This window comes from Perca flavescens, chromosome 17 (genome assembly GCF_004354835.1).
Source record: "Perca flavescens isolate YP-PL-M2 chromosome 17, PFLA_1.0, whole genome shotgun sequence".
Classification (NCBI taxonomy): domain Eukaryota; kingdom Metazoa; phylum Chordata; class Actinopteri; order Perciformes; family Percidae; genus Perca; species Perca flavescens.
In genome coordinates, this window is record NC_041347.1 from 11,799,541 (window position 1) to 11,912,883 (window position 113,343).

Genomic DNA, 113,343 nt, shown 5'->3' on the forward strand with positions numbered 1-113,343 from the left:
TGTTCTGCAGACTTCTTAAATGGCAAAGGGGCATTACAGAGGGTGTTATACACTGAATATCAAAAGAGGGAAAAGAGAGAACATTTGTATGAAACACGGCCTGCCTATCTTAAACACTGCACACAGTGTAATAGGATGGATGAGAATGTCATGCTGGTATTAAGGTAGTCCATGTCATCTGGTATAACACCGTTAAGCTAAAAGCCCCAGTTCGCTCCCTCTGGCTGAAGCTACAACGCTAGAGGTGATTCCCGGCCGTCCTCCTGTGGTCGATTAGGAAAGCCATCAGGGTTTGTCTTCATCTCAGGTTGACTCAATATTTCCTCTTACCTTGCAATTCCTGAGATAGGAATTTTATCATCTGGCTGTTTTGCATATTTATAGAGCTTCTCAAAATACAGGTAGCATAAAATTAATAGAGAGCAAGGGGCTGGAAATATGCTGTGTGCTGCAAAGGTGATGACTAGGACACCTCTCTCTGTCTCTTTCATCTAAATCCCCTCACCGCTCTCTCAGTCTCAGCTACCTTTATTTAACACATTCATACGTACATATAGACTCTCTGACAATGTCCGTCTTAAAAGAATCGCACAAACTAATGGAATCTGCATTGAAGACACACACCATACAGTATGTCTCCAGAGACTCGCTCCGCCTCTAAACGGCACGAATCTGAAGTGCACAGATCCCCCCCCAAAAAAACCTGCAGAGGAAGGTAGGAACTTCACACAAAATAATAATGATAAGCCTTGTGTTTGAGGGCTTATCATCATAGAGAGTCAGTCTCGACAGCCAGACTGACCCTCCTACTAATTAAAAGTTAGGCTCAAAAGAGCAAGCCTTGTTAAATTTGATTTAGACATGATCTCCCAGGGAAAAAGGAGGGTAATAATCCCTAAGAGATTTTCTGTGTAGTATTGGGACCCGCTCAACAAGAACAAAAAAAAATGTTTCATTGTACATTTAACTGGCAACAAATCTTTTACTGAGATCACAATAAATCAGCCAAAAGAAAGGCCTTTCAACCAGTCAGTAGGTAGAGTATGTGTCATTACAGCACGTCCAAAACTCTGAAATTGATTCTGTGCTATTACCTGTCACTATATCATGTCTTAGAACTGGATAGTAACTCCTGGCTTTAATATGGACTTCACTAGCCACAACAATATGTAATTTAAAGATTTAATGAATGTTTGATTATGTTGAATGTTAACAGCATAGAGATTGATTTGGATGGTGGGTGAGATTGAAAAGAGATGTCGTCTGGTTGGTTGGTCAGGGAGGATGTATTGGAGACTGGGTGGAGTGAGACTCAGTGGCCCTCATTTATCAACCTAACGTAGAAACCAGCGCAGATATGAGCGCAGAAATCATCTTACGACAGGCTTCACGTGTGATTTATGAAACGTTCGTATCACACCAATCAGAGCGTAAGAATGGTCGTACATTGATAAATGCGGCGGCTGGAAACGATCGTAATTTAAATATCACGCCCCAATATATTCTGGGTTTTGAGGCCTCGCCCCTACAATTTACGACATGGCGAGACGTAATCCGGCTGAGAAGCGGAACTTTTCAGAGGTGGCGATTGAAACCCTGATATCTCAGGTTCATTTGCACTAACGTGTGTACTATTTGGCAGCCTGAAAACTGGTATTAAAGGCTGTAGAAAGAATGCGGGATGGAAAGAGATCACTGATGCGGTCAACAGTGTTGCCGTAGTAAATCGGACACCAGCTGAAGTTTAGCCTATTTAATTTATACATCCTTGACGCATTTTCTATAGTCCTAATAGTAATATACAGGCTTCTATTGCAATCTGTTAGGCCTACATGGTGTACCTATATTTAAATAAACACACGGTAGCGGAGTTTATGCAGTGTCTTTTATTTTACTCGTGTTTTTTTTCATGAGTCAGAACGAGACAACAGCTGAGGGAGAGCGTGTGTCCTCCGTGCCCCCCCCCCCTCCCCTCCCCCCCCCACTGTGCTGGACCACCACCACGACCCTGTCTCCTGACAGCAGAGGGGCTGGGAAAACAAGCTGAAATAACTCGGTCAATGGCAGAAATAAATCGTTCACGACATAGAAATGAAAACCTGAAAAATAAATAAAAATGTTGTGCATCGTCATGTTTCCTGTAGCCTATGAATATCATTGCCAAACATAACACTATAGGCTACCTTTTAAAAGCGAGGAATAATAATATCCTGTCTCCTTCAGTGGGGGTTGTTCTGGACACTGCTCTCTGGGCATCGGGTCATCTGGCTCCATCGCTACATTTATGGCACCCAGTTTCCCTGCGAGATGTTGTGCAAAACCCCACAGCCTAAAACAATGTTGCAGACTTTTTCTGCTGTTTATAGGGTCCCCCCACTGATGCGAGCCATCTGCCCTTAAACAATCTGATGGAGCGCTCCACCGTGGCACGTGTGCGTACGTGTGCACTATTGTACCGGCTCATAGAGGTCTTCTAAAAGAGCCAGATCTGCCATTGCTGATAAGTGATCAACTGATGACTTCTCCTTCTCCTGTTAAACTGATTATATGCTGCACTACAAGGCCACGCTGACTCAGAAACTTGCGTACACAAGTTCAGACCAGACGTGAGATTTGATCGCAGCCTACGCTCACGTCCAAATTGATAAATGCCGAGCTTTGCGTAGGAATCGGCGTACACCCGTCGTACGCCTGTTTTAGGTCGTACGCACATTTCATAAATGAGGGCCAGTGTGTGTGTGTGTGTGTGTGTGTGTGTGTGTGTGTGTGTGTGTGTGTGTGTGTGTGTTACCTAGAATGACAAATGAGAGAGGAATGCACTGGACTGAGTAGGATGGAAAGAGGGTAGGAGGGATGAGGGTGAATGGATGAATGAATGAGGGTAGGAGGATAGTAGGGAAGAAGAGAATGAAGGGATAAGGTAGGTGAGAAGTTGAAGTCCCAAATGGGAAGGAAGGGTGGGAACCGCACTGGGTGGGTTGGCTTGGAATATAAAGGCAGGTCGGTGATTGGAGGTGTGGTTGAGGCGTGGCCCTGCTCCCGAAGTTAATTCACTACACGAATTTAACATGCTCACCTGTCAAAATGCCAACCACTAGCAACCATGAAACTGGAACCCAGTTGCACTGTTAACTTCTTATAAATCAGCATCCACTGCTTGCTTAAAAATATGTCATTGTTTACCAGATGGAGATATACACTGCCGGTAATTTGCATATAATTGGTTTTGCCCCAATTCTCCGCTGAGGGAGCAAGCTAGGCTATAGAAGTACAGTATACTGTGGCTTACCCCAATGATTTCTCTGTGTAACTGTTCATTGTCTGGATCATATTGTGGCCTATTGTCTGGATCAGGGCGTTTTACTTTTCCTTTGACACAGAAATGATGTTAGCAGGTGCATAACACTGTACTGTATAATGCAGGTCTGGTTGCCATAGATCTATTTTTAGCCATGTTATCATCACCGCGGCTTTCAAGATGGCAGTGTTGGTACACCACTGTGGTCCAGTCTGAAATATCTATCTGAAATAACTATTGGATTGATTGCCATTGCATTTGGTACACACATTCATGTCCCCCTCAGGGTGAATTGTAATAACTTTGGTGATCCCCTGACCACAGGCTGTTCCAGGGGATGGAAAGTAAATGGAAAGTAATGCTTTGAAGAAAATAAACACAACACGGACCGGCTACGCTTCCTCAGAACTACGTTTTTAAAAGTGTTCACTCAAGTTTGCTAACTTCATCATACTGGCCCTCATTTATCATTCTTGCGTAGAAACGGGCGTATATGTTGGCGTAAGATTATGCTTACACTCCTCTCACCGCCTGATTTATGAAGCTGTGCGTACCTTTGAAATCCAAGTGTACGCAATACCTGCCCTTGATAAATGCCACGGCTGAAAACGATTGTCATTAGAATAACACGCCACAATATATTCTGGGTTTTGAGGCCTCGGTCAACAGTGTTGCTGTGGTAAATCGGACTCCAGCTGAAGTTTAGCCTATTTAATTTATACGACACATTTTTCTATAGTCCTAATAGTAATATACAGGCTTCTATTGCAATCTCTTAGGCCTACATATGTAGGTGTACTTATATTTAAATAACGGAGTGTCAATTTGCACCCCCAGTACAAATAGCCTCGGCCACACAGCTGAGCTATTTACACCCTGTGACGTAACAACAAAAAAACGTTGCTCGCGTGCAACGAAATCATGGCGGACGTTCATCTTCCATGACCGCAGAAACTGGCATATGTAGAGAAATAACATGTTTCAGAATCTCTGAAGAAGGAGAGGCTGGGGTCCAAATGAAAGGTTAACACAAAGATTTATTAATACAAATTATAAGTCAAAATACAGAGAATTACGCTGCAGCGGGCCTTGGAAATAGTTGCTTAACCTTTAAGTTTCCACATCTATTTCGCCCCGAATCACGGTTGCCCCCCTGCTTTATTCCTCCAATCCCAGGGGCGGTTACTTTTCTCCTTCGTGAGTAAGAGCCTTCCTCATAGGCTCTTTGTTGGCATGGTTGGACGCGTCTTGTTGGTTTTCTTCGCTGTCCAATTAGGAAGAACATGCTCTAAATTCTGCCCCCTAGGGGTCATTTGTACCCACAGATCAATAGGATCTATCATGCAGATGTCGAGTCCTTACAAGTTTACAGGAATTAACATTCTATTGTCCTAACCCAGACTAAAGTACCAGGGGGTTGGAGACTGAGAGTTTATTTCCTGCTGTGTGGCAGAAGGTTTCTCTTTATATGATAATAGTTGGTTTTAACCTAATCAATTTAACCAAAGAGAGGGGGAAAGAAAGGGTCTGTCTTTACCTATTGTTTACAGAGACAAAAGGTGGTGATTGTGATTACCAGATCAGTCTGGACCTATTCTTTACAGTCAAATAGTTTCATTCCTATTTTCATTACCTGGTTACAGCATACAATTTATTACTTAAAACATAAAACATACATATTAAAATCAGCATTGTTACAACTTTATTTTACTCAACACATATTAGGGAAGTTTTGTCTCTAAAGTTTATAACAATTGAATTTCTAGCGGAAAATGGATACTACAGTTGCGCTTTCTGTCTTCAGTGAAAGCATACAACCATTAGTTTGTTATGGCGCTTTTCCATCACATGGTACCTACTTGCCTCGCCTCGACTCTACTCGCCTTTTTTGGTTTTCCATTACGAAAAAAAGTACCTGGTACCTGCAGCGAGTAGCAACTCTAGAGTCATACAGTATATATGTGAGAGAAACAAAGCGAGTAGCGACTCTAGAGTCATATATATGTGAGAGAAACAAAGCGAGTAGCGACTCTAGAGTCATATATATGTGATCACGGTGGGAAATCTGGAGCAGTAAACGTTAACTATCTCTTTGATATCATGTTGTTTACGGAGACGGAAAACCAGGAAATGCGTCGGGGATATGCCAATGGGAAAGCAAGCTACTAAACCACGCCCACGGCAGTCGCTATGACGACCAGCCACTCTGAGGTGATACTAAAATCTGCAATGAAAGACGGACGCACAGCGAGTCGAGGCGAGTAGAGTCGAGTAGAGTCGAGGCGAGTCGAGTAGGTACCATGTAATGGAAAAACGCCTCTACTCGCCTTTTTTGGTTTTCCATCACGAAAAAAAGTACCTGGTACCTGCTAACAGGTACTTTTTTTAGTACCTGCTCAGTTAAGGTGACGTGAAACCCTGCAGGCTGCTGATTGGTCGGAAAGAAGCGTCACTGATCACTGCATTGCTAGCGAGAGACGGCATTTTTAAATAGTTTAGCCAGCTGTGTTTTTTTGCTGCCGGAGGCTCCACGCAGAGCTTTCTCCGTAGCATACAAGTGGCCTGATGGTTATACTGGTGCGCTGGTGTGTGCATGTGTGATGTGTGTGTGTGTGTGTGTGTGTGTGTGTGTGTGTGTGTGTGTGTGTGTGTGTGTGTGTGTGTGTGTCGAGTCGCCGTATGTGTGTGTGTGGGGAGCTAGTGAGCGAGGGAGAAGTGAGAGAGTGACGGCAATTATCTGCGCAGCGAGTAGCGACTCTAGAGTCATATATATGTGAGAGAAACAAAGCGAGTGGCGACTCTAGAGTCATATATATGTGAGAGAAACAAAGCGAGTGGCGACTCTAGAGTCATATATATGTGAGAGAAACAAAGCGAGTGGCGACTCTAGAGTCATATATATGTGAGAGAAACAAAGCGAGTGGCGACTCTAGAGTCATATATATGTGACCACGGTGGGAAATCTGGAGCAGTAAACGTTAACTATCTCTTTGATATCATGTTGTTTACTGAGATGGAGAACCAGGAAATGCGTCGGGAATATGTCAATGGGAAAGCAAGCTACTAAGCTACGCCCACGGCAGTCGCTATGACGACCAGCCACCCTGAGGCGATACTAAAATCTGCAATGAAAAACGGACGCACAGCGAGTCAAGGCAAGTAGAGTCGAGTAGAGTCGAGGCGAGTCGAGCAGGTACCATGTAATGGAAAAACGCCATAAGTTAGTACCTATTTTTTTGTATACAGTATGGTCACCTAGCAACCGAGGCTTGAAGAAACCAATTGGTAAACAGTTGTTCAACTTCCTGAAAGAACTGCTAGGTGAGTGGTTAGTATGCTTACCTTTGGTATGGGAGTTAGGAGTTTGACTTCCCTATAAATAAGATCACCATGATCTTATTTTTTTAAATTTGGATTGGATAATTTGCATGCAATTGCGCAAGTCAGGACCCGCGAACGCGAATTTTTCTTTTGCAGGGTGGTAGGGGAAGACTCATGAATATGCCTGCTCTGGTTGGGTTGGTTAGGTTTAGGCAAGAGGAGTGGGATTGGTTATGGTTAGGGTAAGAATGTCAGGGCGATAATATTCCACAAAGGTGTAATACATGAGTAGTATGGATAACTGTGTGTAAATATATGCCAGGTACTGTAAATGCACAGGGGTGCAAATAGCATACATTGATATTTGTACCAGACGGGGTATTAATAGAACACATTGCTGTGTGCACTGGCAGGGTACGAATAGCATTCATTTCTAATTGCACCAGGGTACGAATAGCATATACTGCTAATTGTACCAGGGGTGCAAATAGCATACACTTCTAATTGTACCAGGGGTGCAAATAGCATACTGCTAATTGTACCAGGGGTGCAAATAGCATACACTGCTAATTGTACAAGGGGTGCAAATAGCCTCACCCTTTAAATAAACACACGGTAGCGGAGTTTATGCAGGGTCTTTTATTTTACTCGTTTTTTTTTCATGAGTCGGAACGAGGCAACAGCTGAGGGAGAGCACATTTACAAACATGAGGCGGGAAGAATATTAGAAGCACATTTCAATATAATTCAGTCCAGAATAACGCCACCACTAACTACAATTTCGTGAAGATTAAGAGACGATTGTCACCATTTGCATGGGAGTGTGGATGCTGAGTAGGTGGTACATATTATGTAAATAAATGACCGGTGGTGAGACTAAGTCAAGTCTGCGACCACAGACATGTAAATCAGACCGAGCCCATAGTGGAGGAGTACATCATCAGCTATCACTACCACTGTATCCTGCAGCCGACTCGGGGTACAGGAGGTCGATTCACACATGGGAAATCTAGTGTGAATCTTAAATAGTTATTGACAGCCCTCCAGTTGGTTAACCTCTCTCGGAGCTCAGAATTGATTGTAGGTCTTGTGCTGATACAAATAGCCTCGCAAAGCTATGAATGTTTGATAAATGTTGGAACCGAGCTGAATGCAGGGTGAAGAGTTCAGAGGTTTAATTTGCAGCGATCTTTGGGGATCTTGTTGATACGGCAGCCGTGGCAAAAAGGGTTCGTCTGTCAGCGCTCATCGATTGGCAACAACATACTAATGTGTTTATTGATGTTCCAAAGTAGGTATGAAGATTAGACACAACCAGATGATAAAATAGCTGTCAATGATGAATTCTCATTTCCTTTTAATTGCAATGAAGGGGCCACTTTTTCTGCTGCTTTTACAATCCTGAAAATGTAAAAAAAATTTGCAGCAACCATATTGGAAGCTTAACCATATCTTTTATTTTTGTAATATGTCCATCTACTTCTTTCAACCATGGTGATGTAGACTTTATCACAATATCCATTCTGCGTGCTTCTATATTGGCAAGGCTTCATAGCCAGTGCTATTTGATCAAGGAGATAGCCTTTTTAATATTCAAGAAGAGATTTTGGCACTATGACGGATTGAGAGTAGCCCTCCTAAATCCTTTGCAGTTGGGTTCACTACATGAAGATAAATGCTGTGTGCATGACACTGTTGAGAGGTAAAGCGGAAAAGACAACTCAGATCCACCCAGGAGTTTGGTTTTTAGTCCCCTGGCTGAAGTAAAGAGTTGGGTGGTTAAGAGGCCTGTCAAATAAGGCTACAGGTAGCATCTTTCATTTATTATTACCCTTTTTTTTAAAATATGTCCTTAAACAAACTTGCCTATAAATCCAGTTATGACTTACTTGATGTCATCTGTTATTGGTGAAGATGATAGCGGGATGATTCAGCCGCTGAGTGCAATCAGTCAGCCTCGACGCATTTTAAAACCTAAAGACATGTAAATTACAAGGCTACATTCTTTCTCATTATTCATTTCAGCATCCATCAAAGCACAATTTTCACTCTTGTACAAAAGTGTATATGAGGACACTTTATAAATGCTAAAAATAATCAACATTTTCACTGGCTTCGTTGGTATGATTAATTAGATGTGAAGGAGAATAGAGGTCAACTTACTTAGTACAGTCCCTGATCACTGTAACCTTTATTAGTGGGAACCTGCAACACACAGCGTACTATTTTTGATCTTCTCTTGCTGCTCATCTGAGGGTGCCATGGAAATCAATTAGGGACACATCAGTGCCGTCTGAGCCACTGGAGGAAGCCAGCTAAAGCAATTCAGAATAGTGTCCCTTCGGTTTCACACGTTTTTCTCGTGCTAAGAGGGGAAATTACAAGCCAATCTACAAATTGATCAATGGGTGAAATGTGCTTTTAACACCAGGACAGACCGTCATTAACGCTTTATCTACTTTTGGCAAATTCAGAGCGCCACATTAAAGATGGAGCTACACAGTTGTCTTTGACATAAGTTACTTGTGCAGCTACTCAAGTAAAAGAAATTCTGGCCGTCTAGAGGTGCTAAATAGGGAATCATGTTTGCTGTGGGATGAAACCACTGAAGAGATTGGTGCTAAATGAAAAACTGTGGAGTAAGATAATTGATATGGACACACAAATTTAGTGTCCCTGTGCCTACAGAACGCTGGTTCTCATTCTTCACGTTTTAAATGAACACAAGGTGGGATTTAGCCTTGTGAGACCGTCCTGATCTCGCGAGCTACAGTTTTCCACTCGCAGATCAGTCTGGCATCTTGAGATAGAGAAAATTTGCAGCCGTTAGCCAAACGACCGGGCCAATCAGCGTTGGTTTTGAGGTGGGTTAGGTGGTGATAAACCGATGGTTTATCCAATCAGCTAAGCAGTATTATCAGCCAGCGGTAGCCCTAATTCTGTTAGCCGCTCGCTAATGCTTTTTTTCTCTTGGATCCTTCTTTTGGAATATGGTCCGGGAATATGAAATGGTGTCTTTTATTCCTAAATTCTCGTTACACAAATGGCAAATATCCTTTACCGACATGTTGCTTGCATGCTGAGCTTACGAGCTATGCTTTGCCTGCAGCAGCAGGGGCGGGCTTGTGGTTGTATTTTCATACGCTTCGTGGATCTGATTGGTTGTTTTGCCCGTCTATCACCAACATAGGTGATAGACAGATGGTTCATCCAATCAAATAACCAGTATTCCGCCCCTTCCCAAAAGTTCTCCAACGGAAAGTTCCCAGATGGATATGCCGAGCAAATGCGAAGCAATCCATCTGGCGGAGTCAGGTTAGGTGGGATTACCTTGAAGATTACAAAGATGATAAAAATAAGTTAATGTGCTCTTTTGATTCCAAGGCTTGAAGTCGACCATAACCAGCTAACAGTATCATTGGCATCTAACATCTTCATCTTAAAGTTACTATATGTAACTTTTAAATGTTTCTGAAAGTGTGTAATTTTTCATCTGATGATCATAAATACCTGTACCAGCAAATGAGACTAAGGGCCCTATTTTAACGATCTGAAACGCAAGTATCAAACATGAAACGCAAGTAGCTTTGTGGGCGGATCTCGGGCGCTGTTGCTATTATACCGGCGGGATAAATGACTCTTGCGCCCGACGCAAATCTAAAATGGGTTGGTCTGAAGTAGCTAGGTGTGGTTTGGGCGTAATGTGAAAATAACCAATCAGAGCGTCATCTCACATTCCCTTTAAGACTTTTTGAGGACTGTACTGTAAAGTGCCTCCTGACCTATCCAAACACCTAAAGCGCATTTTCAGTAATATTTTTCATGCTACATTATGGCCAAGCATGCGCCCATAAAATAGAATCTGAATAACACGCTACTGACTTTAGACTAGCGCCACTGACTTTAAACCAGGTATTTCCTGGTCAGTGGGGGAATTGTTTTCTGAAACTGCAAAATAGCACCAGGGAACTTTTGCGCCGGAACGCGCCTCCTCTTTTTGCTGAACCGTCCCCCGGGAGCGCAAATACATAACCTAATTTACCGAGGTGCGTCTGTGGAGGGAAAAGTCTGGTGGGTCGGGTGTAAAATAGGAATGATACATGCGTCGGTGTACAAAGGCAATTACGCTGAGTGCAAGATAGGGCCCTAACAGTGTAAAGAACGCACAAAACAATTTGAGGCAGGTAGACATTCTGAAGGGTCACAGATTACGGTGTAACACCGGAAAAGCCTATGTTAGCGTATCCAGCCAGGTAAAAGGTGGCTTCTTTATTTGGTTTCTTTATATAGGCCTAATTGTATTTCAACTTTAATTTAAATTTTAGAAGTTATCTGCTGTAGTTATGGCTGATACTGGGGCAGGGCCATCACAGAAAAAAGGGAAATTAAACAAAGAACAACTAGAAGCTAAAAGGTAAAAGTGAAAGACCAAGTGTTAAAACCAGAGTCACAGCTCGGTCGGGCTTTCAACAGATGGAGACAATTACGGGATTGTATATGATTCAAAACCCACCCCGAATTGGCCTTCAGGCGTTGGATATGCGGTAGCATGTTAGATGTATTTCCACTCACATACCCAACAACTGCTGAACAACACCGACACAAAGTCCTCGTGTTATCCACCACTCTCTCGCCTGTAGCCTAGTACTGGAACTGACCCGAAGACCAAAGTTTTCGAGGCGGGGACGGCATTAGACAAGAGGACATGACACAGGAGGCTCCAGGCTGCAGCCATACAGTCTCCAAGTGTTGCCGAACTTGCGATCTTAATCAGACTGGCGGGGAACTCTTGTGGGTCGCCACCACTCGCCATACTCGTCCTTTCGTGCTGCTATCTCTGACTCACTCACTGGACCGTCGACCTGACAAAAAACTGCATGTAGGCGGAGGAGCTCGGCTAGCTTCAGAGCTAAGGCGGAGCTACAGATAAGGTGCCCCTAGAATCCACGTATCTAACAGTAGTTCCGCATTACAGTAGTTCCGCTTTACATTAATTAATTTGCACGCCAGTTTTATTTATTTATTTTATTTAGTGATGCGTCGACTCAAATTATTTGTGTTGACACATTTACGTTCTCGATGACGTCGATGAAGTCAATGACGTCGACTATGTTGACGAATCGTCCCAGCCCTAGCGTGCCTCTGTGCCATAGTAGACAGTATAAAGATGGCTTGAGAGCTCCCCAAAAGTGAAGCCAAAACATCATGATGGCTGACCCTTGTGGCTGGCTATAGGTAATAAACCCCGCCCCTCCATGTTAGCAAATTGGACATAGACCAAAATAAATAAATATTCCAAAAGCTGTTTTTGTCATTTTAGGTCATTCTGATCACGCCGATGTATGTTTAAGTGTTTTTAAACAGAGTGAATCAATCCAATTTTATTTGTCACATGAAATCGTACGAGATTCAATTCTAGTGAAATGTTATCCCATTAGTTCGTTCAAGTGTCCTTCAAATCTCGGCAAAAGTACAAAACAAACGCCTTGATTTACAGCTGTGATTGACTCGCAATTGGTCGAGAGGGTTTATTTACTTCGATTCCACAGCTCCACCATCCAATCTCTACTGCACAGACTCTGACACCAGAAATTATGATTATGATATTTTTGCTTTATTTAATACAGTGTATGCTCCGCATGCCTACATTGACAACAATGGATTTGAGGGTGCAAAGTACATATACTTGAGAGTATACTGCCATGTTAGCAGCTCTGTGAAGCTGTATTAAAGGCACAACAGAGCTAAAGCTGATGTCAGCATACTAACAAGCTGATGTTTACCAGGTATAATGTTCACCATCTTTGTTCAGCGTGTGGGCATGCTAATACTTGCTAATTAGCACTAACGCAAAATACAGCTTGACTGATAAGAATGATGAGTAACGACATTTTGTAGGTATTAATAATTTCCTCCCATTTTTTTGGCCACCTGTTATCACGTAAGGTCCTGTTCTTAGGTCACATGAAGTCCGTGGGAAGTCCTTGCATTTTGAATATTTACCACAAATCTGTGTCCCCAAGGTCGAGGATGAATCTCCATTCTTTAACCATGTTATTTTTGAAATATTATTGCAGTCCTAACATTTTCAAACATTTCAAATTTTCAAACTTTGAAGATGGGGAAATTCCATGTCATTATGAAGTCTCAAGAGGTCTGCCACTCTGCACACTTTGTCCCAGCATGCCTCTGAAGTAGTGGCTTGATTACTTACCAATCATTATTCTTCACCAATTTGAATGGGTACCATTACTGCTCATATATTGTGAGAAAGTCCCAGCGGCAGTGAGGAGAGACAGTGAACAGACGTTGATGTCATGCAAGTTGAGGGTTCAGCTGAGGGTGAGGACACAGAGATCCTTAACTGACCCGGGGGGGGGATTATGGCTGAAAATGTGCTGCGGGCTCTTGACATTAGAATCTGAAAAGATTAGTCTGTTCTGTGTCTTCGCTTTTCTTTTTTTAAGCCTTGATTGTCACAGCAAACACCTAGTTTCCAACTAAAGCAGGAACAAAAGGTGAAGAACATACAATATAGCTAATGTATTGTGTTGGAGCATGCTGGTTATTGTTTGAAAGGTCAGTGATTCTAATGACATTTCTGAGAGGTGTGGTAATGGGGCAACCGAAGCATGGCGAGCACTCTGCCACACGCTACAAAAAAACATGGCGACACGCAGAATGGAACATGTCTGCTAATTGATGCCACCCCCCTTTCCATCTTTATTGTGTGTCTGCGTATGTGTGTTTGTGTGTGTGTGTATGTGTTTGTTCTGTACCTCACTCACTTTGTTCTTGTCACACACCTCATTTCACAAACATTTGACACAGAATGTAAAAATGAAAATTGACATGTACGCCATCAGGTCTGAAAAATGTGTTACTCCAGTTAATTACTGTCTCTGCTATGCAGACAAATTTGGTAAGATTGCAGTCACAGCTTTAATTGTCTAATTGATTTGGCTTAGTGTCATGGAACTTCTGATTGTTTTCAATATAACAAGGTCGTAGTTTTTGGATAGTGTACTGTAATCCAGTGCTTCCACGTTTGTAATCAGCTGTTACATGGCTGTATTTGCACATATGCTGTTAATATAATCACATCTGTTTTCTGTCAGACTTGCCAGACATGGAGTGGATAGCAAGCCTGACTAAATACACCAGTGGTGGAAGAGGTACTCATTTACTTAAGTAATAGCAAAACCAGTGTAGAAATACTGTGTAACCAGTAAAAGTCATGGATTCAAAACAGAACACATAATTGCCAACAAGTCCTCTAACCCATACGACCACATAGGTTGTATGTTTCTACCCTCAAATCCACGTACGATCCACAGAAGCGTTTCCTAAATTAGGTACCCTACCGGTGGCAGCAGATCAAAATGGACTCATACCTAAACCTAACAGTTTTAAACCAAACACGTGGTTAAAGTTGTTGAAACAGTCGCAGTTTGATGAGGTTAAGAAAAAGATTATTAAACTGTCGTAGCTAATAATGACATCGAACTAGGGCTGTGCAATTAATCGAAATTACAGCTCCTAATGATCACAAAAAAAGATTATTTTGCACATTACATTTTGCAAGTAGAATGCTTATTGTCTTGTGTTCTGAATGGGAAGAATATTTTTTTTTTTGCCCTTTTTTTTCTTTTAGTAGAACAGCTGAAGACCTGAAAGGGGTGATAGAGGGGAAATGACATGCAGCAAAGGGTTGCTGCGTCGAGGATCAAAACTTTACACATGGGCGCGCGCTCCACCAGATGAGCTAACCAGGCGCCCATGGGAAAAGTGACGGAAAACGATTTTCTTTGGAGAGTTTATCGACAGTTTTGACAACTGACCATTTTTTTTGTAAGAGGTGATGTCAAGAAAGTAATCCAGTGACAAAAGCAAAAAGAGCACTCCCTGGCAGTGTGAGGTGGGCCAGGTGGGCCTGTGTTTGCAGCTGGAGAGAAACGGCTTCAGGGAATACCAGAAGGGCCAAAAAATGCCATGACAATGTTACACAAATTGGGCAAGAAAATAATTGATTCATTTTCTATAGGATTACACAAATGCCATCATCAAAAATGCTTGTGTTTGAAGTGCACACTTCATATAAGGTAGGGTTCAATAAAGTATTGTCTGTGGTAGCTAAAGTTTTTCATGAAAATTGGTGAACTAGGAGTAGGCGATTTCTCTTGGATCTCTCTTAGCGCATTAGCTAACGTCGTTAACTAGTTGTATGGCCAGAGACAAAACAGTGTTCACTCCTTTTCTACAAAGTTAATGTTAACATTTTAAAATTAACATTTGTGGCCCCAGAGAGTAAGTTACTTTTCTTCAGCCAAAAAAAAAAAAGCCAACAAATACTTGGGTCAGAGTTTCCACTCTACAGCCATTCTAGTGGCTCTGTAAATGTTTAAACCATCTATTTATTGAAATGTTTGTATATTTTACAGACAAAAACAGTACAAGGCACATAACATAAAACAGAAAAAAGACCAAGGATCAAATGTAGTAGCTGTAGTATCCACAGTCATAAGTCCATACATCCATAGGTGTATGCTTACATGAAAAACATACCGCCATTGTTTATCTCAACACCGTACAGTACAGATGGCACACTACAGGCATTAAGAGAATGTTATATTATTCATAAAAGATAAATACAAAATAAAAAAAAATAAAAAACGCTTGATCCAGCTAGTTATCACTCCAACCATTCACATCCATACTGTTATTCTCAAGAAAATTGAAGAAAACGCTCCAGATTTTCCAAAACTTGTCGAGCTTATGTTTTGTTGTGTAACTTCTTTTCTAGAGCCAAGTAAAAAGTAATTCCCTTCAACCATTGTGATGTGCCACAAGGTGTGTCTGATTTCCAAGAGCAAGCAATGAATCATTTGGCTTCTAAAAAAACAAATATTCAGTAGAGACTTAACTTTGTTAGAGGTTATAAAGCTGTCTGGGTAGAGATTTAGTAAGCATAATTTAGGGCTAAGGGGCACCTCCTCGCCAGTGATCTGGCTTGCCAGGTGGCTCTGTAAATGTTAACTTTAGCATTTAGCACAATGACAATGCTGATGTTGCGCTGGTAGAATGTTTACTATATTCACCATCTTAGCGTGTATCATTAGTTTTAAAGTTAATATGGGTCATTAATTAAATAAAAATTTTGACCTGATGATGGTGCGAGATGTTAAGCTGTGCGCATGGCTAAAAAGCATACATTTCCAATAACAATGACATGAAGTACCACAAAAAAGGAGATTTAAAAGCAATGTAAGACCTAGCTCTGCAGTGTAGCATGTAGAGAAATAAACCTCATGGTAGGATTTTATTTTGTATAAAATATTGTAAGAACAGTGAAGACAACAGGGTTTCTCCAAATATCCAACAAAGCCATAAGGGTTAGATTGCCATCTTTTGTGTCGATGAAAGTGATTTATGCACCCGACGCTGCATGTTTTACAATAACAAAATCATCCCTATTAAATCAATAAAGACATGAATAAAGATGACCCAACCCTGATGAGCCAGCAATGATCATTAAATGGCCATCCTCATCAAGAGAACCTCACATTACCGTCACAAACTGGAATCCCTTGGTGGTTTCTCCGATAAATAAGATTTTATGACCCGTGGCATTTAATTTCATGACTAGACACTTAAAGAAAACTCTGGATGGACTTTTGACATGTACGTTTTAGACCGGCGCTTAAGGACGCAGAGGCGTCCATGTGCATGAATGAACACATCGTTATTATCCCATGAGCGCCTGAGCGACGTTTTCACTGTCCCCTAACTGCTCTCTCACCTCGTTTGCATTCCAAGAGCAGGATTTTCCTATTAGGGGAAGTTAATAACTTGCTAATACTCCGAAATTTCAACCTCAGCAAAAGGCCGCTCAGCACTTTAAACGCACCAACATGCCTTATAATGAAGCCAGCGAGCAGTTGGTGTGCACTCGTCCAATGTTTGACCCTTTCCACATTCCTCTATAATCTGCAAAGTTTGATTAATTGTAATTAATACTTGATTCGTGCTGCCAAGTGAAGGGGACAGTAATTTCATCAACTTTAGTACAAGGTAGGGATAAAATGAACTCTGTATTTCTTTCCTCAATGGAGCCATTTGCTTTTTTATAAGTCAGAGGTGAGGTGATTCAAAGTCCATCTGCTCAGTCCCTAAGGTGCCCTATATAGTGTTGTAGTTGAACACCCAGAGCATTACACACCAATGTTATGTATGTAAGCCGCTACTAGTATCCACATTGTCACCGGAGACAAAGAGCCTGTGACCTTTCATATGGACAGACATGGTCTAACTGCTGATCGATAGGAGAGGAAAAGCCAGAGCTGTGAAGAGGTTTTGCTCTGGGACACACACGTCAGTCAAAGCCTGCTCTCCTCCAGTAATGGCATTGTGACTGAAAGGCCACTCGCTGCAGGAGAGCAGAGCCCAGTTTAGAAACACTATGTAATGTCTGAATTAGGACCACACAGCCCAGCTAAAATTGCATGTAGAGTACAAAGAACTGCATTCACAAAATGCTGGGATGATTTTGCCAAAAATACTAATAAGGTATTTTATATTGGAGTTGTGGGTTTGCATTAGCATGCATTTTTTGTTAAACTTAATTACTTCTAAACAATGATTTAGTGCTCCATTACTTGATACATACGCAATTGGTCAATACTTTTCTTCCGCAGATACGTTTAATATTTTGCCTTTTCATTCAAAGAGAAACCCACAGAACAATTATTTCCCCTCTGAAGAATGACCTGAGGATCACAACTAAAGAGGATATGAGGAGGAAATTATTCAAATGACGCCGTGCATTGTTATTAGACTCATAAATTTCATTTTACACACTTATGACTTTTCAAAAGGGAGCTGGTTTATTATTCGGACAGGCTATAGGAAGAAAGAACAAAGCCTCAAGCTGCTTCTCTGTCCCACAGCCATGGAGGGAGAGTAGGCTATTCCTGGTCAGAGTGGTCCTGAGATCTTTTACTTCAGTTTCTCTTTTCCTCTGTTCTCCCGTCACCTGCTTCCTCCTGTCAGGTTCAGCAGGGAATGGTGGACCCAAAGGCAGAGAGCAGGCAGGCAGGAATAAGTAGGTGACGAGGTTTTATTCGACCAGTAAAACAAAGTACAAAACAACAAAGGAAGTCCAGAACGCAGCAGGCAAAAAGGCAAATCCAAAAAGAAGTCCAAGACACAAATGGGAACACCGGAACACTAAGGCAAACACACAGGAACATAAACTGGCGACAAGACTCAAACAATCCAAACCGAAACAGTGCAATGATCTGACACAGAACAGGGGGAAGACAAAGACTAAATACACAGGGTAACGAGGAAACAAGAGGTGACGAGGCTGGGAAACAGGTGAAACACATTAGGGCAATCACAAAGGAGGGAAAACCAAAGACAGGAAGTAAACAAGACAGAAAACCAGACCGTCAAAATAAAACAGGAAACCGAACATACAGACACACGGGAAAACAAGACCGGAACTACAGCTAGACAAGACAAGGGAGGAAACACGGGCTACAACAGAAAACAGAACAAATACACAACAAAAACAGGAAACAAGAACAGAACCTCAAAACCAACAGAACTCAAACCCAAAACCATGACACCTCCAGCTTGTCCATCGCTCCTCTTTTGGACCCATCTTCTCTCCCAGCATCTCCAACGCCAGTTGGACGAGGAGGGTTGACGAGTAGCGACGTTGCGGACACTAGGCCGACGGACGCTCAACATCGGTCCATAAAAAGCCAGTTAGCTTAACAGCTTGAACCAACATACAACCGATATACTGTTAGTTGTGTAGAATGTGCTATTTTGCAAATCTATTTTTAGGAAAAATATTTTCACGCTTCCACCCAATAGTCCAGCCATTTGCGCTGTGTCGTTCATTTCAGTAACTGAAAACTTTAGGTTATTTAGAGCCTTCGGCACTTTTTCCAGTTTAATAAGTTAAGTTTAATACTCCTCTTTGCTGGGGAGTTGCCATCTGAGGTCATGGATGGATCAGCTTCCATCTTCTTTTGTGCAGAGGTGACTTTTGCAGGCTCATTTGCACACCCGTCTTCCCTGCATCCAGCTATTCATTCCTCAGTTTCTTAGCCGGGGTGGTGTCTGGGCTTCCACGTCAATCAGAAAATAGTTTGAATCGTCAGGGCATTAGGGCGGGCTGGCAGCGATGTTGAAGATTTCCATAGCCACATCCTAGCCACCATGAGAGCTCAGCCGCTGACAGATACTCATCAGCTCCACGCACATTTTCACACTGGAAGAGAACCAAATCACTGAGTCAAACTTATGGTGCGTTCTTTTTGTCTTGTAATCGCGAGTAGTAGCTTGAGTGTGACGTTACATCCATGTCAAAAAATGAATAACCGCGGGTTGTTGCGTTCTTTTTGTCACACAATACTACGAGTCTGAAAAAAAAGATGGATTTTTGTAACATTTAGGATTCTATTCACCCAGTTGACATATTACACAAATATATTTCACAGTTTGATACATGAAAATTACGTTTTGATTAACGTTAGGCTACTGCTCTGCTTTCTGCTCAAGACTCGTCTTAAAGCCATTGTTGTCATATAGCAACCGAGTGTCTCTAGCCAATTTCAGCTGAAGTTACAAAATAACTAATTAGGCGGTATTTAACTCATAAGACTGAAAATACATAATTAGAAAGACTACACACTTGAGTGATGAGTGTTAGGGTTAGGTGCCTTGAAGTCAGCGGTCACAGCGTTGCCTGGAAGGAGACGTTAGGGGCTTTAAACACCATTGAGCAAGAGCTTGGCTCAGACAAGTTTAACATCGTCAGTTGGAACGACTCCTTTACCTATGATAGACGTTATTATTGTGCGTTTGAGAAGCTGGACATAAGTCTGTATGACTTTCTGCAGAAGAGTCATTTTAAGTCTTGAGTTGATGTCTCGCATGAGTGACGTCTCCCTGAAGCTACAATGCTTCTGTGTTTCGTACCAGGATGTAACATTACTCACACGAGCAGAGGGCCTTGCTTGTTCTTTCGCTTGTCGGCTGATAAAAAACTTTGCTGGATAAAAACCTAAACACACACACCCAACCAACCTGCCTTTACCGATGTATTGACAAAAAAAGAAATAGACTTGAAGCGTAAATAAATGCTTCAGGTTGCGTTTACGCCCATGGGACGGGCTGAGACTTCTCCACGGAGCCAGTGCAGACAGCTGCATAGATACAAAAATGAGAGTGGATCTGTTGGGTGAGACATGCAAATTAAAAAAAATAAAACCTGTCTTCAACGCTTTTTAAAAAAGCATTTCAACAGCAATGCAGCCCTGTTGAACTGAGTTCCCAGCAGGACCTCTGGAATCTTAGACAAGCAACATAAACACATTACTGGGGTTATAAAGACTTGCTTATTAAGTAAACACCTGCTTACTTCCAGTTTCTTAAATATACAGTTTAAAAACTTAAGATGCAAGACTGCCGGGTTCTATTTGTTTGATAGCCTTAATGACACAGCTGTCCCATACAGGCTGTAAGTTACTTACCTGTACCATCGGGTCTGAAGAGTGGCACCCGTCCATAGCTCAGAATTGTTGCACGCTAAGCCGAAGTCGATGACTCACTCTCAATGGCTGCCGTTAATGGTCCACCATCATGAGGTTATCAGGCTTAAGAGCTGCATTAAGGAATCATATGCTCTTCAGAAACTCCAGAGCAGTTGCTAACTGAAATCATGAACAGTAAAAACCAACTGTAATTTAGGAACAATATAACTAACTTACTTCAAATGTCTATTCTGTTATTTTAGGGTTTTACAACTAGTATTTAAAAATCCTGAGCCAAGCTCTTGCTCTATGGTGTTTAAAGCCCCCAACATCTCCTTCCAGGCAGCGCTGTGACCACAGACTTCAAGGCACCTAACCCTAACCCTAACCCTAACCCTGCCTAATCCTAGTGCCTTCCAGGTAGCGCTGCCTGGAAGGAGATGTTGGGGGCTTAAAACACAGATAAACCAAGCTCTTTCACAATTTGAAGAACTGCGCCTGGGCAATTTACGAGATATTAGAGAGAATGTTGTTAATGCAATTTGTTTTTGAATTATTACTCTGCCTTTGCCTCTGTTACAATTCAGAGACAAAGGACCATAGAGCGCAACTCACATGGCAAAGGTCAAAGCAAAGAGTCTTTACTTACTAAGGATGTAAAACTCCAGGCAGGCAACAGTCCAAAGGGGGTCAGGCTGAGGCAAAATACACAAACTGGGTCAAAACTAGGTAGGTGTAGAACAACAAACTAAATTCTAGCAGCTAAGGTATAAAGTACAAAGACAATCTGTCAAAAGGCTAGTGGAAGTGACCAGGGAGCTAATGAGGGAATGGAAAACAGGTGAGTGGGGAGGATGAGCAGGTGAAGTGAATCTACTGATGAGAGGGCAGGCAGATGGGGTGGCAGGGTCTGGAATGACAGCAGAGTTAAACACAAAGCATACATTAGCAAAAACTAAAACAGTATTTAAAAAAAATACAATTAAAAAACAATATGATAATGTAAACTACATCAGTTGTGAACCAAGTGGAATCACACAGAGTTAACAATTGGCTTTTTTGGGAAATTTGAATGAACTAACGAGACACCTAAAGATCACTTGATGTCAGTGAAGTTTTAAATTGAATTACTGTTACTAGCTGAAAAATGTTCAAGCTTTTCAAATCAAAAAACAAAGTTGAAATTTCTGAAATGGTGAAGTTAAGTCTGACTATTATATATATTTAATGCATTACACCATTACAGCACAGATAAGGGCTAGCGAACCAGCTTGCTAACGTTAGCTAGCCCTGTTCTGTAAATTAAGTGTCAAATAATAAAATGTGGCAAACTAGATAGGGTAAATAAAAAGTAATAATCAAAGCTACAAACTGCGATAAATGGGCCCTCGTACTCTGCGCACGTCGGTCTGTAAATTAAGTGCCAAATAATAAAAAGTGTCAAACTAGATAGAGTAAAAAAAAATAATAATAATAGTTTCATAAGGAAATTACATTGGGGGTGTCATATAAGTACTTGACTTGTCATACATTTTCACATGGAAAGTTACTGTGCCTTTGATGAAAACAAAAAGGTGTGATGGATGTAGTGACATGTAGTGTACATGTGGTGAAATGGGACATCAAAATATGACATATGGAGGCATTCAGGGTAACTATGATTTCATGTAAAAGTAATTTCACAGGAATACCTCACACAATCTGAGTCAAAACTACTGTGGGGCATTGTACTGAACCGTTTTGACATGTATGTGCAGACAGGGCTTGTGTTTGCAGTGAAGGATAAAACACTGTGAGCTGAACACTTTCCTGTCCTAAGGGTGCCTCATTAGCGGTGTGAGTCATCGTCGGCACAGAAATCGAATGTGAATGCAAATGAGATGTGATGGAAGGCATCTCCCTCAGTGGCACAGCCTGAGCACACCCCCAGTGACTACTGTACTATAAATCATCCTTGTGTCAATGCCTCAGCATTCATCATTAGAACTCCCACTAGACACCGGAACCTGTGCAGCCAGAGTCATAAACCTAGGATTATAAAAAAAGAACACAGGGTGGCGTCATGTGGCAACGGTGCACACCGTGGCTCACAGAGAAGTCAAGAAACAAGAGCAATAGAAAGAAAACAGGCGCTGTTGTTCTGGTTCTATGAGTATTTTAAGGTGCTCATGAGGAGCTGAGATCTATTCAATAACACTAGCTGAGAGGGCAAAGTGACTGCTTAAACGCTGAATAGGGTTTATTCAATTCAAATCAACTGCCTTCCTGTCCAAAATCCAAAGAGATTGTGTTTGATTAGCTGTGTGAAATCATTATTGATTTCTGTTTGTTGGAGCACAAAGCCATTTGTCTGTGTGTGTGTGTGTGTGTGTGTGTGTGTGTGTGTGTGTGTGTGTGTGTGTGTGTGTGTGTGTGTGTGTGTGTGTGCGTGCGTGCTCTTGGAATGCACAACAACGATAAAATATCTGTACAGTAGCAAATCCATGTTCATTTGACTTTCTAATTAGATCTTTATTTTCCATTTGGCAGTCAGCCCAAGCTACATTATCAGTCATTCTATTTTATTCCCACATAGCCTAGATTCTTGTGCAGTTGCTCCAGCTGTACGGTCTGTAGGAGGAGGTGTGCATGACCATGAGCCCATAAGGTCCCTGCAGACCAGAGGTGACCAGGATCACAGTCAGCACATTAATCTGTAGTGTAAAACGGATTAGATTAATGAGCGCGTAATGCCAAATTGTCACCCGAGCAGCGCTGTCTTCAATTATCATTATTAGCAAGGGATGGAATGACCTAAATAGTGATCAGCAAAATGGATAGGTCTTGTCTCCTCTTGTCTTTTAAAATGGCTTCCGCATGTAACATGATTGAGTTGCATTATAAGACAGAAGATGGATGAAAAGGTGCCAATAAACGGAAAGCAAGACAGGGTTCACTAATCAGAGGACAAATCCCATCCTCAAGGATATTGAACTGTGACAGAAACCTCTTTGCTTTTTATTAAGATTGTTCCTTATAATCCATCCCAATTCCATGCTAATGAAAAGTCAAGAGATGACCTTGATTGTGCACGAGCAAGAACAATCATGGAATTTGTTTCTCCCTTTCTTTTATTCTTGGCAAGGTAGTCTGCCAGTTTCTACATTGTATTATGTAGATTATAATTAGCACACCCACATGCACACCTCTATTATAACATTATTTCTTTTATGATCTATAGTATTAGATAGTTTGTTTTAAAAGCATTGCAGCACAAATAACCTGGTATATGACAACATCATCCAGGATGCTGAGGTTCAGTCTGTGCACTGTACCATCTCTGGAACACTTTGTTCGTTTACAAAGGCTCTTAGAATCTGTCATCCACCGCTATGCTGCGTGCGTTTTAAATTGTTTTTTTTAAAACAAAACCCTTTAAGATAACACATGAATGCATGAAGTGTTGCTCAGAAGTGTGGAGCGTAGTTTTGCATGTTGCTTTGCATGCAAAGGTGAAGTGATAAAAAACAAATTAAAGAGTGCAAGTGAGGTGTGCAGGGACACTTTGTCGCTGCTCTTCTTCTCCACGTCGTTCGTTTTATTTCTTCATCCTTCAAGCAGCGTCTCAGATCACCCACACACTGACCCCCGCCAGGCTGAGTATATTTTGCGGTGCTGTGAAACCACAAGAGCTTTGTCCTGTCTCCGGCAATACCCAACGTTTTCCTCAACGTTGGTTTGAAGTACCTCAGAGAGGGAGAAGGTTCCTCTGTAGTGTAGAGACTTCTACTCCTGCTCCGTCATTCCACTTCATCAGCACAATATGACATTATTCAGATATATTAATAGCTACACAACATGTGTGTTAACAAGGCCATCTTTCCAAGTATCCTGTGGGGAATGAGTTATTCAGAAAAGCATCTGAGATCTTCATCACTTGACTGTGGCTTTGCTGTTGATGAGAATGTGAAAGAAAAAGATTCAAGAGGTTTATTGTCATGTGCACAGTAAAGATAACTTACACCATGAGATGAAAAGCTTTCTTTGCTTTCTTTGCCTTTCTTTACACAGCGGATAAAAATAAAGGAGAATAATACAATAAAGCTAAAACAAACAATAAAAATGTTATAGGGCGATATAAAAAAGTCTGAATGTGTAGATCAAACGCCAAAAGGGTTAGAGGAAAAGATTGAGAGAGAACCTTTGGTAATGCAAGTTTGAACAATAATGACAAAAAAAAAAAATCCTTTTTAAATAAGAAGAATGGAGTGTAACATATGACTTGAATATTCAAGTCAAGGCCTCGTGCCCTTTGAGCGTGTTGCATTGTCAGAATGGTCAATGAGGGCTAAACCCAAGCTAACTGAGGGTTGGAAGGGTCCGAAGATATTTGATGAATTTTAAACAACCATCCATTCTTTTACAGACACACACACACACACACACACACACACACACACACACCGACAGTCATGCAGAAGAAAAATAAAGGCAATATCATTTTACACTCCTACCAGTCAAGTCATATTAAGTCCAGTAACAATGACTCAGTGCTTTAAACAGAGACAACAGCCATTTGAAATGTTATAACATACCCACAGTGAAGAAATCGGACCCACGGCATCCTTATTCTTTATTCTTTATTCTTTATTTTGGATAGCCCCTTGAGATGTACCATCTCATTTTCAAGAGGGTCATCCCTGCATCCCTAAAATCCAGGCCCCATTGTTTTAAAAGTAATTAAAACTTTGGAGTGGTAAATCTGCTCCATTTCATAAAACAATTCACAGCTTTCTGTGAGATAACTATCTCATTACCACACAAATTACAATATTGCATAATGCTATAATGCTACTTGCGCACTGGTTACTTCATATTTAATATTATACATATTTTATTTTCTTATATATACTATGTATGTAGGTTGTAAATGTTATTCTACACTTTAAATGTTATTACACTCATTTTTTACATCCCTCTAAGTATATTCTTCAGTAGTTGTTCTTGCATTTTTATTTTAGCTATCTTATTTTATTTTATCTTATTTTTTATCTTATTTATTATTTCTAGTATAGTTCTTGTATTTTCTGTATGTGTGTGAGGTAGTATGTGTGTAAAAGAAATTTGTCTTGAATGTATGTCCTTGATAACTTGTAACTTGCTGCTTGTAATTGTTTCCCAATTTGGAATTAATAAAGTATATCTATCTATCTATCCATTTATCTGTCCCCGTTATCACTGTAAACTGCTGTGTGAGAACAGAAGGCATATAGCAACATTAAGGTAAGTGGGGCTCAGCTGTTTTTTTTTCCCTAAGAGAAACTGGGTCATCAAATTGATTTACACATTCCACCACTCAATTAGGTATTAATACCAATTTAGAATGTATCCATGCTTTGTCATTCATGAATCCTTTTTTATTTGATTCTGTTTAATGATGAATTTATTAACAATTGCATCTCACTTAATTGCTTCCTAATCATTTCCAAGCCTCTCTGAGCCCTCCATAAGATACATTCCTTCATGTTTATTTGTGTGGGCCCCTGGGATTCTGCAGAAGTGGAGAGATAAACATGTTTATGATGCATACCCCGGACATAGGCCTACATGTGATGCACTTCTGGCTGTTCTACCACATGTGGGTAATCACTAGCAATCACTGCCATTTTCATCAATTACTTTAAATACCCACATTACTAAATGAACAGTAGCGCTTGAAAAATCAAACTGTATCTTGCAGAGATCCACCTATGTGCTGCTGTGTATTGGAATTCCACCTCAGAGCATTGATTTTTCTGAATGCTGGAGGTTGAGCTTATGGAGGGTAGATTCATAATATATTAAGAGATGTTTGTTCCCTAAAACCAGTATTGCTTCTGCACAAAAAGGAACTTAAGCAGAAAGCCAAGAAAATCTGTTTGGGATTGCTGTAAAGCACAATTCTACATCCAGGCACGTACTCTAAAGTCCCTAATAGAAATTCTTATATGAGAAAATGTTTTTTTCAATACACAAGAATTTATATCAGCAAAGCATAATGTGTTTATCAAATCTTGACACAGTGGGAAAAATGTCTCTCGCGGGGACAGGTGCTTCGCCTTAAGTAGCAAACGCCTCCTTTCGAGAGAACGGTAGAAAATAAATCAAACATTCATGTGCAAGCAGTCTCCGCTGTAGGCTGCCGTTTGTATTCTCCTTCCTGGTTGGCTTGCCTTTCTCTCATGAATATCAACGGGATGTGTTGACTCTCTATGACTGGGATCCAGTGTTTAAATAGAGCTGTGGTTACAGGCATGGCAACAGGAGGAAGAGGAGAGGTCCTGAAGGAACAGGCTGCAGTCTATTTTTGGTCTTTTTGTTTCACCCAATTATAGTGTCATTGTGTGCTGACTGAAGCCACATCAGTCGGGTTCCTTCTTTTGAAAAGTGGGACAACAGCGTTATAGACATGGAAATGTGTAGCAGCCAAAACAATTGGGGACGGTTTTTATACGTTGGGACAAGGAGAAAATAAATCACACACTGAGCAGGAGCTTCACATGGAGCTGTGGAGAGTGAAAAGGCAGATTTGGGTTAACATACAATAACAGCTCAGATCTCCCTCATGACAGCGCGCAACACCTTTCCTTAACCTTGGCGGCTATTGTCCGTGTCACCGCTTCCATCTGCCAAACAAGCCCGAAGCAAAATAGACAAATCACATTCTGGCTTTCCACATCACTTCATCTATTTCAAAAATAAATGTATACCCTGAGATAAGCCTTCAATCGAGCCCTCAAGCCCGGTTGCAGTGACAATAAAAGCATAAAGTTGGTAAATAAACGAACACACGGCCGTGCCACCTGAGGCCCTGTTGTCTGAAATCAGTGAAAGTTTCAATTTGGAGAGTTTTTCTTTGCAAGTAAATAAGGTAATAATTCGTGAGAAGCCAGCGCTGGGGCAGGATATGAAAACCTTTCTGCTTGTGGGAGGCACAGCTCTGAAAAGAATCCCATCCATGAGCTGCTCTGTTTAACTGCACTGATGCACTTTGCCTTCAGCATCCGCCCCCCAGCCATCCACCTGAAAAAAGCACTTTAAGAGCTACTGAAGTAGGGCAGATGACAGTTTTGCCTGTGTTTCTCATTTGTGTTTGAGTTGGGGTTTTGGGGCATTTTAGGCCTTCATTTGTATAGGACAGCTTAGATTTGAAAGGGGAGAGAGAGGGGGAATGACATGCAGCAAAGGGGCGCAGGTCTGCGGCCGCTGTGTCGAGGAGTAAACCTCTATATATGAGCGCCCGCTCTACCAGGTGAGCTAACCATGCACCCTGTGTTTCAGTTTTACTGTGTGGTATCATCTTCAGCCCCAATGCCGCTCTCAGATCCCAGATATTAATCATAGCATCACCCAAACGGCATTTCATCACTCACTTCCACTGGCAGACTCCTACAGTACTTCACCACTCCTGTGAGGCATAGATTTAGTTAATTTAATCTCACATCATCTTGAATTAATATCAAGGAGGCAGGAGAGCCGCCTGTGTAATTAGGTGATACATTAACCCAAGTTACAGAGATAAAGTAAGTGTTTGTTTGTGTGTGTGTGTGTGTGTTTTCCTGCTTATATATATCTCTATATTTACATGTAATTTCCATTGTTGTAAGCCTGTCTTAACTTTGTCTTGAAATTTACAAGGTTATTCTATTTTCAGTATTTAACGTCATTGTCACACCCAAATGGCCTCTGATCTACTTTTACTACTGCTACCATTAATAATAATAATGCAATAATACTTTCACTGATTTCTAAGTGAAAAATTACCAAACACCAACACTTCAACACACAGCCATGTCGGAATTAATAATAATGATGTATCCACAGCTACAGAAAAAGTCCAAACTCCCTTTACTGCTGTGTTCCATAGACATGGGGTTGTTGGAGTATTCACAGGGTGTGCCGGTGAAATGAAAAGGTGGATTTTTGCTGTCTCCTTGGTTTGGCCAAATACGATGCTCCGGACTTGGTGTCACTGTGCCTCAGGGAAATCATTATCATTCCAGGTGATGCAGGAAGACTGGAGCTCAGCAGATGTGGGGACTTGTTAGACACTTTATTTGCCATTGTCCCCTTCAACAGACATCACTCTTAATTAGGTCTCCATGGAGAAGACTAGGCATATGGACTGTTTGCTCTTGGACGGACCGAATTATGTCCTTTTTGCGCTCTCATTGACACACACACACACACACACACACACACACGGATGCACACACTCTCTGGCTGTTGGAGCTATCACTCCATCTAGTGGCTGTTTTAACCCACATGAGAAAACCATGGGAGCTCTGCATTGCACACACTGCATAAGCAGCATGACTGTAGTGCCCCCTGTAAGCTTTCTGTTTGACATCATGCACACGGCCCCGAGGGCTTCTCTGGAGCTACCTCTGTTTAACCACGGTGATCCATCAGTCTCCTCAGTCAATTCACTTATTCGTCCAACTATTCATGTTATGCATTAACTCTGCACATCTGTCCAAAGATGTAATTGATTCCTATGTATACAGTGTATATGCTCTCATTGGTATGACCAGCCACAATATGTAAAAATCAATGAAGCACTGAAGAGTGCTGGGTCTGTTTAGCCATCTGATCAGATGCAGAGAAAGTGCTCTTTAAACAATACAGTAGACCCATTTGCTATTAATAACTGTTCCTGCATAGAGGTGTATTTTAATGCTGCATTAATCAATATTGCTACATCAACAATGGCTCAAGTTATTAAGTGCAATGTGGAAGGTCAGAGCTTTTTGGGCTCTTTCAGGTCATTGTTTTGGTTTTACAGCATGCAGCTAATATTGTTTCGGTTCAATATCACCGCTCTCATTAGCAGTTTCCAGATGCGGCAGACAGCTGTCTTCAGCGAAAAAGTTCTCATGAACACACTGTATGCTACCTGCTCAGTACAGCAGACACACACAGTTAGGGACTAGCTGCTGAACATAGTGGGGCATTTAGCAGCTAAAGAAAATAGATTTCCCTCATGAGTTGGGAGACCAAAACAGCTAAACAGAGAGTGAACATTGGCTTTATATTTCTCAGGTGGACAGAAATACAATTCAGAATGAATACTAATGCTGCTCCGTATCTGCAGGTCGGTAAATACACAACTGTTTGCTAACATATTTGCCATAAAGACCTTTAAAGGCGATAATACTTTATGTTAAGTGTTGTGTTAACAATGTGTTGCACTGCCCCCAGGTGGCCAAAAAAATCCAGGTTTAAATTTAATTTTGGTCAGAAATGTTGCTTGGAACACTATTCCGAATTGACCTTACCGTCTAATTTTATTCAAGCAGATATGCCTACGTACCATCTTGGCACTAATAGAATAAAGTTATAGGTGATATTGATTGTGTTTTAAAGGTATTAATGAGTCTAATAACAGAGTGGGGGCTGCATTTACTGTCAAATTCAGAGAGAGAAGAGTCAACCCTAATCATTATATCAACAAGCAACCCAATGCATTTTCTTTATTTTTTTATTTCCATTTCAAACATATGAAGCAAATTGCAGAAATAACCCAATAACAGTGAACATTCAGACACGTGCCAGTACCATAAAAAACTAATGTGGAGACAAAAGTTTAAGATTCACATTGCAATAAAGTAAAAACATGTTTAAGACAATTAAGTGAGAGAAAGAAGTGATGTTCAAAATAAATACAATTAACTAATGACATTCAGACTTAGAATGTATTTAGATGTACCGTTGAGGTAGGTGTAAGTAACAATCATAATCTCACTGACTGATTTCGTTATTCATAAAAGCTGGAAAGCATTAATGGCACACAGGAAAAAAGAGACAAAAGGAATGAAAAAGTTATTTTTTTGTAAAATGAGAAGTGTCTTCCCTACACGTTTTAAGGCACCTAAAACCAAACATTTCGATATGGCTCTTTGTTATAAGGAATGATTTGTGTGCTAAAGCTCTGCCAGTTAGCTTTGAAATCTCTGTAATACTCCTTTAAATCAGCACGCCTTCTCATTCATAAAATTCTTGTGGCAATGACATTGATAAAGTGCTCAATAGTAAACTGTGGTCACTCAGCATTAGAAGAAAAATATACCTCCATTTCAGTGTGTAAGTGTTTTAAAAAGTACCTTTTTCATAAAATGTAAGACATCAGCAAAACATAAAACACAGCTGACAGCAGTATTCAGAAATGAAGACAAAGCTGTTGTCTTGAAGAGCACATGATCTACTTTGGATGCTTCTACATTTAGAAATGAGTCTTTTGAGGAAACAGTGTCTTAGCAAAGATGTCGCTTAAATATCTTTCTCTCTCACTCGTCTTTAAAGCCAGCGAAGATGAAGATTGCCCTGACAATATGTCATACAAGTGGTAGTACAGTAAGTCACAGACTTATTTCAGTACAGGTTTTCTTCAGCAAGTCCATCTGAAAGGAGACAGAAAATAAAATTAGCGAAATGTAACTTAAATACATGCATCCTACAATAAATATATCAAAGGAAAATCGCTAGATCAGTGGCTGGATTGTTTGGTCGAAATTACCTTGCTGAAGGGCACTCTGCATATAGTGGTTGAGTTGATGCAACTCAGTGTTTTGGTCATAGTGTCCCGACTGCAAACTGAAGGGATCCATGGCAGTGAACTGCTCTGCAGGCAGCGGGACCTCTGTGATGGGCGGGGAGAGCCAGAGGGGCTCCTGTTCCAACTGATGGGGCCCACTCCTGCAGCGCAACAAGCCCTGCTGGTAGCTGCATGCTCCATCACCGGGGCCGGACATGCTGCTTTTCCTTGTAACCGCGTCCAGGTCTTTCAGAATGCTGTCGAACACGCCGTCATCGAGGACCATCTCGCGCTTAAGCGGAGGGGTTGAGGGGAGAGGAGGGTGATGGGGCCAGTCGCAGGCGGAGGGCAGGGTGTTAGTGGTGGCAGGTTGGGCCACATTTTGAAGCGGACTTAGGGTGTGATACATGGAAAAGCTGCTGGCCAGGGAGGAGATCTGCTCAGCCAGAATACTGATCTCTGCCTGTTCCCTCTCGTTGTAATGGTTAGACTCGGTGGATGTGGGAGATTGGTTGGGGGTAAGAAGGCTGGAATGTATGGGCAACACATGGTGGGGAACATGATGCACTTGGACAAGGCTGCCCCCTTGTGGCTGCTCTAGAAGGCTGAAGTCGTCTTGATGCAGAGCACAGTCCACGGGGCTCTCACACATGTCCGACACAGACAAGCAGTCAGGAACTAATCGAGTATCGGCGGAACAAGCTTGGAAATCGTAGGTCGGAGATGAGGAGGAGGAGGAGGAGAGTGGAGAGGCTGCCTGATCAAAGGTTTGTTCAGCGGCTGCAGGGAGGGAGTCGGAGGGCGATTGGTGACAGGTGAGCCCTGCCTCTGGGTAGGAATAATAGGAGGGAGAGCACTCAGGGGAGGACAGCAGCTGATCTGTGTATCCATGCACATCCATCAGGAGGTCATGGCTGAGCTCCCGCTGCTGCAGAGGGGAGCTGGAGGAGGCCGGGCTGTAGGGAGGGGTGAAGAGAGCAGGGCTGTCACCCAAGGGAACAGGTGAGCTATCGCCTCGGGAGGAGACGCACGCCACAAAGTATAAGTCTCGCTCGGACTCCCGCCTAGCTTTGGCACCTGGCTCCTCGCTTTGGCTGTCAGAACTCCTCTGTCTTTTAAAGCATTTAGTGTTGTTTTGGCTCTGAGCTTGGGGCGCCTGTTGAGAAGCAAAATGGCAGGAATTTGCCAGAGATAGAGATGATGGACTGAAGGCATCGCTGCCGATTTTCTTCTGCAGAAATCTGGCCTCCGTTTCACTACAAGAAAAAAAAAAAATGTATTAAGTCGACGTGTGTGACTTGAAAAACACTGAAACATGACTTACACTGTAAATGTGAAGTTCGTCATACCTGATGATGAAGTTAGCGCAGCTCACGCTCTGGCACTCAGAGTCTTTGTTAGCTCGAATGTAGACCCAGGTCCACGAGAGATCCTTACACTGGAGTCTGAGCACCATCTCTACCTGGAAGCCGTCATCTGCCTGCACTGGACGGGACAGAGAGGATACATCCGTGGTTATTATCGTGCACACAATGAAACCAGCGCTCCATCCCTAAATGTCTTACTTATTGTACACCTGCAAAATCAGCATCAAACTAAAGAAATTAAATTGAAATTTTAAAAAAATGGTCTCTCTTGTTTTCAAGTTTTGGAAGTGAACAATGCCACCAGTGTACAACAAGATATCCTGCAATGGATTATACACTTACTTAAACTTCTGTGAGAATCTGCACTCAAGGAAAGATCTTCAGGGTGGACAAGACCGTACCACGACCGACCGGTCATCTCTTCTGCCGAACACCCCAAAAAATATACAACACTGAAAAAGAAAGTTACAAAAATGTTTGTCAGTAAACCAGTACGAGAACCTTTGGATTATATCTGTTTAAAAAGGAGGATGTACGAATGTACCTGTCGGACAGCTGAGTGAAGGACATATCGAGTCTGTGGACACTGTTGAAGCTGTGACAGAAGTGGTGTGAGTCCGAGCTCCGCAGGCGGTTGACCGTGGGGGTGCAGAGGGCCACAAACAGAGGCTGGCTGTTGGGACAGGCTGAAGACGAGGACAGACAAGGCTGAGGGAAAGACTGGAAGCTCCCTCTGACCATCATGGAACAGCAGCTGCCGTGTTGCAGCTTGAAGGCCTTGGAGGTTTGCATACAACATATAAAGCTCCTCTCTGAAAAAAGATAACATATCAGTTTAGTCTTTCAGTATGAATAGGATAGCCATTTCTTTTAGAAACTTTATGAAGAAATAAATGATTTTATAGCACAAAATAAATCAAGCATTTGGGGGAAATGTGGCCTGCATAGCATAAAGAATACCAGCAACACGAGGCAACCAATCTCTTAAATGTGTGATAGTAACAGGGATATCAAAAGGGATATCAAAGCCTTTAAAGTTACCTGATGATGAGTTGTTTTTAATGTCCAGGTTTGACTTAACAATATCGATGTCAGAGCATTCCACCATGTCATAGAAAGTGTCTCCTTGAAGCACATCTATCTGGAAAAAATGAGGTTTTACCATTAGATACAACACATTAAAGCCCAATGTGAGATAAACTAAACTGTAAAAGATGTCCAAACTGACTCACCATGGAAAGACCGAGATATTCAGCTGCATTTTCGGACACATAGACCAGCCTCCCCTGCGCGTTAGTGACCAGGATGAAGCCGTGCAGGGCTTGAAGAAAGGCCTCGTATGGCAGAGAGCAGTGTTCTCTCACCCCAGCTGGGAGTCCTTAGGGAGGAAAGAGGGAGATCAGCCGTGGTTACACTCTATGCATCTCTGCAGGTTGTCACAGCTGTTATCTTTGATATAATCCCTGCAGTGTACTGCAAACTTAGTCCCATTTTTGTTTGACAGCGACGCAGGCTGAATGTAGATTAGTAGCTAAAAGATATTAAAGAATGACTGTAACTGAAGTGTGAAGACTTACCCTGGAAGAGAACAGACTTCCTGATGTAGGCGCAGATGGCGGCCATGGAGTGCAGGTAGGAGAGACGCTCCTGGTCCTCCTGGGTGATGGGCAACAGAGCGCGCATATTCCTGATCTCATGATTGATGTGGTCCCGTCGGGCTTTGGACGCTCTTTTGGTGGATCTGGGAGAGACCATGTTCACTGAGGTCAGAGGTTGGAAGAAAACTGGGGAAACTAAAGCTAGGGAGCCAAAGTATTGTCTACTGCCACACTTGCATTTCAATAGATCTGTCTGTGGTAATCCTTCAGCAGGCAATTGTGGGGAAAAAAAAAGAAGAAATCAAATAAAGACAAAAGGAGTAACTGGCCTAAACTGATCTAGCCTCTTTCTCACAATTCAGCCCGGTGTCTCTTCCTCAAGGGTTCCTATGGAAACTGCTGATATGAGAGGCTGCCGTGTCTGTGGCAGACACGAGGGCTCTCTCTAGACTTTGTCTGTGTGATCAGTATCTGTCTGGACCCATCCACAGAGAGTCTGGGGTTTTTATAGCTGCCAGGGCTACAGCGTGGGCGTCGCACACAAAGGGGAGGCTGGGCTTCTGCTGCTCCCTTCATTGCCTTATAAAGTGGGTGTCCTCGGAGCGGGGCGCCCCACGTCACCAGGACACAGAAAGTGCCACAAAAGGAAAATTCTATCAGTTTGAATCCCAGCACCTTAACAATAAAGATCCATTAAAAATATGCAATTGATAGCATGTGATTGGGATTTTTTTTCTTCCTGGGATACTTTCAAATACTAGACCAAGCTTTGACTCTGCCTGTGGAATATTATACCACAACTAAATTTACAGACATTTGATAAGTTCCCAGTAGTATATATATATATATATATATGTATTTATTTATTTTTTCTTCAAAGTAATTTATCAAGACTGGTGATGTTCCTCCAGAATGATTCTGCACCAAAGCATCCTGATAAAGGCTTATCTGAACCAGTTTGATTTTTGTAAATGCAGTTACAGCATCATTGTTGCCGGATTAGTATGTATCACATACAGTACCGGGCTGCAGACAGGAGAAAATTGGATTAAGTGCTCCCCGTGGTGTAAACACTGCAGGCAGCAGAGTTGGGGTCTTCATTTTCTAAAGAGCAACGTGTTGATTGGTCCACTGGAGGACGTGGAGCAGAGGAGAACAAGAACAAGAGGAGACTCACCTGAAACTCCTGCAGGAGGTGCGGTGACCATCGGGCAGATGATGATGATGATGATGATGATGATGATGATGAGAGATGCACGGAGCACTAACATGACGTTTGCACGATTTGCACCAAATATTCATTTCGACGCTGATGTAGCCACCTAAGGCAAAACACACATATTTGATCAGAAAGCATACAATAAGTTTCAAAAACGCAATGTTTTTTTCCTTTATAAAATCTAACTTTGAGTAAAACCAGATGAAATGTGGCTAATTCTGAGCCAGAATATTGAGAGTAAAAGTCCCAGTGATCTTACCTCTGCAGGCTCTGGTCTGGATGAGGAGTGCCGCGTCCCTTCTTTTATAGCCCGCAAACACGACACAACTCATTCAACTCAGCCGGTGGGGAAGAGGGAAAAAAAAACAAAAACAAATGGCATAATGTTAGGCTACTTGTTGTGACGCAATGACAAAATGATCGAGGCGGGTTATATTTAGTGAAGTGAGCCCTAAAAATAGGCCGTTAGATTGGACGCAGGATCCGATTCGGGCGACTTAAAGTGGTAAAGATGCAAATGAGATATCATTAATATACAGTAGAAGAAACAGGCTGTGTGTGTGTGTGTGTGTGTGTGTGTGTGTGTGTGTGTGTGAGAGTGAGACAGTGTGTGTGTGTGTGTGTGTGTGTGTGTGTGTGTGTGTGTGTGTGTGTGTGTGTGTGTGTGTGTGTGTGTGTTTTAAAAGTATTGATAGCGACTCATTTCAACCGTCTGCAGGTGTTGGTCCACGTTGTGTGCAAATATTGTGTTCATTCATTACCAGAGGATTAGTGGCCAATCAGCAGTAGGCTATCATAGGCTACCTGGCACAGATGCTTATTAGAACATATAGGCTACCCAGTGTTGTTTAATGAGGACAGTTGGACTTCTCCAGATAAACGCTTAGATTCATATTAAGAGAAAGCTCAAAGTCTTGACTATTAATTCATAATTAGACTGGTTCATAATCGCCGCAAACGCTTTGATCAAAACGCCACTGGCCGTCAACCACACCCTGACACAGAGGGACCATCACCACGTGTTTAAATTTTAATTTCTCACTCAACCCCCACAGCTGAAAACACCCCTTGCGTTTTAATTAAAGGCAGGAGACACCAAACCAGGTTTAACCCTTCTAATTTATTATAAAAAATATATATATATATATATTTCATTACAAGTAAAAGTTCTGAATGCAAAATCCTACTAAAGTATCAGAAGTTTTATGAAGGCAAAGTGAAACTGCCCCCTCTGACTGATATATTATAATACATTACGTTACTAATAGCCTACTGATGCATCAGTGTGTAAGCAGCATCTACTAGATCTACTTCATATAGCTCATAGTTTACTTGACTGGTTCCCAAACCAGGGGTCAGGCCCTCCAAAGGGTCACTTGATATATCTGAGGGGACGTGAGATGATGAATGGGAGAGGAAAGAAAAAGAAAATTCTAATAGACAAATCTGTTTTTTTATTTTCTTGTGCTTTTCTCTAATCTTTATTTTTGTGTGAAATATTAGACCATTTGAACTTACTTATTTAAAAGAAATCATGTGAGACGTTTAGGGGGGAAATCTGTCTTTGATCTGACTGTTGCCATACACACTTTCTAATTCTTACTAACTTCATACTTTTATTCTTATATATTTCATAAAATGATCATCACTTTACTGTACTTTGTCACTGTATGAGTATTAACTGCATCCATAACATAGGGAGACAAATCTGTTTTCATTTTCTTGGGCTTTTCTCTAATCTTTATTTTTGTGTGAAATATTAGATAAGTTGAACTGTTATTTAAGTAGTTTTTTGTGCCTAAACCAAACCAAGCTGCGACTGTTTCACAACGTTATCGACGGGTTTAACCCTCCATTTTCAAAAGGTTTCTATATCTGAAATTAAATAAAATATATGATCAGTTGACTACTTAATTGAATTTGGGTGTTTTATTCAATTTCATAGCATTTGAAAAAAACAAAAAAAGATGTAAAAAAAAAAAACGCAGAAAGAATTGACAAAGTGACAAAAATGTTGGGCAAAGTGACAAAAACATCGAGAACTGACAAAAAAAAAAAGCTTCAAAAACATTAGGGGAAAGTGAAAAAAAAAAGTTTTAATTTTAAATTTTGACAGAAAAACAAAAAGTTGCATGGTCGACGGAAAGACAACACAATGGTTAAAACCACAACCGTTACGTTTAGATATTAGCACGGAAAACGCTGTCACAAACGCTGTGGGTCCTATTTCCTGCCACCGCTAGGGGCGCTAATTTATGAAAGGCTTCTATGGGTCGTATTACAGCGTAGAAATAAACGACATATATTGTCGTATGGTTTGGACGACTTGTGTAAAAAGCACTGAGACAACCAGCCCCTGTCTCCCCTACACATTGAAGTCGGTAAGAATAATACTACACAATAATGAAATGTGAAGCATTGTAAAACTGGATGCTTTGGCCCATTATAAGAATACAAAAATAAATTTAGCAATTTGAAGTAAAACATCAGGCTGAGCACAGCGTCACAGTTTAAACTGTGATATGATTTATTATTCAAATCTCAGCAGACAACCAGCTTGATGCATCGCTTGATTTCTCAACAGATTTCGGAGGCACTCAGCATTCAAAGGGCTTTGACTGCGTGCGTGTTAGTCACTCAATTAAATCCTTGTTGGAAGGGAATTAAGCTACAGGTCTGCAAACGTGACGCATTGAGAGGCTGAGAGGCTCGTTTACCCACAAAATTAGTTCCTTCGGCAGATGAAAAGATTATGGGCATCACAAAACATGACCGAGGCGTACTAGAAACCTAGCATTTTACAAAAGGCTGCAACTCACCCAACAGGAGTTACTTTTTCATGGAAAACTACAGATTAAAGTTGATTCTCAGTGTTGAGAAACGGTGACTTGTTGCTTTCTTTCCCACCATTTTTGCAAAAGTTTAAGTTCTATATTGTCTATCCTCTAAGGGCTCGTGCTACTTTAATGCCTCTTTTCTCAAATCCCCAATTTAGTGAACTAGAACTTCAGTGAGGGAATTGCACTGGGATAGGGGGGACAAGACAAAACAAATCACTCGGAACAAATCCTCAGTCTGATTCTCAAGGGCCAGTGGGATCGTCTGAGTCCTGAGGGGAAATTAGGGAGTCATTCGCCTGAGTGTCTCCTTGCATTAGCGCCTGCGTTGACTGGCCGAGGCAAGGCTCCAGCGCCAGACAGAGGGACCCAGCGCAGCACTGCTTCCTGTGTGTGGCGGGACAGGGTGTCTCTGCTGCCTCACTTTAAGCTGACCCTACGTCTGTGGCCTGCACTTAACACTGCAGATAACACTGGCTTTATAGCACGGGGCTGGTGAAAGACAGGGACAAACTGCCAGGCCGCTACTGGTAGCAGAGGGATAGATTGGAGCTGGGGATCAGGGTGAGACACTTTCTAATGATGGGACCCCCCCCAAACCAGCCACACGCGTGCCATTAGGTAGTCTGACAGGCAGTCGGGGGGGTTTGGTGGCACCACGGCTTCAGAGTACCCACTGAAGTAGACGATGAGGGCTATCAGACAGGCCGGCTGGGGCAAGTTCAGCTCTCTGGATCGGAGCAGGAAGCAGAAACTGGGGAACTGCACGGTTCAAAGACCTGGTAACTATTAAGTGTCACATACAGTAGCTCCAATAGGAGGCCACACTCTATAGATAAAGAAAAAACAGGGGGAACTCAGAATGCATCTGGCTTGTTTTTCAAACAATGAAATTCACTGAGGTCCGTCTCTGAGGAGAAACATAGTTTGTCATGATTATCATTCATGATTTTAGTGGGTCATTTTAGCTATCTGATTTTGCAGCTTTACTCTGAAATAAAAGACTGGAGAAAAATCTAAATTGGAAGAAATAATTTGTGGGCCTTATTTAACAGATCCTAAACATGTAGGAGACCATTTTAATGGTTTCTGGCCACTGGCTAGCAGTTTGACACCCCATGGTGTACGTTGAGAGTCTATTTGCACAGGCAAATAAATGGTTTTACCTTTCCAACCTTGACTGTGAAGCCTCAGAGTGCAAATGACAGCAACACTGACCGACATGGTCAGTTCAGTCTTGACCAAATCCGTAAAGCTTTAGAAATCATTATTACGCTCAACAATAGGGTTGGGTATCGAAACCTGGTTCCACTATGGAACCGGTTCCTACACAACCGATAGGAATCGGACCGGATTAGAACAAAAAGTTCGGTACAACGTAATGTGTCGACTGAAATATTTTCCCTCTGTTGCTCCGAAACGGACGGAAAACTATCACACTCTCTCTGTAGTCTACCGTTAGCTATCTACCGTAAATGTAAGCTACTTTTAAAATGCCATATTTTCATACATCATCACACATCTAAAAAAGAGCCTTTCTTTGATGTCATTTTTCAAGAATCGGTTTAGGAATCGGAATTGTTTTAAAAAGTACCGGTTCGGCATCGGTAGCCAACCCTACTCAACAAGCTCTGATAACAGAATAAGTATGTTAAGAAAATGAATGTATAACACATTTAAAATGACAAATGTAATGTTCTCAGATTTATTATTGATACAGTAATAAAGTATATTGCACAGGAAGTCCTGACCAACCCTCTGAAAAATGTGTTAAATACAAAATAAAAACACTAAGCATAGGGGGGCCTGCACAGGTGTAAATTGAATCCAAATACAGTCCACGCTTTGTTCTATTTTCCCCAAGCATTCTTTGTTGTTTATGAATTATCCAACCATATAGTGTAACGTCTTAAAGTTAGAATACACTTCTTGGCATGAAATCAGTTGGGTCACGTACTTCTGCTTGGCAAATAATTACCGCTCACACTGAATAACTTTAGGAGCGTTATCATTTAATGATGCCCTTTTGACAGGTTTTTTTTGATAAAGCCAGAGTCACCCTGCCAAGGTTGAGCAACTATTTGGTGACGCCTCCTCACAAAATTCGATGAGAAATAACAGGGAAGCCTCAAAAACTGTAGTTTTTACATTACTGCCACTAAAAATGTAATATATTTAGGGTAAGTGAGTGACCATCACTGAGGAAATTTGTTGTGCAGGTATTTTATTTTTGACAATAGTGTCTACATTGTCATTTACTTAATATTTATTTCATGTCATGTTCCTGAAAACTTCTTGACTGAAAATGGCATCACCCATAATCTTCCTGAAATAAAAATGACTAGCCCTAACCACACATTAGAAAAAATAATAACAGCAGTTTTGCCAACGGCCATTTGGTGTCACATAACAGTTTGATTTGTTCACCAGTAGTTTCTTTTGTGATTAGCTTCCCTGTGGTTTCACTGCATTAGCTGTTGTATAGTCCAAGTAACTGGGGTACTGAGGAATAGCAAGTGTGTGATATGTCCATATGAATCACATTGGCACCACCGGTCTATAATAAAATTCAGACTTGGTTTGGGCAGGCAAACATCTGGAACTCTGCGTAGGCAAAGAGCAGCATCAACATGTCTCTTCCCTGTAAGGCCTGACATGCCACGATTGGCTTTAGTGCAGTTATCTGGTGTTTAAGATTGTTTACACTGCTTCACATGAAATACACAGATTTGTAAACATTTACTTTGTAGGACAGTGTTATCCAATCCTGATGTTTGGGACTTAGAGCCCTGAAGGGTTTAATTCTAACCAGCTAATCAGAAACTGACTGATACAGATTCAATTGAACTATCTGGCCGGACAGAAAACACATGGTCCCAAAGACCAGGACTGAAAAGCATTGATACAGGTCACAAGTGTGTGGTAACAGTTCCTATTCACATCAAAATAAATAGGCAGTATAAATACAACTTTTTTGCCTGTATATTCATCCTCACCAAGTCAAACATTTTAACGTCATGCCGTATTACTTATTATTCTTGTATGGAAGATTCAAAGGATGAGTGATATTTTGTATTTTTCTTTCTGTTAACGATTCCATAAAAAGACCAAACCCAACAATGAATTAATCCAACAAGTATTGTCTGTGTATCCAAAGCCTGGTATATCTTACTCCATAGACTTTTACTGTCATCCAAAAACTATTATTAACTCATTCTGTAAATGAGCCACAGCACTGTACTGGGATACAATGACCAAGGCCACTTTAGTTTAAGATCGACTCAAAGTAAACACATCGTCCTGCTGCCCAAGTCCTTCGAGGGCACCAAATTCTCGACTGAAAAAAGTTCCTAAAAATGCTTTTTCACCTCTGTTTGAGTAACAACTGTTAAAAACTACAGTGACCAGCGGTTTAAGGAAATTAATTAACCTCAGGTTGGTACTATTGAGTAGGAACAAATGAGAGCCACAGACAGGGTAGGGATGGGTTGAGAGACGGACTAACACATCGTAGGTTTTGGTCTTTATGGGATTTGTTGACTAGGTCAAAAATATAGAATATCACCAACCTTATCCTGTGACTAAAGTGGATGGAGATTACAAGAGATGCTTTAAATAAAAAAAAAAATAAAATAAAAAAAAGGCCACCACCACCACTCCTGTGTTTTAAAAGTTTTGTTCTAAAATTTGCAATCAGAATAAAAACACGCAACCTGAATAAACATCCCCAATTTGAGCCATTCCAAGTCATTTCCCAGCTGTGTGGCGAGTGTGTAAGCCCTTATGCCTTAATAATCTGATCAGGTTTAGCTTTGCTTTGTAGTCAAACACACATGCACACTTTTCTGTTATTTTTCACCGTACCGTGGTCATGAGAAGAGTCTCTGATCGCTGTAGGATTGTCTATAAGTGTAACAACTACATTATGCATATTAGTGATCATCTCCCCCACAACAGGCAAACTGAAACAGGTGGGCTGGGACTCTGTGTAGACGGGACCACGTGCTTACACACATACACAGTATATATTTGCATCATGATTCCATTCTACATTTGGCACTGAAAAACAAACTACAGGGTTAAAGGGTTGGGTGGTGGGGCCGCTGGCAGGTGAGTCACACTCTTCCAGTGACACTAGGACTCAAGCTTGAATACAAACTTCTGTGTGTGTGTGTGTGTGTGTGTGTGTGTGTGTGTGTGTGTGTGTGTGTGTGTGTGTGTGTGTGTGTGTGTGTGTGTGTGTGTGTGTGTGTGTGTGTGTGTGTCCTAAGTCTTATCTAGTCTTATTAAAGACCCAATGATACATGCTATTGAGGGAGGTAGATGGACTTCATTATTTTACAAGGCGGACAGACGGCTCGCTTCAGTCGCACTGCAAATCACCTTTGAGACACTTGAGAGCAGAAAGGTGCTCGCCACGTTATGGTGAAGTAGGGAACAAGGTAAGCATCGAAAGTCACTCAAATGGAACCTTTCACAACCATACCACTATATACCCTATAAGCTTTCTCCTTGCATTTAACGCCAAAGTAATAAGTTAGTCACGTCCAATCCGTATACGGTGTACATATCTTCATTTCCCGCAAATGGACATGGTAGTTTGACATGGTTTTATGACAAAGTTAGACCTGCAAGATATACAAACTCGTGACCATCTCGGTCTCTTTTTATCTGGAACAGAATGCTCACATTAGTCTCTTAGGGGAGCTCTGTCGAGTGGGACATCAGGACGACATCCACAACAAGGTTGGCTCCCAAGACCTTTGGCTGAAGTTCTTGTCTCTTCCTGTGTTTAAGATTAGAAGTCTATGATTATCATAGGCTGATTGGATTTCTAGAGAGGCTAGAAAGAAGACAAAAATGTGAACAGGTGTCAACTTTTACTGTCACATGTAACCAGTGTCTCAAGGTTTAAAATATCCTTATACATGAGAGGGCTCATGGTGTCCAAGGAAGTCATACGAGAGAAGATTTTGGTCAGTAAGGAGTTTTCACTTGAAGAATGTGGAAAATATATCCCATACAGATCCAAACTTTTGCAAAAACTGTCTGTTGGAGCTCAGCTGATTAGAAAGATAAAAGCTCAGTGTCCTCGGTCCTAGTTCTGCTTCACATTCTGCCGTGTCAGCCATGGGATGAGAAGATGGGCCTGCTGATGTTGCTGTTGGTGGTCATGGCTGCCAGTTCCCACCTGGAGTCAACGACAGGAAGAATCAGAGGCAAGAATCTTAGGATACACAATTACTAGCCCAGACTGTAACTGGACCTTGTACTGCATAAATAGTGACCAACAAATAGAAACGGGCCAACAAACAGACATTTTGTACCTTAACACTTGTAATACTGTGTGGTTTCTACATTTCACTCACGTATTATTTGGGAACTACTAAAGTAGACGGGGTAGGAGACAAACGCATCACACTTCTGGTTTCAGTCCTTTTCACTTTCTGATGGATCAGGAAAAATGATTGCTCTAGTGCTAAAGTGCAAATGTGTTCCATAAATATAGGGTATACTTATTCAAATCGGGAGATTTCAGGTTAAGTGTGAAAGCACCCTTAATCTTCACTAAGACTATTTGCTCTACTACATGCTATACTCCATACAAAATAAAATGTCATTGGGATTAATTAATCAAATGCGGCACTGTGGGCATACATGCCAATTTTGATTTTGTTTGGAACGTACTGCTGCCTTTAAGATTTTAGGCATAGCTTATGTCTTTACCTTGCGCTTTTAATAACTTCAACTAGACTTAAAGATTTGAAATATTCAAGGCGCTCAAAATCTACTACAATTACAGTCAATCAAGCCCCCCCCCTTGTCCGTGTGAAGGGGTACGATGTGGACAAGGATGAGGGAATGCCCCGCTGTAACACGAGAACCAGGAGCAGGGCTGACAACAGGGTCTTGTGCTGACCTGCTGACAGGTCAGAGGTTGAGCTCCAGATTGTTATCACTGGCTCTGGTTTCACACTCACTCCCTCTCAATTGCTTTGTTCGTTTTTTGTTGTGCACGTATGTGTTTAAGAGGGGAGATTGGCATTGGAGCTGGAGATGCCAGTGAGGGGCAAAGGGAGTAATCCATATAGTCTTGTGACCCCACCGAAAACCCTCTTAAGGGTTAGAAACACAACTGCAAAGTGGGGAGTGTGCAAGGTGGCAGTGACAGTGCAAAAGAAATGAGAGGCTAAGAGGAGTAATTAGTATCAAGTTCCATGGGGTCCACGTGTAAAAGGAAAAAATAAATAAATATAACATAGGTGCAACTCCTCTATTTCAGACGCACTTTTCTAATCAGTCTATTTATTAAATGTAAAAAGTGGTTCTATGCTTGAAATGGAATGATTGTGTGAATGTTATTCCCTAAGAGAAAAATAGTATGTTCTATATTACTGGAAAAACAAAAGGAGGGTGGCAGACAGTAATTGCTGAAACCCCTATTTTTGGTATGCATTTTGCCTTTATATGTATATATAAAAAAAATTTTGTAAGGATGAAGATGGTTTTTCGTTTTAAACCGCTGGTTTAAAATAAAACCAAAGTAGTGTGAATGTAGCCTCAGTGATCCTCGCTTGGCTGGTGTTGGTTTTTGTCAGCTGGTCTGTGCTAGACAAAAAGTTTTGCCTTTAACATTCAAAGTTTCACCATGATTGTCTGATATACACAAACCTTCATGCTATTAGCAGGACAATATAATGACATACAAATTGTACATGAAGGGACTTAAATTGAAGTCAGACAAAAGCCTGAGTAAAACTGGTTAAATAAAAGGATAATGAGGATAATTTGCCTCTTTGAAAAAACAGCCTTATTACTGCGGGAGACAGAGTGGTGGCAACAATGACGAGCATAATACAAACAGCGTGAACAACAATATGTCAATTCTATGACCAAATAGCGCTAATGTTTGAGAAGAGGATGCTTGTCTGACCTGATATCATGTGGGAGTCCTGACTGCTCCAGACTGTACTGAATAACAGCTATTTTGCATAACGTCTTCAAATTAGGGCCTGAAAAGAAGAGACGGCGTAATGAGTCATAGACTGATCAGAGACACTAATCATACTCACAATATCCATTTCAGCTGTGGGAATTCAAAATAGATCTAGGCAGGTCAGATCTAAGAATCTGTAGATGAAAGGTGTTAGATTTCCTCCGCATGGTGTGAAAACCACCGTGTTCTGATTCTACCATACCCCAAAAATAAATGAAACAAACAGTGTTCATGAGGACATGCAGAACATTATGTTGCCAGTGTCAAATCACCTTAGTACAAACTTCCTCTCAATTATTATCACCGTACTGCTCCACCATATGTTCAGTGATAAACAGTGTGAAGGCACACGCGACTGGCACGTGGAGGCGTATGCCACAGGGGATGCACTGGGTACTGCCAGTCCCATACGGTCCCTGTGCAAACCCACCTACACAAACTGTGACCTGACAGCATTTAAGGCTACCCCAGTGCAGGCAGGAAATGGCTATATTTGGTAGTCCATGAGACGGAAGTGCCCCATGTGATAACACAAAACGGGGCCAAGGCCAGGCATACTAGGCCAGGTGAGAAATAAAGCAGGTGTGTAAGGAAGGTACTGGTATATAAACTGTATTAAGGAATCCACCATATAGCCTATTACAGTGATTCTCAAAGGAGGGTCGGTGGCACTCTGCCAGGGAATCTATGAACATTTTTCAGATGCAATTTCTTTTTTTTTTTTTTTTTTTTTTTTACAAAAGGCTTCATAGTTCAATCAATAACATTTACATTTTTAAATCTATAATAGTTCATAGATTACGTAATAATCCAACAAATCCATAACTCCTAGAATCTGCAAATGTGTTTAATACATTTCTAATACATTTCTCTTGTGTTGTTTTTTCACATAACTAAGAAGAGTAATAAATAGGCTATGTCAAATTATTCCAAGGGACATACAGAACATGAGAAGTCCTCAGTATATTCTCTATCTTGTAAGGGGTCCTTGGCTGCAAAAAGATTGAGAACCTCTGACTTGTTTAACCTTCTTAAGGAGGTTGAAAATACTTTATTTACAATGAAAACATGGGGTTGTAGATGAGGATTTATTACTGAACATGTGCATCTGCAAGATTAGACACCTTCTTAAGCTAACAAGAGACATGGATAATGACAAAGATACTTACTGAAGTCTAAGATATACAGGTCTGAATGATCCATGAGGTTAAATTCATCACCCATTCCTTGCTCTGGACAGGGGCTGTAAAGAGAATAAAAAGATAAGATTGGAGCGGTCTGAATTGAAACTGACTACTTACAAGTGGTCAAAGTTTTAAACCTATCCAGGAGGACAACAGTAACTCCTTAAACTTCCCGACTGTTATCATGAGCATGAGGCACACAATGTGCCAAGGTTGTATTTGGTACTCAACGGTTAGTTGTTTTCCTCTTCAAATCATTCCTAGAATTCCCAACAGACTCCCAATTATTTACCTTGTCATCCACCCTCTTACCATCTTTCTTTAATGGTTTAAGGTTCATGATCAGGGAGCTACAGATTGTTCTCAAAAACACACCGTGTTCTGCTCTTTTTTATCTTGGGCTGGCATGATTTAAGCCCACAGGAAGTGGGACGGCAGCCCATGCTGATAGTCTCCCAGACCTGTGCAGCCGCTGATATCACTGCACATCTGTTTCCTGCCACAGCTAAACAAACACACCTGCGACACACCTGGTGCACCACAAAAAGCCTAGCTGTCTCACAACTCTCTTCAGTTACCATCTTTGTATCAATTAATCAATCAGTTAAAATGCAAAACATGGCTACTTGAAGGGAAACGGTATAAAAACTAGGGCTGTCAATCGATTAAAGCTATAGTGCGTAGTTGCTGTCGCCCCCATGAGGAATTCAAAGTAATGACAACCAAACTGTCGGCTCGTCCACATGATACAAGCCTCAAGGCTGTTGTATGCTTCTGCGTCAACTCCACGCCGTAGCTACGCTGTCGCTCTTACGGCATCATGACCCTTTTGGAGTTCTGCGTCGGGGTTGTTTTGCATCACGGTGCAACCGCCATAACGCTAGGGGGTGATAAGTCTGAGGTTATTTGCGAGGTGTCTGCCAGCCAGGTTATGATATGTTAGCAAGCAAACTTTAGCACAACTGCCCACAAAGTACTGCTTGCTGGCGAAGTGCTAATTTCAAAATGTTACTGACATATAGACACTTTACAAACGGATAACCCCGTCATGTTACCTAAATATGTCTGAGTTTATTTGCAAAGCTTATATCAGTGAACTAGCATGTTGCTACTCCCCACAGCAGCCTGCTTCAAACACTGACTATCAACACACAGGACGAGTTGACCAATCACAGTCCTTGCGGTCTGCGTCGCCTCAACGCAAAGTTACACATTTTTGGAGGTTCACGTCGAGCTACAGCGGAGGGCTAGGAGGGGGGTTCGCGGCGACGCAGAGGGGTCTGCGGGGGTACGCAGTCGATTCGACGTAGAAGCATAAATCAGCCTTTACGTGATCGCGCACGTGACCCCACCCCTCCTCCACACAGTTGCTAGTAGCCAAGGAGGACACAGAGGATTAAAAAACATAATGGACTCTTCAGAAGAGGTAATTATCTTCACTGAAGTTTCTTCGCGGGAAAGTCATCGGACACCACAATCTTCTTCATTGACAGCACATGTAAATAACTTTAGTCTTGTCCAGAGAACCATCTAGAAGGGCTTTGAAACTGAACTTTCCAATCAAAAAGACCCTTTTCTTTATCCACTTTTGCTCAAGGAGCTTTGTTACTGCTGCATCGCTTCCTGATTTCCCAAACTACGGAGCGGCCGAGTCCTGAATCAAAGAACATGCATGGGTTAATCGCACGTCAAAATAATTAAAAGGAAGTTTTCGTTATATCAATATTATCACATTAATTTGACAGCCCTAATAAAAACACAACTCAAGGTAATAGTCTACAGCTTGTGGGAGTGCAACTAATATCTTAAGGAAGATTGTTTTTCCCCACAGGCAGTAAGTATTCCTGTAAATGTACTAGACGCACTACTGCTTTGTACCCACAGTGCACCAAGAGACCTGTCCAGATTAGTGCATAAAAATGCACTTTACAGTTTTACCCTACCCAGAGGACAGTTTCAGCCAGAAAGGTGCATTCACCAAGCAGTTTAGGGTCTATAAATATCTATTATAGAGAATAAGTGAGGGATTTGGTCCTTAAAAATAGCTTAACAAGATTCTTTCTGCTACACGCGGACTGGCCAGTGACTGGCACGTGTCCAAACAAAGGTGTCCTTCTGACACCACTACAGTACTGTTACAGCAAACTAGCAGAACCCACTTGTTTTGAATAGCTCAGAACTACATTTTGAATTCTTGCCCCACACCATTCTATTGCTGAATACAAAATACCCTCTCCTCAACCGTTTCTCCACCCATCAATCTCTATTCCTCTTTCCCGCTGTCCTCTCCATAGCATCTCCCTTTGCTGCGTGTTCAGGATGTTGTAAGGGTTTTACGTTGCTAATCTTCCCTAAACAAACACGGTAGTGGCTTAAAGCAGCCAGGAGAGGTGCAGAGCACGAGCACAGTCGTCCCAGGGGGCCAGCTGGGGAAGTCATTACACCCCCTGCCCCCCAGGAGGTGATCCACCCGTGCTTATAGCATGGGCCTTTATCAGAATACCTTCAACCACCCAATCCCCCCCTTCATCATTAGACGGTCTACTCCCGGTCCTGCAGTTCATTGCTGGCTGTGACATTACTGTTATTAGGGCTCATTTGAAAACCGAGAGAATGAACACTAATAGGAACTTTGTAATTAAAGACAACTGCTGAAATGGATAGACAACTACATATGCCGCATATGTAGCAAACTTGAACAATATAATAATAAAACAATCACAAAAACATCTTATATAAACTGCATGAACACTGGTCAGACCTTCATGGTGACGTTAAACTATACATTTGTCGAGAGGATATTGACAGAAGTGGAAAGTAACAAAATACACTTACACGTTACTGTATCGAGTAGTTTTGTTGTGTATTTTGTATTTTTCAAGTAGTTTTTAAAATCAGTATTTTAAAATGTACTTGGTTACGTTTTCAGTGAAGTATTGTATTTTCCTACATTACAAAGCCCATCCATTACAGAGTTAAAAAAAACTAACTATGAAAACTGAAAGAAAGAAAAACAACAACAACAAAAAATATCACGGCCAGAACAACTACACCAGACCTGCAAGTCGCAATTAAAAAGAAGTAGAAGAAGAACTGCAATGTGTTGGACCCATGGATGTGTCGGCGAGCCGCGAACTGAGCGGGAGACGTTAGCATGGACGTGAATGAGAATGAAAATTTAAAAAATGTCAGCTCATGGGAAAGAAAGAAAGGTCGATGCAGAGTTTTTAACCAAACATGGACTTCTTAGTATTTATTTACTGAAGTCAAAGGTAAAGCCGTGTGCTTAGTTTGCGCAGAACACATCTCTGTGTTAAAGGATTATAATTTGAATCGCCACTACATTACTAAACACACAGAGAAATACAACAACTTGACTGATGCAGAGCGGGCACGGACATCTGAAGCTTTGCTAGTTAAGCTGCAAAAGCAACAAGGCATCCAGGGATACAGCAGTCAAGACCAGCTTTGTGATATCCCACAAAAATCACCAAAAACAGTAAGCCATTTTCTGAAGGGGAGTTTATTAAAGAGTGTTTGGTGGACTCTGCTGCGCTAATATGCCCAGAGAAAAAAATAAAAAAAGAGACGTTTGAGAATGTGCCGCCTGACATAAAATTAACAACTCAAGGGTTAATGTAACTAAAAGTACATTTTAAATTAACTACTTATTACTTTTACTTGAGTAATTTTTCAGATAGGTAATTCCACTTGTACTTGAGTAATATTTCATCAAAGTATTGGTACTTGAGTACAATATTTTAGTACTTTTTCCACCTCTGGATATTGATTAGGACACACCAAGCAAAAAGTCAGCTGTTGCATGCCATAGGGCTGTCGTTAAGGATCTGTGGTCAACAATTGTCTGTAGCTTTAGCGAAGTGCTTGTCATCATTGGCTCTAGTTGGTCCTTTGGTTGCATTAGATACTATATGTGTGGAAATTACACTCACATCAGCAGTCTGTCTCCCTAACAGAAGTAATGAAAAGTAGCATCTCTATCTAAAGAGCACACTGCAGTAGCTGTCAACTACTGTGCAAGCTCACATGGAGAGAGGGTGTAGGCCTTGGATGCTGACGCGTGAAAGGGTGCAGATAAGGGGATGCTTTAACAGAGAGCAACAAGAGAGATGAAGATTGCATCCACTGGGACAAGGCTTTCTCGCATGCTCATGGATAATGTCAGCCTGGGTGTGAAATTTAGCAGAACATCAGGGATTGGTAATGCTTTATTGGTGAGAACCTGACAGGGTTCATAGAGGCAGGGGAAGGAGAAAAAAGGGGGTGGTAAGAGGTGTCTGATAGACTGGCAGTAGATGGAAGCGGGAAAGTCACAGTGTGCGACTTTATGTGGCGTCCTGGTGTTTGATGGGTCACTTTGTTACTCGACCAGCAAAGTATCACTATGTTTGAAAGTGCTCCTCCCCCTTAAGCAGCAGTGGTTTCCCAGTCTGAATGAGGCCTGAGTGATGGCGCTCCCCCACTAAAAAAACACTGGTTGCTATTTCAAACAACACTCAATGAGGGTGTCTAATCACCCAATTGCCAGTCCTTTCTAGTAATGCACTGCCTGCTCATTACCTTCCAACCCTAGGCCTCAAAATGGTAGAAGAAAGAGCTGAACTACAGTCCTAAAACTAATGAGGAAACAAACACTCTGTCTCAAGTGTCCAGAAATTTAATTGCCAACAAATTCCACAAAGGACTTTCAGAAACGAATTGAGCGATGGAGCCAACACCCATCAGTGACGCCTCGACTTTCTAAACACCAACAGTGATGTTAACAATATAGCTGAAAACCGTCCTGTCGTAGGCATGTTTGCAACGGCTTCATTGGCCATATCCTCATTCTTGGAGCGATATGATCTGCATCCTTTTCCTTTCTCCACTTCCTACTGAACTTTGGTCCTTCAGAATCATCAAGCTCACAGGAACTCATCGCACACTACAACTTCCTGCAGAGCACCTTATCAGGTTGTCCAGACATGAAATCAAATTAGCATTTTGGTATCAAGTGAAAACATTGGGAACAGGTACTGATAGTACAGCAAACTTTTGTTTCACTTCTACATTAATGGGCAACATGTTTTTTTTAAATAAATAATTTAAAGAATAATATAACTGACTGTGGCACACCGAATTTAGTGGTCTTGACCATTGTAGGAAGAAAACATGTCTCCCTTCAAAAAGGATTATAGTAGAGATGCACCGATAGACCGGCCGGTGACCGGAATTGGCCGGTTTTCACGTGCTCGGCCATGACCGGCACCTGTTAGGTCAGTCTGACATATGCCGATTTCATGCCGGTCAGTGCTACAATTACCTGACAACATACGTTATACGAGTTACAGTTCTCAAGGACGCACGCACGGACGCGACAGCACAGTGTCTTTTTCCTTTCTCTCAACTTTTCCGCTGTGTCGTACCTTCTCGCGGTGTGAAGCGCGTGTCCCGGCTATTCTCGTACATGTAGGGAACCTCGTGAATTAACCTGCAACATGTCAGCCGTTTGGAAATTCTTCAGCGTGTGTGCAGAAGATAACAAGTTAGCAATATGCAACACCTGCAAGGAAAAAGTAGGGTGAAGAGGGATAACACCAAAAACCAAAATCAATTTTTTTTTTTTTTGGTATTTGATGTGAAAAGAAGGAAATGGTTTTACATTGCACTTTAGATGTGTGTGAATTTCCCATACCAGGAGTAATTTATATAGTTCTATTTTATAGTGATCCATTCACGGTTAAAAAAAAATTCTATGTTCTGTGCAAAATGTTCTATAAAAGAAAAGATAGAAAATAAATATCTGTGTGCTGTAAAGTGGTTAGAAAAATGTAATCTGAATCGGCTAAAATCGGTATTGGCTGGCCTAACTCAATGGAATCGGCCTAGAAAGTTGTAATCGGTGCATCTCTAGATTATAGCATTCATTTTGACATTTAGCTGCATGCATTTTGACACAGCCATGCATTTATACAAAAATATTAAGTAACTTACTGCAATTAGCCACAATTATTTGGTAACATGAATTATTTTGCCCTCTATTTTTTATAATAAAATGGCAAAGCCTACAAATAGGGTTGGATGATAGCAGTTTACTAGACTGTTAAGAATCAAGCAAGACTTTGCAACAGTTTGGACCCAAACTTTCTTTACAAATCCAATAGACTTGGTAATCACAGATCGTTAAATTCCCGTCCATTTCTTTTGCCTTAATCTCGACTGTCTCACCTCGTCTTACCGAGCTATCTGTGCCCCCTCCTGGGCAGTGGCTGGACAGTGGATTAAGACTTGTAGATGCCCAGACCTAAGCCCCATGCAGAGGGTGAGACACAAACTACAGCTGGCTCCCAGAGACAGACGCCTGGCTTCAGATTAGACAGAGGACATGCCTGCCGCTAGTGAAGCATGCATCTCAAATTGCAACCCCCTGTGGACAAAATGTATTTGGACTTGGTGGTGGTATTGGAGAAGAAAAGAAAAGAAAAAAAAAAAAAAAAAAAAAAAAACAAACTATAAATCCCTACAAAGCTCAAGCAAACACAAATTTAGTCTATTTTATCAGGACAAGTTTTTATCAACCCAGCTGCCTATACAAATGAAAAAGAAGACATTAAATAGTGTTTCAGGACCTTGAACACAGCTGGTTAATATACAGGGGGAAGTCTAGAGGGCTTGTCAAATGCTCCTCTATAAATTACTTCCTCTATAGCCTAAATCTTCATCTGTGGCTGAAGACTAGCATCAAGGTCAGCCACCTAGCAGGAGACACTCAACAGAAAATTCTGACAAATGTACAGTGGCTGCAGACCATCGTGTTGATACATGTATGGTTACGGTGCATGCCTTCTATCAGAGTAGCTCACTAGTAAACTAGCTACTTTACAGGCTGAGTGATTATCTCTTCATTTCCTTCTCTTTAACTATTGCTACAAGTATTTCCTGTCATGTTGGTTGGATCCTTCTCTTTCACTAACAAAAACCTTGTAGTGTTTCAGTAAAGTCTAAGTTTAAACACGACTCGCTAACTGTGAACGAATAGCCTCTGGTTCGGTTAAATCAGCAGGCTGGTGTGCTTTGCTTGTCATTTTTTACTTTGTCTACATAGCATGGCATTGTTCCACAGAGGGGACCTAAACCCACCAAGAGGTGTTTTCTTTGTGAAGACAGCAGTAAATCACAAGTTAAACTACTACTATTTAGACATGTGAATTTATGTGGACAACAGCATCACAAAGCGTCCCCTATGCAGGCTGTTTATTTGAGCTGCTGTGTAACACTCAGCCCTATGACACCTTAGTGTATACAGCCTGTTAGTGGGTTAAAGAGGGTTAAGATGCAGATGAAATACTATCATGAGCTTGTCTTTGAAGAGTAAATCACAGTGTTGCTGTGCTGCCCCAAGGTCCTGTCCCGACACGTGCGGGATGCCCCGTATCCTGCTGGGGTCATCTCCACTGTTTGACAGGTTTTATCTCTGGCATACTAAAAACACACACACACACATGCACACAAACAATTAATAAAGGAAACTTCTGCAGCCTACCCTTTGACACTGAAGGCCAAACACAACATGTGTGTGCCATCATAATCTATGGTGTGTTGATAGGTGGGTTTCAATGGAGCCAGTTTCCACTGTGACAGATCTGAAGACATTATAGGGTGCAAGAAGTGCAGCCAACATTATATTTAGATTCAAGAATAAATTAAAATCAAAACAGAAAGTAGTGGTTTTCACGCAATGCCTGTTGCCTGGCAAGAAATAGTTCTTCCTGGCAAGAAATAGTGCTTCAGAATTAGTTCTGGTTTAGTCCCATGTTGTGTTTAGTCTAACATTTGAACTGTCAGGTTCAACAATGATAACAAGCCACACTTTAACTGGCTGGACTATCATAACAGCAGCCCTTTCAGTCATTGATAAGGTGCAAAAGGGCCTTGTAGGTGATATCGAGGCACCAGGCTTTTGACCCTTCTGATCTACTAAACAAAATCACTGGTTTCTGCAGAAGCTCTCCGGCTCAACAACTTGCTGTTTTGAAATGACCAGCTAAATTCCACACAGATTAAATATCATGGTGAGATTCTGGTGGATTAAACAAGAGGTTTTTGGGTGGGATGTTTTGGCTACCAGTGAGATTACCTGCTATGTAATCTCCCTCTTGCACAGAATAGAGCAGCCACACACTCTCCCCACCTGAAAACTCAATAGTAGCAGGACAACTGACAAACAAAATCTGTTTGCTTCTAAACAAACAGCATTTTCCACCTACACTAAACCAGGGTAATGAGTAATTATAAGTCAGAAAGATTTTAAAAGAGGCTCAATAATTTAAGCATAAAGCTTTCTGCATCTAATGTTAGTTATGGCGTCAGCATGCTATCCATCTCCACAAAATCTATCAAGCGACTGTGCATACTGCCAAATGTAACACATGCGTTAAGGCTGGCAGAGCAAAGCAAGCATGCGTGTGTATGTGCACCACTCTGACGTCAGCTCAACAAGAGGAGCTGTGAGTCATGTGAATACACAACAAATGGCACACTACGCCAGAAGTAGCAGATCTCAGCAATGACCAATCAATCTGACTGAAATTCTAAATCCAGGGGAAGTGAATCATGGGCATTGTGATATTTTAAGGCTTCAAAAATCCTGACAATTTCTCATTTTGGAAAGACACCAAAAACACAATGCACTGAGACACAAATTAGGGAAAGCAGTCGTAAGAGCGTAAGAGGTTAAGTGCAGCTGTGCCTGAATTGAAAAGTGTTATGAATAAAAAAGCCACTGAAACTAGGAGCAATCCAACTGTGGAGCAACAGTTCCAGCAATTTAAAAACTTGGTTTGCAGTCTTCTGGTTGGCTGCGTTATAGATGTTAGATAGATGTATTTTTGCTTATATGTGGTACATGTAAGAAACAGCAGCTATCAAAAGAAAAAGCTAAAAAGCATAGGATCTCCATCTGACCTATTTTTTAGTCTTCAGCAAACGTGTGATTTCAATGTGCAGTTTTCAGTTTCCAGATGAAAAGAGTGAGCACAGTCACAGTTATCAAAAATTGAATAAATGATAAAACAATGTTTCCTGAAGGTTAACTTGCACAATACTGCATGCAGTCCCGCCATGCCAGCTGTCCCTTACACACAGACTCACAGATTCAGCTCTGTGACTGCCTCCACCTACCTACAATGAAAGGCAATTAAAACCCCTTTAAAGAACACTCATTAACAGCAGTCCACATAAAAGGTGCTGAAGGGCTAAAAAGGCACAACATCTTAACTCTATAGAAAACTGGGATGTTTTCCATCTTTATTTACCATAACAGTAACCATTCCCCACAAAGTTGTCGTTGTTACAGCCATTAGGGAGGCAAGAATACATGCTAAAAAGTTAAAAAAAATATATTGTGAAAATATGATGGAATGAATACATGTCGTCATGTCCAAGTAGTTCAACAGCCAGATCCAGATTCCCCTTCAAAGATTCCAAGCTGTCTGCTCCCAGCATGCCAATCTGTCATGTCCCTGTTCACATCCTGCCCCTCATAGGATGCCCTGTTCTCAAGCTTAAAATGCTTCCCGATTTAGCCCAACCTGGGCTTGTTGTAAGCAATTATACACAGAGTGTGATGAATGCCAACAATGACAACATACACTCAGCAGGAGATCCATAATCTATGTGGCACTGTCTTCATGTGCAACTCAATTTTAGCAGCGTTCAATGCCTCGGAAGCTGAGAAAGAAGTTAGATATGTACAGGGTTTAGCAAAGTACACTGCTCTTTGCCTGTGTGCGTAGGTGAAGGTCAGTGCAGGTGGAGTTAGTCATGCACGGGTCGTCCTTCGTGGGGCAGTGAGCAGGTCTCAGTAAATGAGTGTAGCAGAGGCGCTGAGGGTATATCAAATTGCACTCCGTGAGAAAGAATGCTCCCTAAGGTCATAAATCAGAGATGGGGCAGAATTTCACGCCTTTCTGCAGCTCAGCAGGCCTGTTTAGACTGACGTAAGTGGCACTCAATATAGCCACTAATGCCTAGCCTGTCATTCACACACCCACACTCTGTTCATTTACCCTAAAGAGGTGCAAATGTGTACCTAAATACCTACTCACAAAAGGATATCATTCATTACATCCTGTTTAATGGCAATCAATTTAACAGCATCAAAATAAAGAAATTGTGTAAACATCAAGGCTTATTCAATCTAAATCCAAGCACATTCTAACACTGAACACTTTGAGAGATGCATTCAGAATCTCATGTTTTGCCTACCCAAGTCTCCTTTTGTCCATTACAGTCTACTGTATATGAAGCTGTTAATGTTTGTTTTATTTATATATTTATTTATTTGACAGGGACAGTGCACAGCTTCTAATTGCTAATTTACATCTGTAGGCCCTGGGCAGGAAACAGAGAACAACATTTGTTTTACATTTGTGTTTAGTGTTAACACACCTCAGTGTTATGTCCAGTCTAATGTGTAACCCCTTTGAAAACAGAGGGCTCTTGGACTTAATAGTTTTAGTGTCCTTCACTAAAGTAATAAATTATTCCTGAACAAATTCCTGCAGGCAAAATAAATATCATAAACTGGGAATAAGTATCAACAGAAGGGTTCTGTTTTGGATCAATATGAAAGGACAACTAACCCGGGAAAACAAGATGTGGACCATAAATTTGAACACAATTTCCTTGGTAGACCTACCGAAATGAGAAGCCCCACAAAAAACACAAGCAAGGTGTCCAGCAAATAATTCATGGTGGCATGTGCAAGCATTTGTCAGTTGCATTCAGACAGACACCATAACGTTTTAGCCCTGTTAACTGCCCTCGTGTTGTTAGGTCACACAAAAATAAACACAGGAGAGACAGCAATTGCTGGTTTTAAACCCAAAGTTTACACTAAATTAGAGGCGTATTATGAAAAAATACTTGCTAAGTCTAATCTAAATCAGTGAACCTTAATAGGAAATCTTTCCTAGTGCAGAAGAGAAAGCAAACAAATGGGTGTTAGAAGAAGCTGCTTGGAGTCTGTTTGTGTGTCTTAGTATGTGTGCATGCTTATGGGAGTTCCTGTGTGTAAGAGGCTTAAGTGTGCTCACGTAAACAACAAACGTGCAATGCTGGTCAAGAGAACCTGTGTGGCCAACTTGCTCAGAGCCTGCAAGGATCATGCTCTAATTTGTACAGTGACAGGAAACAACATCTTGGCAGACTTAGCACAACCGAGCAACTGCTGAACAACAAAATCCTACACTTTACAAATAACACAAACACCACGGTTCTCCCCTTACTAAGATACTTTGCGTGCATTCTCGTGTATGTATGTGTATATACACACACACACACACACATATATATACACGAGAATGCACACAAAGTATGTGTGTGTGTGTGTGTATATATATATATATATATATATATATACACACACACATACACACACATACATACACGTGTGTGTGTATGTAAGTGTCAACAGCTTAAGGCAAAGAAGTTGAAATGGCCCCAGTTTCCTGAACCTTTTAAACAGGATGTTGGAGATACTGTGTGGAGTTTGATTTCTTCCTCTGCTCAGCCGGCACCCTCCATCATTCCAGCGACCAATGACACTCCCTTTCCAACCCAAGTCCTATCTGCTCACAACAGGAAATCATGACTCCTTAAAACCCATCCTGCACTAATCCTGGCGAGAAACCAAACAATGCATAACTATCTTACAAAAATAAGCATCTTCGTCTATACTTGAATAAGTAAAAGAATAAGTATATGGTTTGTCATAGAATCTGAAAAATTGAAATAGGTGTATGTGAGATTCTGAACACTAATAAAATACAAATTAAAAAAATAATCATCTTCTAAAGCACTTCATCTCTTATAAACATTTGTTTTTCTTCCTCAGTTCCATATCAATAACTGACTTTGCTGACTTTTGACTGCTACCGTAAACAAGCAGCAGATTTTGTTTCTTTTAATTGTAATTACTCATTTAAATATTAAATTATTACTCAAACAAATAACTACATGTTGCACTTAAGGATATCAAATGTTTGCCTATGCTAACGTTTGAAAAACAATTATCTTAATAATGACTATAATGATGTTGCATAATGGATAAATCAAGATTACATTGTGTATTAGGGTGTGTTGCTCCCCATGATGTGGCCACTGGAGCAGTAGAAAACAAATCCAGCAGCAGCCAGAGGTCTTTAGGACTAGAGGGCCTGTAGACGTAGTGGGGCTGAGAGGACCCTTATCCACGGCCTCTCGATCCAGACTATCAGGTTATCCCAGTGGGGTTTGCCTGATAACACAGCCTTGCTGATAACAGTAGCCCAGGTCCTGGACTACTCTGAACTATGCTAATGCCGTTAGCTACCTCATTACTCCACTGGCTACTGGCCTATCATTAGCCCGTCACCAGTCCAGAGGCACCTTACAAGCTACGAACCCCCGGCAATCACTACTGTCTTATGACCAACAAGGGAATCATCACAGACTGCCGTCTACAGGAGCAAAACCCTCCATTTGGTATAATGAAAAGAGAGGAAAGTGTTTCTCCACAAACGGTAAAAAAAAATAAAATAAAAAAAAAATAAATCACAAAATTATGTTTGTTTTGAGTGCCTGTGCTTCATAAAGACTATTATGACAAACAATAAAAACAGTAGGAAACATTTCCCATCTCTGGCCAACTTCTGAACTTATTTGGTAGTTTTTCCTTTCTTTGTTGCAAACTCACTGAGCTATTACTTTGTCAGTAGAGACAGCTTATCCATATCAGCTTCAATGCTGATGGAAATCCTGTGTCCCCTAATAAGTGGTTGGCTACATTAGTATTAGTGTTCTGATAGTAATTCAGCAGCTTTGCAATTAATTACTAGTTTCCATGTTAACATTTTTGTTTTTCTTTGAATTTAAAGTTTGACAAAGCATTGAAAGTCTCTTCATTGCTCTTTGTTTTGTAATGTTTGTTAGTGAAATACAGTGTTTGTAACATTAGTTTCCAGCTACTTCTTGAAGTAATAGACCCAAAGTATGTCTGCCACAGTATTCCAGGCAGACACACAGCTGACAGCCTTGCAGGTGGAGGATATGAAGACAGGAAAGTAGCTGGACGTGTCCTCGACAATGCACGCAACATTGTGGCTGGGCGACCGGTACAAGTCTGCAGCTGTCCACAGGACGCGGAAAGTATGTCAGAGTCTCCCAGACGTGTGGACTGGGACTCCCGTCAGTTAATGGTTAATAATGAGTTAACGAGGGTCGGCTATTGGTCAGGAAAAAAAAACTACTAAATTAGTATTCCTACTTTGTACAAACACCTGGATGCATCATTAAGCAAAGGTTTCCAAAACAGTCCCCGTTTTCAATTGTTATACCAAGTGACAATGACTTTTGACATTTCATATCCTTCTGAAATGAATGGAAACCAATGGTTGAGCATCCTTCAAACACATCCTTCAATCTAAAAACTAAAGTATTTTTTCCATAAACACCATGGGCCGTCTTTAGTCCAAGTGCAGCCAAACTTTATATTTTTTACACAAGACTTATGCAACTAAGAAGCTGAAAGCAAACCCATGAGTGGTGTCAGCCACATTCAGCATTTAGCGGTGTGGCACCGCTCTCAACACAGTGGTTAATTATCTTGTGTTATCAGCTTACATTTATGCTTTAGTTATGCACTCCTCTGTGGGAAATAGAGTTAAAAAAATATTATATTGTATATTTGAACACTGAACCATTCAACAAATAGATTTAGGATTGCTAATGCAAATTAGAATTGTTTCCCCCTACAAATTATTAGCAAGTAACTTTGTGTATGGGTAGATATCAGTATTTTCCTCTTTTTTTTTTACTTTTAGTAAGTGGTTAATTCAGGTGAAGATGAGTAAAATAATGAGTTCTATTTGCAAAGTGTACTTACAACAGTGCACATCAAACTCTTTTGCAGCTACGTGTGTGTGTATTTTTTATATATATATATATATATATATATATATATATATATATAGATGCAATATTATATTCATAAAGAACAAATTCCTTAATTACTAATTAATTATTTAAGAATTAAAAAACAAATCTTAAAAAGAAGAATTTTACCACAAGAATAATCACTGGGGAAACCTAACAGAGACAATATTTGGGAGCATCCTTAATTACAGTCTTCATATAAACCCTTTAGATAGAATAATATGCAAGTTTAACAGTGTAGAGGAAAATGACTGTTGGAAGTTTTGAAGTGGTAATATTGTGTGCCTTACCTGGTTCCTCCAAAGAGGATAATTCGTTCTCCAACTATACAACAGCACTGTCGTCTCCGTGGACATGGGCCTTTCCCTTTTGGTTCGACCTTCTTCCAGGAAAAGGCTTCTGTAGTGTGTACACACAAGAACAAAGTTGAGATAGCAATATTTAGACATAATATTGGAAAAAAAGAGACTGAATATTTCAAGATGGAAGACTCTCAGTAAAACTTCAGATTAGAGATGGCCCGAAACCACTTTTTTGCTTCCCGATACCGATTCCGATACCTGAACTTGCGTATCGGCCGATACCGAGTACCGATACGATACCAGAGTGTCATATATTTCATTATGTTTTAACAGCTGTATACTACTATCCCTGTATGGATGTCATATGATTTCTATCTTTGTTGTCGGTCTGGCTCAGGTTAAACTCTTTGCGAAACATGAACAAACACAGAACTTTCTTTTATTCTCCAATTTGACAGTCAGTTAACACGGAAAAAGAACATAAATAAACTACTTTAATGTAGATTTTCTTTAGGGCTTTATTACGTGGTATCGGATCGGTGCATAAACTCCAGTAATTCCCGATACCGATACCAGCGTTTTAGGCAGTATCGGAGCCGATACCGATACTGGTATCGGTATCGGAACATCTCTACTTCAGATTACATCCTAGCTCAAAAGAGGGATCTTAAGCACAACAAATGTTGTTATGTGTGGACTACAACATAACTGCTATAAACCTACTATTGTGCCTGCATTCAGCTTCCTGCTATATTTGACCACAAACCCATAGCCCAGGGATAAGGGAATGAAAAGCAGCAATTAAAGCAAGCAGACAAAACCTAACCTTCAATTGAATATGTAACTTTAGAAATAGAAACAAATCCTCTCTTCTGCTCTGCAGAAGTGCAATATGAGTGACAATGTTGAAGCTCTCTCAGTTGTACCATATAAGGATGTAATGTGTAGTCTCACGCTCTCAGAGCCAACAGCATCATTGCATCTCTATAGCAACAAGACATTCAGAATTTGTTGAGTAATAGGACTAGAACTGAGGTACTGCCATCTGGTGGACTGCAAAGCACAGTTTTAAATGGTTAACACCAGATCAAGACTACATACAAGACTCTCCAGCTACAGTATACCTAGTATTTTATCCATAAATACTGTGTGATGGGCTTTAAACTGGAAACGTTTAAGATCAGTAAGGCTAGGCTAACTGTTATGATACACATTAGTATGCCCACATGTGCTGCAACAGTTTTCACAATGACTATCATTAAAAGAGACAGGAGCAGGGAAAAAATAGGCCACAGTCCAAGTACATTTTTAATAACTTGTGTACTGGGTTTCAAGCTACTGTCATGCACTGTATTCAAAACTTTAATTTCTTTCATAATATGAAGATAATCAAACAAATATAACCAGTGTATAGGGCTATTTTAAACACCATTTAAGACAATGGTAAATGGACTGCATTTATACAGCGCTTTTCTAATCTTAGCGACCACTCAAAGCACTTTACACCACAGGCACCATTCACACACACACATTGATACACTGCCATACAAGGTGCCACCTACTCATCAGATAAACATTCACGCCGTTCACACACCAATGGCAAAATATATTGACTACAAATATATACCCCATGTGTTCTGCTGCAGCTATGACAACAATGCTTTTTTGGAGCAAGAGCACAAGGTTTCTTCTGGAAAACACTTAAACTGACTTAAAAATCAATTTGGCAACATTTGTAAGAGCGGACAACAACACCAGAGACGTTTAATAATTTAACGTCAGTTTTTTATCCGCGCGGTTCTGGCAAAAAGACTGGTTATCTGTGTTCTACCCTCGGCATAGTGAAAACGGAGCAGCCAGCCACTATCACGAATTCAATGAGGGAGGAGAAGATTGTCTACATGACTATCTACATAAGGAGGAGGAGTAAAGTGGGTCAACACGAGCTAGCACTGCCACTGTTGCATTTTCTCTATAGAGGTAAACAGTCATCAATGCAGGTAGATCAAAACCAATATTACTCGGCACAATTAACTTGTTCTCCCAATCTGACATAAATAAATGGTGATCACCTGGATTGAATTTCCAGAGGTCGTTGAAGTGCCGGTCCATGCGTGCATTGTATCCACCAAATATATACAGCTCCCCATTGTAGGAAACTAAGCACACAAAGGAAAAAAAAAAAAAAAGTGATTTTATGGTCTATCATGCAGGTCACTGACATTTGCAGCAGAGTAAATGGAACTATGTGAGTCCGTTAAATTAGCTGGATTTGTTTAATCAATGTGGGCAAAGAAATGCAATCTTGTACTAAATAAATGAAAATGAACTATGAATACAGTTTATACTCTCACTACACAAACAATAAAAAACTAATCATGCTTGAGAATGAAAGAGAAAGGTCACACAGGAAAATGACTGCAATGTGTACAAATGAATCATCACAGTGAGAAAATCTGAAATGATGCCACAAGTTCAAGTTCTTCCTCTTAAAAACATTATTTCAGGTAATTCAAACTGAGAGAACCATTTGTTTTAATGTTAATCATTAACCTCGCTGAAAAGGATTTCCTAACAACCAGTTTATTCAGAAATGTGTGTTTTGAGAAAATCCTCATATTGAGCTGTTGTGGCTTAGAATTCTTATCTCTAAATGCATTATGGGTTAAATCCTTATTGAGAAGACAGATACAATTAATTTAGGACACTATTTCCCTACAATACGATGTAAGCATTTAAAAGTGATGATCCCAAATTTGTTCATCATATTGATTTTGTGTGTGTGTGTGTGTGTGTGTGTGTGTGTGTGTGTGTGTGTGTGTGTGTGTGTGTGTGTGTGTGTCTTACAGGCTGAGTGACTCCTGCGTCCCTCTGGCAACGGCTGTGTTGAAGGGGTGCTCAGCCAGCAGTTGGTCTCTGCATCGAACACTTTGATCTTGTTGCAGTAGATCTCGTTGTTGGAGTGGAAGGGACCAAAGCGGTCGGCTCGCCCTCCAAACACAAACATCTTTGTCCCGATGATGGTGGCTGAGTGGAAGTCCCTCCAGCGTGCCGGAGTGCCCTGTGAAGAGAAGATCAGTAGATGATGTCGTTATACTTTTACACGCCATAAACGTTTCAGTGGAGAGACAGAACATAAAGCAGTCTATTTAGGACAGAGAGCAAGGACACTGGATGTGACTTACATACTTACACCATTCTTGCATAACCTGACCTACACCTCATAAACTAGTTTTAGTTCAAAACTCATCAAGGCTCATCAAGTCCTTGGCTATAAAGCTTTATCTTCACACTGGCAAAGATGAGGCTTCTTGGCCAGCAACTTTAGGTAAACACCGCCCTCTAGTGGATCAAATCACCAACTAAAACTACTTTTTAGGAATCACCAGCCTTTCAGAAATAATGTACAGTAATAGGGACATTGTATAAAATGTTATGGGAAACCAATTTTCGAATAATAATGCACCCGATACTGTCTGTGGATACTATAGAACTCTAGCCTGGCAAAACCCTGACGAACTCCCGGCAAATTTGAGATTTGCTCTGCAAGTCAGTCTGGCCAAGAGCCCATTCAAGCCAATTTCCAATTTTTTCAAATCGAGGCACCAATCACAACCGTTGAGGCGGACTTTAAACCAATCACAACCGTTGAGGCGGACTTTAAACCAAGCACAACCGTTGAGGCGGACTTTACACGATGACGACAGCGCAGCGACGGCGAGCAGCTTTTTGTTTACATTCAACATGACGGCCACCGAAGCGCAGCAACCCGTTGATGCCGCTGTCGCTGCTACGTCACCCGGATCGTTGGTCTGATTGGTTGAAGAACTATCCAACTGCGCCCAGAGGCATTTGAGCGGCGTCCGTTGGTAACGCCCCTTTGGAAATGAGCTGCGAATGAACCTTGCCTAGACCCACTCTCAGTTACAACTGAGAAGGGTCTGGTGTCCACCAGGCTAAGAGAACTATGAATAAAAAACAAATAGTGATATGTGATCGGTTTCCACTGAATGAAACTGCCTAACAAAGGCATCTATTCCCTATGTATTTAGATGGCCTATAGCCATGGTAAAGCCTTTCACATGCCTTCCCTTCCAGAAAGTGATGCCATTGTTTTCCACAAATGCTATGCAGGCCAGCAGGCTCTTGAACGTGTTTTATAAATAGAGTAGGGGGAGAATAATACAATACTGCAAAATAGATTACACAAATAATGTTAAAATTGAAAAAGACCAGCTCAGTAAACTAATTGTAATTATTCAAAAGACTGTGTTGGATCTAGGAAAGATAAGACCAGATTTGGTGAAATTAAATAAAAGAGTGGAATAACAGACAAAATGTAAACTTTACAGAAAAGCCCAAAAGACCTGTAATCTTGTTTTCCGCAGGAACGCAAGGCTGAGAACATGCAGAAAAATGTATTATTCACTCACATCACATGCCCAACTAAATCTGTAAGCACCAAACTGTAATCTCTTTGATGACAAAATGTTACCAGTTAGGACCTAAAACGAGGGACTGGTAGAGTCCTTTCTCCACCAGTCCCTAGTTCACCTGAGGAACTGGTGTCTATGTCTAAAATATACTTTGGAAGAGTTTATCACATGAGCAGCCTGACTGCATACAAACATAAATGGCATTTTCCAAAAGGGGAGTGTATAAAATCCTCTGTGAGGCTTTTTGGACTTGGCCACCTACCAGGCAGCTGCATTACATTTAAGTGCCCTTGTATCCAGCCAATCTGACCACTGAGAGCTTGTGTAGCAGTACTGCCAACCCCGGAAATAACCAATGGTTTCTTGATTTCCAACAGTGCTTTTAATGTTACTGAGCATGTTGCCGGTCCATTCTATCTTTGTTTGTTTTTTTGAGTGAGTGCTTAGTGTCCATAGTTTTTTGGACTTAAACATTCAACGCACGACATTATCTGTGCAGGAACTAATAAATTATAAACTGTGAATAATTAACAACTGGTGTTTTTAACTCACCCTGGCATTAATTAATGACCAAACCATGGTGGTGGTGTCCAGCTTGTGGATGTCATTGGAGAAGCAGTCCGCCTACAAAACAGCAGAGGAGACAGATTTAATCATGTTTTAATGTTTAGAGAGCAAGTCCCACAGTGAAGAGTGATGAAGACTCACCAGCTGCTCATATCCTCCAAATATATACATTGCCTTCCCCAGGACACAGGACGAGTGGCCATCCCTTGCCCCTGGAATAGTACCCGAAATCTTGGGTGTGAACCATCTGTGGGTGTCTGTGAGGTAGAAAACGTTTATTAACTCAAAGCACTCTTGCGAGGGACCTCACCTCTTATTTTACAATACTGACATAAGACTTTTTATCCATGTGCAATGGAACACCATCACACATATAAGCAGGTGTTACAGTTCCATGATGTAAAAACTGGTTTCTCTTGCTTTTACTATCTCGACCTTAACATCTAACAGGTGCATCTCAAAGGCAATACAGCCTCAAAACAATCCCTTAACAGTGTGAGTTAGATGCAGGTCTACTTACTGACATCAAAGGCATAAAGCACATTGCAGGCCCCTTCTGTGTCATTACGCCCACCCCAGAGGTAGATAATATCATCCAATAGCACAGCTGTGTGGCCATAACGCATATATGGCACTTCACGGGCACGTTCATGTCCTCCTGTCCTCAGTGGAGGCAACTTCATCCAGCGCAAAGACACTGTAGTGCAAAACAAGGAAGGTATATTCATTCAGTACACCGTTGGAAAAGTAACTGCAAGTGCAATAAGTGAGTGCAATGCCAAAGTAAATTTACTACAATAACATAGTGCAGTACAACGGTAACCTAATTTGCAGGTAGCCAAGTTAAAGTTTAAAAAAAAAAAATAAAACATTACAAGCAGCAATAGTGGAACAATTAGCAGATACAGAGATTGAAATTTGAAACTTAAATAAAAGGTCAACAGTTACATTTCACCAAGCTCTTAAAGCTACTTGAAATACCTGTTTCTTTTAACTTTCTGTATATGTAACGAAGTGTTAAACATGTGGATGAATTGCTTATTTGCCAGTTCGCCTTCTACCTATTTTGAGAGGCTCAAAACAGAAGGTAAAAAAGTTAAATGTCTGAAAGAAAAAAAAAAATAGACAAGTAAAGAAAAAGAAAAGAAATCAAAAAAGGACTTCAGAAGACAGCAGGGTCTGCTGTAAAAATACATCAAAGAGAAGGAGCACAAAGCAAGTGACAAGCTAAAATACTGAAACAATAGCTAAGGTGGTCCCATTTCCATTTCAATCAGCCAAAGGCATCTTTATCAAGGTTTGGTGCCACAGATCACAGCAACGGCAGGTAGGCTCAAGCTGCTTTAAGAAGGTGTAAAACCCTAAAGCAGGTGGTTGACCACACAGTGAAAAAAATATACATAAAATGGGTTACGAGGAAGAAAAGGGAGCAGTTTTATAAAAGTTTAGAGCAGCACATTTAAAGAAAACACCTGTGTTTGTGAGAAATCAACGGCAAAACAACAAAGAGAACATTTCACAAACCACAATGGAAAGCTTGGGTTTTAATTGCCAGCTGCAATGCGTTACCGTTAAAGTGGTGAAGGTTCAACAAACTCGTCTTGAAACACTCTTATACTTACTACAAATATGTTCCTGCTTCTTTACAAATAAAACATTAGATTACAAAAAAAACATATTGGGGTTTCCAGTGTAGTCCTGAAGTAAAATTATTTTCATTAACAAGTCAGAGTGCTCATGAGACCTGCCAATTGCATTCTTTTCTGATTTACTGATGTTGTTTTTCAGGTCAAAAAACTGTAAAGGGATGAACATCTGAGATCCCACAATAGTTGCACACACTGTCAAAAAAAACAGCCGAAAACAAGAGATTACATCAAATTCCCTCAATTCCTAGATTTTCTAAAAAAATCCAAAACCAATGGATTTATCAGTATATACATGCATGTTCACCACCGACCTGTGTTGAAGACATGCACATCAATCTGACGGAGTGTCTCGTAGTCCTCCCCGGAGCAGTACCCTCCAAAGGAGTACACCTTGTGCCCCACCGCCACAGCAGCATGGTTGACTCTCCGCGGCCCTCCTTCTAGGTGCACCGACCAGCGCAACATTCCACGCGCAAGCACCTCCGTGACTGCGAGTCCTTAGACCATCACTCTGCCACCCGCTTGGATTCCATCAAGCCAACACCATTGAAACCTGTGACCACAACAAGAGGAGTAGCACTCTGCTTAGGAGAACAGTGGGGAAAACTAGGAGGGGCAATCCAGGAGAACAAAAAGAAGGGGGACTGCATGTCCTCTTGGGTCAAGAGTTGCTCAGCTCTGCTGTTGCTGACAGGTTCACAAGCCCCTGTATTATCTGCTGGGAGGGTATTTTAAGAAGCGATTAGACCTACACGTACCACTCCTCTTTCTTTCTGTTCACTCTCATCCCTGTAACCTCCCATTGCACAACAAAAGTTTTAAAAATAGAATCAAGTAAATAAATATGCACCCCTTTTGGGCTATACCATATCAATATCATCACAAACAAATGGTTTCAGTAATCTTTTAACATTAGTGTGTTCCGATTAAAAGGTTATAAAATAATAGTGTTTCTATTCTGTATAAAAGAGAGCAACAATTAAACTGTCATTTGGCATTATCTGGGCAGTTGGGTTTGATTGTTTGAAAGGCATGCAAATTTAAAAAAATGTTTGATGAAGTTAAGGACATTAAAAACAAGACTTGGTAAAAAAAAAAAAAAAAAAAAAAAAGGTCTGCAGTTCAATGGAAGCTTGTAATTCAACAATACTTTCAGAGAAAGTATCCAACTCTATATAACAAAACTTATTAAAAACAGCAAAAAAAACAATCTAAATTAACAAGTTAATATTTACACATTTCGAGCAAGTGAATCTGTCTCTTGCTAAACCATATGTCCCCCTGCTTATTCTGTCTCTGTGACTCACTTGCCTCCAACCTTTGTTTGCTTTTATAAATAAACCCCCAGAAGACCATTCAATATAAGAGGAGGAGAAACACAGGCCAGACCTAGGCCACAGGCAATGTAAGTTGTTTTAGAGTAATTGTTTTGTCTCACACGTTGTAATTGTTTTTTGAGCATTCTTTAAAAGCTGCCACGTAAACTCAAGACCCCCACATGTAGTGACTTCTCAAAATACCAACAGTTCCAACGTGAAGGCAACATTGCCTCATCTTTTTGCTTTGTTACACCGGTCACCGGTAGTTTTTGTCACATTATAAACAGCAGTTTTCGCAGTTGTCATTCTGAGTTGTCACGTAGCTAGAAAGCAGTTTCTACATCCTCCTAACCTATTGAACAGGATGTTGTTGATATCAGATGACTAACGTTAACGTTAGCCATGACACTGACAACTTGACCACAGTGGCTTTGTAGAAATTGGGACTAGGAACATAAATGTATACTACTGCATAGGTCTCAGTTGGCCATGTATATTGTATAAGCACGGATAACTGATTGATAAAGCTAATCTAGACCCGGTGACATTGAGCTTTAACACGGTTACTAGCTATAGTCCAGTCAACGCCTCATACACTTGCTAACCGACGTTAGCTGTAACGTTAAGACAGGAATAACACACACCTGTGAGCGACAGTAACTGACCATCAGGGTCGCTTGTCTCCAAACATCATCTTTAAACATAACTGTGTAACGATAATAGTGTTCCTGTATCCAGCTCTGTGATAACCAACTGTCCAATAGAAACTGTTGCTAGCTATGCTAACGTTACAGCTAAAATGTAGTAACGTTAGCTACCTAATTTAGCTGTTAGCTAGCGATAGCTAGCTAACGTGAACTGAATAAAACCGACCGGCAAGAGTAAAAACAACAGCGTTTATTTCTAACCTTGGCAAAGTTAGCGAACAGACAACAATATCAACAGAGGAATATAATTAAGCAAACGTTACCTTCAGTGGTCAAGTTTGTTGTGGTTAACTGGTGTTTAGACAAGCAATGTTGCTATCCACACTGGGAGTCCCTACCGACTCCCTCGTCACGTGTTGGGAGGAAAAGCGTCCACTAGCACCTTCTGTCGGCTGCTTTTACTGACCTGTCGTATTTTCTGTTTTGTTTGTTTTGTATAGTTATGCTTATGTAAAGCACTTTGAATTGCATTTGTGTCATAATTGTGCTATATAAATAAATTGCATTGCCTTCACACCATTTATGTAAAATAAAAAATCTTCCTCGAATAAGAACTTATTCTATAACCTGACAAGAAAAACGTTGCCCAAAGGAATGTTAACCTAGCTAGCTAAGTCCAGAGTGATAGAGAAAGACATATCATATCATATATCATATCATATATATCTCTATGGCTCTGGCTACGTCTTTTCAAACTGCATGGCCGGATGGTTTTGTTGGCTATTGACCCACTCTGCATACTGTTGCTCAGTTGGTTCTAAGTTTCCATTAAATAAGTAGGCCTACACATTAAGCCCAGAAATTCAGGCACCAGCCTTTGATGAAATAGCACTAACTGGCCCAAGGTTTGCCATGTGTCAGTTAGTGTGTGCCTCTGAAGTATGCCTACCCTGTGAGCACACTATGGGGCTACAAATTAGCTAAAGCAGGACCCATTTGTAAATAAGATTGTACTTTAGTGATGTAAATTCCCTAACAAGTTTGTAATAGGTCATTTTACAGACAACATTTTGACATATAAGTAGGAAAAGCACATGTTTATAATAAAATGAATGATGACAAAAGTCCATTTAGCTGCTTTGGTTTCAGGGTCCTGGTATTATGCTAGCTTACTGGGACACTTGAATAGGATGGATTCACTGTTACTTAGTTACACCTGCAATTTCCTGCTATTCCTACTTTGATTTGTCTGCTGAGGAAATAACCTTACCAAAAACCAACTGATGCAAAGTGAACCATGGCCTTGGGAGTCTGGGGCTCCAGGGCAGTTTAACACTGCTGGTTCCCAACCTGGGGTTGAGGAAAGCCCATCGGTTTCCAATATAAATCTAAGGTGGGAAAGATGATGAAAGGGAAAAGACAGATGAAAATATATATATTTCAGTTACACAAAATGATGCTTTTTCATGACTTGTCTGTATTTTTTTTCTTTTCTTTTTTTCTCCTTGTAGGTACTTTTACCTCCCCAGGCATCTAAAAGCATTCAAATATAACAAGAAGGAGAAGGAAAATAGTTTTTGGGGTGAGACTGCATAAACTTACATCCCTATTATGGCCCTAGCTCAGGAGTGTCAAACTCAATTCCACAAAGGGCCACGCTGGAAAATAAGGATCACATCCAGGGCCAGACATGTTTAGGTTATTCACATGCTTTTATTTCATCGTTAAAGTCAAGCATCTTTTATTGTATTATTGCATGTCTCATATAATCTCCTCACTTACATCTTGGTCGACATAAAGACCCCAAAAAGTCAGCAAAAAAGTAACTTAGCCATCAAAGAAAAAACGACAAAAAAAGTTGAAAAAAGCAACAAAAACATTGGGGAAAAAACGTCGTAAAACAAGCCAAAAAACATTGGAAAAAGCGGGAAAAAAAGGTCCGGAAAAAAACATTGAAAAAAGCTACAAAAACTATGTGGGCCAAAGTCTAGCGTGAACCTAAATTGATTTGCGGGCCGGATCAAAATCTGCGAGGGGCCGGATTTGGCCACGGGCCTTGAGTTTGACACGTGTGCCCTAGCTGATACCTCCATCCTTTATGGTTGTATTAACCTAGGTGACTATTTCTGTCACACACAATAACATAATTACAGCAGTAGATGGCGTTGTCACACACGTTTTGAGTTGCTCATGAGGTCAGCAGGCTGACACAGACCCAAATACAGACTCCAACCAAAAAATGTTTTTAAGAATATGATCCCTACCCTAGTATTCAAATCCTAGTATTGGTCAGATAACATGGCCAAATAATCCAGTTGGTCTGGTTGAGGTGCACTTGGGCAATGCATTTAATAATATGATAATCCGTATTGGCTGCCTGCATGCCTGCTACACACGAGGACTGGCACAGCATGGTCAGTTACCAAGAAGCATCCCTGGAAATGTGAGTGTTTTAGTGCCAAGTTGTCATTAAGGAGTCATTGCGGTCAAAGTGGTTCGTTTTTACGTATGAATTTATGTTTGATTTAAAGAAAAGACCTCCATCTTGTAAGCACCACTTAAAGCTCAATGCTGTCAATAACTAAGAATGTGCTCTTGGACAGCTTGCTTGAGTTGGAAAACAAAAAAGCCTTCATCCATTCGACCTAATCCTACTGTAACTGTGGTCCAGGTGATGGGGCCAAGGATAAATGTGAACAGCTCTGGTGGACCTTGCTATTTCCTAGTATCTGAAGCCTTTCCCATGTAGTGAATTTTACTGGAGCCCCTTAAACAGCCCGTTTCACACGTCTACACTGTAAATGTGGCACATCATGCTACTTTAATTTTGCTACTTAAGTTTTAAAAGCGTTGAATTACAAAGGGGTGGGTACTTTGGTGTGATCAACCTGGTTCTAAATGGTCAGGCTGAAGTGAAAGTAGAGCCTTGTAAACGGATTATGGCACTGAGGAGCCATGTTACAGCTGCCATGTATCTGCCTGTATCACTGCCCAGGTCTGGTCCACTTAGGGGGGGCTTTGATTGATTCATTGTGTGTAGGCATTCCAACACCATGCCAGCTGCACGTCATGCACAATGGTAAGATTGTGCCTGGGGCAGCCCAAACGACAGCTGCCCAGGGCTGCCCCTTGGACCTCTGATAGGTGATTACAGACCACAGAAACACTGATAATCAGGTTACAGTACACCGTGGGTGCAGTAGATTTTAAAAATATTATCACTCAAAAAGTGAAACATTGTAGTTTGTTGCTTTTGTAGGATCACCATAGATACAATCATGTCAGTTCAAGTATTTTGTTCTTTATCTGGACCTGTTAGGTGCAGTTTAAAAATCTTAAATTCATTCTGACGGTCTGAACTGCGGAACCCAAAAGCTGTTGACTTAGCAGTCCTTTCTCGTACTGTTGCACAATTACAGTTAGATGATGTTATTATCTGGAAGTGGACCCAGGAATTTCTGTAAATGGCTTGGAGAAGTTTATTTAAATGATCATAGTCTGGGACACAGGGTGTTATTTAGGGTAATTGTTTTGTTTTTGAGCTAGTTTATGCAAACCTCATGTTGTATAATGATATGTGATACAATACACTAATATTATACTGAGGCACACATACACACACACACACACACACACACCTTCTCCTAAATATTCTGCGTATTCACTAAAAAAGAGAAAAGTAGTAGAGCTGGTTTGTTTTTTCCTGAAAAATTACACTTACAACTGCCATGATTGAGTTATTCCAGTAGTTGATAATCACATAAACATTTAGAGATGTTTCTCTTGCCTTACCTCTCTTCACAGAGGTGATATAAATAGTAGTTGCAAAATGGGAGTTTCTCATCACACAGGAACAGAGTGCAGCCCTACCCAGTAAAAGAAATTTCTAGCTGTCACGTCCAGTCTGTTTGGCCTTAAAAGTCAGGCCTGCCATCCCACCTGTCAGCATTCACACAGATTGCGTCATCCATCTGACCCTGCTGAGCCACTCTTCGACACATTTGCTTAGTGGTGTGTTTTACAAACTTTATAGCCAACACATGTGGTGTCTGTCTGTTGTTATGCCTTGACATAGAGAACAGGAGTTGCCCAACTGCAGCATAGCTCTGCTAGTCAACAGCAACTGCTAAAACCAACTGTTGTTCGGTATTCTTGGGCAAACCCAGTGATGGAAGAGCTTTGCAATGCTTTGTGGAAGATTAAAACACAGCCTCTACTTACAAATGGCTCATTTGGTCAACCTTTCTCTTTACCATGGCTCATAAAAGTCCTGAGTGTGCTGTTATTATGAACAGTAAAAGCAACTCCATAAAAAATAAACCAATAAATGAAACGAAAGGGAAAGAAATGATTTGTTTGTTGATGTTGACATTGAAACAAGTACTGTAATAGTTTAGTGACGAATTTGCAGCATTGTTTTCATCTGCTTCTTGTAGTACTGTATGTACTAGTAGGAGTACTGTATGGAACTTGCCTGAAAATGTCTGTATCATGATTTACACTATATTCAAACTCCTGAGGTTTTTTCATAGTTTCCACTATGTATTTAAATTTCTTAGGCCCAAAGTAAGGTAAAGACGTGTTGCTGTAGAGCACAGTGTTGTTGCAATTGCCTAAAATGGTAGAACTCTGCCTTTCTTAAGTCTTTACTGTCATAATATCAGATACCACTATGAAAAAGTGCATTTACAAGCTAAGGTCAGTGCATTACTACATATACAGAGATATTCCCCGGATGTAAACCGTACTGATTTGACTTCCGCTATAGCTGGATTAGGTCAACAGCATTAAGCAGTCCAGAATGATGTCATAGAGCATGATCTAACTCTGTGGCCAGATGATTGAATCATACATTTTCCTTTAATTTGGGGGTTATTAAATGAACAGAGCTCCTCTCTGTGAGTTCTAAAGAAGATGATTGGTATTTGCCTGAGGTAATTTTCTCACTTATGGATCATTTAAAGTTGGTCGGAATTAGGAGTAAAATTAGTACTTTGTCGCAGCTTTTTATTGGTAAGGCTATGTTTCAAATTACCAATTAACCAACAAGCCATACTTTATAAGCATAGTCATGTGGGGCGTGCAGGGAGGTCGGTTATTGGACAAAGCTTCAAATCCTAAACAGATGAGTGATTTAATAGAGTATTATCATTTCCACTCTGGTCATAAAACCATGCAAAAATGCTGTTAGGATTGGTGGGAGAGTAGGTTCAAGCCATTTTGACAGTTCTTTAGTTCACCTGTGAGCTGCAACACAAAGTTGAATGTTTGCTGAGCTTCATTAAAACTGCAGTTCTGCGGCTTGTTCTTCTCTTTGGAAGTTGTTGAGAGAGCTCGCATTAGACAGACCGGGGAGCACGTTTTTTTTTGTGTTTGTGGTGTTTTTGTTTGTTTGTTTGTTTGTGGCTCTCTCACGTCCACAAATAAAACCAAATGAAGGGTAGGAAATTCTCCCCTAAAGCCCCAATCTCACTATGAGGCTAAAAAGGTTGTTTCCCATCTGCATCATTACACTCTATTCTACCATAACAGTTTTTTTATTTTTGTGATGTTGTGTAATTGACGCAGTTTAGCTTCTTTTTTGTTTGCTTGATATTTATTACCATCATGTATAGTGGGATATACTAATTACCATTCCGAAGGGTCTTTCAAACACAACTGGCAGCAACAAGTATTTTCATCTGAACCACTTTAATTCTGTGGTTCATTTTCTATTTTTGCCCCAAGAGAGCCCCACCTCATCCCACACCCCCACACAGTTGGAACAGTTGCTTCATAGATTGCACAGCACCTGTTTTAAACCCAATTGTTATCCCACGCCCTATCTGAACACTTGCACCTGCTCCTATATCATCCCCATATGATGCTTGACTAAAGTACAGTTTGATGCTCTGTGTTCTCTCCATGAATACATATTTAACCTGGAATGTGCAAAGCATTGCTCAAGTTGTCTGTTTAAAGCACCAGTTTGGCCTAAAAGTTCATGTGCTTTTCATAATCCAGACACGTGTGCAACAATCTATGCCAGAAAAGACAGCAGTCTGGGTTATTCTCCTAGTGAATTGGACATTGTGAGCACCAATACCCGAAATATAACAATTTCTACTTTGTCACTGGTTGCAGTGAGGTAAAGGCTATTTAAAATTAAAATGTCCATGAGTACTTTATGAAACCACAAAGTGAGCCTCCAAGTTGTGTCTTTTGGCGGAACCACAGATGTTCATGCTCACAAATAGTGACTGAACCTTTCAACATGATATGTCTGTATGTAAAAGTCCAATTTCCTTTTTTATGTTTTGCAAATTGTCAATCTACTTTGGAGACAAATAACAAATAGAACATTCAGTTCTATTTGTAAAAGTATACCACTGGTGTCAGTGTGCTTGTTAGAGTGTTAGAGAATTTTAGCATCAACAAGCCATGCATAGCTCAGACTGGTGTCAGCAATGAGCTCATCCATTCCACTAACAGGAGGTGACATGAGTGAGGCAAACAATAATGCAGAACTTTCAGGTGGGTCCAGCTTGTTATGTAAAACCCTGGAGGCCACCTTGTATGTCAAAGCAGGAAAGAAACAAAAAAAAACACATTTGCCTGTCCTGTATTGAATCCAGACTCTTTGAGGTGAAGAATAATGATGTCCTCACAGTGTTGACCCCACTGCTTCTCAAGGTTTAAGCACATCTGTGAACGTTTTTCCTACGTTGTCTGTGTACTTATTGGTATTTTCTTATTTACCTCCAATTAGAAAATGTCAAGGAAAGATTACCTCAATCAAAACATTAATAACTTTAATAACATAATTAATCTGTAACGCAATAGTGGTGTTCAAAAATGACTCAAGATGTACTTTGGCGTGCCTATGTTTTTCCATTTGCCCAAAGCATTCAGATGAAACAAGTTTTCTTCGGCTGTTTCCGTCGTGAAGTTTTGAAGTACATTGTGATTACAGAGCAGATCCATCAAATGTCTGGACGTGTAAATGTTGAAATGTAAATATGTAGGTTCACCTCATTCTTGATTTCTGCATTCCAAATGTTTAACAAGCCTTTCCACTTGGCAACACTTCAAGATTTAGATGTCAAGCGTACAGGCAAGCAACACACTCCAGGCAGTGTGCAGCACATGATTAAAGTTCCTGTATGTGAAATATATCACACCGCCAGGTCAACAGAGCCTCCAAATGAAGGCTTGAAGGCACCCAAACCTGCCGCTGGAATGACATCACAGGTCAAATGTTAAACCTCCCTCTCAAGGTGATTGATACTGTTGGAGAGGGCAAAAATAAGGTACAGCTTTTTTTTGTTATTCAACCTTTGATATGGGAAAATTGCTTCCTTCTGCCTGAGCATGGTTGCCATGTGAACCGATGATGTCACATGATGGAGTGACTTCATCCCGCCATTCAGCCTGACTGCCACCTGAGGGGTGGCTTCAGATTGCACTCCGCAGAGAAAAGTACAATAAAGGCCTGTATGACACAGTGTGTGCTTGCTTACTGTGCTTCCCACACTGGAACATTGATCTGCAGCATGGATGAGCTACACTGCTTTCTATACGCCTTTGGGGTTTTTTAGACTTCATTTTAATTACAGATTTAAATAACTTTGGGCCTCATTCACCAAACGTTCTTAGGAACAAATGTGTTTTTAAACCCCACTTACGCAGTTTTCATGAAGATCCTGGCATTCACTAATGTTTTTTTATTTGGGATATGTTCTTAGGTAAGAACAGAATCTACGCACACTCAAGGGCACTCTTACACACAATTTAGAGCTGACATGTTTGCGCCAAACAAGTAGCTATACCGTTTTTGTCCGTTCTAATTTAAAATGTAACATTTCTCTCCATTTTGTAACTAATTATTTTCATTATTTTACACATAATTATACATTTGTTTTTTTTAATGAATACACACTACTGCTCATTTGTAAAGCACTTTGTATCATTGTGTATGAATTGTGCTAGGCCTATACAAATAAACTTGTCTTGCTTTGCCTTCAATTCACATCAATTATGTTAATGGCGAACGCTGCCAACCAATAATAAGTGATTTATACGCCAAGAGTATCTTCTGTGTTTTGAAGTAATTTTTTTGCCTCAAATTTTTGAATTTTATTTGCTGCTTAGTATGCACTGCTGACTACTACTAAATATGATGTCTCGTTTTTCATTAACTTCTTGCAGCAGTACCTCCACTTCAGAATTACTAAAGTTTTTCCTTTCTTTTGGAGTCGTGGCCTCCACATTTCTCTAAATGTTCACCCTGCCAATCTCATGCCCTTTTATGGTAATTAACGGGGCATTTACCTATGCTAAATAGAAGCAAAGGGCACAAGCTTTCAATTTACGAAGACATTGGGATTCGTCATTCTAAGAACACACCTGCGAACAATTCTGCTGTCTAAGAACACGTCATGAATCAGACGTAGACTTTTCTTAGGGACTTTCTTAAGAACATATTTCAGAGAAAACTTAGGAAGATATTGGTGAATGAGGCCCTTTGAGAATACAGACTTTGTGCTATAGCTAAATATTATTGTCAGTATGCTAACTTGCTCACAATGACAACATGCTGATGTTGTGCAGGTATAATGTTTACTGTGTTTACCACCTTAGTTTAGGAGTAACCATGCTAACATTTGCTAATTAGCACTAAACACAAAGTACAGCTCAGACTGATGGGAAAGTTATTAGTTTTGCAGGTATTTGGTCATAAAACAAAGTATTGGAAAAATGTAAGTTTTTAAGGTATCCTGAAGTTACTACAATATATCCTCAGGGGGACATGCTTTTCTGCACCAAATTTCATGGCATTCCATCCAATAGTTGTTGAGACATTTCACTAGTACCAAAAATGTCAAACTCATGGTGGTAGAGAGAAAGTCAGGTGATCAACAAAGTTGATAGGATTCCACCACTGAGGACCATGAATGTATGTACAAAGTTTCATGCCAATCCATCCACTAGTTATTGAGATATATCAGTCTGGATCAAAGTGGTGGACAGACTGAAATTGCTATCCCTAGAGGTATGCTGCTAGCGTGGCTAAAAACTTAATATATTCTTTGAATTCCCAAACTTTGCTAGTACAGCCAAGAAAAATCAGTTCATTCCCAGTGACCCTTATACTTGTTGAGAACAAATGATCCCACGGATGCCAATCTGTCATCAACTGGCCTCCAGTCCAGAAGTAGAAACACAAACTAACTGTGAAGTGGATGCATTTGATCACCTACAAATGGCCTCACTGACTTGTTCATTGACTTGCTTAATAAGCTTGAATGTTGACTTTGAATTATCAGCTTTTTTAAGAGCCAGTGAAAGCCTCTTTTCATCTTTAACATTCTCCAAAACTGCTGGTACTCATCTACACTGCCTGGTGTATTTCTTTTAATGTTGTGGCCAATTGTTAGGAAAGGACTAGAAACTGATTTAGTAGGTCAAAACAAAGGCTATCTTGTCTTAAAGCTAGGTCTGACTCCTGCCTTTATATTTGAACATACTTACTGACACAGGGTTACACTGTTTCTACTCATGATGCCACCCTGCTGCCAAAGTTGGAGGCTGAATGAAGCAAATATTCCAGGTTACATGTTTGTATGGAGGAATGCTGCAAAGGGAGGCCAGAGATCATGGTGTTATTGATGTCAGTGCAGCAGTTACCTTCAAACAAACCGCTCAACATTTGTTTTTTGGAACAATGCTGCTACAGTTTAGGAGATGAGAAATATATGCGTCATGGCAGACGGTTGAGTATCATTGTCTCTGCTTGCCTCTTTCTGTGACAAACTTGGCACTCTGTTTCTCTAAACAATGACTGACTAAGATGGCATTTTATTGCATATGATGTCATGGCTCGTTACGGCTATGAGTAGACATGTTCAGAAGAAACATGTGAAACAGGACTACCAAGACGAAGCACCACAGGTGTGGGTGTGTGTGTGTGTGTGTGTGTGTGTGTGTGTGTGTGTGTGTGTGAACGTCAGCTGATAAGCATGCAGTCTCATTAGGTCAAATATAGCCTTAGGAGAGTGTCAAAACTAGGCGCCAATAATTACAATATATGAGTATTAAACTAGTGATTAAAGTGTACTTTAGTTGATAAGTTTCAAGGCTGCAGCTTTTATGTTTTTAAGATAGTTGTGTCATAAACTTTGTTGCGACCTTTTCTGTTCTCCGGCTGGATTTGGGGTGGATAAAACTTCTCGAAACCCATATGGACATCATGAAGTAAACGCTGAAAATGTGCCTTTCATAATGTGTTTATAAATCCCTTTGTCCATAAACTGCAGCTGTCATGATGCTCTATTTAAGAAAGAATCATTTCATTGTTAATGCTGTGTATTAGCTTCAGCGGCTGGAGTACAAAAGCCCACAGGCGAGCCATCTGAGAGAGGCTAGGTCATTGTCAAGATGTGGGTTCAGACGTGTGAGCTAAGAGCAAAGGAATTTAAAGCTATTTAGATCAACAGATAAGCAATAATACAAATGTATGACTTCACAATTTCATTGGCACTATGCCGTCACCGCCTTGAAGGCTGTGTTTCATTGTCATTCACAACTTTAACTTTCTCTTTAGTCTGTGTTTCTTTCTACTGTATTTAAACAAAGTCAAAAGAAGCTGAACTGGTATAAATATGCTCATGATGCTTTATAACTTTGCCAAAGTCTTTATGTTTTAAGAAAGTCTATTTACGCTCTGTCTGTCCTGCTTGTAAAAACTTAAAAGTAAGGTTTTTGGCCACAGGACAAATGATTACATTTTGGTGGTGATCCAGGCCTCGCATCCAACATTAAACAATACAGTTTTAGCCATCACTATGAAAGTAATAATCAGAGACTTGATTCTATTGACTTAAGAGGTATGTTTTAGTTAAAATTCAATTGATAGAGGATGTATAAAGTTAAGCTGGAGAAGTGTCCATTGTTGGGGTTAGATCTCTCTAGATGCTGTCTACTTTCTAGAAAGCTCAGGCCAAGCATGCCTGACATAACACATGTGAAGTATTTCCATGTTTCTACTCCTTTCATATTGACCATTTTTTAAAACTTCAAATCTTTTCTATTTTTTTGATCATGATCCAGAAAAAACTCAATCTTATCTGTACTGAAACTTGACCACGAGGCCAATCATGCCTTTGTGATGACATACGCCAAGTGGAAAAGTACAGACCCCCTCTAGCTCCCATGCATATTCTCTCCTCCACCACAGCTATCACTCTCCTTTTATGCGGGCTGCCTCGGTGACATCACCCCCAGAACAAGTCTTCCAAGTCGTATTTACTGACTGTAATAAAATGGAAGATATCTAACAAGGGTGATCACCAACCAGGGCCTGTGGTGAGAAAGCATCAGGATTGTATTATCATCTTGGGAGGCAATGATATCAGCCATCAGGCCAGAACCAGCTTGCCTTTAACAGCCATCTTTAAAGATACACATAAAGGAAGATGGCACAAATAAAGAGCTTTCAGATGAAGGCCGAGGTTTGAATTATTTTTAACGGATGTGGGCAGCACAGTTAAACCTTACGCACAAGATGTGGATGAGAGATGCGGGTAGGGAGGGGGGACTTCCAGGATAAACAACATACGGAAGGTGTTACAGTAGCCTAATCTGACTTGGTTGGCAGAGGTGGGACACCTGGTTCAAATCTAATCAGACAGTGACTCTGCAAGCAAAATAACTTTCCATCCTTTATGTTTACAGGCTAAGTGGAAAACAGGGGCTACACACACAAAGCATTCTTAACCTAGACCTTCGGTGATATTGAGATAGTTTCCTAAAAGTCTACCAGTGAACTTTCAGCAAATCTTACATGATGCTATGCAAAGTGTCCATGAACCTGCCCACCCTTTTATTGTCTTTTATAAAAGGACAAGTTGAAAGGAATAGTTCAATATTTTGGGGAAATATGTTATTAGTGAGTGTTAGATTAGTAGATCAATACCACTCTCAGGTCTGTGTGTTAAGTACTGGGCTTGAAACATGAGGCAATTAGCTTAGCTTAGCATAAATACCCCCTCAAAAATTTTTAAAATAAGCCTAACAGCACTTAAGAGTAAAGTGTTAATAGTAAGCTTTAGAGGTGCTGTTAGCTGTGCTTTTCAACTGTGTAGCAATGCTAAGCTAATCGACTCCAGGCTCTAGCTCAGTACCTACTGAAATAAGAGCGTCTTCCAAAATGTCAAAATACTCCTTCAACAATACTGGTTATACCTGATTGGTTAGTAGCACAAATAAATTATGTGTGGTGTGTTATGTCATGTTTGTGTTCTCAATCTTCTCAAAGGCTGCTAAATGGAAGCATGTCTCAGTGGAGATAACCTAATAAAAAATAGCAGCCTGTGTTGAATTTTAAGGCCTGTGCAGTTAAAACAAATGATTGCTAACTCAACCCTAACAGTTAGGGTTAGAAAAGTTTCATGGGGTAAATATGTTGTGGATTTTTTTTATTACTTGTTTCCAGTTGTATTCTAAGCTATGCTGTGGATTGTAGTATTCTCATTCATCTCTCAGTGGGCTGGTCTTGCCTTTACATAGCATGACTTGCAAAAAGATATATGTGTATACATTACTTTCCTGACGAATAATGATTATAAATTAAAAAAAAAAAACACATTTCAAAATGTTCCACTTGAACACAACCAACATTTCGGCATGTGGTGGTGTCATAGTCACACAGTGTACCCACAGCGCACATAAATCGCACACTTTTAGAGCCACTCACCCAGCAATATGAGGAAATGGCATTTTAAAGTCAGCCAAACCCCTTGAACTCCACCCATCCAGCTTTCCGTGAACACTACTCAGCCTGTGCAGAATTTATCTCTGATTTCAAGCTGCAACACATTAAAACTCTTCCTTAGATGACTTCATCATGAAACCAGAGCTCTTTTAAAAGCATCATTAACCATGTCGTCTCTGGCGTCTTCCTCTGTCATATGGAGTGCTGCTGAGTGACTGTTGTCCCACAGTAACACAGGCAACTTTTGAGCACATAAATACATTTATTTCTACATGTTATGTAATTTTACTACATGGGTCGTTTTTTTTGAGAATTCCCAAAGCACTGTGTTGCAAAAATGTGGCATGCAATTACTTCACTTTCATTATACTGACTTGGTTTTGTTTTAAGTGGCTGAGCAGCTACTGTGAGCCATTCAACCAGGTGCTGAGGTCAAGTCAGAGGGCAGCTGAGTGAAGAGTGAAGAGTGAAGAGTGAGAGTTCCTTTTTTGGGGAAAGCTTTCACCGGTGGAAGCAAATTCTCCGCTCTGCTCTCTGCAAATATTTTCTCTGCTGTCTGCTCTCCTCAGTAATCCCTGCTGCCCTGACATACGCACGCCACCCCCTGCCATTCCAATCATTCAGCCCAACATGTGCTCTGTTGAACCGTAGCCACCATCAAGGAGTGGTAGGGGTCATCATCTGCTTGACTGTAATTTGCCCCCCACACTTGTCGTGCCAGCAGCTCTGAGGTTTAAGGAGCAGAGCGACAGGGCTGTTCCATTCAGCTGGAACTTTTGTGACAGCTGTTCCTCGCTGATGGGGAAAGGCTTGGAGCTGAGGAAAGCACTCTCACTCCTGGACAGACAGCGCTCACATGAGCCTCTGAAGCTTATTCTCTCCTTAGATTTCACCCTGGATTTTTCAAAAGTCTTTTTTTTTTTTTTTTTTTTGTCTTGTAATTTATTTGTGCTGGAACAGAGCAGAACACCTCAAGGCTGAATCTGTTCCTTTGCACTTGACGGTGGAGGTAAGGCAGAGGCAGTGTGGGTAGGTGCGAGTTTGTTTCAGCTGAGGATATTACCTCATAGAGGATAAGCTGTGATTGAAGAGGTCCGACAGAGGTCTCTCCCTCTGACTCCATTACTCGCCTCTTATCTGGACAGATTTTCTGTTCGGGTTCAGAGGGGAAGTTTTGACAGCCAGGCTTTACAGCCCCCTCTCCACTCTGTCGCTCCTGACAGAGAGAAAGAGAGAGAGAGTTTGTATGTGTGGAGAGGTGGTGACTTCATTCCCTCTCTTAACCAACCCTCCTCTTTCCCCCTCCTTTTTTTGACCTTTTTTTTTTCTTTTTTGCACAGCACAGTAAGGCAGCATGCCAGCAGTTTTCATCTTGCTGCGGTCCCTGGTTATCAGGCTCCTCAGTAGCAGACTGGCAGGCTCAGTGGCACAGTTCCTCAGGAGAAGCCTCTCTACAGGCGCTGCCCACCTTGGCACAGCGCTGCGCCACGTCTGGGACCGCATTCGATCCCAGGAGTCCAAGGAAGCCGTCCTGGGCTGTGTGCTGTGCATTCTCAATATGCACAAGAAGGTGGAGAACTGAGCTCTCCCTCCACTTTCTGTTCAACACTCCACTTGCTTGCTTAACAGAGACTGGGCAAACAGAACTGGTGAGTGAGAAGAGTGTACAAAGGGATGTGACAGACTTTTTTTAATGCCCATTTGGACTTTAGCATATTTTGTTTTTTTATCTGGACACTGGCAATGTCTGAGAGCATTGTGAGGAAGGTCCAGCCTTTTACCATTGGGACGAGGCTGTCGGCCCCGGCTGTGCCAAAATGCCAGGAGTTTACACAGAGTTATCTGCAGAGCCAGAGTCTGGATAACTGCACTCTGCAGCACAACCTGAACTCTCTCTACCTCAGTCGATCCCAGGTCTGCACACACAGCCCCTGTCTCGTCTCACCCGCCGTCAAGCAGGTAACCCCGGTGAAGCACAACCAGGAGGACATGGCAGCTGAGGACCACCTGAACCAGAACGTCGCCTCTGCCTCTGCTGTCTCCAGGTCAATCAAGAAGATCACAATCTCTGGGAATAAAGGCAGATCAGAGAACAAGGTGTCAGTGGGACCAGCACAGCTCTCAATCACAGGGTCCACATCTGAAAACAACAATAACAACAACAACGTCACCAGCACATCAGCCGATCCACATCTGCCCAGGATTGTGGGTGTGAGCTGTGAGAATAAGTCCAGTTCTCACTTCAAGGTACAGGACACACTTTACTACTGCAAATATGCCAAATAATAACCAAGGAAATAATCACACAGAGGTGGGATTTGTTTCAATATTGCAGTATAATTAAAAGGCAATTTTACTCAATAAAGAAAAAATATAGGTAATTATTACATAGTCTATTTTGCTAACTTATTTTTAAGATATGTATAAAAGGTTGTTTTGGTTACAAAGTATAGGCTATGTGATAAATCCTTTAGTTTTAACTGTTACAAACAACAACAAAAATACTGGTATCTAGATATTAACATTATAAAGACTAAACTCAGCACGGAAAATAGAGATTTTGTACAATGTTTTCAATTATTTGCTAATATTTACCAGTATGGGCTACTATACCTTAGCTAAGTATTCACATGGTGTTTCACTTTGTGTTAATTTGTAATTTTGAGAAAGAATATCTTTAAATTATGATTTTTTTTTTTGACAAATGCAAATGTACCCCGACATAATGTAAAATAGTGAAGTGGTTACCGGAAATGTATCGAGATATTTTTTATATATTTTTTATTTTTTTTAAGTGTAAATGTTGTTTGAAATTGTTTTGTTTTTTTTTACCTTCCACAATTTCCGTCGTCTTGCCCATCTTGTTGTTTACGGCTTATTTTCAGCACTATCGGCTGCTTATTTTCTCTTAATATTTTAGGTTTTACTCAGAAGAGACAGCAGTGACGAACTTCAGGCCACGCAGGCACAAACCAGGCTACAACTAAACGTTTTAGAGAAATCCGTCCAACAGGTAAGATGCTAACGTTAGCTAGCTAACTGCTAACGTTACATTAAAAAGAAGCAGCTAGCTTAAAAAAATAAACGTTACTTAAGCTAACGTTACTGTTTTTATCTCAGTAACAATACTCATGTGCTTTTTAAAGCACACATATATATATATATATATATATATATATATATATATATATATATATATATATATATATATATAGCGTTATGTATATATATATATGTGTGTGTGTGTGTTTTGTGTATATATATATATATATATATATATAGCTAGTGTTTTGTCATGTGCTGTGTTCGCCAAACTTAAAAAGTTTATTATATTATACATTTGGAGCAAAGTTACACAGAGGTGGAAAACCAGTTAAGTTATGGCAGCAACGTGTCTTTGAACGCCATACAAATAGCCTGTTGTGTCCTATTGTTTAACTGTAATTTATTAAAGAAACAGTGTACAGAAGAAACACAGTATGTGTATATTGTAGGATATTGTTTAAAGTCAATGGGCTGTTGGATTTGGCGTGTTTCTTGTTGAAGTCATCAGTGTAGGCTATGTTGTGGATGAAGTGCTCTGTTACAGCAGACCCTGCAGGGGCAGGGCTCACTGGAAAACATGAGGTCAGGGAAGATGTTAACAAAAGAAAAGGCTTGCTGCTCATGGAGGCTGCTTATAATAACACACTGACACAGCAATGGCCTCATTTCCCCTTATAGAACAAAAAACTACAGTCCTCATCTGCATCACCTCTCATACCACAACCACAACAATACTTTGATTTTCCTCCTCTCATATATTATTCATGTAAATGCCCCAAAAAATGGTTATCATTTTATGTGAGAAGGATGTGGTGTCTTTACCTGTTCAGGTATGAAAGAGTGAACATGATCTACTATTTAAAGGTGATATGTTTACATGTAAGGCTGCCAGTAAAACACGTCAGACATCCAAGGATCTGTCCGTTCCTGCTTCCTTCATGTGCCCAGATGTTTCCTGATTGGAGAGCAGCAAAAAGGCTCAATTAGGAAAGTTGTGCCAGCAGCGTTTCATTTAATTTCACATAGTGCTGACAGTAGGTTTTTGTTAAGAGGGAACTTGGGTCACACAAGTTTATATTGTCCGTGGCTAGTACAAAAAAAAGGTGTTATCAACATGAATGGACACATAAATGCCCTCACTGAGAGCTGTACATCATTCCTATAGGTTCTATCAGAGGCTAGCATTATCTGGTGTTCAGGTGTGGTATCTAATTCATGTTGCAGTCAAATTGCCATCATGTCTTTAACACTTTGTTTTCTGTGTCGTGTCCTCACGCAGATTTCAGCGCCTGAAACGCTAAAGAAAGAGCCTCAGAGGAAAGAAAGCCATCCACACACACAGAATGAAGCGTCGGCAGCTGTTACGTCCCAGAGTGACTGCTTCACTCAACGCAACTCGCTCTTCAACAAGGAAGTACTGCAGGTAAAATGTAGCACGCATTCACAATATCAACATCAGCAGTTAGCCGTGGTCAGTCAGGGTGTTTATTTGAACTTCTGCTCATGAAAATCTGCACTTTCCTACTGCTTTTTTGTGTTCCCACATATAATTAATTGGAAGTTAAAATGTTTGAGGAGGGTATGTTTTTTACACTCCACTTTTCCAAAATATTCAGATGGAGATGTTTTTAATAATTTTATAAATACATTTTTTAAATTAGACTACAGCAATCAACTTATCACTCATCTCCTCTGATGTAAACATGTTTAAAGGAAAGAAGCTGGAGAGTGTTTTCCTCTGAAAAGCAACCAGTTACACTGTTGAGATGAAATCAGAGTGGAAGCTGCCAGTCGCATGACCCTCCGAGGAGAACAAAATATGTACTGGTTCTTATTTTGTCCCGAGAACTGTATGAGCTGTGTTCGGCTGAGGGAAGAGAGGGAGGGGAAACCGCCACAAGTGAAGCAATTATTTAGGGATGAGATCATTGTTTGGCTCCATCTCTTCACGCCTATGGCCCAGAGAGACTCAGCCAAGCTGCACAACTGGTTGTGTTATCTCAATGCTCCGTCCACCCCAGTGTACAAGGACATTTTTCTGCGAGTTCGGCTGAGGGACATTTTGTCCGGCAGTTGGCCATCAACCGTCCAAGTGATAGGCTGTTTACTTCCAGTAATAAGAAATTAATTTTGGATGTGTCAGCTGAAGGAGACATATGATGTATGTATGCGTTGAAAACAGCTCCGTAGTACGTCATTAATGTTAACAAGCTTAGCAGCCCCTTTGCTCTTAAGTGGAGCATGCATTTCTGTTGCTTTTGGAGGAAACAGCCTTTTGTATTTTCACTTTATTTGAGAATGTACTTTAAATAACCAGAGCTTTTGGTACCTGGGGACCTGCTTGTTTTACAGGGTTGTGGTTGACTGCTATCGCTGATGAAAAAGTGTTATTTCAGTGTTACATCGCTGTGGAAGTGGAAGTGAGTTTTCCAGGGAGAGTCTTTTAAAGGTCCCTAATGTTTCAAGCTAGGAGAGCAAAGCAGGTCACCACATGGAGAAGCACAGCTTTGCTGAGGGCCATTTGTCTCAGAGGGCGCACTGCAGAAAGGCTCGCCTTTCATCGTCTCATTTTCACCATAGAGAAAGTCCAGAAACTTCCACTCCCACAGTCTTTTCAGGGCCAAGGTGCATTACTACAAGAAACAAAAATGTGGCTTGTTGGTAAACATTTTATAAAGTGTAAAGATGTGCACACTTGTTTTCCACTTGTTAAAATGCTAAAATTGGATACTTTGAGGCTTGTGGAAATGAAAAGCAGCCTGATTTCTGCTTACAGATTATGATCACCAAACATGGAGTTTGTTTTAAAATCTGGTATTTGTTGACTGCAGTGATGTTTTCCTGTGTGGCCACAGATTTTTCATCAAAAAAATACAATCTGAACTGCGTGCATTAGCGGTCTATTCTTTGTGGCTTGACTAAGGCCTTACTGTAAATTTTGATAAAACCGGCTATTGTTGTGGAGAGCGAACAGGAAAAAACAAGAGAATCATAGACTTCCTGTATGAGGTCATTATAATGCCATTGCAGCCAGTGTGAGGAGATAGGGGCCTGTTTTGTCAAGCTCTTTTCCTTCTGTTCAACACAGAAATACCTCCGCTGCACCAGGGGGCTCGTAAAGTTAATGACATCACATTTTAATCTCGAGCAAAGAGTTGTTTAGAGGCCGTGTCATGTGGGGTCTTGATGTTTTATTGATCTAAAAGAGAGGGTTACTGCTATATTCATTGTCAGTTGTACTGAATTCCTTTTGAAATAATTCCTTAATTTAATGTTATAATGACTCACTTTGTGTGCTTAACTGTAACTGCTTAACTAGCATTCTACACAATAGCAACACTAGTAGCTGTGTTCATTTTTTGTGTAGCTGTGCTAATTTTATCAATCGTATGACTCATTTAGGATCAGTCTTAGAAGCGGAAGGACTGGAGTTGATTTATTAATCCATTCAATTATTGTGACTTGGGTGGGTCACTCACTTCCACACTGGGTTCTTTGCAAAAACAAACATGTACTTTCCAACACTTTCTGACTTTGGCTACATGGTTTGCAGTTTTTCACTCCATACAAATGTTGCCAGAAAAGGCAGCTTTGCTTGACAAAGCCTTATGCAATGGAGCACAGGCACTCGCCAAAAGAAACGTCTGCTCTGCATAACATGACACCGGAGAACAAAGAGCTGTTCTTGATGTGCTGAGGTTCCGTATTCCTCTATGTCAGGGAAGAAAATGAGGCCTGTTTGCTCTCCTGATAAGCAGAAATAAGACTATTTCTCAAGACTATTTACTGTACTGTCACACAGCAAATATCTCAAAACCAATAGGCTGTAGGTGTGAAAGTTCTAAATATAAAGTCCATTGAAAACACTGCTAAGGAAATCTGATAGTCATTTTGTCATGTTTCTGTGTTAAATATCTAGCCATATGAATGTATCTACAAATATGGTGTTTATACATAATGAATGCTTCCTTAGCCAACCTCAGCCATGTTATATTACATCTGAAGCTAATACATTCTCAGATTTGACTCTAAAATGAAGAAAATGAGCAACATCATCGAACAGCTGAATCTGGTCAATATGATGTGCAGAGTGCGAAGCATATCCTAAACATTTTTGCCTGTATGTCTGTTTGTGATGTAGGCAGAGGCGTGGATCAAAGGCAAGCTGCAGGACCTGAAGGATGGATGTAATATTCAGCGCTGCCCCCTGCAGGACTGGGAAGAGGCCTCGCAGACGCTTCAGAGAGACCTCAAAGACTTTGAGAACACCCTAATTCAGCTCAACCAGGTAACATAATGATTCAACACTCTAGCTGAAATATTATCAAGTTACCAGTGCAAGCACATCACAGCAACCCACATCCAAAATGAAATGTTTATTTTAACTTTTCAACAGGTAATGGGGATATGAATGCAAACATTAATCACTGCCTTTGGTGCTAAAAGAGTCTGTCAGATCACATAACACATAACATAATGGGCTCGTAGGCGATTCCAGTCGGCCAGAGAGAAAAGCAGACCCTCAGTGTTCCAGACGGCTCTGTCAAGCCAGTTTATACATTGTCCCTCAGGAGAACATGTTTGGAAATGGTACAGTGCTGATAATTAACCTCCCCTGACACGCAGACGGCTCAGGAAGGGCATTGACTGAACCAGGAGAATTTTCAAGGGTATATCCAAGAAATAAATGGCAGTTGTCCAACATCTGTGAAGCCGTCTGGCCCATGAGCAATGACTCTGACAAACTTGAGGTGTCAAATGTACTCAGCCACTGTTCTATGTTAGTTTGGCGGCTCCTCCTGCACTACCCATAAAGTGAACAACGACTTTCTGTTTCAAAAGATGGGTGAGCAGTTGATCTGCAAGCTGAACCCCACCTCTGATCTGGTGAAGAAGCAGCTCAGCCAGCTTAGGGACCAGTGGCAGACCCTGAAACAGACAGCTGCAAATCAGACGAGGGCCCTGGGTGGAGCCAAGAACCTGCAGGAGTTCAACAAAAAAGTGGACAAACTGGAGGCCTGGATTAAAGAGAAGGTAAACAAAAAAAGAAATCTGTTACTGTTGTGTAGGAGCAATTTAATTGCAGAGGGGGGACTTTCTTGACTCCTTTTGTCATGCTTTTCAGAGCCAATTGTATTGAACTGTTGAGTAAAAGCGTAGCACTTTTTAATGATATTTGTTGTTTTTCAGCAATTTGTGCAGTTTGGGATTTTAATTTATTGCTGACTGCATGATGCTAGCATTTTCTATTGATTCACTCACGTTCATGTTCTCGTTTTCAAATTTAACACTAATGTGAAATAGGGTGAAATGTGAAATTAGTACTCTTATTTTTTTATGCAACTTTTATTTAAATTTTGCAGACATTTCCCCCCTGAGCCTTTTTCATAATTTTGATCCTGTTCACATCATCTCCCAAATGTCTCCCCCTCCTTTTTCCATTCATCTCAACAGAAAAGCCATCAAGCTCTCCGACTCTAACAATTAAAACCAATAAACAGTCGGCCCAGAGGCAAATATGAGAAGACAGACAGCTCTGATCAACAGTTGTCAAGATAATTGGCACAAAAAAAACTTGCTAATACAGGAAATTAGCTCAGTATCCTGGAGGCGTCTCTTGTTTGTGTATATTCACCAGTGTAAAACATCTGCCTGGCATTATCAAAAAGCAAACTGCGTTTTAGGCCTATGTTTATCTTTCTGTTCATGTCCATGTCTGGCACAAGGGAACTGATGATTGATAATGAACCTGTGGGAATGTAATGGAGGAAGTTGCTTATGAAGTTTATAAAACATCCTTCCCCAGAGGAGATGGTATTCTCCATTTAGTTCCACTCATCCATCCCTCCTGTGCATTAGTATCAAGTTCTCACCTAATGCTGAAGGCTATTTCTGTTCAGCATCTTCCTTGGTAGCAGGAGTAATGTGGTTTAATCCCGGTGCCTCTGAAAAAAGAAATAATGGTCGGGTTCCTAACAAATGGGGGCTATAAACACTGACTTTTATGTGTGCCAGCAGGAAGAGGAGCAGTCTCTGGTGAATGTCCTAGGGGGGAATGTTGACAAAATGCAGCTGACCAGGAGAATTTTAGATCTGAAACAGGTGAGCATTGTAAAGGAACAAGCAAAAGAGCTATTAATAATTACCAGAACATTGATAAAAAAAAACAAAAAAACACTCTTGAAGTAAATATATACACATTCCCATATGTTAATAGTTTATAATACAATTCTGTAGAGGTTTCCCAGTCATTTATCTATGGCCGACTATAATTTTTCTCCCTGGGTAAAGACAGCTGAGGTCATAGTTGGATTGTGTTCCCCTGTTCCCCTGCAGGATGAGCAGCTATACAGAAACCTCCACGAGGAGATCAACCACTTGGCACTAAAACTGGAGAAACAAGGGAAGACAGATGGCAAAAACATCTCCAGCAAGAGGAAACACATCAATAAAATGTAAACTTTGTCCCTTACGTTGAACTGGTATGCTGCATGAAACCTCATCAATCTAGAGAGAGGACTGATTTGTGTGTTATCTTTTCTGTATAGGTGGCTGAAGGTCCAGTCTCATCTGAAAAACTACCATGAAAATCTTCAGCTGGCACTGGAGGTTTCCTCATTCTACCAACAGGCCGATAATACATTGTTTGCTATTAATAACATGGTACATATCCCTGGCGGCCTAATTGTTTCTTTTCCGCTTAAATCAAAGATTCACATTTCGCTCACATTTACTGATAAACATTTTCTCTTCTCAGAGGAAAAGCATATCCGCAGCCAAAGAGCTGGACAGCTTCGGAGATAGAGAAATACGCGACATCGCCAGTCAAATCATGGTAGGAAACGTGTTTTATTTAATTTTTTCACTTAAAGCAGCACTGCGTGACCAGCTCCTGAAAGTGTGCTGCAGAAGCCTTCTCTACCTAACCTACAGGCCTGTGTGTGGTAGATGCTAGATGTGAGCCTGTCCCAGGTGTCTAATCTCCATCCTGCCCTGGCGGCCGGCGTCACACAGAAGCAGAGCGAGGTGAAGGACTGCTGGGCGCTTCTTCAGAAAGTTTTCAGGTGAGACAGCAGGCCAAGGATATCGCCGACAACTTTGGTGGCCCTGTGAGTACATGCGCCATTTCACCCAGTAATTGGTCCTCCACGGATTTCCACTGAGCTGGAACTAAAAAAAGAGAAAAAAAAGTTATTACTCTATTGGTACCCTACATTAAAAGTCTGCACTGACAAAACCGAGAAGACGTTTTCCATCTGTGTAAAGATTTCTCTCTTGATTAGCCTTGTTTAATTTGGGTTTGAATCAGTGAAAAATTATAAGCAAAGTGAAGGGCTGGTCTGTCTGGAGGTCTGGAGACCAACTACCACACAGAGCATCACTCACCACCACCCACTGGTTTAGTTTATAATAATCAGTTTTCTGCACTGCTTTGGAATTTGACCATGTGTTTGATTACTGTACTAGGTGAATAATGTCTTGGCTTACTGAGTCGAGTTGGCAACACGGTTTGTTCTCTTCTCACGATTAAAATCCTGCCGTCACCTCAAATAGTCTGCTAAATGTAAGATATTACATGTTTACAAGCATATTTTGTAATTTTTATTGCATTTGTAAAACACATTTATTGTTACTTTAATAGCCTTCGTTAAGAGTCCAGCCTTTTACATCAGAACCAATATCTACTTAATGAGTACACATTTGAATGCTGTGGTAAAATGGGAACCAAGCTACAAGAAATGAGATACTGATGCACTGTGGTCCATACTGAATTATTATAATTATCGGTTGCAGCCTTTCAGTATGCATACTAAAACATATGGCATTCTTTGGAATAATGTCCAAAATATAAAAGATCATGTTATGGGTAGCGAATCTATAAATTTTAGATTTGTCTGATGTTTCTTGTGAAAACCTGGGAACTTTGAGTTGATGGTGGTGTTAGAGAAAATGTCAGGGGGTCATCAAACTCTAAAACGTTGTTCTGAAATGTACCATATAACTGAAGAAGTTTTTTTTAACTATTATTATTAAACTTACTAGGATCCATCCTCTGGGGACCATGACTATTCATGCACAATTTAATTTCAGTCTGGCCAGTAGTTATCTTGTTATCTTGTACTGGATCAAAGTGTTGGACTGGCCAATGGATAACATTGCAATCCTTATACTTTAGCTGTGCAATATTTTTCATTTTCATATTAATAAATACAGTCAGGAGTAACTCAAGTCCATAGTTCTGACATCCATCTCCAACATCTTCTGCTTTCCAAATATTTCTCAGGCCGAGAGCCTCTCATGTCAGCGGGCTATCTTTAGATCCAAATATTACATCATCTCGTCTGTCTTATCAGCTGTGTTTCATGGCTATTTAAATCAAAAAACACAAACACTGGTAGAAATCTTCACAGCCATATTTGGAGTTCATCGTGGGGCTCTGGAGCTTTGCCGTCAGCACCACAGTAACCTCCCGCTCTGCTCCTCCTGCAGGAGTGACCGGACCACACTCTCTCCCACTGGCCCAGCTTTCACCAGGGAAGATGCTGACCCCCTGACACCAGCCCGAGAACCCCAGTGCAATGTGGGAACGGAGATGCAAAGAATCATGGGAAAGGAGGTGAAGGAGGAGCAGAATCGTCTAAAAGGCTGCGTGGTAAGTAAACTCTGTGTTCCAGTATATTACTGGTGAAGCCACAGTGTGGCTCTCGACTGGGAGAGAACAACATCATCAGCCTCTTCCAGTCCTACAGTACGACATCTGTGGCTGCAGAAAGTGACGCACTTTGTCCTTTGGTTTGGAAAATGTTTTTTTCCTAAATAACAGTGTTTTTGGAGTCTGTCAGATGTGCTGTAGAGCAGTGGCTTCTAGTCTTGGCACCCAACACCCTGCTGGTTTTCCATCCAGATAGTTAGTTGCACTTAATTACATCATCTGGTGTACGAGTTGTGAGGAAGCCCTTGATAAGATGGTTGGAATGAATACCAGCATGGCTCTAAAACCCAAAGACCTGTAGAGAATAGAGCAATATATAACCATTCAGTCTTCTCAATCTCTTGAAGATCTTCAGTCTGAAAATATTATGAACATTGCCTTGTAGGAGTGACAGGAAGAGCTTTTAGAGGTGTTATTTATGCTGGAGCAAGAATTCCTTAAGTTTCCATGAAAAATGTCAAGCCGGGACTGTACAACATGGCTGAATGGTAGGCCAGAGCAAATAAGCCTTCCCCTCCTTTATGGTAAAATAGTATTTTGGCTTTTAACTGCTCTGACAAAAGTCATTGGATTGATACTATATTAATAGATGGCCTGTGGGTCAGTCTAGGGTGAGTGAATAATCTGCAGAGCATGTGGATTCATCAGACATGACATTCCTCATGTTGGAGGCCGACCAGCACTCTATTGGACACGTGGGCGCTCCTATAGTGACCCCACTGCCCATAAACCTACAAGGAAATACGACAAGCGTCTTTTAGAAGAGGAGGTATCCAGAAACTTAAGTGTGTGGTATGTTAAAAACCAGTAATTATGTATATATTTAGTCTTTTAAATTAGCACATTAAATCTCTTTACAATCTGTAAGCGAATGCCCAGTGGCTATTTGTGTCCAGCAAAGAGGTATCCCATAATGCAACACTCCTCTCCTGTTGTTGACCCTGAGCCCTTGTGAAGTCCCTGCTGAGCCTCTGACCTCGTTGAAAGTGCCCAAATGCTCAAACACTCTTTCCATTCTCCCTGTGTTTCTGGTTCAGTTTATTCCCCTGCTGATGTTTTTAGGCTCTAACTGGCCCTGTGGCCTCGCCACCTGTGGCAGGAACCCATCAGGCCAGCAAGCCAGGCTCAGTTGTTTCTCTCAACAGGAGCTGAGCTCGTTGGCATGGCCGTCCCAAGCCCTTTCACTGCAGTCAGTTGCCTTTATTGCACTGGGAGCTGGGAGTTACCTAGGTGCGCTGTCTGTGGGACACCCACTTGTTACTCTTTTGGAAGGACTAATAAGACACTCCAAACAAAGCCCTGGAGCCCAAAGGCCAAACTCAGCGCCAGGCACAACCACCAGTTGAACAGTAAAAGTAATTTGTCACATACTTTCGCAGCGCTTTAACTTTCCCCGGGTGTGCTGAGTTGATTACAGTATTTTTAAGGGTACAAGATGCAGCTGCACAGTTCTTTGGGCTGATACTGACTCTAGGTATTTGCATATATGCTGGTAGACTGCACTTTCAGTGTATTCGCAAACATGCTTACGCACACACTTTCTTTCTTGTAGTCTCTCCCTCTCTGGTGCAATTTGACTCAGTCGATTAAAGGTACCTGTAAAGGTTTTAGTGTCTGTATGTATACGGGGTACATGCATTATAATCAAAATGTCCATGTCTGTGTCAGCAATAGTATGGCCTCTTGTTGCTGGAGGGTAAACATGGCTATCGTCTGTTTCTCTGGCTAACTGTAGCCAGATGCTGGGGCTGCAGACCAGATGGGCTTGGTGCTAAGTGATAGTTCTTGGCTGACATCACTTCATAGCACATTGCAAAAAGACACGTGGGTGAAGAGGAGATCCGTAGAAAACAGATAAGAATCAACAGTACCAAGATAGGGAGAAGTATGCTGAAATAGGAGAGGATTGAATGACGCCTAAAAACACAGAATACCATTGAATATGACATAGCGAATCATTAAAGGGCTATTTTGTGCTGTGGCTGAGATAATTATTTTTCATATGGCAGAATGGGATGTTAAGTGCACTGCAGGAGTTGTTTACAGTGGAAGCCACTGTGAAAGATGAAGGACAGAAGCAAATATCTGGGGAGGAGACATCATTGATGGTTATCAACCCTGTCAAATGAATCACAGTAGTTTGTTAGTTCTGCAGCTTTAGCACAGAAATGGGCCAATAATGTGTATAAAATGACTGGCATAATAGTAAATTATGTTAGACCCCCTTTAATTTACGGCATCTCTCGCATAATTTTGGAGGCGACACTTTTATCCAGATCTCTGACTCACTTCTTCTATAAGCCCAGTGAGAAAATAACTTTGTTAAATTAAAGCTTCTCCATAAAACACTATTATTAATGGCAGTTTTGTGCTTTTTGGCCGTCGTGTAAATTCAGCCTTTCTAATTTTTTCTTTAATGGGAATGCCTTTCTCAGATGCATATTTGCCTTGCTGATTGTTGCAGAGACCTTGCTTGTGTCAGCGCTGTTTTTACTGGCATATGTAAAAGACATTATGTTATATAGAACAGTTAACGCAGCATGGTCTGCATTATTCATACAGTTAGAAAAATGTCAACCTAAGAGAATGTTTTACTAAATTCACAGTTAATTTAATTGTTTCATATTTACGCCTGCCAGTTTTGGTCAGCAAAGCAAGTAAAACCTTAATTATATAAGTTTTTTTTTTTTTTTTTTTTTTTAACATTGGTTGGTACGTTACAGTTTTAAATCACACACAGTTAGAAACAACATAAGTACATACCCAAAAAACAATAAAAACCTATATTTATTTATTACCTTTTGAATAAATAAACTATTATACTATTATAACTAGAAGTAATTATTGTGCATCCATTCTTGCATTGGTTCTGTTGGATCCTGTTGCAGTACACTGTTTGAGATGTTTGCAGTGGACTGCAGTTGGTAACCAGACCAACCATCAGGATATCCCACTGTGTGCTCTGTAATGGTCCGGTTACATGTAGCTTTCATTGGAAACCCTGCTGCAGAGTCCTTTGGCCAACCTTTAAAGCACTCAGATGGTTGTAAAAGAGGCTTAGTGGCTGTTGACGTCTTTAATATAATTCTGCACATAGACGAGGTCTATAGCTCTGGCATTGACCTTTCTAAAAACTCCACTGCATAGTTCTAAACAGAGTCGGAGTGGTTGGCCATGGAAATCAGTATCTAAGGCTGAAAAGAACCCTGCTGCTATTTAATGAGAGTTGGGGATAGGGGATTTTAAGAAAAGGGTCATGTTTCCAACTGCAATGGTTCTTTTTAGTCATCAAAGTGGTATAGCACATGTTGGCAACCTTGTTAGACGTAATGTGTTCATTCATAAAGAAATTATAATGTATTTAAACTTTTGCTGCCATCTTTAGTATTTTCATTACAAACTTTGAGACTGTCAAACAGAAATAGCTCGTATCTTTGGTCTGGTCTGGATAATTTCACCGAGAAGAGCCCACCTTTGTAAGAGAGTATGCTTTGTGTCATTTACAGGAGAGGCTTTTCTTTACTTGGGCAGCTGTCCATGTTGTCCAGCCTCCAGCCACATTGTAACGTTCACATTAGCAGTGAGCTACTGCAACGCCCTCATTGTCTTGTCACTGCTCACAGTATAAAATCCTCCATTTGAGATGTTTATGCATCCAGTCAACATTTATTCGAATGGATGGCCGACAGAAAAGGCCAAACATTACTTGCTTGTGTTGCTGATCTTTTAGTTTTTTCCTGCAAAGACTTTGTACCCTTTTGTCCACAGAGTACTGTTGAGTGTGGGATTGGTAGGAAAACACCGAGCAACCAAAGCCAGGAGCAGCCATCAGTGAACCACACCTCTTCACCCACGGGAGACAGCCCTGCCTGTGCAAATGATGTCATCGTCAGACATCAATTGAAGGGAGAAAGGTGACATTTCGGCCTGGCTTCGCTCTCTCTCTCTCTCTCTCTCTCTCTCTCTCTCTTTCTCTGTGACTTACGTAATGAGAGCTCTTTATGGAAATAATTGGAGTCACATGTCTGTGTTTTCTTTGCAGCAGGAAGCCCAGAGCAGAGCCCAGGCTTGCCACGGCCCCGCGAGACCACCCACAGCTTCACACACAGCTCCAGAAGTTCACCGTGTCTGCTGACAAGGTGACTTGACCCCTGCGTGGCACACCTGCATTTCCCCTTTACACCAGAAATCAACTGTCTGTATACTGTGTTGTAACGAAAATGGTCCATCTTGATTAAAAACCTCAGAATTCATTGCTATGAATTGTCAAGTCAGCACTGCAGCTGTACCCATCAACTATTACACCCTTTTCTTGTAACCAGCCACAGACATTATGTCACATTTTTAAATGAGACAAAGTTGTCATGCATTCAACTGTGACTGTGTTCAGACCGGTGTGCTACTGTTCTCTCATTTCCAGTAATTGCCTTGATTTGTTTTACAAATGCTGGGGAGGTTTAAAGGGCAGGATGAGAAGAATCACCTGGACCCTGGTCACTGTTCTTCCTGTGGCATCTAAATGTCATCTTTTAAACTGATCATCTCTTTAACCGTTTCCCCGTTTGCGCTCCTTTCCATCTCAGACATTGTCCTGGCTGAAAGACAATGTGTCCATGGCCACACAGGTGTGTTCAATAGCCAGCTTTGAGGGGCTGGAGTCCGCCAAGAGGTGTCAACACGCTCTGGAACAAGAAATTCTAACCAACAGGGCCAGGATAGAGGTGGTCAAGCGGGTGAGCCAAGGCACACTGTCATATTCATAGTTTGTTTTAACATAAACACTGGATGAATGCCTTGAAAAAAAAAAAATTCCCCACATTTAGCTAACGGTCTGGTTTGTGTATTAATCAAATAACGAGCTGACATTTCATTTGAGACAGCTTCAGTTGCCTAAAGCTTTAGATTAGGTTTATATTTCGCAACATAAATCCCAGTCCTTTGTCATCACATGCTCTCATCAGTTTAACGCTCCATCCTCAGGAGGGCCGCGGGCTGGTCCGTGCACAGCACCCAGGCTGCGCCAAGATAGAGGAGTTCCTCGGCCAGCTGGAAGTTCTGTGGGAAGAGCTGCGGAGGAGGCACCAGAGGAACGCTGTGTTTCTGAAGGCCTCAGAGGAGCTGGGTTTTAGGGTAAGATTCATTAAATACCTCACAACAGGCACTCCTCTTGAGTCATACCGAGGCCTTTACTTACCTCTGAAATTATGGGCGAAATTTATGGTTATGATGGATGATTCTGGATCAGCTCTCCCACTGGGAGAAGCTTTCTGCTGGCCCAGAGCCTGGGCTGTTCACATACACTCATGGTTAGAAGCTCATTGACTTTCATCTTAATTGGAAGAGTCTGCAAGGTATATTCCTCAAAATTTATGAAGGGTAATCCAAGGGAAATAAATTGCACTGCCATATAATTCGATTATGGGATGGAAAGAGGCTGCAAATCCCCCCAGATTGATGACTTAGTTGGAAAGCGTGCGTGTTTTATTACAAAAGATGTAGGTCAGAGCATGGTCTACTTCCATTGGGTAAAGCTGTTATTGTCTTCTTTGTACAGTACATCACCTCTTGTTGTTTTCGCTGTGCACTAACTCACTTGCAAATTACTGCAGCAAAACCTTGACATCATTAGCCTCTCTGCTTCTGTGTAGGTTGTAAAAGTGCTCCAGGCCCTGGGCAGCCTGGAAGCCTGGCTGGAGTCCGTAGAGCTTTCCATGAAGGAATCTGCTCTCGCTGGTGACCCTGAAACAATGAGCATGGCTGAGAGGGAGAGCTGTCTGCTGGAGAAAGCGATGGCAGCACGCAGCCTGGAGCTCGGTGCTCTGAGACAGGAGGTGGAGCGCCTCCATAGCCACAGTCACCCACACACACGAGGCCTGCCAGCACGCATGGAGGACGTGGAAAGAAAGTGAGTTTGTCAGAGAGGGAGAGGTCAGGGGTAACCCCCTGATGTCTGTCATCACAGAAGACTCATGTTATGGATCTGAACAATCACACTCTGGGGGTTTCTCTCTTCACTGTGGTCAGGAAATAAAGTAAGAATTTTGTCAGTGTTTCCAAGAGGTCACAGGTTTGAGATTGACATGTCTGCAATCCAACATGGAAGAGTGTGTTCATAAAATCCCCAGTTCTTATTTAAAACAATTTCACCCCAGTAAACCACACAAATATATATCCATAGATCTCATAAGCTCTCTCCAAGTTGGCAGAAGAATACTCTCCATGCGCTCATTCATTGCAAGGCTCGAGTTTATTCATTTGTGATTCATGCAGCACTTAGCGAGGTCTACCCCACAGTCCTGACATGCACTTCACCCACAGCTTGTCAGTGTGTGTCAAAGTCACCCGCTCCATGTTTGCAAGATGACGCCTCTCTCTTTAGTTGGCCCTCGAAAGACAGGTTGTTGCCATGGACTCTCGGTAAAACCGTATGATGTTGGCTGGTTTACTGGACGTACCTATGTCCATAAACACAAGTTCAGACTCTGTAAAGAACACCGAGTTGACCAAAGAAAATAAAGAAACGGAAAGGGCTCAGTTTAAGTGTTTCCAGGGTGGGGGTGTTACATGGGGCAGGGATGGACACTTGTGGAGTCTGAGAAACCATTGATGCAGGTAGAGGCTCTCACTAAGCAGCTGTAAGACACTTGGGATGATGTAATTATTTAACGCTACGTACAAGCAACTTCAGGCTCATTTATCCTGGAAAAAATACTCTTTGAAAGGGCTCCCTTTACCATCTTGAATATAAACTCTGCACAGACAGGGTACCTTCATGCCTTCAAGTACAGGATATGTTTATGTGACAGATGATATATGATTACATAAACAGCGCTCTAGCATGGGGGACAAGCACTCAGTATTCTGCTCGCGGTCTCTGTAATGTGGTCCTGCAGAAGGATGTAGGTTTGTACTGTATATGCGGATGTGGATTGCAGTTAAGGTGTAGCTGGTCATTAAAACGTGTGTGTGTGTGTGTGTGTGTGTGTGTGTGTGTGTGTGTGTGTGTGTGTGTGTGTGTGTGTGTGTGTGTGTGTGTGTGTGTGTGTGTGTGTGTGTGTGTGTGTGTCCCTCCCTCCCTCCCAGGTACCACCGTGTCCAAAGTGCCCTGACCCAGCAGAACTCAGAGCTGCAGGACACACGAATGCTGACTGAGTTCCTGGAGCGCGTGGAACTGGAGGAGAGCCAGGAGCTCGGTGGTAGTCAGTACAGCCTGGGCCAGGTGAGACATTGAAAATGGGTAATTTCCCACAAATAAAAAATGCCTAAAAAGGATTCTCACTTAAACCTAATGGTTTGGTTTTGAGATATTAATCTGTAAGATGTCTGCGACTAACCCAGTACAATGAAGGCGAATGGAATATTATTGACTCAAAATTGCAAAATGTTTTGCTGAATGTTTTAATCCACCAACCTCACCTGTGGTAGGAGCGATTGAATATTTCAAAACGTAAACACACAAGCTGTTAGAAAATATGAAAATGCAACAGATCCTTTTCAATGATATTTGACCCATCTGATAACAACGCATTCTCTCTCTGTAACCAACAGCCTCTTCACAGTGAGATTTCCTCAGCTCCTCCATTGCTGGGACTCCAAAGCAGTGGCGGTGGTGAGCCCCTGATAGGAAGCATGGGGGACCCTGTGGAGGAACTACGAGAGGCCGTAGAGATGCTAAATGACACTGTTAGGGAAAGAGGCCGGTCGCAGAGCCACGACCAGGCCATCCAGGAGCTGCGGAGCAAGGTAAGGAGTTATATTGAACTAGGAAATGTTTGTCATATATAAGTTATAATGATCTTAGATGATGCTGAAGGGTTTTACTTAAGTCACAAACAGCTGCACAAACCAACAGAGCCACATCTGGTTGTCTGTGGCTGTGTACTTTAATAGGCCCCAAACGAGCCACCACTCCCCCTCGTTTGAGTGTTTTACGTTAATTTGAATTTATTCTTGGTACGAAAACAGTACAAATGTCAAAATAGCACATACACACACGCCCGGAAGGGACTCCATGACACCATTTGAAACACTAACTTGCAATGTGGCTCTCATTGGAAAACAAATAATACAAAGTGAGGCATAATGACATCCTACGAGTACTCATGATGACTTTGCGCCCCGCCAGCACGCCACCCTGGCGGTGCACGTGGAGGAGTGCTTGTGCTGCAGCAAGGAGCTGGGCCTGGACATCCTGGAGAAAGAGACTGACATGGCCATCCAGTGTGAGCCAGACCGCTGCGGCCTAGAGGCTCTGCAGGAGAAGCAGGGCCACCTGGAGGTGAGAGGAGGACGGTGTAAACATTCGAAATGATTCCCTGGTGCTAATACGATCCAGTATTCCATCCTATTGACTTTGGACTATTGGCTTGGTGTAATAAGAAAGGGGATGCAACCCCTCTCGTTCTCGCACTCGCCTCCAACACATTGTTCCACAGTCTGTTTCCTGTTGTGCCAGATTTTCTCAAATCTAAGAAGGGGGTCGGCCCACCCCACTTTGTGCTGTTTAATTTATTATATAAACTGGCACCGTGCAATCACACACACACACACACACACAGAGCGTGCAAAAGTTTATTATTCACACAGGATATTTGTTTATGCTTGTGTGAGTCATTGTTCCGTTAGTGCTCAACATGTGTGTGTGTGTGTGTGTGTGTGTGTGTGTGTGTGTGTGTGTGTGTGTGTGTGTGTGTGTGTGTGTGTGTGTGTGTGTGTGTGTGTGTGTGTGTGTGTGTGTGTGTGTGTGTGTGTGTGTGTGTGTGTGTGTGTGTGTGTGTGTGTGTGTGTGTGTGTAAATCTGGTGGGGTCTGTTCTATGCGTCCAGGGGTCACAGGGTTGGAGATGTGAGGTTGGTAAAGTCCTGTGTGAGTCATTTTTGGGCAGTGTTATGTTTATCACACACACACACACACACACACACACATCTGTCTGGACTTGATACCATTGAAGAGCAGAAATGACCTAATCTCCCAAACTGAAATAACTGTGCCGTCAGCAGACAGGCATCCACAACTCAGTGTTCTTGAGGCTTTCTGTAGCTGAGAAACGTTCTGAAGCATTACTCCCAGAGAACCCTCAACGCTATTAATTACTGCCTCGTCAAAAGGAGAAAAAAGTGGTCAAGATTGCTCGCTTGCCATAGCGTGGAAGCCCATATGCAGCCCATATGGGTCTCGAGCTGAATGATATGCATTAAGCTATGGGGATGAGGTCATAGTCATACAGAGATACAATTGGTACAGGCTGTTTGAGTGATATGGAAGATGATGGGAGATGATAGATTTTTATTGTGATTCTCCACAGATTGCCTATAAAGTCATCAGGGAGGAGGTAAAGGAGATGGAGAACCAGACTGCTCGCATGGAGGAGCTGTGCCCAGAGAGAGTGCACGTACTCAGGGCAAAGATCCAGGCTATGCTGCAGGGCTGGACAGAGCTGGGGAAGAGTGTGACGGAGAACAAGTCACGTCTGCAAGAGTTTGTGCAGCTCCAGGACTTCTTCAGGAGCTACCTCGCCATGATGTAAGCAGGGCTTGGCGATGTCGTGACCCCCTTTCTGCCAGACGTTGTTTCGTAATCCTCTTTGTGAGAACATCTGCCCATTACAATATCTTAGAACAGAACAGGATGTTCTCGGTGTCAAGCACAGGTCCCTGGTGAAATGTATAATTTAAGATGTGCTGATGGGGTCGGCCCACGTTTCCTGGGCCGAGTGTGACAAGGCGATGAATGTCTGTCCAATCAGGGAGAGTCTGGACATTCTCATGTTTTTTCGAAGTGTATGGCTTTTCTCACAGCCCTGTTCCTTGTCTCCTCCACCACCTCCCTTCCCCCCCTCTTAATAGCTCATGGACAGAAGACACCAGGTCGTACATTTTCTCAGATACCGCCTTGCATCTTGGGAAAGATGGCCAGAGGCCACTCGCTGCCGAGCTGGACGTACAGATTGAGCAAAAGTTTGAGGAGTTTGATGAGCTGGCGGACACGGGGAGGAACCTTTTAGACAAAGAACACCACCTCACGCAGATGGTGAGCAGGGTTACACACTTATGACTCACTGCGATATATTGTTGCATTTATTTTTTTCCCGCTTTTACAAACCCTGAGTAATATCTTGTAGGTAAGAGAGCGCATGGAGGAACTGAGGAGTATGCTTGGGTGGATTTCGGTGCACTGGAGGGCTCAGAAACAACAATGGCTTCACAAGAAAAGCAGACAGGAGCCTTTCCAAGATAACATTTATTCTGAGGCCACAATGTGCTGCTCTCCATTAACAGAGGTAAATAAGCAGAGAAGCACTAGGACAGACTAGGTACTTAGACCCAAAAATAATGCCCTTTAAAAAGCATCAAATATACCTTTTTTCTTTGTTTACAATGTCATATTTCACACATAAAGGCGGCTGTACCATCACTGCTTATGACTGGAGCCTTCTTTTAGGTGTTTCTGAGAATTTATTTGATTTAAAAACAAAAGAACTGAAGATTTTGACATCCACAAAAAAATTAAACAATGAAACATAATCAAACTAATTATCATAATGAATCACAAAAACTAGAAATAAGCTTAAAACAAATATGAGTGTTACATATTCAGTACTTCTTTACCTAAGTGAATATCTGTTCATTTTTCCCTACATAGAGTTCAGCTCCTGAGGTAGAGGCCCACCAGTCCCATCCACCCCCAGTCGTCACCTCCGATGAAGACAAATTTAAGACAGCAGGAGACACCCAGCCCTCATCCCTGTCTGAGGAGAAGCAGTTGGAGGATGGGTATGAGGTCATGAACAGCATCGGACCACGGGGCAGCGAAGCCACCTCCTCAGAGTCTCCCAAACCCTCCATTGTGGTTCTCAAAGAGCCCAGCAGCCCTGCTTTAGGGGGCACGGTCAACCTCATCCTTAGCTTTGGTAACTCCGAGGACAGCCAGGTTCAGGTGCTTGAGCTGCCTGCTAGGATGGACCAGTTAGTGGAGGAGACCTCTGAGCCTGTCCACAGGGTGAGAAACCCACTCATCACTTCACACTAAAAGTCACCAAACACCATTATGGGGTGACACTGTTGTTGGCTTGGCTACATAAATTTCTCTTGCTAAAAAGCACTGAAGCAAATGATAATTGTTGCTGTTCCTCAGGTCAATGCAGTAACATCAGTTCCCTGTAATGACACTGCATGGGATCTCCCTCCTTGACTATCTGCTGCTGTACATTCCTCCCTCTTCTTTGGCCTTCATGTCTTCCTTTTCCCCCCCGTTTTCTCCTTCAGCCCACTGTGCCTCAATCTTCTACCTGTAAAAACTTTTGGAGGCGCTGCCAGGGGTTTTTGGAAAATACTATGGGTAGTTTAAAGCGAAAGAGAAAGATTTATCGTCAGAGTGCAAACGAGGTAAATTGCGCAGTGTGAACTGGCATGGCATGCTGCATCTCGATGTGTGCTGCGACTGCATGCTGTGTGTAGTTGTCTTCTGGGGGCAGCATGCTCTACTAACCCGTTAAAAGGTGCAGTCGGTCTTCAGCTTCCCCATGCTGTTGACCTCTCTGTAAGCCAGGCACAAGCGTGAAAGGAAACAAGTCATGCCAAAGTGCTATCATATTTGCACTCACACCATCTCCAAAGTCACTGCGGCTGGAAAATCTACAGTTAATGTGAGAAAAGTGAGAAAAGATAACAAACCATTTTACTGTCAAAACTCACTATTTCCTACTTAACTGCAGTCATAAATTCAAATCCAAAACCAAATAAATTCTATTTTTAATGAAGCACATTGTGTTGTAATGGGATGTGGAAAAGAGAGGTGCTGCTTTTACAATCCATTAGTGAAAATACAAACGTAATGAATGAAGTGTAGTTAAAATATGATCTCCAATTAGTGAACAAAAATCGGTTTTGTTTTCAGAAAGAGATGTACTGCCTTTATGTAACTGTAATCAGTTTGCTACTATAATGTATACAATTAATTTATACCAGATATATAGTATGAATGCATTGCCAACCAAAATAGTTTTGTACGTTTTGGTAAAATTGTATGTAAAATGTTTTTACATGATTCATTTTCTGCATAAAAGTGGGTTTACAAACTAGATTGCAAATTGTATTTTAGGGCATTTTATCTAAAATTAGTATGTGAATAATTTAACCCATCATACATTACTAACGTAAAAACAAGGATTTATTTAAGTAAGCTTAAGGCACTGAGAATAAACGTGTGAAATTTGGATTGTGAATGTAATCCATTTCTGTAATAATCTGTCAGTATCATTTTGCCCTTTCAGCCTGTCTTGTGTAAACTCAGATAAATGGTTAAATTCCCAACTGAAAATCAGACAATGAATCAGTATGTTTACACTCCAACATTTTCTTTGAAGCTCAACTTGTTCACTGCGCCTGGATTTAAAGCACTGATGGCAGAGACCGAATGAGGGTGATGAGTAAGAAAAGCACACGCAATCTTCTCCCTGCTGTGATTGTTGACAGAAGCTCTCGCTTCGCTTTCTGTCATTTCACCACAAGCCCGATGCAAAACCTGGTCTTGTTTGGCTCTCCACGGCTGTGCCTCAATTGTGTAAAATAAGTGACCTCACCTTCACTTCCTATGAAACTCCAAAAACGCCAATACAGGCACAGTCATTAGACAAAGAACTGGTGCTGAACTTTTCAAGAAAGGCCCCCAGACAGTACAGCATGATTTATAGTCTGGGGGCTTCCACAGAAACAAGAGATTAGTCACAGAGTTGAAAGGTCAAGCCATTACAGCTGCATATGACGGCATGTGCAGCCACATATGATTTTGATTAAGTGCTACAAGTGTGCGCAATCATGTCCATGTTCTTTTGTCCTTTCATCTAATTTTGATGTCTTCCGTGTATTAGTACATTTGCATTGCTGTGTGAAGCTTGTACATTACCGGATCCATTGTTTTCTCACATGTTTGGGATGTAGATTAAAAGAGGCCGATGTTTGTCTCGGAAAAGTAGCTGATTGTCTGAGTCAGGTTTGCTCCACTCATGTCATCATTCATCTATAACACATAAAACAGCTCTTGTTCCCACAGAGGGCTGCAGTGCTCCAGCCTGCAGTGGCATGAGTCTCTGGGGATAACCATTTCCGATAAAGCATTTACAGTCTCACTGATATGAGAGCTCACACTAATATCCTTTTTCTTTTTCTAGGTAAGTACCTACTTGCATGTCAAGGATAACAACTTGGCTGTGGCCCCTGTGTATGAGAGTATCACCCTGCCCCGCCAAAAGAGCTGCAGCTCTGCAGCCTCAGCCTCCCCTGCTTTCTTGCCGTCCTCCTCCTTGCCGTCTTCCTTGGCGCCTGTACCTCAGATGGCCAACGTAACCTTCCACCCGTTGGCGGGGAGCGGCAGCAGCTCCATCTTCAGCAGCCTTAAGAGAATGAGCAAGAAGAGAAAGAGGAAGAAAGACGCTCGCAGACACACAATCCAGAAAATCATGGGAGTGGAGGAGCAAACAGAAGGGCTGCCTCATTATGACAGCGAGGCAATCACGTATGACACACATACGTGGCCTCTGAAGGAAGGCAGAAGGAAGAAGAGTTCTCTAAAGAGTGGGGATGGAGTAGAAGCTATGGCCTATATGAAGAATTCCCTGCTGAAGGACATAGAAACAGAATGTTCAGGAGAGTACAGCATTATTCCATATGCTGTATCAGAGGGGCCGGCCACAAATCCTGCGAGAAGCCACTGCAGATTCCTCTCGTTGGGCTCTGTGCTGAGCTTCGATCTACCCAAGGACATGACCCTCATCCCCAGCATTCAGGACATCATCACTATCGCCCCTCCGGAGTCCAAAAAAGGAGCAGGGACTGATCCAGATCCCCATTCCCAGAGACACACAGCCCTGAGCTCTTTCAAACAGACTCGACCCACTCCAGCTGTCACACACAGTTCAGCAGATATCATTTTCCCTAAAACACAGACAGTTGTGGCGAAAGATCTGCCTCAGGTGGACAACAGCTTCCAACCCCCACTTCCTCTTGAGGAAGATGAGGATCAGACTGTACCATGTAACAACCTGTCTGAAGCCCAGTTCAGTGTGCACGAGGATGAGGAGCAGGAGTGGGACAAAATGTCATCAGAGGTTAAAACCAGTACAGCTGAAAGGGATGGGACCAGCCAGCATTCCCAGCTCCCTATTTATATGAACCAAGCCCAAAATACAGCTGCATGTAAACACGAATGCCCTAGTGTCCATACGCTTATCCGAGACCTGAATGGACACCAGTACCATAAAAGTGCCAGACCGCAGAGTGTGCGTGAAAAGAGCCCTGGACCTCAGTGTCTGAGCCAAGCTTCTCATATGGTCGTGAATCTGAAGTCCACAGTGAGTGTGAGTGTTCGTCAGGACTCGGTTGACTCTGGAATCTCCACCTCCAGCAGTATCAAGCTTTGCACTGAGGCTCCATGTCCAGATAACCCGCAGCCCAAAGGCGTGGTGGGGAGGCTCATGTCCCTTGAGGTGGGAGGTCTAGACTGCGCTAAAACGAGGGAGAACCCCGTAAAATGGACAGACTCAGCAGAGCTAGAAACGGACCCCGTCCACCTCGACCGCCAGCAGTTTGAAGAGGAAGAAGAAGAACTGGAGGACATCTGGAACCAGACAACCAACTACAGACGGAGCATCTGCTCAGACATCATGTACCAACCCAACCAGGGACCCTCGGACCAATCCAGAGAGCCCCTGTCCCGCTCACCTTCACCCAAGGCCCCGGCTGTGCTCTACAGGAACCTGGTCACAGCCTCAGCACCCAACCTCCTCGTGGCAGAGTTTAAACTGGCGCCCTACCTTCAGAGCTTGCTGGGTTACGACAAGCAACAGAGTCCCAAAAGTCAGCTCCCTCCACTGGCCATAGGAGACAGGAGGTCCTGGGCGGCCTTCCCTAACAGGGAAGCAGCTAGCAAGACCTCAGTGACCGTGAACGAGACGGCAACAGATCCAGTGAAGCTGCCAGATGTGGGGGACAATCGGAGATATATTTATCAATACCGAGAGGATGAGGAGGAGGAGGCACATGTGGGGGAGGAGGTGGACGAGCACTCAGCTTTTTCGAAGGTGAGGTCAGCGTTTGACATACTGGGATGTTGAAAACTTTAAGACTGGATCAGTTCACCCATTACACAACAAAACCTGTTCCCACTGGTATGCAGGCATGTTTGGTCTTACTCCCCCAGCTTTTTCCCCAGTACAATGGAAGGGATTACAATTGTGTTTGTGATGCTTACAGTAGTGAAAAATTACAATTAAAAAGAATTGACACGGGTTGACGCTGTGTAACATAACTTTAAAATGTAATTTGTCATTGCTGTAAGCAACAAACAGAGTTCTATTCTCCTGTATTCACCCTCTCCTTGGTCTAAAACCTAAAAAAAAATAAACTATCAGCATGTCTAGATATCACCACAGGTAAGCAGGAAAACGTTTTTATGTAACTTGGGTGAACTGAAACTTTCAACCACCCTGCCTCATTTATTAGAATCCTAATTAATGCAACAGTAATACATGTACATGTTTATACAATATCAACAAGTGTGTCAATCATCACATTTATAAAGTAAATACAAGCTATTAGTCATTTTGGCCTAAACCTGCAGTTGGGGTCCGTAGCTTGTATCTTTGTTCTGATGTTGATATTAAAGGCAACACAACTGCATGAGCAACTTATATTTGTCATCAGTGATGACTGTGGAATCTTCTTTCTCTGAACAGGACCAGTCAATGAGTCTGCTGTCAGTTCACATGGGTTTGGATGGCGTCTGTCAGCAAAGAAAAGCCTCTCAAAGCCTGGACGACATGGAGAGGCAGGAAGAATCTACGGCCACAGGAGGGCGCTGTATCACCCTGGTAGGAGGGACTGCACCCTGCTAAGCTTTTATTAGAACTACATATATATATATATATATATATGGCTCTCATGATGAACCACAGAAGGGAGTTTTTCTTTTTGTCTAAATGTTGTTCATTTAAACCCTCTCAGAGTGGAAAGCCTGAGCTGCAGTCTATGGAGGGAACGCTGGAGAGGAAGCACAAGCTGCAGCTGGGAGGAAAGAAAGTAGGAAAGGCTCCGTCTTATGTTTACAGTTTTTTTTTCCAATTGCTAAAACACAATTTTGCAAACTAGGCTGGTTTTGTCAAAAATACTTAATATAATTCACAAAACCACACACCCAAACTGCAAAACACCTCATATATCCAGAAAAATGAAGCACTGCAACCAAAACTACATATAGCATTATCAAAATCAAACTTCTGCACCAAATGGCACACACTTCATTCATATTACCAGATTTGTGTCTAACCAACTACACACTGTTGGGCATAATGAAAAGGACTCTCATCTTTAGTATGCTTTGTCATAATACTAAAATAGTTCAAATTGTAGAAAATTCTTCAGATTGTTCACATGCACAGAAATATTTGCAGATACACACACATGCTGTTGAAAACTATATATGCACAGCAGATATATGTACATTGGACTGAACAAAAATATGCTCACAAAAAACAGTAAACTGAAAAAGAAAACTGCAGAAAAATTGTGCAGAAAAAATATATAGAAAAAAAATTAGGCGCCTGTGGTCTCTTCATAGGGCTTACTTCTTGATTGAAGTGGTAACAATTAACCATTGAGGTGTTTGGCCAGGTGGCACATATATTGGCCAGTTAGCTCAAGTAGTGTCATTTTGAATGGCAGTGTTTTCAAATGGCAAACATGTGACTTTATGTCGGATTGTTGTGTCTTAATGCAGAGAACCGTGTTCAGTGCATTTAAAAGGTGCCATTTTGAATGACAAAATGTGTGTAAAGCAGAAAATGTGTTTAGACTTCTGGAGACTTGAGAAGAGGTTTTGCTCTCAGTGTGTCAGTTTAAATTATTGTGCTATGCATGTCGTTTTAGTGCCAGCATGGTCAACAAATGTAAAGGCCACAGTCAGCAGCACACTCTCTTATCTTATTTCCACAGGCTGCCTCCAGGGGCTGGAACTCCTACCATGCCGTCCTATATAGACACACCTTGTGCTTCTACCAGGATAGAAAGGATACACTGAGGGTAGGCAGAAAAATTGCAACAATACGAGCCCCGGAGAACAGATAAATTATTGAATTGGATAGTATGAAGTCAATGATGATGAATCTGTGCTGTGCTGCAGAGCTCTGCATGTGGCCTGCCTCTGAACCTCACGGGAGCCGAGTGTTCCCCTGCACCAGAGTACACCAAAAAGCCCAACTGCATTCGACTACGGTAACACTTTAATAACCACTACATCACAATCATGACGTTTGACCCTACTGGCCTCTGGAGGTTGTAATATTGTCTTTTCTGGCCCTCAGGCTCCGTGATGGGTCTGAATATCTGCTCAATGCCTCCTCACGCTTTATGATGAAGAAATGGATGATGAAAATACAAGCAAACACGGGTAAACACTTTATTCCAAATATATGCCAATTCTGAGCTGACGTGAAAATGATGTGATTCATTTACGTTTCTTTTTTTATTTAAAGGGCGGAGTGAGTCTGTGTCTCCACTATCGAGTGTCCCAGTTGATAACGACCCCTCCATTTCCTTGTAAGATATGATGGTTTAACGACATCCAAGTCTTAATTTCAACGACGCTTCCGATCTTTACAACAATGTTTTGTGATTAAGACAAAATGTTTCCCCTCCCAACTTCCAGAAAGCCCTTCCTCTGCTCCGGTTGTCATGGTCTCGCCAAATGCCACTGCTCCTCCCGCCGTGATGTCACCTCCACGTTCCCCAGGCGCAAACCGCCGGGCGCCGCCCAAACCAAAGAGATTGTTGTCCTCACCAGAGAGTTCAGTCACATGCCGCAGAGTCATTTAAGGAGTGTGGATGAGCAGTCGACCATCTCATCCTCAGATGGAGGCTGTTGTGGTAAGGCCTTCTGCGGTGTCGCATCTGCTTCACATTCACACTTAGCGGAAGCACTACAAGCCCCACCCTCCATTGGCCATGAATAGCCCCACTGGGCCACTAGTGGTCAGAGGATGCACTCCAATATGGTGGTTATTGATTGGAAAGGATTTTCAGGGGCGTAGCACAAAATGTTGGGCCCTGTAGAAAGGCATTTTCGATGGGCCCCTCCCCGCAACCACAGCTATTCATTGTAGCATCTTTCTGGGCCCTCCTCACACGAGGGCCCTGGGTACTCAGTCCCCTTTTTCTCCCCCAGTCCGACGCCGCTGAGGATTTTTATTTATTTTCCCAGCAACGATTTGATCAAACAAGCTGTTTTTGCTTGATCCTTCACTCTTAAGGCTACTGTTGAGCTCAAAAAGGAATTTGGGATTTGATTTAGCTTTGTAGTGTTTGAGACTGCGATGAAAATGGCTCTACCCACTGAAGAAAAATAGTGAATGGCTGTTGCAGGTGCAGTATGTTCCACTAGGGGGAGCTAAGGTATTGTCTTACTGGCGTATTAAAGGACTGCACAGCGGCAGCTTACATCTGTTATGACAGTAAATGTCCCTCGGCTCTTCTGTTCTTAATGTCTGCTTTTGATAATGTTTTGTCCCTCTCTAGATGGTGAAGAAGACAGTTTAAAGCAGACAATGACCTACAGACTGTCTGGAGCATCCGGAGACATCACCTCTTCCTCCCCTCGCTCCCCGGTCTCCAGCGGTCAGGACTGGCTCAGCAACAAGCGTCGCTCCCACTCCTTCACGTCAGGTTAGTTCGCAGAACCTAAAGCTAGAATGTGTATGTGAATCATAAACAGCTGTTTTATGGTCTCCTAATGTTCTCTCTGCTGTTTTCTCTCAGCAACGTTTCAGAAGATCAAACCCACGTTGAACACCCCTGGAGGCAGAGGCCTGGAAAGAGGCTCCAACTACTGCGTGACTCTTGTAGTTGGAGACAAGTCATCGGACAGCGTGTCCATCAGCAGAAGCTCCGAGCCCCCGCTGCTGGCCTCAGCTGGATGGCAGCAGGACGCCTGTCAGGACTCGGCTCTGAGGAGCTACGCCAGCCTGCCACGACCACGCAACAAGTCCGTCTTCAAAAAGTTCTTCGGAAAAAGGGACCTCTGAGTTTTGAAAATGATTTTTTACTAACCGATAGTTTCTAATGTGCAGTGCACATATTTGTTGAAAAGCAAAAAAATACGCTACTACTGACTATATTTATGATCGGAAGTTTTATTTTTGAGGTGAACCATATAAATCACTTTAAGTCCTTTTATAATGAGTGTTTGTATTATTCTCTTTTTTTATTTTCTTGTGAAATGAACAATACTGTGTGAGTGTGCACCGTGTAGTTGTAGATTTGATTCATTGAAAAACACATTTTCTCACCAGCCTTATTTCAGATTTCTGTTTGTAGTTTTTGGATTGTTGTGTTGGGTTAACAGTCTCTGTATAAAGAACCTACCTGCTCAGTAGAGAATCTGTTTGATACCAAATTTCGAGAATAATCACCGTGATATCACCTTGAATCAGTTATGACCGAGTATTATCCTGAACTCATGACATACTTCACATGTACAGCGCGTTGACCAAAACCTTTTCCTCTTTACACTAAAGTCAGCAGTTTGATACTGCTTGAGCTTGTTTGATAATAATACTTTTTTTAAATACAAACTGTAGCAAAGACTATTCATAATAAAATATTCAAAAGCAATGATTTGCTTCGCCTCTGATTAATGGATGAAAATAATTATTTTTATATAGAGTTGTGGTGATAATGTGTGGTTTGTTGTCATCTCTGGAGGCTTTGAAGAGAAAAGGGATTAGATGAATAGAGAGATTAAAGGCCAGGCCAGGCTAAGAACATCTTCACATCATTGGCCTTTTTTTGCATATTAAAGACACGATTCAAACAAATCCATCATCAACAGCATAGATGCTGAGGAACCAAATTTTCGATGCAGATATTATGGCTGCATAATGAGTCATATGCATACAGAGTTTTCAAAATACTACTGTTTAGCATTACAAAATATTCAGCGATTCCCTTCAAGATGTCTGAGGGACAGATTGGTTA

General features: G+C 41.5%; 3 protein-coding genes and 1 long non-coding RNA gene across 8 annotated transcripts; 1 reads left to right on the top strand and 3 right to left on the bottom strand.

Moving 5' to 3' along the window:
* Positions 1-17,717: 17,717 nt before the first annotated feature.
* Positions 17,718-21,036, bottom strand: LOC114572225 (uncharacterized). Of its 2 annotated transcripts, XR_003694743.1 has the most exons (4): positions 20,816-21,036; positions 20,167-20,346; positions 19,326-19,379; positions 17,718-18,902 (listed from the first exon to the last, which is right to left on the bottom strand). It is a non-coding gene; the product is annotated as an uncharacterized LOC114572225 (long non-coding RNA). The 2 variants fall into 2 exon arrangements; XR_003694742.1 differs by lacking the exon at positions 19,326-19,379 and having other exon boundaries at positions 20,816-21,024.
* An 8,704-nt stretch (positions 21,037-29,740) lies between these two features.
* Positions 29,741-35,424, bottom strand: npas4l (neuronal PAS domain protein 4 like). Its single transcript, XM_028604194.1, has 10 exons — positions 35,162-35,424; positions 34,861-35,005; positions 33,663-33,826; positions 33,318-33,463; positions 33,127-33,226; positions 32,630-32,897; positions 32,428-32,537; positions 32,068-32,203; positions 30,701-31,974; positions 29,741-30,584 (listed from the first exon to the last, which is right to left on the bottom strand). The coding sequence occupies exons 1-10, from the start codon at positions 35,232-35,234 to the stop codon at positions 30,556-30,558; spliced, it is 2,445 nt and encodes an 814-aa protein (XP_028459995.1). The 5' UTR covers positions 35,235-35,424; the 3' UTR covers positions 29,741-30,555.
* A 4,006-nt stretch (positions 35,425-39,430) lies between these two features.
* On the bottom strand, positions 39,431-69,349 carry klhdc3 (kelch domain containing 3). The gene is made up of 11 exons (XM_028604031.1): positions 69,138-69,349; positions 67,160-67,401; positions 65,720-65,896; positions 65,341-65,456; positions 65,185-65,256; positions 63,044-63,257; positions 62,269-62,355; positions 60,185-60,293; positions 45,906-45,979; positions 44,674-44,752; positions 39,431-42,930 (listed from the first exon to the last, which is right to left on the bottom strand). Exons 2-11 carry the CDS (start codon positions 67,311-67,313, stop codon positions 42,864-42,866), a joined length of 1,149 nt encoding a protein of 382 aa, XP_028459832.1. The 5' UTR covers positions 67,314-67,401; positions 69,138-69,349; the 3' UTR covers positions 39,431-42,863.
* A 12,999-nt stretch (positions 69,350-82,348) lies between these two features.
* On the top strand, positions 82,349-112,980 carry mymx (myomixer). 4 transcript variants are annotated; one of them, XM_028602889.1, is made up of 34 exons: positions 82,349-83,812; positions 84,486-84,578; positions 85,890-86,033; positions 88,752-88,898; positions 89,453-89,644; positions 90,626-90,712; positions 90,947-91,065; positions 91,159-91,273; positions 91,368-91,445; positions 91,559-91,674; positions 93,101-93,263; positions 97,092-97,237; positions 97,366-97,462; positions 97,907-98,056; positions 98,304-98,453; positions 98,972-99,228; positions 100,407-100,542; positions 100,872-101,066; positions 101,449-101,601; positions 102,627-102,844; positions 103,168-103,351; positions 103,443-103,601; positions 103,964-104,320; positions 104,587-104,706; positions 106,491-108,398; positions 109,053-109,187; positions 109,321-109,395; positions 110,308-110,394; positions 110,495-110,586; positions 110,676-110,761; positions 110,847-110,910; positions 111,020-111,237; positions 111,886-112,032; positions 112,126-112,980. In XM_028602889.1, the coding sequence occupies exons 1-34, from the start codon at positions 83,309-83,311 to the stop codon at positions 112,389-112,391; spliced, it is 7,158 nt and encodes a 2,385-aa protein (XP_028458690.1). In that variant the 5' UTR covers positions 82,349-83,308; the 3' UTR covers positions 112,392-112,980. The 4 variants fall into 4 exon arrangements, with proteins under 4 accessions (XP_028458690.1, XP_028458692.1, XP_028458691.1 ...); XM_028602891.1 differs by having other exon boundaries at positions 97,369-97,462; XM_028602890.1 differs by having other exon boundaries at positions 90,629-90,712.
* The last annotated feature ends 363 nt before the right edge of the window (positions 112,981-113,343 follow it).

Bases quoted from the DNA above. Each gene is read 5' to 3' on its own strand.
- klhdc3 (XM_028604031.1), bottom strand. From the start codon at position 67,313: ATGTTGCGCTGGTCGGTGCACCTAGAAGGAGGGCCGCGGAGAGTCAAC. The intron at 65,257-65,340 runs GTGAGTCTTCAT...GCTGTTTTGTAG, and splicing joins TTGGAGGATATGAGCAGCTG to GCGGACTGCTTCTCCAATGA. The intron at 44,753-45,905 runs GTAAGTATCTTT...TCTTCTTTTCAG, and splicing joins CCTGTATATCTTAGACTTCA to GCCCTAATTTGAAGACGTTA.
- mymx (XM_028602889.1), top strand. From the start codon at position 83,309: ATGTCTGAGAGCATTGTGAGGAAGGTCCAGCCTTTTACCATTGGGACG. The intron at 86,034-88,751 runs GTAAAATGTAGC...TTTGTGATGTAG, and splicing joins TCAACAAGGAAGTACTGCAG to GCAGAGGCGTGGATCAAAGG. The intron at 103,352-103,442 runs GTGAGCAGGGTT...AATATCTTGTAG, and splicing joins AACACCACCTCACGCAGATG to GTAAGAGAGCGCATGGAGGA.
- npas4l (XM_028604194.1), bottom strand. From the start codon at position 35,234: ATGAGTTGTGTCGTGTTTGCGGGCTATAAAAGAAGGGACGCGGCACTC. The intron at 35,006-35,161 runs GTAAGATCACTG...GTTTTGCCTTAG, and splicing joins CCAGACCAGAGCCTGCAGAG to GTGGCTACATCAGCGTCGAA. The intron at 32,204-32,427 runs GTAAGTGTATAA...TGTCCCGTCCAG, and splicing joins AGATTCTCACAGAAGTTTAA to TGCAGGCAGATGACGGCTTC.